This window comes from Lampris incognitus, chromosome 1 (genome assembly GCF_029633865.1).
Source record: "Lampris incognitus isolate fLamInc1 chromosome 1, fLamInc1.hap2, whole genome shotgun sequence".
NCBI classification, from domain to species: domain Eukaryota; kingdom Metazoa; phylum Chordata; class Actinopteri; order Lampriformes; family Lampridae; genus Lampris; species Lampris incognitus.
Genome location: NC_079211.1, coordinates 148,540,827 through 148,665,322, shown reverse-complemented (window position 1 = coordinate 148,665,322; position 124,496 = coordinate 148,540,827). Strand labels below are relative to the sequence as shown.

At 47.5% G+C, this 124,496-nt stretch overlaps 2 protein-coding genes across 2 annotated transcripts; one reads left to right on the top strand and one right to left on the bottom strand.

Moving 5' to 3' along the window:
* Nucleotides 1–14,289: 14,289 nt before the first annotated feature.
* adamts12 (ADAM metallopeptidase with thrombospondin type 1 motif, 12) lies at nucleotides 14,290–85,261 on the bottom strand. Its single transcript, XM_056280319.1, has 24 exons — nucleotides 85,031–85,261; nucleotides 84,499–84,860; nucleotides 66,303–66,480; nucleotides 65,909–66,108; nucleotides 63,771–63,854; nucleotides 62,845–62,969; nucleotides 58,548–58,697; nucleotides 55,443–55,586; nucleotides 52,785–52,929; nucleotides 51,325–51,417; nucleotides 46,558–46,703; nucleotides 44,240–44,409; nucleotides 41,710–41,843; nucleotides 41,400–41,520; nucleotides 39,619–39,863; nucleotides 38,302–38,443; nucleotides 37,540–37,666; nucleotides 35,861–36,071; nucleotides 31,469–32,623; nucleotides 28,859–29,011; nucleotides 24,293–24,469; nucleotides 18,569–18,715; nucleotides 17,927–18,080; nucleotides 14,290–14,405 (listed from the first exon to the last, which is right to left on the bottom strand). Exons 1-24 carry the CDS (start codon nucleotides 85,137–85,139, stop codon nucleotides 14,290–14,292), a joined length of 4,788 nt encoding a protein of 1,595 aa, XP_056136294.1. The 5' UTR covers nucleotides 85,140–85,261.
* An 8,513-nt stretch (nucleotides 85,262–93,774) lies between these two features.
* agpat9l (1-acylglycerol-3-phosphate O-acyltransferase 9, like) lies at nucleotides 93,775–108,320 on the top strand. The gene is made up of 14 exons (XM_056283017.1): nucleotides 93,775–93,926; nucleotides 94,556–94,737; nucleotides 95,141–95,207; nucleotides 97,521–97,669; nucleotides 98,679–98,824; nucleotides 102,135–102,209; nucleotides 102,313–102,402; nucleotides 103,187–103,280; nucleotides 103,402–103,517; nucleotides 103,977–104,032; nucleotides 104,727–104,812; nucleotides 106,065–106,193; nucleotides 107,623–107,702; nucleotides 107,870–108,320. The coding sequence occupies exons 2-14, from the start codon at nucleotides 94,594–94,596 to the stop codon at nucleotides 107,973–107,975; spliced, it is 1,338 nt and encodes a 445-aa protein (XP_056138992.1). The 5' UTR covers nucleotides 93,775–93,926; nucleotides 94,556–94,593; the 3' UTR covers nucleotides 107,976–108,320.
* The last annotated feature ends 16,176 nt before the right edge of the window (nucleotides 108,321–124,496 follow it).

Below are 124,496 nucleotides of genomic sequence, written 5' to 3'. Positions count from 1 at the left end.
TCGACCAAGCCGGAGGTAACACTGGGATTCAGACCGGCGACCCCCCAAAAAGCGTATTTTTAAGAGCCTTTTAAAAGAAGAAACAGAGCTAGCGTGCCTGATCTCCTCCGGTGGGTCATTCCAGAGTCATAGGGACCTGACTCCAAAGGCTCTGTCTCCTCTGGTTTTCAGCCTTGACCTAGGAATTACTAACAGACCTCTGCTGAAGGATGTTAGGCTACATCTAGGCTCGTAAGGGGTTAGTAAATCAGTGACATAATTAGGGGCAAAAAGGTAATCATTAGAATTTTAAAATCACTTCTAAAACACACAGATAACCAATATAGAGATGCTAAACTAGGTGTTATGTGGACTCCTTTTTTTGGATTTTACAAGTAGTCTTGCTGCAGCATTTTGAACTAGTTGGAGTTTGGAGAGGTTATATTGAGTGAGACAAGAATACAGCAAGTTACAGTAGTCTAAGCGGGATGTAGTGAAAGCATGGATGACAGTTCCAGATTCTTAGCGGATAAAAAAGACCTAATTTTTGTGATATTACGAAGTTGCAGAAAGCATGATTGAACAACTGACTTCGTCTGTTGGTCAAAGTTGTTTTTATCTAAGATAACACCCAGATTTCTACACTGAGTTTTGATGCAGTAGGAAAGAGAACCTAAAATGAGAGAAGTGCTTGCTGGTGGGGTCTGAACCTATGATAATGCCCCCTGATTTATCAGAATTTAACTAAAGAAAGTTTTGAAAGAGCCAGTTTTAACACATGTAAGATGGGATTGCATTTTGACCAGTTGTGTTGTTGGAGTCAAACGAGAAATAGATCTGGGAGTGATCCACATAAAAATGGAAACTGATATTGTACTTATGAAAGATTTGACCTAGAACTAACATATAAATGGAGAATAATAAAGGGCCAAGGACTGAGCCTTGATGCACTCCATGGGAAAATGGGAGATGGAGGCTTTAAAGTCACCAACTGCCACACAGAATTTCCTATTAGAAAGATAGGAATCAAACCAATCTAAATGTATACCTTATATGCCAACCCAATCCTTAAGACGTTCAATTAAAATCCCATGGTCAACTGGATAAAAAGCTGCAGTAAGCTCTAAAAGCAAAAAGACAGACGACTAGCCATCGTCAGATGCTAAAAGAATATCATTGGTAACTCTAATGGGTACTGTATTTAAAACCTGACTGAAATTTATCAAAGAGCCCGTTGCCATTCATATGATCGATAAGCTGCCCAGCAACTATTTTTTCCAAGACCTTAGCCAGGCAGGGAAGTTTAGATATTGGCCAGAAGTTATTTAAAACAGGTCAAGAGATGGCTTTTGGAGACGTGGTTGAACTATAGCAGATTTAAACCAATCAGGCACTTGATCAGACAAAAGTGAGGAACTGATAATGGCTAGGACAGCTGGGGAGACTGAATATTTCTTTAAAAAAGTGAGTTGGAAGACTGTCCAGTGAACAGGAGGATAAATTCATTTTGCTAATGACATTGGTTAGATGCATAGTAGTGATTGACTTACATGCTAGCAGGGTGCAAGGCGTTTTATAACGAAGGTCAGGGAGAGTTTGAGACGGAGGGATAATTGCATTCCTAACAGCTTGAACCTTATTGGAGAAAAATGATAAAGACGCTTCACATTCATCAACCGAGGCCTCCGTAAAAAGTAGGGGAGGATTTGTGGTGTGCAGAATAATAACGAAGAGGCGTCTGGAGTCATGTTTATGTTTAGCTATAAGACCTGAAAAATAAATTAGTACATGCACTTTTAACTGCCAGGTTAAAAACATTTCATGAGACCCTTCAGCCCTTCAAGGTGGTTGGAAAGTTTTGTAGCCCTCCATTTGCGTTGTGCTTTAAAACAGGTGCGAGCGTGTCGAGCCCGCTCTTGTCCCCAGCACCTTTCAGAACAACTGACGCCCATGTCTGTAGCAAGTGTTATTGGCTAAGTTATGCGAGCGACGTCTGTCTCCACTTTACTGCTTGGAGTTTGTAGTTGATTGCATAGCAACAAGCCACTTGTGGTGGAACTATTTCTTTGGCCGAGGGACTCATCAAAAGCAGCGTTTCTAGGGGTTCCTCTCTTCACTTTGTCAAAGCGATGGAAAACTCAAGGTCGTTGTGCGCCATTGTGAGAAACAGGGCCCTTGCCTTCGGCTCCTGCCTGTGACCACATCACTAGAACACCCTCTTGTGTCTTACCATTTAGTCTTATTGCTTAAATAAATCAGCAATAAGATGTTATAACACATTAATAAAAAGACCTGTTGGGCTGCTAGGTTGGGAGCCCAAATTTGGTCAATATGACCCCACACCGATGCGATGGGGATGGTGCCGTGAGTCCATGTTCGCAGCGGCCTCACCTAGTACCGCTGTGGGGAGGTGGCGGCACGAATTCACATGTGCTGCGGCCTCGCCTGGCGTTGACTGTGGCGTTTCTGATGTCGTCGTGTGGGGTGCGGGGAGGTGTGTCGAGGGTGTCTGGCTGGGAGAGCTGGCGCTGGGTCAGCTGGGAGGGCCTGGTCTGCTGCATGCGGTGGGCCCGGGGACCACGGCCCCTGCCTGGAGCTGTGCCCGATGAGGAAACACCGAGGGCGGTCTGACAGGACGCGGAAGGGGGCAGGCTAAGCTAACTGCTAGCCCATGCGGACCGGCAGTTCCCACAGTCATCCTGGCTGGCGTTCGTTCTCCTGGACAGGGATTTTTTTCTGTTTAGTTATATATAGTATGTGTTAGTGTGGATATGTGTGTTCTTTTAGTTTTTGGATATGTGTTTTTGTCTTTGTGTCCAGTGGCGCCCCCAGAAATGTTTCATAGGGGGGCCAAATGGGGCCACTGAAAATCTTGGGGTGGCACACCAAAACCAAAAGCCATGACTGGATTTCGGGAATTCTATGCTGCTGTTGTAGTGTACTGTATAGGCTAGTGGAAAACTGTCAATATGAGAGTTAAGAAAAATATACATTATTGATTTAAATGAACAGCCCCTAATGTAAGATATCAGATAGAAGCATATTATGCATAATCAGAAGCATATTCTGCATATGCGACTCGTGGCTGGGGGGGGCCAGGGATAGTATCAGGGTGGCCGTGGCCACCCCTTGGGGGCGCCACTGTTTGTGTTGCACTGCTGTGGGCTGGGGGAAACGCCATTTCATGAAATGAAAGGGTTCCTGGCTCCTGATGTGTCACGCCGGGAGCAGGAACGGAGGACCCAAATGCACGGCTCAGAGACAGATTGGGCTAGGACAGTGGTTCTCAACCTTTTTGGGGTCCTGGACCCCCTGCGTATTTTTGATCTCCCCTGAGGACCCCTCCACCTGATCTTGGGGGAGGGGGGGTTGCAATTTGATAGAAACAGTAGAAACTGCATTTTAAATTGCATTATAGCATTTATTCACTCTTTGGGGCAAAAATAAGAGCTTTCAGTTGTAACTTAGATATAGTTAACAAAACAGAATTCTTATGCAGTAACTTTCAGATATAGTTAACAAAACAGAATATGTATTCAGTAACTTTCAGATATATGTAACAAAACAGAATATGTATTCAGTAACTTTCAGATATATGTAACAAAACAGAATATGTATTCAGTAACTTTCAGATATATGTAACAAAACAGAATATGTATTCAGTAACTTTCAGATATATGTAACAAAACAGAATATGTATTCAGTAACTTTCAGATATATGTAACAAGACAGAATATGTATTCAGTAACTTTCAGATATATGTAACAACACAGAATATGTATTCAGTAACTTTTAACAATGCAAACGGGAGCGAGATCTCTTATTAAGATACAATAAATTACACTTGTGAAACAGATGTAATTAGAGAAAAAAGTCCTGTTACCCTTTATAGTTTAGGTAGATAAAGGTCTCAGTCACATTTGAGTAAAATAATCCTATTTCTATAAATGTCATAGGATCTTTTTTTTTAAAGATATTTTATTTTCACGGACCCCTTGCAATTACACCACGGACCACTAGGGGTCCGCGGACCCCCGGTTGAGAAACACTGGGCTAGAACAACACTTTAATTAAACAAAGTACTTACAGACAGCAGGCACGGCTCGGAACGGGACGTGGCGACCAAGAGTCAACACGTGTGTCTCAGTGTGTGTCTCTGTGAGGCGACCCGGCAAGGAGCCCGGGCAACCGGGGGTGGGGGCATACACGTAGGGGAGCCAATCGGGGAGATTGGGCGCAGGCGCGCAGCACAGGGCAGGAACAGAACAGCCAGCCAGAGAAAGGGGAACAGGTGAGCAAAGCAGGGGCAACCGGGGTCACTCGGGCGAATGGGGGCGCAGGGGAACCGAAACACCAATCAGGGGATGGGGAACAGGCGAGCCCCGATGATCCAGATCACACACGCATGACGTGATGAGCGTGCCCATAGACGTTCTCTCGGACACAATGTGGCCGGCAAGGACCGCCAAGTGATATTGCAGCGAAGAGCGTACAAATAACACGAACTGAAAATGTCACGCAATGCACTCATAAAAGTCGACGTTCATGCTGTAGCAACAGCAGTGACGGTGGCAGGGGTCGGTGGTTCGGCTAGCTTCGTTTTATCACGTGATCTCTGAGAGGAAGTCGGCGGAGACTCTCCCATATTGACCCCATGTGGGCTCCTCGTCCTTGAAACCCGAACTCTTTTCATCAATGTGTTATAGCATCTTATCACTCATCCATTACACCTTTATCAGTGACGTAAACGGTAACCACTTATTAAACCCTTCATAAGGTATCCGGGTGGCGTAGCCGTCTATTCCGTTGCCTACCAACACGGGGATCGCCGGTTCGAATCCCGGTGTTACCTCCGGCTTGGTCGGGCGTCCCTACAGACACAATTGGCTGTGTCTGCGGGTGGGAAGCCGGATGTGGGTGTGTGTCCTGGTCGCTGCACTAGCGCCTCCTCTGGTCGGTCGGGGCACCTGTTCGGGGGGGGGAACTGGGGTGAATAGCGTGATCCTCCCACGCGCTACGTCCCCCTGGTGAAACTCCTCACTGTCAGGAGAAAAGAAGCGGCTGGTGACTCCACATGTATGGGAGGAGGCCTGTGGTAGTCTGCAGCCCTCCCCGGATCAGCAGAGGAGGTGGAGCAGAGACCGGGACGGCTCGGAAGAGTGGGGTAATTGGCCCGATACAATTGGGGAGAACCCCCCCCCCAAAAAAAAGAAAAGAAATACACCCTTCATAAATTAGGCCTTGCTGTAAAGTGCTGCCGATTAAACCAACAGTCTCTTCCAGTCGACACTTAATAAAAGGCCGCCTCTCGTAACGAAGGCATGGCTTGTACCGGGGGCCCGTCGTTTCCCCCTGTTGTTTATCAAACGTAAATGTTTAATGCGCCCCCGGCTTGTTGTGCGAAGGGTGGGGTGTCTTGTAACCTAGACGAGGCTGCTTTTCCTGTCTTACGGTGAGCAACAGTGTCGGTCATGTTATCTCTCTTGCCCTGAATAGACACTTACATCATCCTCTTCTCCTGCTAAGTGTCGGTTTCAGTGTGACGGAGGAATTTACTTACAGGTCAGACACTGGATCGACTGATCCACGTCGAACCGTCCGCAGCCTTCCCAAGGCCACCGTGAGGTAAGCGTGCTATAAATATTGCAGCAGGATATTGTACCGTCGCTGGCATTGTGGCCGATACGACTAACACAACTAAGATGGCAATAAGAAGAACATTTAAAAAAAAATAAAAAAGCAGAAAAGCACATTATTGACAGTTTAGCATGGAGGGGGGTGTAAGAAAATATCGATACACTTGAGTATGGCGATGTTGTCTTTTGTGATACTGTATCGATTCTCAAAACCACTATATGGATTTTTAATTGTTTACATGTGAAGGTTCGTGACAAACCTTTTGTTTTGTGTGTAACCCCACCACCGCTAGATAACGGTGTTGTAATCTATCTTCAGCCATTTGACTCTTCCACTCCAACCCAACAACGTAAACTGAGACAGGAAGTAGCATAAGCACAAAGAACACAGGCCTAGGAAATAGTGATATATCGCCTTTCTCACAGTATTGCAATATATCACCATATATTGACTCGTAACCCCTGTATCGTGATACGTATTGTATCGCCAGATTCTCACCAATTCACAGGCCTATTAGCATGTGATCTTTAGGAAAGCATCATGTCACACTGATTTTCTTACTGGGGGGGGATTGGATTTTGGAAAAATACATTTTCTAATGAATAAGATTAAATGAATGCCCCTCTCGTTGGTATTTAGAAAACTTCATCAGTTCTTTGTCGGATCTCTCGGTCAGCTTGGGCCTCAAACGGGAGACGTGTTATGAGTTAAAGTGCAGGGGTGAGTTGAGGGCACGAAGAGCCCAAACGAGAGCCAAACTCAGAAATGGCGTGAGAAGTGAAAATACAGAGTGGAATGGCGGGTATGTGACTGATCCTCTTCACTCCCGGTCACAGACTGAGGCATCATGCAGACGTTTTCTGGCTTTTCATGAATTCAAAGAAGGCAAAGGGGGAGAGTGATGGAGTGGAGGCTAAAACAAGAGTGAACCTCGGACAGGCATTCACTCAATGGAGCCAGCTCTAGTGTTGTATCGAATTCTTGTTTCCCTGTCGAGATCTGTTTCCTCCTAGCCAGACGAAAGCGTTTGCATGGAAACAGGTTAACTGTCGGTTACGATTAGGTTAAGGTAAGCATTAGGTTAAGTCTAGGATTAGGTTGAGGTTAGATTGTTAGGGTTAGGTTAAGGTAAGCATTAGGTTAAGTCTAGGGTTAGGTTAAGGTTAGCATTCGGTTAAGGTTAGGGTTAGGTTGAGGTTAGGTTAGGGTTAGGTTAAGGTAAGCATTAGGTTAAGTCTAGGGTTAGGTTGAGATTAGATTGTTAGGGTTAGGTTAAGGTAAGCATTAGGTTAAGTCTAGGGTAAGGTTGAGGTTAGATTAAGGTTAGGGTTAGGTTAAGGTAAGCATTAGGTTAAGTCTAGGGTTAGGTTGAAGTAAGCGTTAGGTTAAGGTTAGCATTCGGTTAAGGTTAGGATTAGGTTGAGGTTAGGTTAGGGTTAGGTTAAGGTAAGCATTAGGTTAAGTGTAGGGTTAGGTTGAGATTAGATTGTTAGGGTTAGGTTAAGGTAAGCATTAGGTTAAGGTTAGGGTTGGGTTACGGTAAGCATTAGGTTAAGTCTAGGGTTAGGCTGAGGTAAGCATTAGGTTAAGGTTAGGTTAGGTTAAGGTTAAGTCTAGGGTTAGGTTGAGGTTAGATTAAGGTTAAGGTAAGCATTAGGTTAGGTCTAGGGTTAGGTTGAGGTTAGGGTTAGGTTGAGGTTAGATTACAGTTAAGGTTAGGTTAAAGTAAGCATTAGGTTAGGTCTAGGGTTAGGTTGAGGTTAGGGTTAGGTTGAGGTTAGATTAAGGTTAAGGTTAGGTTAAGGTAAGCATTAGGTTGAGGTTAGATTAAGTTTAAGGTTAGGTTAAGGTAGGCATTAGGTTAAGTCTAGGGTTAGGTTGAGATTAGTGTTAGGTTGAGGTTAGATTAAGGTTAAGGTTAGGTTAAGGTAAGCATTAGGTTAAGTCTAGGGTTAGGTTGAGATTAGTGTTAGGTTGAGGTTAGATTAAGGTTAAGGTTAGGTTAAGGTAAGCATTAGGTTGAGGTTAGATTAAGGTTAAGGTTAGGTTAAGGTAAGCATTAGGTTAAGTCTAGGGTTAGGTTGAGATTAGTGTTAGGTTGAGGTTAGATTAAGGTTAAGGTTAGGTTAAGGTAAGCATTAGGTTAAGTCTATGGTTAGGTTGAAATTAGTGTTAGGTTGAGGTTAGATTAAGGTTAAGGTTAGGTTAAGGTAAGCATTAGGTTAAGTCTAGGGTTAGGTTGAGGTTCGATTAAGTTTGGGTTAGGTTAAGGTTAGGGTTAGGTTAAGGTAAGCATTAGGTTAAGGTAAGCATTAGGTTAAGGTTAGGGTTAGGTTAAGGTAAGCATTAGGTTAAGTCTAGGGTTAGTTTGAGGTTTGATTAAATCTTGGGTTAGGTTAAGGTTAGGGTTAGGTTAAGGTAAGCATTAGGTTAAGGTTAGGGTTAGCTTAAGGTAAGCATTAGGTTAAGTCTAGGGTTAGGTTGAGGTTAGGGTTAAGGTTAGGTTGAGGTTAATCAAGAGTCCCTGTGTTGTATCGAACTCTGGCTGGGGGAAACGGATCTTGACGGGGAAACAGAGTTCGACACAACACCGGCACTTGAGAGGGGTCCAAACCGGCATTCAGTTGGCATTCTTTCTACTGGATCAGTAAGTAACCCAACCTGCCTCCGTATTAACACTAACCGAGCCTTCACTCTGCCTCTATCACCGCCCTGAGATCAGGTTTTCTAGTTCAAACCGGGATTCGTACTCTTATCTCCTGCTGCGGACAGTAACAAGGCTGCTAACGAACAGAAAGCAATCACTGTCTTTGTGACAACAGTGCGAATAAAAACACTTGGAGGCACTGGGGGGTGGGGGTGGGGGGTGTCTAAACGTTGTCTTCACCCGCTTCAACGTGAGTTTGAACGTGACTGGTTAATGCTGAACACAGCCACACCCCCAGTTATAAAAGGATGTGCACACTTACGCAACCAGGTTGTCATGGATTTTGTATTTCCCCCCCCATTTTATCTTCTCATGAACGACAGCGCAGTAAAGTCCGACGGGCCCGAGTAGATACGGAATGAGAGGAAACCAGCAGGCGTCCCCTCGTCCCACACCTCTCACGGAGCACATCCTCTGTGCCCGACTGAGGCTAACAAGCAGGGGGAACTGAAAAGTACAAAAGAGGGTTTCGGGACGCTGTGCACCTCACAACTCACAAGAAGAAGGGCTGCACAATTTAGGAATGGGCGGTGACATAACACTGAAGGAGAGATGCGGTTAGGTAACGCAACGGGACGCCTCGTCACGATTGCACACACACAAACACACGCACACACAGAGCGACTGCATGTAGGACAAGATGCTCCACTTGGGACCAGGGTTGTGTTTCTCCTTCCATTACTGCTGACCGGGCCTGGACAGCCTGGGTCTAGTGACAGCGGCGGGCGGCGTGGCGGCGTATGTTCGTGTCAGGTTATCTGGAACAGAGGAGCATGGGAAATCTGGGCCAGCTTGAACCCGATCCTTGAAGACGAGCCCGATTCTGCAGGTTCTGTTGGTACACATCCAGTCGCAATGGCAGGTGAGAACCACATCAGACAGCCAAAAGGTTCAGGCGGCCAAACAAGCAGACTGTCTGTGTGTGTGTGTGTGTGTTGATTCTTCCTTCTTCTAAGGTACAAGAGATATATAGAACTTGGTTAAAAGAAAGACTCAACGGTAGGGAAAGTGCTCAACAAATAAGGAGCAAAACAATCCAGTGAGTCAAGTAAGTTATGAGACAGTGCAAGCCTGGGTCATGCCATAAGCACCATCAGCTGCCAGCAAAGCTGCAGCTTTGCTGGCAGCTGATGATGCTTATGGCATGCATTTGCTTTTTGGTCATTTCTATTCTTCTGCATCCACTTCGTTATCTGTTCGCAGTTCTTGTTTTTATCGTTATTTCTATTAATATACTTCTTACCGATACATGCATCATTTTGAGGCTGCGAGCCAAGTTTTCATGTTATTTTTTGCGGCAGCGCTGGGGCCACGTGTACAATACTGCTGTGATAATCATCTGGACTTTTCCCGGCATACCGATACACATCACGATATCTGCTTACGCGTGTAAAACTACCACGTTTGAGAACCCAGTCTCACTGAACTGTCTGCCTTATCAAACCAGTTACAAATAATACTCCGTCAAATACTTCAGACCTCATTTTGTGAGAAGGCGTCAGATTCTTACCACTAATCTAGACAAGAAAACGTTCACAATATGACAACAACCACTTCCGGTGCGGGAAGATGGCGGTGTGAGTTCACATTTGCGGCGGCCTCACCCAGCACGGTCCATGCAGTGTCTTTGTCCACGTCTAAGTTTTGTCTTCGTTTGATGGCTGGGAGAGCTGGCGCTGGGTCGGCTGGGAGAGCGGGGCAGGCTTAGCTAGCTAGCTAACAGCTAGCCCACACAGACTGGCAGTTCCGGTAACACCGAGGTCGGTTTGGTGGCGGCCTCACCTGGCGTTGACTGTGGTGTTTTGACGTCGTCGGGAGGAGTGCGGGGAGGTGTGTCGAGGGGGTCTGGTTGGGAGAGCTGGCGCTGGATCGGCTGGGAGAGCTTGCTCTGCTTCATCAGGTGGGCGGTCTGACAGGATGAGGAAGCGGGGCAGGCTAAGCTAACTGCTAGCCCATGCAGACCGGCGGTTCCGACAGTCATCCTGGCTGGCGTTCGTTCCCTTGGACAGTGATGTTTTGTTTAGTTTGGATGTGTGTGTTAGTATGAGTATGTGTGTTAGTGTGGATATGTGTGTTAGTGTGGGTATGTGTGTTAGTATGAGTATGTGTGTTAGTATGAGTATGTGTGTTAGTGTGGGTATGTGTGTTAGTGTGGATACGTGTGTTAGTATGAGTATGTGTGTTAGTGTGGATATGTGTGTTAGTGTGGGTATGTGTGTTAGTATGAGTATGTGTGTTAGTGTGGATACGTGTGTTAGTATGAGTATGTGTGTTAGTGTGGATACGTGTGTTAGTGTGGGTATGTGTGTTAGTATGAGTATGTGTGTTAGTGTGGATACGTGTGTTAGTATGAGTATGTGTGTTAGTGTGGATACGTGTGTTAGTATGAGTATGTGTGTTAGTGTGGGTATGTGTGTTAGTGTGGGTACGTGTGTTAGTGTGGATACGTGTGTTAGTGTGGGTATGTGTGTTAGTGCGGGTATGTGTGTTAGTGCGGGTATGTGTGTTAGTGCGGGTATGTGTGTTAGTGTGGGTATGTGTGTTAGTGTGGGTATGTGTGTTAGTATGAGTATGTGTGTTAGTGTGGGTATGTGTGTTAGTGTGGGTATGTGTGTTAGTGTGGATATGTGTGTTAGTATGAGTATGTGTGTTAGTGTGGGTATGTGTGTTAGTGTGGGTATGTGTGTTAGTGTGGGTATGTGTGTTAGTGTGGGTATGTGTGTTAGTATGAGTATGTGTGTTAGTGTGGGTATGTGTGTTAGTGCGGGTATGTGTGTTAGTGTGGGTATGTGTGTTAGTGTGGGTATGTGTGTTAGTGTGGATATGTGTGTTAGTGTGGGTATGTGTGTTAGTGCGGGTATGTGTGTTAGTGCGGTATGTGTGTTAGTGCGGGTATGTGTGTTAGTGTGGGTATGTGTGTTAGTGTGGATATGTGTGTTAGTATGAGTATGTGTGTTAGTGTGGGTATGTGTGTTAGTGTGGATATGTGTGTTAGTATGAGTATGTGTGTTAGTGTGGGTATGTGTGTTAGTGCGGGTATGTGTGTTAGTGCGGGTATGTGTGTTAGTGTGGGTATGTGTGTTAGTGCGGGTATGTGTGTTAGTGCGGGTATGTGTGTTAGTGCGGGTATGTGTGTTAGTGCGGGTATGTGTGTTAGTGTGGATACGTGTGTTAGTGTGGATACGTGTGTTAGTGTGGGTGCGTGTGTTAGTGTGGATACGTGTGTTAGTGTGGGTGCGTGTGTTAGTGTGGGTATGTGTGTTGTTGTAGTTTTTGGATGTGTTTGTGTCTTTGTGTTGTACTGCTGTGGGCTGGGGGAAACGGCATGTCGTTTCATTTCATGTGCGCAAGTGCATGAAATGAAACGACAAATAAAGCGTTCCTGACTCCTGATGTCCAGATTTCGTCCCGATTCAGTACCACTGCAAGACGATAAACGATACTACTGAATGAGCCCCAGCCCCAGTAACAACACAAAGACCAAGGGAAAAAAAACATTCTGTCACCGCAAACTCAACAGAGCGTCCCCTTCAGTTTAAGCTCCTCACCCAAAAATGTCTTTCGTCGTCTACTGAGAACATTCCGGAGAAAAATGAAGACTGCATCACAGCGGTGAAGTCATTGTCCACACCAATGTTTGTTCAACATCGGGGTTTATTGCTGGAGACAAGGTCAAGCATGTATGACAACAGAAATGCCTGTACAACATCATATAAACACGACGGCCATCTTTAAAGGGGCCTGGGAGGGATGACCTGCAACACCTCGATCTCCTCAGAGGAGCACCACAGGTTGGACCACAGAAACCCAGCAGATCCTGCAGTGAACTACACTATCATTCACAACCACAACACATCAACTACTACCGTACATATATATATATATATATATATATATATATATATATATATATATATATATATATACACACACACATATATATATACTATCATCTCAATAGTGTATACACATAGCACCAGCTTTGAGGACAAGAGAACTATTTCAGAAGAAAATCAGTACAAAAACATTAAAAAAGATTATAAAAACATACAGATGACTATTATTAACATTTATATTTAAAAAAAAATTTGAGTTTAAAAAAAAAAAAAATTTACATTCTATATTCACCGGTTGGCTGTGAAAAGTAGTATATATATGGTAACCACAGTTTAGGGGCGGGTTGCTCATAACTGCTTTTTTTCTAACATGAAACAGATTGTAGAGTAACGTTCTTCATGAACCTGACCTCTATGTTAATGAGTGAACACTTCTGTCACGGCTGCTAAATGCTAATCTAGTGCACACTATCAACTCGTAGTTGGTTGTGCGTTTGTGCTGGTGTGTGTCGTGTTGCAGTTGTTACTGGACGAGTGATGGACAGCTGCACAGAAACAATACCGGGATTCCTCTCGGCTGATAAGAGTCACCAACACACATCGCTGGGGCATCGCATGACCAACATGTGATGTGGTCCATTAAGTTGACACGGGCAGACTCTATGGTCGTAGACGGGACATGTAAAAGACGTCATACGATGCTGAATGATGAAAAGGACACGTGGACAGTCTGCACTTCACGGGATCAAACTGGATGACTACCGCTGATCATCCAGTAAGATCTGGATATGGAAGGGGTGAAGTGAATATTGCTTGATGGTTGATTAATACGAACAGTTCTACAAACAGGCCAGCCAGACAGGGGTACTGCGTACCGTACACGCCGAGGCAGCGATACTGCAGCTGGTGGGGATGAGCAGGGTTCAGGTAACGCCGACACAATGTTACGCCACCTGCTGTGTCCAAATGATGAATTAAAAAGATCAGATTTGCTCCGATTGTGGAATTAAACTACAGCGGTGTGTGTGTGTGTGTGTGTCAGCCTGGAGGCCTGTCCAGGGTATCGTCTCGCCTGCCTGCGATTGGGATAAGCGGCTTGGATAATGAATGGACATCCATTCATTATCCAAGCCGCTTATCCTGCTCTCAGGGTGGCAGGGATGCTGAAGCCTATCCCAGCAGTCATTGGGCAGCAGGCAGGGAGACACCCTGGACAGGCCACCAGGCCATCACACAGGGCCGACACACACACACACACACACACACCAAGGGACAATTTAGTACGGCCGATTCACCTGACCTACATGTCTTTGGACTGTGGGGGGAAACCGGAGCCCTCGGAGGAAACCCACACAGACACGGGGAGAACATGCAAACTCTACACAGAGGACGACCCCCAAGGTTGGACTACCCCGGGGCTCGACCCCAGGACCTTCTTGCAGTGAGGCGACTGTGCTGACCACCGTGCCGCTGGATGGACTACAGAGGGATGCAAAGTGTTCTGATTCTATCAGACCGCTGAAGTGATAATTCATTTCCAAACGGCATTCTCGTTTTACAGCTACAGGACTTCACGAACAGTAAACCTTGTACCAGTTTTGATTACTGCAGCCAAGAAAACCGACTCATTTGAAATGACGACACAAAAAAAATCTCATTTACTGATATAATATGGGTGGCTTCATTTTCAGTTTGCATGACTTTAAAAGTACCCCAATGCCAACAATAGTGCCTGACTGGTGCATGAAGTTACATCGGAGACAGGTACCGAAAACCCAAAATCTTAAAAAAAAACAAAAAAAACAAAACAAAACAAAACAAGAGAGACATGACCCTGAACTGGATTAAGTGGGAACAGATAATGGATGGATGGCAAAAGAGAAATATACATTTTTGTTCAGGATTACCCGTTGTGAAGGTCCCCTACTCAGGCTGGGTGTGTGGTAACGTGTGCAGGTAAAGGTTCTGTTTTAAACCTGCCTCTGGGGGTGGAGGGGGGAACTGAACACCCTGTCATGGATGTGCGACTGCGTTGTGTATTACCAAAAGGCGGAGCATAGCATTGCTTTAGTGTCGCTGTGAACTGGGACGTGGCCACGACAGCAAACGAGGGACACCATCACCGCGTGCTCACAGACCGCAGGTGGCGCAGCACTGCCTCTGGACCGACCGGAGGGAGCAGCGCCCCAGCAGCTTCAGCATGTCACAGAAGCGGGAGGACATGGCGTTCTTCCTGCAAACCAGACCTGTTCAACAGGGAACGCAACGGACAGATGAAATTCACCCAGTCAAATTAAACTTTACTCAGACTGCACAACAGTGGCGGCTGGTGCTAAATATGTTGGGGGGGGGGCACAATTTAGCTCGGCATAGCACACCCGACAGCTGCTTTAACGTCCACACAGTAACAGAGTTATTAAGAAGGACCATGTAGCCTATAGATTTGATCAGGGTTCGTAGACGGTGGATGATTGACAGGCGAGACGAGGCGTCGTGGTGGGTGTGAACATGATTGACAGCCACGAGAATTGTCCAATCACATTCGATCAAAAGACATTAAAACAATACCAATTCACTGCCAATAAAAGTGGGAGTGTCCATGGAAAACCTGAAGAAACCAATCAGACAGCAGCCTCAGGTCACCTGCTTGCCACAAGTTTGAGGGCTTACATAAGGTATGGTTTGGCCGGCGCCCCTCACTCAGGAAGTATATGTATCAGACAGGAACCAACCAAAAACCATTTGAACCAATATTTAATGCTGCTGACAGGCGCTCACAGACTGAAAACATTTTTATTTCCCCATTATTTATTTATTTTTTTTACATTTATTTCTGTTTTCTCCCAATTTAGTGGCCAATCGACCCCCTATTTTAGTTCAAACACCCACCCTCGTACTGCATGCGTTCGCCAACTTCGTCTCTCCGGCCGGCAGTCTCGAAGGAGACGCCTCGCCACTTCCGTGACAAGGCGAATCCAGGCCGAACCACTGCTTTTTCCGACACACACAGGGACGCATTCATGTGACGAACACAAGCCGACTCCGCCCCCCTCCCGAAGACCGCGTTGCCAATTATTGCTGCTTCATCGAGTCCGGCCATAGTCGGATCTGACGGGACCGGGGCGCGAACCCCGGTCCCCAGTGGGCAACTGCATCGGCACAAAGCCGATGCTTAGACCGCTATTTCACCATTATTTGTATTATACAACTAAATTATATTTAACATGTTTAAGTAGATTTTCATCTCTTGTTATTTGAAGGGGACGGTGCCCCAGCGCCCTGTACTGGCCAGCCGCCACTGCTGCACAATTTGTTCATACAAATGAAACGCAAGGCACTTTATAGAACAGTAGAACAGATAAATGAGAAAAAAAGAGTGCACAGAATGTAATTATGCAACATGCAAGAAATACAAAATAAGTGCGAAAGGACGACAATGAACCACGTTAGGGTAGGACCTGATGCATGTATGTCCCCCCCCCCTTTTCTCCTCAGTTGTACTTGGCCAGTTACCCCACTCTTATGAACCGTCCCGGTCTCTGCTCCACCCCCTCTGCTGATCCGGGGAGGGCTGCAGACTACCACATGCCTACTCCGATATATGTGGAGTCACCAGCCGCTTCTTTTCACCTGACAGTGAGGAGTTTCACCAGGCGGACGTAGCGCGTGGGAGGATCACACTATTCCCCCCAGTTCCCGCCTCCCCCCTGAACAGGTGCCCCGACCGATCAGGAGGCGCTAGTGCAGCGACCAGGACACATACCCACATCCGGCTTCCCACCCGCAGACACGGCCAATTGTGTCTGTAGGGACGCCCGACCAAGCCGGAGGTAACACGGGGATTCGAACCGCCGATTCCCCTGTTGGTAGGCAACGGAATAGACCGCTATGCTACCCAGACGCCCGTGTATGTATGTATGTATGTATGTATGTATGTATGTATGTATGTATGTATGTATGTATGTATGTATGTATGTATGTGTGTATGTATGTATGTATGTATGTATGTATGTGTGTGTGTGTGTGTGTGTGTGTGTGTTGTGTGTATGTGTGTATGTTAGAGTGCTGATGGAGTACTGCATGCAGTTCCGTTATCGCTGGCTAACCTGAACCGTGACCTTAACCCTTACAACGAGCTTTAATAACCAAGTAGGTTTAGGCTCACAAGGAAGGTGACTCGGTGTGCTACTCTCACAGATCACCTTAACCACAGCACAAAATAGTGAAGCAGCCTACAGCAGTACAGACCAGCTGTCAGTAGTGAAGCAGCCTACAGCAGTACAGACCAGCTTCAGTAGTGAAGCAGCCTGCAGCAGTACAGACCAGCTGTCAGTAGTGAAGCAGCCTGCAGCAGTACAGACCAGCTGTCAGTAGTGAAGCAGCCTGCAGCAGTACAGACCAGCTTCAGTAGTGAAGCAGCCTACAGCAGTACAGACCAGCTGTCAGTAGTGAAGCAGCCTACAGCAGTACAGACCAGCTTCAGTAGTGAAGCAGCCTGCAGCAGTACAGACCAGCTGTCAGTAGTGAAGCAGCCTACAGCAGTACAGACCAGCTGTCAGTAGTAAAGCAGCCTGCAGCAGTACAGACCAGCTGTCAGTAGTAAAGCAGCCTGCAGCAGTACAGACCAGCTGTCAGTAGTGAAGCAGCCTACAGCAGTACAGACCAGCTGTCAGTAGTGAAGCAGCCTACAGCAGTACAGACCAGCTGTCAGTAGTAAAGCAGCCTGCAGCAGTACAGACCAGCTGTCAGTAGTGAAGCAGCCTGCAGCAGTACAGACCAGCTGTCAGTAGTGAAGCAGCCTACAGCAGTACAGACCAGCTTCAGTAGTGAAGCAGCCTACAGCAGTACAGACCAGCTTCAGTAGTGAAGCAGCCTACAGCAGTACAGACCAGCTGTCAGTAGTGAAGCAGCCTGCAGCAGTACAGACCAGCTGTCAGTAGTGAAGCAGCCTGCAGCAGTACAGACCAGCTGTCAGTAGTGAAGCAGCCTACAGCAGTACAGACCAGCTGTCAGTAGTAAAGCAGCCTACAGCAGTACAGACCAGCTGTCAGTAGTGAAGCAGCCTACAGCAGTACAGACCAGCTGTCAGTAGTAAAGCAGCCTACAGCAGTACAGACCAGCTGTCAGTAGTGAAGCAGCCTACAGCAGTACAGACCAGCTGTCAGTAGTGAAGCAGCCTACAGCAGTACAGACCAGCTGTCAGTAGTAAAGCAGCCTACAGCAGTACAGACCAGCTGTCAGTAGTGAAGCAGCCTACAGCAGTACAGACCAGCTGTCAGTAGTAAAGCAGCCTACAGCAGTACAGACCAGCTGTCAGTAGTGAAGCAGCCTACAGCAGTACAGACCAGCTGTCAGTAGTGAAGCAGCCTACAGCAGTACAGACCAGCTGTCAGTAGTGAAGCAGCCTGCAGCAGTACAGACCAGCTGTCAGTAGTGAAGCAGCCTGCAGCAGTACAGACCAGCTTCAGTAGCTCAATAAAGTGTATGTGACATTTCAAGTAGCACATATGAGGTTTTGGTAGTAAGGCATATTTAGTTTTAAACAGTATTCAGAGAGAGAGAGAGAGAGAGAGAGCGAGAGAGAGAGAGAGAGAGGCAGAGGGAGAGACAGCGAGAGAGAAAGAGATGACAGGGAGCAAGAGCAAGAGAGAGAGAAAGAGAGAAAGAGATGACCGGGTGCGAGAGAGAGAGAGAGAGAGAGAGAGAGAGAGAGAGAGGGAGAGAGAGAGAGAGAGGGAGGGAGGGAGGAAGAGCTTTGCATGCATACCTGCGTTGGTCTTACATTCCTGCATGTTGCACTTCCTGAGTGTTTCTGGTTTGGCGATCTTCTCACAGAGGCCGTCTGGCACCACATCCACGCTGTCCTCGCTAATGCAGTTCACCTCACGCTGCTGCAGACCTCCACCACAGCTGACGGAGCACTGAAACACACATGCACACACACACACATAGTTTTAATCCGTGTGTGTGCGGTATCATCACCACGGCCGTCAGCCGACTCTGAGAGATTCAAGATCTGAAAAGGTCTAAGGGTCTTCTTCTCCATCACGTACGTTCAGACAGAACAAGATAAACCTCATCATCGACCCCTGGCGAGGGACTACGATCCTGCAGTGTGCCGTCTCTAAACACAGCAACACAACAGAGAACAACAGTGCAAGAAAAAGAAAAACACAATAACAAAACACCTGTACAAGCTATACATGTTAGTGTGTGTCAGATATCAAACAGTGTAGTGTCTGCAGTATATCCCACAGTACAGTGTGTGTACTGTATGTATGACAGTATTGTGTGTGGTACATGACGTAGTACAGTGTGTGTGTAGTGTATCATGTACTACGGTGTGATATCCTTGAAGAGTAACACTATGCAGATGTTAGCCAGACAAGGTAATGGAGGGAACCCGCACCTCCTCCCAGTCCTTGCCGTCCCACCGCATGCAGGCCTTTAGCCTGCAGGTCTCGGTGCTGTTTGGCCTCCGCGGGGCGCTACAGCGCTGCGGCTCAGGGCAATACACCAGCCGTTCTCTGATTCCCTCGCCACAGCTGCCCGAGCACTGAGGAGAGAGAGAGACCGGAGGACTTGTGTCATTCACCACAAATCAGCAACACAACTAAACATGTTCACCACACAACTACAAGTACTGGTTCATGTGAGCATCTCCGTGTTTGTGTAAGCACACAGTATTATGCCAAACGCACAAAACACCACATGCACAACTGTGCTCCTCACACTGGAGGGAGCTAAATGACATGGCAAAACAAGAGACCCTCACCCTACAACTGTCTGTTGACTGTATGTGGTAGTCTCTAGGGCAGTACCCTATACCTTTCTTTGGGTTTCAAATATTCGGCAACAAGTGTTTGAGTTTCTACTGTTGTCTGTTGAACGACAACCTAATCTGATATTCTACTATTTTAGGTTGAAAGACAACCTAATCTGAGTTTCTACTGTTGTCAGTTTCTACTGTTGTCTACTGCTTTAACAGATGAGTTTACATTGGTAATGGTTGTAAAGGCTGGAGAAAGACAGGCCCATACATTCAAAATGTTTATTTTTAGTCTGTGTCTCATAGTGTCTTTATGCATGCTCAATAATCCAGGTAAGGAAATCGCAGAAAGGTGAAAGTTCATCTGAACACACCGTTTATTCATAGCTCATCTAAAGGCCCAGACACACCAAACCGACTGGCGGCGATGAAGGCCGACTGTTGCATCACCTCATGTCGCCTGCCATCTGGGCCAAAAAGTAGCACTTGAACACATCGCAGAGACTACAGCCGATGGCCCTGATTTGCTAGCTTAGCACTGATTCGCTAAGCTGAACCGCCAATCAAAGTGATCTCTCTCACCAATGGGCTCCGTCGATTCAACACGCTGAATCTGCCGAAAAGCTGCCGACAGGGGTCCGACTAGTGCCGACGGTGTGGGACACACCGCAAAAACTAGGGTCACAGACGCTAACTGACGGCCCGACATGGGTCCCTGGTGTGTCAGGGTCATAAGTGACTTCTTCAGTCTCAACTGGCTGCAGGTGTCCCACCCTTATAAACAACACAGTGGCATAACAACCGAAACTAACGACCAGTTTCATATGCAAATTACTGTGACCATTAACTAGACTTACAACGGCCATGTGTACTGTTCACAGAGGGTTGGGGAATAGATGCAATCACAGCATTGTAAGATGGTGACAGATGTACTCTTAGACCCCCCCTCGGTTCAGGGATGGTCGCTCCCTCTTCACATAGATGGCCTCTTTGACTCCCCGTTCAAACCAGCGTTCCTCCCTATCAAGGATGGTCACATCCTCATACCTGAAAGAGTGGCCACTGGCCTGTAGGTGGTGTACACTGTGGAGTCCTGGCCTGACGTGGTAGCTCTCCTGTGTTGTGCCATCCTCTTGGCCAGCATCCGTTTGGTTTCTCCAATGTACACGTCACGGCAGTCCTCCTGGCGTACACTATATTGCTCTGTTTGTGCCGGGGGACCAGATCCTTGAGGTGGACCAATTTTTTGGTGCAGCGTGTTTTGGCATTTGAAGGCAACTGAGATGTGGTATTTGGAAAATATGTGTCTCCACTATTGGCAACTGACGCAGCGGCTGGGTAAGAGGAGAAATCCCACAGTAAACAACCCCTGGTTAAGTGTGGTTACCCTAACTGGGTGTTTGTCAAAGCCAGGAAGACGCCCACACAGTGCACCAGCCTATCGAAGAGAGGACAAGGACAACAACTGCCTAAGCGTAAACAAGTGGTGATTCTGTATGTGGCGGGAGTGTCGGAACAGTTGAGACACGTATTTTCCAAACACCACATCTATGTGAAGAGGGAACAACCATCCCTGAACCGGGGGGTGGGGGGATGGGGGGTAGGGGGCTAAGAGTACATCTGTCACCATCTTACAATGCTGTGATTGCAACTATTCCCCAACCCTCTGTGAACAGTACACATGGCCGTTATAACTCTAGTTAATAGTCACAGTAATTTGCATATGAAACTGATCGTTGGTTTGGGTCGTTATGCCACTGTATTGTTTATAAGGGTGGGGACACCTGCAGTCACTGTATTGTTAATAAGGGTGGGGATACCTGCAGTCACTGTATCGTTTATAAGGGTGGGGACACCTGCAGTCACTGTATTGTTTATAAGGGTGGGGATACCTGCAGTCACTGTATTGTTTATAAGGGTGGGGACACCTGCAGTCACTGTATTGTTTATAAGGGTGGGGACACCTGCAGTCACTGTATTGTTTATAAGGGTGGGGACACCTGCAGTCACTGTATTGTTTATAAGGGTGGGGACACCTGCAGTCACTGTATTGTTAATAAGGGTGAGACACCTGCAGTCACTGTATTGTTTATAAGGGTGGGGACACCTGCAGTCACTGTATTGTTTATAAGGGTGGGGACACCTGCAGTCACTGTATTGTATATAAGGGTGGGACACCTGCAGTCACTGTATTGTTTATAAAGGTGGGACACCTGCAGTCACTGTATTGTTAATAAGGGTGGGGATACCTGCAGTCACTGTATTGTTAATAAGGGTGAGACACCTGCAGTCACTGTATTGTTTATAAGGGTGGGGACACCTGCAGTCACTGTATTGTTAATAAGGGTGGGGATACCTGCAGTCACTGTATCGTTTATAAGGGTGGGGACACCTGCAGTCACTGTATTGTATATAAGGGTGGGGACACCTGCAGTCACTGTATTGTATATAAGGGTGGGACACCTGCAGTCACTGTATTGTTTATAAGGGTGGGGATACCTGCAGTCACTGTATTGTTTATAAGGGTGGGGACACCTGCAGTCACTGTATTGTTTATAAGGGTGGGGACACCTGCAGTCACTGTATTGTTAATAAGGGTGGGGACACCTGCAGTCACTGTATTGTTTATAAGGGTGGGGACACCTGCAGTCACTGTATTGTTAATATGGGTGGGGACACCTGCAGTCACTGTATTGTTAATAAGGGTGAGACACCTGCAGTCACTGTATTGTTAATAAGGGTGGGGATACCTGCAGTCACTGTATTGTTTATAAGGGTGGGGACACCTGCAGTCACTGTATTGTTTATAAGGGTGGGACACCTGCAGACACTGTATTGTTTATAAGGGTGGGACACCTGCAGTCACTGTATTGTTCATAAGGGTGGGGACACCTGCAGTCACTGTATTGTTTATAAGGGTGGGACACCTGCAGTCACTGTATTGTTTATAAGGGTGGGGACACCTGCAGACACTGTATTGTTTATAAGGGTGGGACACCTGCAGACACTGTATTGTTCATAAGGGTGGGACACCTGCAGTCAGTTGAGACTGAAGAGGTCACTTGGATGAGTCAGTGCGTTTACATGCACAGTGAAGTTGAGCTACGGTTATAGCTCGATTAGGCCATGTAATTGGACTACTGTCATTGTCCCAGTATACAGGACTGGGGGCGAGTTGATTTACTGACGGAAGTATGTCCCACCCCGGTACGGTAGGTGACAATATGCCCCCTTTCAGCTGCTTGCTATTGGACCTTCTTCCAGTTGACCTGTTGCGTCACATACCAAACAAGCAATAAACAAGTTAGCAAGCGGGTTCCATGTGGAGCGGTGAAAACATGGACAACTTTACCGCACTGTCCATTTCATACGTACTCTACGCTTTACTGTTGGTAAAAATGAGATGCACGCTACCCCTGCTGCTTATGCTGTCCCGAAATGCGTGGTTCTCGCTCCAGCTCTTGCCATGTTGATACTGTTGATACTACGCTGTTCTATGTCCGGGTGAAAGACCGCCGCGGGAACTATGGATCATGCGCAGAACGCCTAGGCCAGTTCGGGGCTGATTGTAGCATATACATGCCAGAGTAAATCGTTCCCCAACCGCGTCATCTAGGTGTGTTAGTCCCACTTCGAGAAATTCAAATTAGTACGATTTTAGTCGGACTAACACGTTTACATGTATTTTAAAAGTCCAGTTTTAGTCGGACTAACACAATAAATCCACTTTTTCTAACATCATGTAAACATACTGAGCGATGAAACGTTCCTCTCAATAAACGTTGTGTCCACAGGAACTGAACCAATTTTCTGTGATACGTCTCATATTCTTCAATTTTGTACATAAATGTACCTCAATTTTTACTTGAGCAAATGAATCACAGATTGGCCCTTTAAGGCAACACATGAGAAAAAATGCATTAATCTTGACTGTCATATTCAACGTAAAGTTGCAAACTTATTACTGGATGTATGGTAACATATACATACATACATACATACATACATACATACATACACACACACACACATATATATATATATATACACACACACACACACACACACACACACACACACACACACACACACACATATATATATATACACACACACACTCACCGGCCACTTTATTAGGCACACCCGTCCAACTGCTCGTTAACGCAAATTTCTAATCAGCCAATCACATGGCAGCAACTCAATGCATTTAGGCATGTAGACATGGTCAAGACGATCTGCTGCAGTTCAAACCGAGCATCAGAATGGGGAAGAAAGGTGATTTAAGTGACTTTGAACGTGGCATGGTTGTTGGTGCCAGACGGGCTGGTCTGAGTATTTCAGAAACTGCTGATCTACTGGGATTGTCACGCACAACCATCTCTAGGGTTTACAGAGAATGGTCCGAGAAAGAGAAAATATCCAGTGAGCAGCAGTTCTGTGGGCGAAAATGCCTTGTTGATGCCAGAGGTCAGAGGAGAATGGCCAGACTGGTTCGAGCTGATAGAAAGGCAACAGTAACTCAAATAACCACTCATTACAACCGAGGTATGAAGAAGAGCATCTCTGAACGCACAACACGTCGAACCTTGAGGCAGATGGGCTACAGCAGCAGAAGACCACACCGGGTGCCACTCCTGTCAGCTAAGAACAGGAAACTGAGGCTACAATTCGCACAGGCTCACCAAAATTGGACAATAGAAGATTGGAAAAACGTTGCCTGGTCTGATGAGTCTCGATTTCTGCTGCGACATTCGGATGGTAGGGTCAGAATTTGGCGTCAACAACATGAAAGCATGGATCCATCCTGCCTTGTATCAACGGTTCAGGCTGGTGGTGGTGGTGTAATGGTGTGGGGGATATTTTCTTGGCACACTTTGGGCCCCTTAGTACCAATTGAGCATCGTGTCAACACCACAGCCTACCTGCGTATTGTTGCTGACCATGTCCATCCCTTTATGACCACAGTGTTCCCATCTTCTGATGGCTACTTCCAGCAGGATAACGCGCCATGTCATAAAGCTCGAATCATCTCAGACTGGTTTCCTGAACATGACAATGAGTTCACTGTACTCAAATGGCCTCCACAGTCACCAGATCTCAATCCAATAGAGCACCTTTGGGATGTGGTGGACCGGGAGATTCGAATCATGGATGTGTAGCCGACAAATCTGCAGCAACTACGTGATGCTATCATGTCAATATGGACCAAACTCTCTGAGGAATGTTTCCAGTACCTTGTTGAATCTATGCCACGAAGGATTAAGGCAGTTCTGAAGGCAAAAGGGGCTCCAACCCAGTACTAGCAAGGTGTACCTAATAAAGTGGCCAGTGAGTGTATATATATATATATAGGTCTGCACCTACCTGTCCCCAGGGTGATGTCCTCCAGGCCAGGCAGGGTTTGTGGGGGCAGGACAGGGTGCTGGGCGGTCTGGGGGACACGGTCTGGCAGTGGAAAGGCCTGAGAGGACGGTTAGTCTGCAAGTCAACACACTGGACATCCCGCTGCCTCCTGCCCACCACTGCACAGCCATCTGGACACTGAGAACATGGAGGAAATCACACAACGTGACTCACATAATAAAAAGAGTGAGTAAGAACTGCAAATATGAAGCTTCTGGAAAGCAGCAAACGGTTTTCCGGGAAAGCAAAATGTTAAAGACAGAAAAAAACCCCAACACAAAACTGTTGATGAAAATGTATACCTAAGGCCATGGTCTTAGGTGGATAGAGTCTACCTCAGGCACAAAGACAAAACTGTTCCCCTCTGAAATCCATTTGTCACTGGGTGCTGAAGATCTGCTGTATGGATATAAAACCTCGGCATTGACACTTTAAGGGAAATGTCACAGTTGGTTTTGAGTCTGTGCAATCAATACTGATGAGTAATGCAGTCGATCGAAGCAATAAAGTCCTCCATGTGCACTATACTGACAGAGAAACCGGCGTTTTCCTGCCCAAAGAGTGATTCCCACAGCGCCTACATGTACCAGAATGCACTGCAGGTAAGCGTCGATATCAATTCATCCATCCATTATCCAAGCCGCTTATCCCAATTGGGGCTACAGGATGCTGGAGCCTATGTCGGCTGTCATTGGGTGGCATGCGGGGAGACACCCTGGACAAGCTGCCAGTCCATCACAGGGCCGACCAGCATCGATATCGTTGTCCATAAAATCCTCTAGTGTTGTGTGACACCATCAGAAACGTATCTTAGCCGAGAGAATGAGGATGTGGTTTTGTCCCCCCCCCTTTTTTTCTCCCCAATTGTACTTGGCCAAATTACCCCACTCTTCTGAGCCATCAGATCGCTGCTCCACCCCCTCTGCTGATCCGGGAGGGCTGCAGCCTACCACATGCCTCCTCCGATACATGTGTGGAGTCACCAGCCGCTTATTTTCACCTGACAGTGAGGAGTTTCGCCAGGGGGACGTAGCGTGTGGGAGGATCACGCTATTCCCCCGAATCCCTCCCCCCAAACAGGTGCCCCGACTGACCAGAGGAGGCGCTACTGCAGCGACCAGGACACAATCACATCCGGCTTCCCCCCTGTAGACACGGCCAATTGTGTCTGTAGGGATGCCTGACCAAGCTGGAGGTAACACGGGGATTCAAACCGGTGATCCCCGTGTTGGTAGATGATGGAATAGACCGCTATGCTACCTGGATGCACAGGGTAAGTTTTTTAAACAGTGTGTTTACAGTAGATTAGAACCCCTGCCAGGCTGGGTTTTTTTTCCAGCTGCCAAATGACGTCACTATACGTCACATGGCAGCTGGGAAAAAAACTTGGCTCCAGAGACGCAGAAACGATAAGGAACTTTTGTTTTTCAATTTCCCCCCTTTTTCTCCCCAGTTGCATCTGGCCAATTACCCCGCTTTTTTGGAGCCATCCCGGTCGCTGCTCCACCCCCTTTCCGCCAATCCGGGGAGGCGCCCCGACCAACCAGATGAGGCGCTAGTTAAGCGACCAGGACAAATACCCACATCCGACTTCCCAACCGCAGACACGGCCAACTGTGTCTGTAGGGATGCCCGAAACGATAAGGAACTACTACAGGTGCTTTTCCTGTGCTATTCCTGTCGCGGGCAGACAGATAGGTTTGAAAAGCAGTGCGTTTTCCCTTTAAGATGCCACAAAGAGACATGGCAGTCACTACTTCATGTGCAGTTCCCATCTCTGGCCACTAGGTAGCAGGTGCAGTACTGTAACGGGTGCACAGAACCACAGGTATTGCCAGTGCAGTGCTAGCCATGACTCTGCTTACTCTGATTTTATACATATTGAGGTGTTTTCCGCATGACAGTTTTCCAAAATTTTGATGAAATAGTGCAATATATTCTAGTGTTTGTAGTAGTATATATAGTATAGCCCGTGATATATATATATAATATGTATATCACAGGCGTCAGAGTAGCGTAGCGGTCTATTCTGTTGCCTACCAACACGAAGCTCTCCGATTCAAATCCCCACGTTACCTCCGGCTTGGTCGGGCGTCCCTACAGACACAATTGTTCGTGTCTGTGGGTGGGATACTGGATGTGGGGATGTGTCCTGGTCGCTGCACTAGCGCCCCATTTGGTCGGTCGGGGCGCCTGTTCGGGGGGGAAGGGGAACTAGGGGGGAATAGTGTGATCCCCCTGGTGAAACTCCTCACTGTCAGGTGAAAAGAAGCGGCTGGAGACTCCACATGTATGGGAGGAGGCATGTGGTAGTCTGCAGCCCTCCCTGGATCGGCAGAGGGGGTGGAGCAACGACCGGGACAGCTCGGAAAATAGGGTAATTGGTCAAGTACAATTGGGGAGAACCCCCCCCCCCCAAAATATAAAAAATCTGTGTATCACAACATACTAGATCTTGACACTATCATGATACAAACTGTATTGCTAAATTCTTGCTGGAACAGCCCTACAGCGTGCTGTTCAGAGCATCTGATGGCGCCATAGCTCTTTTCTAATGTTTTGGTAGGGGGAAACCAACATTGTGAGTCTACGCCTTCTTCAGTAATTGGCCAGGCGAGCTTGGGTGTGAAAATGGGCGGGGCTTCGACTAGTCTGCAATTTCTATTTTTCATTTTTCACACTACTTCCAACGCCATGTTGTCTGCTGGAAGATGGCGGCACGAATTCACATTTGTGGCGGCCTTACCCAGTACCGTCCAGCAGTGTCTTTGTCCACGTCTAAGTTTTGTCTTCGTTTGATGGCTGTGAGAGTGGGGCAGGCTAAGCTAACTGCTAGCCCATGCAGACTGGCAGTTCCGATAACACCGAGGTCGGTTTGGTGGCGGCCTCACCTGGTGTTGACTGTGGTGTTTTGATGTTGCTGGGAGGAGTGCGGGGAGGTGTGTCAAGGGTGTCTGGCTGGGAGAGCTTGGTCCGCCCACCGGGGACCACGGCCGCTGCCTGCAGCTGCGTGCAGGAAGCCAACGCCAAGGGTGGTCTGACAGGACGCGGAAGTGGGGCAGGCTAAGCTAACTGCTAGCCCATGCAGACCGGCGGTTCTGACAGTCATCCTGGGTGGCGTTTGTTCCCGTGGACAGTGATTTTTGTTTGTTTAGTATGTGTGTTACTTTGGGTATGTGTGTTCTTGTAGTTTTTGGATGTGTTTGTGTCTTTGTGTTGTACTGCTGTGGGCTGGGGGAAACAGCATTTTGTTTCAATTCATGTACGCAAGTGCATGAGGTGAAATGACAAATAAAGTGTTCCTGACTCCTTCCTGATTCCTGCTCAGTGCTCACCACGAACAGAGAGCCTCATTTGCTTGAAGCAAATTAAAAGCCTGACGCAACAGCGCCATCCATCCATCTTTGTACGGTGGTTTTTATTGCTAAATTCTTTCTTGGTGTTTGCTTTGTAACTCCTGCTGGTAATCGCTTGTTAGCCATCTTGTAGAAACTGACACAGCAGGAATCAACCATAACCAACTGTAAAAACCCTCACGTTGGTGCTAGCAGTCTGAAGCATGACGTGTGTTTGTTTTTTAAACTGAACAAGGAGATATGTGCGATAGGCAGCACGGTGGCACAGTGGTTAGCGTGGTCGCCTCACAGCAGGAAGGACCTGGGTTCGAGCCCCGAGGTAGTCCAACCTTGGGGGTCGTCCCGGGTCGTCCTCTGTGCGGAGTTTGCATGTTCTCCCCGTGTCTGCGTGGGTTTCCTGCGGGGGCTCCGGTTTCCTCCCACAGTCCAAAGACATGTAGGTCAGGTGACTCGGCTGTACTAAATTGTCCCTAGGTGTGAATGTGTGTGTGTGTGTGTCAGCCCTGTGATGGCCTGGCGGCCTGTCCAGGGTGTCTCCCCGCCTACCGTCCAATTACTGCTGGGATAGGCGCTAGCATCCCCATGACCTGGGGAGCAGGATAAGCGGTTTGGGTAATGGATGGATGGACGGAAGGAGACATGTGTCCATTATGGGGAGAAAGAAGGATGACTGCGAAAATTAAACCTACCTAGGCACTACATGAGCAGTGGGTATAAAACAAAAATCTACTCATATATTTTCGTAATGTGTGTGTGTGTGTGTGTGTGGTGTTAGTGTGTGTGTGTGTGTGTTAGCTAGTGTAGATAGTGGGACCGAAAACTAAAGCATTTATGATCCTAATTCTTTTTGGAGGTGGTAGGTATTGTCTCAGAGAGTAAGGGAAAAATCCCAGAAAATTAAAATTATGCATAATCATGCATAAATATGCAAAATTTGCATTTTCTAAAAATGGCTAAAAACCACTATTCTCGGCATTTCAGATGATTCTGAGCATTTGGGGGGACGGAGTTGGAGTGGGGGGGGGGGGGTTTAGGGGCAGGGGGAAGGCGGTTAGCTGGCAGGATGAAGAGGAGGGAGATTTAGACGGGTGGAGAACCAAACCGCTACATTGTAGTGGAGTTCTTCTAGTGGACTTCATAAAATCAGAACTGTTCCTTTAAGAGGACTGACCTTGCTCCAGTTGCTGCTGATCCAGGTGGCGCATGGTTGGAGGTGACAGGTGCGAGCAGGCTCCGGTCTCTTCAGGTTGGCACAGTCCTCTTCGTTCTGCGTGCTGCACTTTACCGTCCTCCATACTGCACCGATACCACATGACGTGGAACACTGCCGGTAGGAGGATGTAGTTTTTGTAATGGTGTAAAACTGCCCTACACTGAATAGCAATGAAAAAGTACGACAGTAAAAACTGCTTACAGTGATCCAAAGTCACCGGATAAAACCCTTCCTATACTAACACTGTTTAAACAACATGGTTGTTGTGGTCAGTCAGTCTACTTGAAGAGATCATTTTGGGTCTTTCATGCATGTGGAAAAAACAATTATTTAAAAACAAGGTAATCCGGGAAATTTAAAGTTAAAATGTTTAGCTATGGCCGTCCGGGTGGCCTGGCGGTCTATTCTGTTGCCTACCAACACGGGGATCGCTGGTTCGAATGCCTGTGTTACCTCCGGCTTGGTCGGGTGTCCCTACAGACACAACTGGCTGTGTCTGCGGGTGGGAAGCCGGATGTGGGTATGTGTCCTGGTCACTGCACTAGAGCCGCCTCTGGTTGGGTGGGGGGCGCCTGTTCGGGGGGGGGGGACTGGGGGGGAATAGCGTGATCCTCCCACTCGCTACGTCCCCCTGGTGAAACCCCTCACTGTCAGGTGAAAAGAAGCGGCTGCTAACTCCACATGTATGGGAGGAGGCATGTGGTAGTCTGCAGCCCTCCCCGGATCGGCAGAGGGGGTGGAGCAGAGACTGGGACGGCTAGGAAGAGAGGGGTAATTGGCCGGATACAGTTGGGGAGAAAAATAGAAAAAAAATGTTTCGCTGTTTTACTCCCATGGTACTGACCAGTGCCACCTCATCTCCGAAAATCCAAATATCTGCCTCAAAAATTATCAGACAGCCTCAAATTGCGTTGCTTGTTTTCATTTCTAGGCCTCGGCCTACTGTTCATTAGATAATGCTACTGTTCATTACATAATGCTACTGTTCATTCGATAATGCTAAGCGCTGTTACTGTTTCTTGAATTCCTATCTGAAACATTTGAAGCAGCTGATTTTTTGTTATGGCACAATAGCCGACTACTGTCCATCCATCCATCCATCCATTATCCAAACCGCTTATCCTACTCTAGGGTTGCGGGGATGCTGGAGCCTATCCCAGCAGTCACTGGGAGGCAGGAGGGGAGACACCCTGGACAGGCCGCCAATCCTTCACAAGGCTGACTGACCGACCGATCAACACACACACACACATACACACACACACACACACACAACACACATATACACACACACACACACACACACACACACACAACACACACACAACACACACACACAGTCACACCTAGGGTCAATTTAGTACGGTCGAGTCACCTGCCCTACATATCTTTGGACTTGTGGGAGGAAACCGGAGCACCCAGAGGAAACCCACGCAGACACGGGGAGAACATGCAAACTCCACACAGAGGATGACCTGGGACGACCCCCAAGGTTGGACTACCCTGGGGCTGGAACCCAGGACCTTCTTGCTGTGAGGCGACCGCGCTAACCACTGTGGCACCATGCCGGCCAGCAGACTACTATATTTCAGTTAAATCCAGTAAAATAAAGAAGCTGTCTGTTTCATTACATTATATTCATTTAATAAGTGGATATTCAGATGACTATTTAATTCATGTGTACATTTATGTTTATTTGATACGTGTACACGTGAATTAAACAGTCATCCCAATTAAAAGAAAAAAAAATCAACTTTGCTGAAAGTAATCAACCGCTTATCGCGATTATACCGTCCTGGATGGATGTGATCACTAGAAGCTGTTTCCACTCTTAGGAGTAATAAAGGTTGAGCTGACTTGGCTGTCAACCTTTATTACCCCTAAGAGGGAGATTAGATTGGCATCCATGTTAAAAAGCCACGTTAAAGGGACAAAAAAAAAAAAAGAAGAAAAAAAAAAGAAATACAAGATACATAAACTAATGAAAAACTTACAATACATATACAGGAAAACGACATGAAAACATGGGAAAATGTCCCGTTCCTACTAAACTGCTGAGGTGCTTAAGTGCAGTTGCTCAGGTTAAAAGTGCATTATGGAGCCTTAATGCAGCTAGAGGGAAGAATTGCTAAAATGCTTAACAGCCCACTTCCTCTCCTAACTATACCTTCACAGACCTCCACTTAGGCTGTTACCCTGCATTATCTGGTTAATTTTACTAATCATCTGCTCGGAGTGCCGACCTGCCACTGATTTTTGACTAAAACCAGTGAATTTACTGGCGTATCAAATTGCTCTCTCTGTTTGTGCTGACTGCAGGTCGAATCCAAAAACCCATAAAATGCAGAAGGTCAAAATATTTTGTACAACAGTCTGGTGAAAAAGTAACATCAGGAACTGGTTATCATTAAACGACTTGAACACTCTATGAAAATGAAACCACTGTTGCCTCTTACTGTACTTTGATGCTCCACGTTTGTCAATCTTCCATTTATTATCTGTATTTATTTATTTTAAATGCTCATAAGAAAACCAATGAGACCACAGAGATCGTCGCCGGGTCCTTACCTCACTCCAGTTCCCGGCTACCCAGAATACGTCCATGCTGACCGGCTCTCTGGCCATCAGGTTGTTCTGGTCGCTGGATGTGTTGGCAGAGGGACTCCCTGTTCTCTTGTGGTGGCTCTTGAAGCGATGGGCCGAGACTTTGGAGCGGGCGGAGGGTTTCTTAGAGCGAGAGCCAGAGGTGCTCCTCTGGGAAGGCTCTGCAGGCCTCTTCAGTTTGATAATCTTCATTGTGGATTTGGGGATTACGGCAGTGGTTTTTCTCCTGGTTGGGGTCTGGGCCCGCGTGGTGTGGTGTCGACTTTTGGATGGACTCGAATGTTTCTTGGGCGTTGGGGTGGTGTGGAGTATCCTGTAGCCCCCATGGGTGTACGGATCATTGAAAAGGGTGATGTTGGAGTCAGAGAGAGGGTAGTGGTGAGTGGTCTTGCCCTGCATATCCATACTGCTGTGTAAAGTTGGGGTTGCAGGTTGCGCGGTTGTCTGCGCGGCATCTGAGCTTACGTGTATTGTCGGGGTGTTGGTTAGAGGGTAAGATGTCGCTGTGGTTTTAATGTGAGTGATTATTGACGCCGCTTGTGTTGCAACATCAAGGTCAATGATGCCATCTTCCTCGGCTGCCCTATCCTCAATGATGTAGTCATAACCTGGAGTGTATCTCACCGCATCAGGCGTGCTACCATCTTCTTCCTCGACTTCCTCCTTCCCAACATCTTCCTCAGTGCCGCTTTTAGTGTTGACCTCATATTCATCTTTCACATTATTTCTCCTCATGGTGGAGCTGAACTCATCATTATCCACATCTGTGATTTCAGCAGTTGTGGTTTCAGGGGTGGTGGTGGACATGGTGGTGGGAACGAAAACAGTCGTCTTCACCTTCTCAGGGACTGTAGTCGCGGGTGAAGCTGTTACACCAGTCCTTTCGGGGACCCCAAAACGTGTGGTGGGGAGGCTTTTTGGGGGGTAGCTCTTTGGTGGGTAGATGCGGCGGTACTTCGGTGGAGGACCCGGTCGTCTGCGTAGACTTGCGTTCGGGCAGCTCTGCAGGGCACACAGCGACCTAGACCGTGGTTTGGTCAAAAGGTCACACATCTTTTTGGGCGCTGTCACACAGGTGACCGTCCGTGAACGAACACCCCCTCCACATGTCACTGGACACTGTGAGGGAGAAAGAATGTGAATTTATAAATGAACACATAACTAAAGAAACATGTCTGAACTGGTTGAGGAAGCTTAATAAAGGTGAGAGGGAAAAGGTCAGACAAACCAAATGAGCTGACACAGTGAGAGTCTACCATCCACAAATTCCAAGGAGGAACAATTATAAATTCTGGTTTTCAGAGATTTACAATCTCAACTAATGATAATAATGGTATTTTTATAAGTACATTTCAAAACACAGTTAAAAAGTGCTGGACAGTAGTCCGTGGTGGTGTAGCAGTCTAAGCATAGGCTTTGTGTCGATGCAGTTGCCCACTGGGGACCGGGGTTTGCGCCCCGGTCTCGTCAGATCCGACTATGGCCGGACTCGATGAAGCAGCAATAACTGGCAACGCTGTCTTGGGGAGGGGGGCGGAGTCGGCTTGTGTTCGTCATGTGAACGCGTCTCTGTGTGTGTCGGAAAAAACAGTGGTTCGGCCTGGAGTCGCCTTGTCACGAAAGTGGGGAGGCGGTCTCCTTCGAGACTGCCGGCCGGAGATATGGAGTTGGCGAACGCATGCAGTACGAGGGTGGGTGTTTGAATTAAAATAGGGATCGATTGGCCACTAAATTGGGAGAAAAAAGGGAAAAATCAGAAATAAATTTATATAAAAAAAAGTGCTGGACAAAAAAGCAATACTAAAATTTGATTTTTAAAGATAGATTTAAAAGACAATACTGGTCATACAAGCCTGATTTCCACAGGCAGGATATTCCAAAGTTTAGGGGCCTTGATGGGAAAAATAATTTTCTTTTTTTCCCCTCCTTTTTTGATTTTTTCCCACTTTTTCTCCCCAGTTATACTTGGCCAACTACCCCACTCTTCCGAGCCATCCCAGTCGCTGCTCCACCCCCTCTGCTGATCCAGGGAGGGCTGCAGACTACCACATGCCTCCTCCGATACATGTGGAGTTGCCAGCCGCTTCTTTTCACCTGACAGTGAGGAGTTTCGCCGGGGGGACGTAGCGCGTGGGAGGATCACGCTATTCCCCCCAGAACAGGTGCCCCGACCAACCAGAGGAGGCGCTAATGCAGCGACCAGGACACATACCCACATCCGGCTTCCTACCCGCAGACACGACCAATAGTGTCTGCAGGCACGCCCGATCAAGCCAGAGGTAACACGGAGATTCGAACTGGTGATCCCCGTGTTGGTAGGCAACAGAATAGACTGCTACGCTACCCGGACGCCCACGCGAAAAATAATTTTATAATCGCACATATTTATTTGAGTATAAGCTTCGATCTCTTGCTTCCTCATCAATCAGCTGCGTATTACTCTTACCTTAAGAGAGGTATCAGATCTGCAAAACACAACTATAAACTACGAATAGAGGAGGGCTTCAACAGTAATGCCAACCCATGGAGGACGTGGCAAAGCATCCAGGCCATCACAGATTACAAAAGGGTAAACAACACACAGCATACACCAGCCAACAACACTGCCGACCTAGCAGTGGAACACGACAACTTCTTTGCTCAGTTTGACAAAGACAATAACCAACCTCCAGTCAGACCAAACTGTTGGGAGACCCAGAGACCCTTGTTTTAAACATTCCAGAGGTGCGGTGGACCCTCTTCAGCATCAGCCCACAGAAAGCCGCAGGGCATGATGGTGTACAAGGACGTGTACTCCAGGCCTGTGCTGACCAGCTAGCAGAGGTATTCACACACATTTTCAAACTCTCTCTATCCTTATGCACAGTCCCCGCATGCCTCAAATCCAGCACCACCATGCCCGTTCCCAAAAAAAACTGTGGTAAACTGTCCCAACGACTATCGGCCAGTCGCTCTCACCCCTGTTATTTCAAAATGCTTTGAATGACTGGTACCCACCCACATCAAAGACACTGTCCCAGCTGATCTAGACCAACACCAGTTTGCCTACCGGGCAAACAGATCGACTGAGGACACCATCTGTGCGGCTCTAAATACAGCCCTCTCTCACCTGGAAAGACCAAACACCTATGTCAGGGTGCTCTTTGCTGATTACAGCTCGGCGTTTCACACCATCATACCAAACAAGCTGGTTGACAAACTCCACAAACTAGGACTAACTACCTCCACATGCAAGAGGATACTGGACTTCCTCATCAATCGCCCCCAGACTATAACACTGGGCAAGCACACATCCTCCACTCTCATCCTGAGCACCAGCGACCCACAGGGTTGTGTGCTGAGCCCCCTTCCTTTATGCACTGTACACACACGACTGCCAACCCATCCACAACTCAAACACTACTGTTAAGTTCGCGGATGATACGACAGTCATCGGGCTCATATCAGACAACGACGAAGTGGCAAACAGGGAGGAGGTTCAGAACCTGATATCATGGTGTGCTAACAACAACCTGGTCTTAAACACCAAAAAGACCGAGGAGATTATCGTGAACTTTAGGCCCTCCAAGAAGATCACACACAGTCCTGTCCACATCAACACAGAGGCTGTGGAGACAATCCCCAGCTCCAGGTTCCTGGGAGTCACCATCACAGAGGACCTCTCCTAGGCTGAGGCTAAGGAGAGCCAACCTCCCCTAAAAATTGCTTGCCAACTTCTGTAGATGCGCCATCAAGAGCATCCTAACAAACTGCATGACAGCCTGGTACAGCGGCTGCACCAAAGCTGACAAAAAAAGTCTTGCAGCGTGTGGTGGAAATAGCACAGGACATTGTTGGCATTGAGCTGCTTTCACTAGAACATCTTCCCAGCACTCGCTGTGTGAGGAGCGCTAAGAGCATCACAAATGATATTACACACCCTGGACACCATCTGTTTCAGCCCTCCCCCCCCATCAGGTAGGTGCTTCAGATCAATCTGCACACGCACAAAGAGACTGAACAACAGCTTCGTTCCAAAAGCTGTGGCACAACTGAACTCGGACACCTCCTCAGTCCGACGAGAGTGATGTGCTGCCACCATTGGGCACGAGCAATATTTGCATATATTCACTCACGTCACTTTAAGCCATTTCATATCTGTCCACCGCACTTTTACTGCATTTTTGCACCTCGTAAGTTGTATTTTATCATTAACTGTATTATATCGTTTAGACTCTACATTTTATTGTTGATATTCTATATTTCTTATCTTTTTTATGTATGCACCATTTTGAGGTTGAGACACTTGCAATTTCATTGTGCTTGGCACAATGACATTAAAGTTCTTCTTGATTCTTGAAAAGCAAAGCCGCTTACCTCGTCCCAGTTTCCGACAGCCCAGTCTTGTCCACAAGTAACGTCTCGGTTGCAGGGCACCACTGGTTTGGGTTTGAGGAGGTGCTTGCAGTCCACGGGGTGCAGCACCCTCTCCTCCCCACTGACGGTGCGGACACACAACACTGTGCGTTTCCGTACCCCTTCTGGTCCACAGGTGGCAGTGCAGTGCTGCCAACCCCCCACCCACCACCTGACAGAGGAAGAACAAAGGAGGAACAGATAAGGAAAGGGGCAGGAGAGGAAGGGATGGAGGACAGGCTGATGACAGGCGGTTCATTCTGATGACTAGGGGTTTTGACATGGCCTTTCATAAACGCACAGTATGTAATTTCTGCCACTAGGGGTCTCTCAATCAAAACAATAACCAAAGATGGAGTTTGATGACATCGTGAAGTAGCATGGGATCATGGGAGTTGTTGTTTTCATGTTACAACCTTCACTGCTGATTAAAATCTATCTGATGTGACTCAGGCAGAAATGATGTTCACGGACGAGGTAATGTATTAGTTTTATTCAAGTTACTTTTCAATTATTCATGTTATGTCATTTCCTTCTAATGAAATAGCTGCAAGTAACGTTAGCTAACATAATGCTAACTTGCGAACCCTCTCTGCTGATCCGGGGAGGGCTGCAGACTACCACATGCCTCCTCTGATACATGTGGAGTTGCCAGCCGCTTCTTTTCACCTGACAGTGAGGAGTTTCACCAGGGGGATGCAGCGCGTGGGAAGATCATGCTATCCCCCCCCCCCAGTTCCCCCTCCCCCTGAACAGGTGCCCCGGCCGACCAGAGGAGGCGTGAGTGCAGCGACCAGGACACATACCCACATCCGGCTTCCCACCTGCAGACACGGCCAATTGTGTCTGTAGGGACGCCCGACCAAGCCGGAGGTAACACGGAGACTCGAACTGGCGATCCTCGTACTGGTAGGCAACAGAATACACTGCTACGCTAACCGAATGCCCTTAACTGCTTTTTTTTTATTTTTATTTTGATATACTTTAATGATCCCTGTAGGGAAATTACACTCGGCATTTAACCCATCTTAGCTGTGTAGCTAGGAGCAGTGGGCAGCCACCGTGCAGCACCCGGGGACCAACTCCAGTTCATCTTGCCATGCCTCGGTCAAGGGCACAGACAGGAGAAATCTGGAGAAATCCCACCGCAGACACAGGGAGAACATGCAAACTTCACATAGAGGACGACCTGGGATGACCCCCAAGTTTGGACAACTCCGGGGTTCGAACCCAGGGCCTTCTTGCTGTGAGGTGACAGTGCTAACCACTGTGCCACCCAAATATATATTTAATTTAAAAAAAAAAAATTCCCCACATTGCATACATATACTGTAGCAAGATTTGTTGTTTATGAAAAGTTCATTAAAAATAAAATGTATTTCATGATTGATTCTGTGATTTGTAAAATACAAAATCCAATAAATATAAGTTTAGAAAAATAAATAAAATGTTTCATTACTATTTATACTATCTATGGTGGTATACAAAATCCATAAAGCAGAGACAGAGAGACATGGTGACCCTCACAGAGCCAGTGAAAGCAGCTGTTCATAGAAAAGCATGAATAACTAATGAATGATTGAAGCTAATGACGGTAATGAACGAGCAGGTTGATGAGCACTGATAGCGGGGGAACAGACCTGGCCGGACACTCCATATTCTTACACCTGCGGTGGTGGTCTTCCGGGCGACTCTCGGGGTCACACAGAGACTCATCCACAACCCCCACATCCATCTCAAAACAGCGTGCGGGCTGATGCTGCTCCCCTATAGAAAGAGAGCAAGAGATATTGACTGGAGAGCGGTAGAGGGTAAGACTGAACAATACATGAACACACGTACACAGTACACAATTTACACGTGAGCAAAAGTCACATTGCAAAGGATGCAATAAGGCAAATTGGGGCCATCAGTCATGTTAGGCCTAAATTCTTTTCGCTTGATGGAAAACGAAATCTAGTCCGCATTTTTATGACTTCTGGTAAAGTAAAATGTTCTACTGCACCAGACAAATAATATAATTCAATTTGATTTGACGACTTCTTGGACAACTGCCTTGTTTATCCTTGAAAATCATCCTCATCATCGTGTGATTTTCATGTATGAAAGTGATAAATTCTTTGCAAATGAAGCTTTGAAAATGAAATTTTGCATATTTCAGGTGAAATTACATGACTCCTCTTTAATATTGCAACTATAACGCAAAACAAACCCCAAACATATCACAGTGTTGATTTATTTCAACACCGTTCCAACCTTGAGAGAGGCGGAAAAAACGTTCTGCAATACGGATCAGCAAACATCCAGTTCTGATAAAGCTGTAGTACGCTGAACAAAGAGAGTTTTGCATTAGTTGTGGTTTTATTTTGTTTTGTTTCTTTCGGCCAACTCGCAGTACCTACCTAGTCCACAGGTAGTGCTGCAGTCTGTCCATGCTCCGTGTCGCCACCTGTAGATTGGTTCAGTGATCTCATTTTCTGTACTTTGGCTCTTCTTGATGATGTACTCATACTTAATACCAGGGTTCTTCTCCTGATACAGCAGCTGGAGAGCAGCACAGATGAATCACTTCAAGACCGTCCACATATTCCAAACACTTGTATTCATCAAGTCAGGTGACTTTAAGCAGATTTAAAGGACGATTCCGGTGTTTTTTGCACATTTTAGCCCATTTACTAAAACTTGTGAATATTTTACATTATTGTGAACCATTTACCAAGCTATACCAAGGCAAATTAGATTTTTTTTTATTGGTGGGGGCATCTGGGTAGCATAGTGGTCTATTCTGTTGCCTGCCAACACAGGGTTCGCCGGTTCGAATCCCTGTGTTACCTCTGGCTTGGTCGGGCCTACGGACACAATTGGCCATGTCTGCAGGTGAGAAGCCGGATGTGGATGTGTGTCCTGGTCGCTGCACTAGCACCTCCTCTGGTCGGTCAGGGCGCTTGTTTGGGGGGGGAGGGGAAACTGGGGGGAATAGCGTGATCCTCCCACGCGCTACATCCCCCTGGTGAAACTCCTCACGGTCAGATGAAAAGAAGCGGCTGGCGACTCCACATGTATCGGAGGAGGCATGTGGTAGTCTGCAGCCCTCCCTGGATCAGGTGAGGGGGCGGAGCAGCGACCGGGACGGCTCAGAAGAGTGGGGTAATTGGCCAAATACAATTGGGGCAAAAAAGGGGATAAAACCCCCCCCCCCCCAAAAAAAGATTTGTTTTTCCTCCCTTCCAGACACTCAGTGGTTTCCAATCATTTCAGTATGGCATGAAAGTGAACTTGCAGAGACTTGAAACTTGTTCTGAGTCAGGTATTCCATCACAGAAAACTTTTGGTCAACTTTACTTTTTTGTCAAAGTGAAGTAATCATTTCAGGATAATGTCGCTGAAAGCCCCGGTATCCCTCTCAAATAAATCAGTGCTTTCAACTGCATTACCCCCCACGGTAACATAACTTCAATAAATGCAACTCAACATTCACTGGGATGGATTACCTATCCAGAGTCAGTTTCAAGTCTCTGCAAGTTGACCTTCATGCAGCACTGAGATGAATGGAAATGTAATGGGTGCCTCAAAGACAGGAAGGACACATTTATAAACTCTAAAACACTACGGTATGTCAGAAAATGAGGAGCAGTGTGACGTATACGCCATTTGTAGCTAAAACATGCTGAAGCCACGGTGTGCTCTTTTAACTGGAACGTGTCCACAGTGACGTTTACCTGGATGATGACGGGCTGCCTGGTGGGCCCGGGGGCGGTGAGGTTCTCCATGTTCCCGCTGCGCTCATAGTAGAACGTCGTCCCTCCGGCTTCGTACTCGCCGTTCCACTGGATGATGTAGTTCCCATTGAGGAAGTACTCCTCCAAGCCCTGGCCCCTCAGCGCCAGGAAGTTACCTGCCTCCTCCACTTCCTGCACCAGAATGTCTCGGGCGCCCTCGGGTATCACGCCCACATCCACGTACCCTGAGAGTGGGGGGTGGGGGGAGGGGTGGGTAGAGAGTCATAAGCGGATGTCTCGCGGGCCCACCGTGACGGCTGCCACACTCACGACAACCTCCAGACTACCAGACAGATTGTCTCTGATCTTTAATAGAGGGTGGGCCTGGTCTGTGGGGGTGCTGAGAGTGTGTGTGTGTGTGTGTGTATGTGTGTGCGTGTGTGTGAGCGGTGTGGGGGGCACTGCCCTGTCTCTGTTTTCTGTTTTTTATAGTATGTGGATGGGGGAGGGGCAGAAGGAGGTGGGGTGGGGGGGGCATGAGTATGAGTGGGTCTCTGGTGTTTAATGATGTTTGTGGGAAGGTGTGTGTGTGTGTGTGTTCTGTGTCGGCGGTGGGGTTGGGGGTGGCTTTGCCCTGGGTCTATACCTTTTGAAGTCTGACACATCTGGGCCAGTTATCTGGAGAGGATGTTGTGAGGGGCAAATGGACACACACAGAGAGAGAGAGGAAGAGAGAGAGAGAGCAAGGGAGAAAGAGAGCGAGACAGAGGAAGAGAAAGAGAGAGGAAGAGAGAGAGAGACAGAGAGAGAGGGAGAATCCTAATTGTATTTAGGTCTCAGTCTCATTGTGTCTTGTTGATTCTTCAGTTCTGAACATAATATGGCTGTAAAACGGGTCAAAGACAGCAACAAGCATATCTATCTATCTATCTATCTATCTATCTATCTATCTATCTATCTATCTATCTATCTATCTATCTATCTATATATATGCAACACACACACACACACACGTACTGTACATGAAGCCAAGGGCAGCAGGACTAACAGCTGCATGGCTTGACAGGAGGGCTGACATAACAGCTATGAAACAACATGGTGGTGTTAAGCTAATGAACTGTTGTGTAATAACTTGTGTCTGCACAAATAACTCTGATATGTTGTGTAATCACAGCAGAACCAACTCCTTATGATGCAGTACTGCGGCGGGCACAAAGACTTGAATGGTTTCAGCGTTTCGATTTTCTATTTTGTTATCATTATTACTATTATCCCCCCACCGGCGCCTTTTTCTACCCCAATGTATCCAGCCAATTACAATTACCCCACTCTTCCGAGCCGTCCCGGTCGCCGCTGCTCCACCCCCTCTGGCGATCCGGGGAGGGCTGCAGACTACCACGTCTCCTCCGATACACGTGGAGTCACCAGCCGCTTCTTTTCACCTGACAGTGAGGAGTTTCACCAGGGGGACGTAGCACGTGGGAGGATCACGCTATTCCCCCCAAACAGGTGCCCGACCGACCAGAGGAGGCGCCAGTGCAGCAACCAGGACACATACCCACATCCGGCTTCCCACCCGCAGACACGGCCAATTGTGTCTGTAGGGACGCCCGACCAAGCCGGAGGTAACACGGGGATTTGAACCGGCGATCCCAGTGTTGGGGGGCAACGGAATAGACCGCCACGCCACCCGGACGCCCCTCGTCTCTCTCTTTAAGAAGAATTTATTTTTCTCCATCTTTTTTCTTTCCTTCCTTCTCATTTCTCGCTGTCCGACCCACCGAAGCCTTCTCCTCCCTCAAACATCTTGTGGACAGTTTCACAGCTCAAGCCGTCTCCCAGACACACTCCGCAGCGATCCTCCACTGCGTTGGAGTCGATGCCGTGGTCACAGCCGACCTCCTACCACCCAAAATACACACACACACACACCACAGACACAAACAGAAACATACAAGATAGTGAATACTTTCTAACGTAAGAACTGACACATGACAAATCTTCCCTGTTTCACATCCCTCCAGTTTCCTGATTCTGACCCTCATGCACCCCCCCCACCCCACCCCAAGGTCTCTTACCCAGACACACTACCTTGCAAACTCCATTGACGCAGATGTTCCTGGAGTTGTTGTTCATGAAACACGGCGTGCCATCCGTCACGGCGTCCAGCATCTTCTCTGAGAAGTACTCGTTCAGTGGTCGGCAGTGCAGCTCGCAGGGGCTCACTGTAGGGGGCAGAGTTTGAACCACAATGAGACGTTTGGCTGAGAAAGTTTTGTTTCTGCATGTATGAATATGTGAGCAACACATTAACAAAAAAGTAAAGACAAACTGTCTCTCACAGAGTAATGAGATGACGGATTGACCATAGCGACTACCCATCCATCCATCCATCCACTGTCCGAACCCCTTATCCTGCTCTCAGGACCGCGGGGATGCTGGAGCCTATCCCAGCAGTCACTGGGCAGCAGGCGGGGAGACACCCTGGACAGGCCGCCAGGCCATCACAGGGCCGACACACACACATTCACACCTAGGGGCAATTTACTACGGCTGATTCACCTGACCCACATGTCTTTGGACTGTGGGAGGAAACCGGAGCCCCCGCAGGAAACCCACGCAGACACGGGGAGAACATGCAAACTCCACACAGAGGACAACCCAGGACGACCCCCAAGGTTGGACTACCCTGGGGCTCGAATCCAGGACCTTCTTGCTGTGAGGTGACCGTGCCGCCCATAGCAACTACATTGCGGAAAATATCTGTCTTAAACTCCTTTACATTAGTTTCATCCATCTGATTCACTATGGCTCATTTAGAGTCTCAGGCTGATTTGAAATTGTTTTCATATAGAAAATCCAACTTCTCTGAGGAAAAGGGTGAAACTCTGCCAGCAGGATGACAAACGGACGGTACAGTGATTCAACCTGACTCGGTTCTCCACCAGCTGTGTTATTTTAAGGGACTCTTTGAAAGATGATATACAGTGAAAACAAGTATGTTCATCTCAGCCCACAGATGGACTTTCCCCCTTCTTTTGCAGACATTTTAGGACTCGATCTCTGATCAAATGACGTAATAAGACTGACATTTTTTGCAGTGTGCCATATATTTTACACCCGACGGGAAAAATTAACGACTGAACTGGAATGAACTAAGACGTAGGGGGAAGGCACATACACACAAGATACATGTGACTGCTTTAATCTGTCTGCTTCTTTCTAATATAAAACACTCGAGATGCGTTTCATGTATGAAAGCAGATCATAGAAATAAAGTTTATTATCATTTTTTATTTTCTAATATAAATCAGAACCAATATCCCACGCATACAATGGGACATGACTGTGTAGACTTCTGCAAGTTTACAGTTACTGTACGGTCTATATTCAAAGTTGGACCACTAATACTCGTCCATGTATCTACCGCCCCCTGCTGACAGACGCCTGTAATCACACCCTCTGAACCGCTAACTTTTAGGGAATGTTCAGTGTGAGCAACCCAAATGGAGTTATGTCTCTTTCCCTGCTGTATCTAGTGTAAACACAAATGGGTTTCACCTCTTACATGGTTTACACCAATCCTGATGAGGACTTGTTAGTTGAAACGTCGACTCTGCCGGATTAAAGGGAAAATTCACAGATTTTCAACCTCATCTCTTGTCTATCTGCAACAGGGGTAGCACATAAAAAATACCTGCAGTTCTCCATCATTCCTGCATGTCTGGAGGCAGCGAAAAAGTTTTTCTCAGATGCCAAGTGACGTATCGTGACATCAGCTGGAAAAATTAAAATACAGCCTAGCGAAGTTTCTGATACTCTAAACATGCTGTTCAAAAAACATCCTCATTCCCTCCACAAAGTTACGTTTCCGACGGTGTAAATGACATCACACAACACTCGCGCAGAGGATTTTATAGACAAGATACGGAGGTTTACGGGCAGTGCATTCTGGGACGTGTAGGCGCCGTGGGAAAGACTCTATGGGCAGGGCAACACCGATTTCTCCATCAATATTGTACACAGAGCCCGGATAGCATCCGGATGTGGGCCACTTCAGGCAGTGATGTGGCACTGACAGCCTTCTTCTGGCCCAGACAAAATGGATGTGAGCCTGAAGTGGCCCACATGTATCATAGCAAATATGGCCCAAATATGCCAAATGTGGGCCTTTTTTGGCAAAGATGTAGTGCTCTTGGCAACATGTGATCTGGGTGTGACCCTGAAGTGGCCCGTGTGGTAAATGGTGAATATGGCCCAAATATCACAAAACAAATATGGCCACCTTTGGCAAATATGTGGCACATGCGGCATTGGTATAGCTTGGTTCTGGCCCAGATCTGGCAAACAGGAGCGGACCGCCCAAGTGCCATCATTCCTCATGGTATGTGGGCCGGATGAAAGTGTCGGGTGTGGGACGGGTCCGGGCCACAGCAATTTTGCTATCTGGGAGAGGACTTTATTGCGTCAATCCATTACATTACTCATCAGTGCCGACTACACACACACACGTAACCATCGGTCCCATTAAGTGTGCGAGTCCCATTTTTCGAGTCTACATTTGATTTTTTTTTTTGAGTCTGTGTTTGCCTCGGCGCCTTTTTTGCACTATTAGACTTACACGGGTTAGCCACGGGAATCCACTGGTAGACTTCATTCTGGTAGGGCACAGTGTCAAACTCGCTGCACAGCATCTCTCTGAAGGTGGGAGTGTTTTTCAGACACGGCTTGGTGTTGCAGGTCCGATAACGCTTCCTCTCCCCGGTGCAGTACTTCCCCCCAAACTCCGGTCTGAACAACAAAAACAACAACGACCGAGAACATAAAGTGGGTGAACGTAGCCCAGCATAGTTTCATCATGAAACAAGGATGGTATCCCTCATAACAAACTATACTTTAAGTATTATATATATATATATATACACACACACACACACACACACACACACATATATACACACACACACACACACACACACATATATGTATATATATATATATATACACAGACTTTTTGGGGGGGGGGGGATTTTTTTCCCCCTTTTTCTCCCTAATTGTACCTGGCCGATTACCCCACTCTTCCGAGCCATCCCGGTCTCTTCTCCACCCCCTCTGCTGATCCGGGGAGGGCTGCAGACTACCACATGCCCCCTCCCATACATGTGGAGTCACCAGCCGCTTCTTTTCACCTGACAGTGAGGAGTTTCACCAGGAGGACGTAGCGTGTGGGAGGATCACGCTATTCCCCCCAGCTCCCCCTCCCCCCCGAACAGGCGCCCCGGCCGACCAGAGGAGGCGCTAGTGCAGCAACCAGGACACATCCCCACATCCGGCTTCCCACCCACAGACACGGCCAATTGTGTCTGTAGGGACGCCCGACCAAGCCGGAGGTAACACGGGGATTCGAACCGGCGATCCCCGTGTTGGTAGGCAACGGAATAGACCTCCACGCTACCTGGACGCTCTTTGAGTATATTTTTTAAAGCACACGCCACTCATGTATAAAAGCGGTGGTAAATAAAAAGGTCGATACATTTTGATCTTCAGTCAGTTTTCATAATTGGGGAACCAGCTACCAATACGGGCACTATTATGAGAAAAGCATAAATTCACATTTTCCTATTGAAATACATTATTCTCTATAACTTAGGTTAGTTTGATACCATTTCCATAAGGGATAATCCAGTCCGAGGAGTGTTAAAATCCCTTAACGCACACTGTCTTGTGGATTATCCTACTTGTACCATGGTCACTTGGTCACCAAAGAAATAAAATGAAAGCATTGCCTTATTTTTTATTGAACGTTTTGGACTCAGAATGAAACAGTTACTAAGCTAAAGTTAGCCACTAAGCTAACTTTGAATGTTCACTGGTCTTGCTACTGGTTCAGCGTGTTGCTATGGTTACAAAGTATGGATTTAGAATAGTGATTAAACTTGAGCTGAACTACACGTGTGTTATGACATCTTAACGCAAAACCTCCAGCCAATCAGAGACCAGTAATCTGTGTTACCATGGTGTAATTCCATGTACACCATGAATTTATATGATGAAAACTGAGAAGGGTAAATTGTGTTTAGGTATATTTACCCACTGCTATACCTCTGTATAAAAAGTATGCTGGGCGTCTGAGTAGTGTGGCGGTCTATTCTGTTGCCTACCAACACCGGGATCACTGGCCGTACTGCAGGTGGGAAGCCGGATGTGGGCATATGTCTTGGTCGCTTCACTACTGCCTCCTCTGGTCGGTCAGGGTGCCTGTTCAGGGAGGAGGGGGAACTGGGGGGAATAGCGTGATCCTCCCACGCGCTACATCCCCCTGGTGAAACTCCTCACTGTCAGGGGAAAAGAAGCAGCTGGCGACTCCACATGTATGGGAGGAGGCATGTGGTAGTCTGCAGCCCTCCCCGGATCAGCAGAGCGGGTGGAGCAGCGACCGGGACGGCTCAGAAGAGTGGGGTAATTGGCCAAGTACAACTGGGGAGAAATCCAACCCCCCCCCCCCAAAAAAGAAGAAAAAAGCATACTAACTTTGGCTAACCAAAGAGTTACTTACTGTCCAAGTATGGTGACGTTACACTCTGGGACCAGATTGGTCCATTTTGTAGTTATAGAAGTATACTAGGTGGTGTAATAAAGACAATTAAAAGCATATTTGTATACTGTTGGGAATTTTAGTTGACTTTCACAGTTACTGAGAAGTGTACTAAAAAATATTCAACATGTCTACAAGTAGAAGACAGTCCTCGGACTGTCACAGAGACCGGACTGTTTTTTTCTGAGCATTATATTTACTGATCTTTTTCAGAACCTAAAGGAATTTTCACCAAATATTACCAAAGTGATGAATACCAAAATTCCACATGTAAACTGCTCATCCTAGTTTAAAAGACAGACAAGTATGCAGGTGTACGAGACAGATCCAGGCTCAGTTCTTACTTCGGGTTATTGCATTCCCTCTCTGCAGACTGGACTCCGGTTCCGCAGGTCCTGGAGCAGTGAGACCAGCCGCTCCAAGGTCCCCAGCCTCCATTCACCGTCTCTGGTAGTTTCCCCACGATGACACACTCTCCTGAGATGCACCACTGACAGATGACACAAGGCAACAATAAGAAACACCATTCGGGCTTGTTTTGGGGCGGGGTATGCAAATCACAACAACTCAGTTTTTTACTTGCTTTACATCAAAATCCAATTGCCGTAACTTCCTGTAAAATAGCCAAGTTTCTGTGACTGTGTCACGAAGTCTGACTGGGCGGACGAGCAACACTCCAACCAATAATTAGGGCTGTCACGATCACGAAATTTTAGTTGACAATTAATTGTCATACAAATAATAGTGATTACCGATTTAATTTTTTTGTGTTTTTTTTTTCTTTTCGCTTTTTCTCCCGAATTGTGCTTGGCTAACTAGCCTATTTCCTGAGCCGTCTGCCTTTCCAAGTTCGGCGAATTGGGTGAGGTGGTGGATGCGTAGATGTTTTTTTTTTTATTTGTGGTATTGGCGCTTTTGACCGCCACCTTTTTGCTGCAAATCTGACAAATCAACTCCTCCAATTTTTCAGGCTCTCCTTTTTCATTTGGCTTAAAACCCTCATGTGCCCACAGAGCTGCTGTGGTGTTCGGCTTTGCAGCTACGTCCGTCCATGATGTTAATGGCAACACATGCTCGTCCAAATGCAGTATTTGAATATTCTAGAATATTCTAGAATAAGCGTCTCAAGATAAACTATTTGTTGACACTACTTCACCACTCATGTGCCGGGGGGCAACAAGATGACATCATTAAAAGAGCGCCAGTCAAACAACAAACGATGGAAAACAACGTGGAAATAGGGATGGAAACATGGCATTTCTGTTAGTTTCCTCCAGCTGTTTTTATACAACTGAATGGAAACGATTCTAACGGCTATGCAAGATGATCGCGGTCAGGTCAGGTGATTATGTAGTAATTGTGACAGCCCTACCAATAATATCGTCAAATGTTTTGCACTGTCCAATCAAATCACATCTCTCCCTACATTATGTCCCATCCGAATGTCCTGTTTTACTCTGAGATAAATACGCCACACTACAGAAATAAAATACACTTTGAATGCCATTTCATACTGTCTGTAAATCCTGTTTGCTAAACCAGGTTCTGCAGAAAGGCGGCCTTTGGTGGCGGTCAGCCAAAAAAAAAGAAGAAGCACAAATTGTTATCCAAATAAATCTTCAAATTTCTTCAACAAACCCACCCTGTTTCCACTTCTGCTCAATTCCATATTGTTAAAGTCTGTAATGAAACAAGCACAGCAGTGTGTGGGTTGAAGTTGTGTGTGAATAAGGTAGGATAATGTTGGATAGGAATCGGGAATTAGATCTGTGATACATTTCTGGAAAACTGTGTTCTAGTATATTGTACATATTCAGCTTAACTGTGAATTTTGTAGAAAGAAATTATACAAAAAAAAAAAAACAGTCGAAGAAAATAAAACTTCAACATAACTGCTTTTCGGTCTTGTACAGTGTCTACTATTGCTGGAAGGAGAGAGACAGCGAGAGAGACAGAGAGAAGTAGAGAGAGGGGTAGAGAGGGGGGTAGAGAGAGGGGTGGAGAGAGAGAAAAAGAGAGGGGTAGGGGGATAGAGAGGAGAGAAAGAGCGAGGGAGTAGAGAGAGCGAGAGAGGGGGTAGAGAGCGAGAGCGAAAGATAACTTTAAACAAAACAAGATGTGTGTGTGTGTGTGTGTGTTGCTGGACTGTTTATTTACACACTGTGGTCTTATCACATGAAGGGAACACTAAACTCAACACCAAGAGTACAACACTGTTGTTGTTTCTGCTGCTATCATGACATGTGATATGCATCATGGTATGTGATATGCATCATGACATTTGATATGCATCATGGTATATGATATGCATCATGACATGTGATATGCACAGTGTATATGTGATATGCATCATGACATGTGATATGCACAGTGTATATGCGATATGCATCATGGTATGAGATATGCATCATGACATGTGATATGCATCATGGTATGTGATATGCATCATGACATGTGATATGCATCATGGTATGTGATATGCATCATGACATGTGATATGCATCATGTTATGTGATATGCATCATGACATGTGATATGCACCATTACATGATATGCATCATGGTATGTGATATGCATCATAATATGAGATATGCATCATGACATGTGATATGCATCATGACATGTTATATGCATCATGGTATGTGATACGCATCATGATATGAGATATGCATCATGACATGTGATATGCATCATGATATGTGATATCCATCATGACATGATTTGCATCATGACGTGATATGCACAGTGTATATGTGATATGCATCATGGCACGTGATATGCATCATGGTATGCGATATGCACCATGATAATGTGATGTGCATCATGACATGTGATATGCATCGTGACATGTGATATGCATCATGGTATGTGATATGCATCATGACACGTGATATGCAGAGTTTATAAGGGCTCTGATAAGGGCTTTGCTTTGTCTGGTGTCCCTCCAACACTCATGACCGCCTTCACACAAGCTGCCACTTCAAAACATGACTTGCCCGAACAACAGCGTGGCCCATGTTCCTAACATGACAACAGCAACGGGCCAAGAGAAACACCTAGGCCATGGTTATCTGAGAAAGGCTGGACTACCAGCTGGGCTGGATTGTCCAGCCCAGCCCCTGGAGCCCCGAAGGCCCTAGGTTTGCCATGTGTCAAATGTTGTGTCATAATTCATTAAAACGCAGATTTTGTTTTTTTGTTTTTTTGAGGGGGCGGGGGTATACACCAATTAAACACAAAATCTGCCCTGTTGATTCCAACTAGTGCCTGCTGGTGGCCAGGGGTGCAACTACCCATTTGTTGAGGGGTATGCAACATCAACCATTGACGTCCCCCCACCCCCATCATCAAACTTTAGTATTGTCAGAACAGCATGGGGGAAGGGCAAAAACTGCTTATTTGCTTGACAATTTGGACAATTTAATACCTTTTTTTTGGGGGGGGGGGGTTTCCCCCTTTTCCTCTGCAATTGTATCCCGACCAATTACCCCACTCTCCCGAGCTGTCCCATTCTGTGCTCCATCCCCTCTGCTGATCCGGGGAGGGCTGCAGACTACCACGTCTCCTCCGATACATGTGCAGTCACCAGCCACTTCTTTTCACCTGACAGTAAGGAGTTTCACCAGGGGGATGTAGCGTGTGGGAGGATCATGCTATTCCCCCCAATCCAGCCCCCCCCGAACAGGCGCCCCAACTGACCAGAGGAGGCGCTAGTGCAGCGACCAGGACACATGCCCACATCCGGCTTCCCACCCATAGACACAGCCAATTGTGTCTGTAGGGACGCCCAACCAAGCTGGAGGTAACACGGGGATTTGAACCGGCGATCCCCTCTAGGAGATCAATTAACTTGTCAGTGGCCTTTTGGATCCCTTTAAGTATACGGCTTTACATATTCATCTTACCTGCAGTCTTTCATCCACATAGACAATTTTCTCTCATTCCTTCACACGCTTTCTCCTTTTCCCTCTTTCTTTTCCTGTTCTGCGTCTGACAGTTTGTTTTGAGCTTTTTCCAGCTCGACTCCTTCTGTGTCATGACAAGCTGACAACCTAGATTACATGGTGCCGCAAAGCCTCCCGCTGTAGCATCTTTTTTATGACGTTTTAACTCTCATCACTGATACTGTCGTTGGACCACAGCCATAACGAATAAGTAGCCTGTCTTGTCTGTGTGATCGGTCTACACCTGGCTGCACCTTCAAAAATGTGTCTCCAATACAACGTGTACCTCCATCCACCCATCCATTGCCCAAGCCGCTTATCCCAATTGGGGTTGCGGGGATGCTGGAGCCTATCCCAGCAGTCATTGGGCAGCAGGCGGGGAGACACCCTGGACAGGCCGCCAGGCCATCATAGGACCCACACACACACACACACACACACACACACACACACACTCACTCACTCACACCTAGGGGCAATTTAGTACGGCCAATCACCTGACCTACATGTCTTTGGACTGTGGGAGGAAACCGGAGCACCCGGAGGAAACCCACACAGACACGGGGAGAACATGCAGACTCCACACAGAGGACGACCTGGGACAACCCCCAAGGTTGGACAACCCTGGGGTTCGAACCCAGGACCTCACAGGACCTTCTTGCTGTGAGGCGACCGCGCTAACCACTGCGCCACCATGCTGCCCCTAAAGGGCCCGGATTTGAACCCATCAGCATGTACCCATTTTAAATAACAAACCAAACACAACTGGCAAGAAAGACACATTTTCGTATCTTGTATATGTATATATTTTTCACCACTGTTTTGGCGCCCCCCCCTTAACATAGTACCCCTAAGCGCTGTATATGTTGCATACACCCTTTTTGCGCCTCTGCTGGTGCCTTTGTGTTCAGTTGGTTGTTGCACCTTAACATACTGATCAACGAATGGTGTGTACCAGATAACTAGATAATTCATATGTCCATATAACTACACATTATCAGTGCTGTCCAGTTAGTTGTACCACGGTGCACGCTGTGTCGGTGAGTCAGGTGCCACTTCCCCTTTATGTATCTGGCAGTCTAGAGGTGTAAGTGTAGATGGGCTACCCCATTCTCTTAAGACGTGTGCTCTATTTGCTTCAGTTTAACCGGGCACAGAACTATTTACCTTCTCAGGGCCACAGCGGGTACCATCTATGGGCGAGTCCAGTTTGGAGCGACAGGAGCCGTTGACTGAACACCAGAGGATTTGGCAGACATTCTGAAAGACAGACACAAAGTAGGGGTGCACAATATTGGATGGATGGATATACCAGAGGCAATGTGACGCAGCAACGCAGCCTTGTGGGGTTCTTTTTTTCATCCATCCATCCATCCATCCATCTATTATCGAAACCGCTTATCCTGCTCTCAGGGTTGCGGGGATGCTGGAGCCTATCCCAGCAGTCACTGGGCAGCAAGCGGGGAGACACCCTGGACAGGCCGCCAGCCCATCACAGGGCCCACACACACACAGCAAACCGGAGCACCTGGAGGAAACCCACACAGACACGAGGAGAACACGCAAATCCACACAGAGGACGACCTGGGAGACCCCCCCCAAGGTTGGACTACCCCGGGGCTCGAACCCAGGACCTTCTTGCTGTGAGGCGACCGCACTAACCACTGTGCCACCGTGCTGCCCTTTTTCATTGCACATTAAAATATTAAGTCAATCAAATTGATGTGTATCCTGTAGTTAATTGATCTAGTTAATTAATTCAGTGCCAGTTAAAACATTTGCCATTTAACCGACCCATTTTCCAAAGCAGCCTACCTGAAAACTCCTCAGAAAACACAGCTGACACAAAACCACACACAATGCCGATGCAGCAGCAAGTAAAACCCGCTCACCTGATGCACCGTGTCCCTGCCTGGTCAGCGGTTTGCATCGCATGTGCATAATTAAAGCAGCCTATCATATCGGCATTTTGGGCCGATGCCAATATTTCATTTTAAAGTCTTTATCGGCCGATACTGATGATGTGCCGGTATCATCGTGCATCTCTAACACAAAGCAAAGTTAGAGCGAGCAGAGAGTCCCACATTATAAATGACAAGTGATTTTTTTCTTTTCCCCCTTTTTCTGCCCAGTTGTACCTGGCCAACCACCCTGCTCTCTGAGCCGTCCAGGTCTCTGCTCCACCCCCTCTGCTGATCCGGGGAGGGCTGCAGACTACCACGTCTCCTCCCATACATGTGGAGTCACCAGCCGCTTCTTTTCACCTGACCGTGAGGAGTTTCGCCAGGGGGATGTAGCGCATGGGAGGATCACGCAATTCCCCCCAGTTCCCCCTCCCCCCTGAACAGGCTCCCCGACCGACCAGAGGAGGCGCTAGTGCAGCGACCAGGACACATACCCACATCCAGCTTCCCACCCGCAGACATGGCCAATTGTGTCTGTAGGGACGCCCGACCAAGCTGGAGGTAACACGGGGATTCGAACCAGCGATCCCTTGTGTTGGTAGGCAACGCAATAGACCGTCACACCACCTGGATCCCCGACAAGTGAATTCTGTAGATGTTGTACATTCAGTTTGGGTTTTGGGGTTGCTGATTTTTTCATACGATACGTCCAACAACACTCACGTCGACCTCGGTGCAGAAGGTGGCGTTGGGACCGTACTGCAGCTGACACTGGTGGTGTGTGGTGTATCGAACACCAAGGCGAGCCAGCGGGGTGGAGATGTCTCTCTTGGACGGACGGTCATCCAGACAAGACCCCCAACCACGACTAGGAGAGATAAACAAGAGGCCGGACAGTTGAGATCTTGACAGAAACGAGCAGAGGACGGGGCAATAACCACATGGAATACCCCGCAGAGACAGGAAATGAGAAATATGTTCAGTCAATCAAAATGGAAAAAAGGGAGAGTTTAAAAACATGTGGGAGGACACTCAGAGTGACTTGTTTGAGAATGAAGAACTTGTTAAAAGTTCCTTTCAGTATTTGGGCATTATATCACGAGAGACATGCAAAGTCTTTATCAGGAAAACGTTTCTCCTTTATTTGAGAAAGTCAGACTAGACCTGAAAAAGTGGAAGTCACTTCACTTGTCCTTGGCAGGAAAAGTGAATTGTATTAAAATGAATGTACTCCCCAAATTCCTTTATTTGTTTCCATGTATCCCACTTTATCTTCCTAAATCCTTTTTTAAATCCATTGATAAGGCTTTCATTTCATTCATATGGAGCGATAAGATCCCTGGAATACATATAGAATTACTACAAAGGCCTAAATTACAGGGTGGCTTAGCTCTTCCAAATCTTTGCTATTACTATTGGGCTGCAAATGTTCAAAAAATTATGTATTGGCTTCACTCGCCAGATACAGACTGGTGTGACTTTGAGGCTACGTCTTGTATCTCATCATCATAAACGGTGTATTTGCAAGCTTTGATGACTTATCACACAAATTTGGGCTCCCTCGATCTAGCTTATTTCAATATTTTCAAGTGCGCCACTTCCTTCAGAGCCATGATCCCAACTTTCCAAACTTATCTTCACTCTCAGGTTTAGATGGTATGCTAGAGATCCCTTTTAATTCTAAAGGACTAATTTCAAGGATACATGACTGTATAGCTTCTCTTAAAAACATAACTCTTGCTAAGATTAGGGCAGACTGGGCAGCTGAGCTTGGAGAGGACATGGATGAGGACAACTGGAACTGTGCTTTACAAAAAGTGAATGATAGTACTTCCTGTGCAAGACTAAGTATAATACAATTGAAAGTCCTACATCGTGCTCATTTTTCTAAAGCAAGACTAGCTAAGATTTACCCTAATTCAGACGCAAGTTGTGACAGGTGCCATAACACCCCTGCCAACTTAACCCATATGTTTTGGTCATGCCTGGCTGTGACAACTTACTGGTCTATGGTTTTTAAATCACTGTCGGAAGCACTTGATATTGATTTCCAACCCAATGCAGCAGCAGCTATATTTGGAATCACAGGTGGGGAACACTCTATAATGAGGAAAAGCCATAAAACCATCATTGCTTTCACGACACTGCTTGCTCGCAGAAGAGTTTTATTACATTGGAAATCAAAACACCCACCTAAAGTGTCTATGTTGTTGAGTGATCTGATGCATTTCATACAGTTAGAGAAGATTAAGTACACTCTTAGGGGGTCCAGTGACAAATTTTCTCCATCTGGGGTCCAATTTTGACATATCTATGCAAACTAAAAACTTTGCCTGATGACCTAAGATATTTAGTCACCAGACCACAGTAGGCCTATATAACATTTCACAAATAGAAGTGTTTAAACATATTCAGTTATTTTTCCTTCCCCATATCCTTTTTTCCCCCCTTATATACCAGTTACCAGGGATTGTATATTCTAGGGATATACATACATATTGTGGATATTGTATTTAAATTGTATCGAAATTGTTTCTATCTTGAACTGATGCAGGCATGTATGACTGCAGTCGTGAATATGTATGTACAGTGACATTGAACATGGCTAAATGTGACCTCATTCACATGTAAATGTATCTATTATTATTATTATTGTGTATGTGTTATTATCTTATTTTCTTTTTCTGCTTCTCCAGGCGGGTGCACCCCATGTTTTGGTGGGTGAGAAGGGTGGGTGGTTGGGGTGTTGGTGTAAAAGAAAAAAGGAGATAGTCTAATTCCATGCCTATTGTATTTTGCACTTGTTAACATCTCCAAATAAAAAGATTTTTCAAAAAAAAAAAGTTCCTTTCAGCTCTTAGTATTTGTCATGTATTGCACTGGTCGACCTTCTTCCTGGAAAACTTGTCCAGTTTTTTAAATCTCTTAATTGTGTTGGTGTCCTACAGTCTCACTGTAAAGCGGCTCTGTGCCGGTCCTGCCGTGGTGAAAATGTTGTTACGAACAAATCTGACTCGTGTGACGGCAGAATATCCGGAGGCGCTTTTTTCTTTTTTTTTGGACAGTTTGTGCCATTTTAATGGTGAGCTTTTGTTGTAATCTTTTTGTTTTCTTGCAGCGAACACAATACCCATTGTGTTTGCCTACTGAACCATTTACACCCACTCCATTCACATCTACGCCAGCCCGGCCATTCAGCTGTGTCGAGGAAGGCTCACTCCAGCAGTGAAACGCACCAACACACCGGTCTGTCCTGGGATTGGGAAAAGCTTACACATCATAATACCCATTACTCAACAAAACAGCGTCACAAGATGACGATAACCCTTTTTGTTTCATCCAGTGAAAGACTCCGATAGTTAAATATGAAGGTGGTCTCACTCTAGGAAGCGTGTGATGTAATCCTTGGAGCAGGACGACCACGTGAGAGGAGAGCTGTCGTACATCAGCTGTCTGGACATGATGAAGGGGTGTTTGCCCTCCACCTCACAGTCGTTGCCCTGGCCATCATGGTGGATACCAAAGCTGCATTAAAAACACACACACACACACACTTAAATACTCATCATCATCATCATCATCATCAGTTCCATAACGTATGGAGGTCGTAGGAGCACGGCTGATGCCTCAACAAGTCTCCTCCACCGTTCCCTATCCATGGCAGCTCTCCCCGCCCCTACTACGCTCATCTGTAGCCGTTCTCCCATGTTGTTTACCCAAGTTTTTCTCTGTCTCTCTCTCTTCCTAGTCCCTCCTACCAGGCCTTGCAGGACGTCCTTTGCAAGTGTCCATTCAGTTTGGCAAACGTGCCCAAACCAGTTTAATTTCCTTTTTTTACCATTGTCAGTAAACTATCATGGTGACCAACAGCTTCCTGAACTCTGTTCAGCACTTCAGTGGTGGCGATGTGCGCCGTGTGTGGGATTTGCAGCGTTCTTCTATATGCCTGAAGTTCAACTACTCAACTTCTACATGTAGTTATACACACACACACACACATGAATACACTCAAAACAAACACACAAACACACATATATTCCGCTTCCGGTGTGGGAAGATGGCGGTGCGAATTCATGTTTGCGGCAGCCTCACGCAGTACTGTCCACGCAGTGTCTTTGTCCACATCTGTGTCTGTTTGTCTTTGTTTGACGGCTGGGAGAGCTGGCGCTGGATTGGCTGGAAGAGCTTGGTCTGCTGTGTCCTGTGGGCCCAGGGACCACGGCCCTGCCTGGAACTGTGCCCGAAGAGGACGGATGCAGGACAGGACGCAGAAACAGGGCAGGCTAAGCTTACTGCTAGCCCATGCAGACCAGCAGTTCCGATAACACCGAGGGTGGTCTGGCGGTGGCCTCAGCTAGCCTTGACTGTGTTTTCAGTGTCGTCATTTGGAGTGCGGGGAGGTGTGTCGAAGGTGTCTGGCTGGGAGAGCTGGCGTTGGATCGGCTGAGAGAGCTTGGTCTGCTGAGTCCTGTGGGCCCAAGGACCACAGCCCTGACTGGAGCTGCGCCGGAAGAGGAAACACCAAGGGCGGTCTGACAGGATGCGCAAGCAGGGCAGGCTAAGCTAACTGCTAGCCCATGCAGACAGGCAGTTCCGACAGTCACCCTGGCTGGCGTTCGTTCTCCTGGACAGCGATTTTTTTTGTGTTTAGTTGAGATATATATGTTAGTCCATGGGCCAGACAATATTTCAGTACACTCAAGGTGGCAAAACTTACTTATAATTTTTGAAAGGATCCATGTCTGTAGATGATATTTTGGTATGATAACCATTCCTGAGTGGCAGCTGTATCACAGTTATCAGCTCATGAAGTTAACCACCCGCTAAACTAAATTGCATTTTAGACGCTGGTGCATATCCTGGTTTAGCCTCATGGTCAGGACATTTTTCAATGTTCTATAATATTGTCTTTGGTATCATTTTAAAGGGGACCTTCTTAGCTTTCATTCAAGCCCTGTTGTGGATATTTCTCACAAATATAGAGGTCACTTGAGCTCTTCAACCCGTCAATAACACACATCTTTCTGCAATGTTCGCCTAAACTATATACTTTCTTTTAGCCCTGTGGCATCTAGGAATATCAGGGACACAAAACACAAAAACTGGAATACTCACAGGACTGTAAAGATTCAGGAAATGTATAATATACCCATACTATTTCATTGTGTGAGGTGATTGTGAACCTTAAATTAGAAGGGCATTATTACTAAGAAACTAACTAGACCAAAGCCAGTTAGTCCATGGGTCAGACCAGATATCGATATCACCCAAGGTGACACAACTTCACTGGTGCCATTTTATTTGGTACACTAACAGAAGTAAAATAATACATGATAACCTTTCCAAATGAGCAGCTATTTCATTTTTCTTTCAGGAAACCTGTTTCTGTGCCTCTCACGATTGTGTATTTGCCCAGATTTTTACAAATATAGCATTTCAACACCCCTGGTACTGATTAGCCTAGCTTAAACTCTGGGACAGTTCTTAGTTGGCCAACAACCAAGGATAACCAGTACTGTGTACTTCCATTCATTGTGCTAAGCTAGGCTAACGTGCAGCCAGATAGCTTTCTACTAAACACATATAGAGGAAACTGGTATCTATCTTCTTGTCTCACTCTGGAGAAGATTGTAAGCTAATTTCCCATAATGTTAGAATGTTCTTTTAATGTATATGTTAATATGATTAGTTAAAGTGGCTACGAGGAACTTTCATCTTGTGTTGATTTTAGCGGCCTCATGTGGACAAAATACAGCTGTTGCATAGCAACTAGGTAATGTATCTATTTGTGGCTATGTAAGATAAATAATGGTAATATGACGCTGGTGAAGCAAAGTAAACTTTGTTTTAGTAGTGTTCATACACCTAAGTTACATGTATTTGACCATGAGGCTAAACCAGGATATGCACCAGCGTCTAAAATGCAATTTACTTTAGGGGGTGGTTAACTTCATGAGCTGATAACTGTGATACAGCTGCAACTCAGGAATGGTTATCATACCAAAATATCATCTACAGACATGGATCCTTTCAAAAATTATAAGTAAGTTTTGCCACCTTGAGTGTACCGAAATAGGAAATTTTGGGCTCTGGCCCATGGACTATGTGTTAGTTTGGATATGTGTGTTCTTGTAGTTCTTGGATATGTGTTTTGTCTTTGTGTTGCACTGCTGTGGGCTGGGGGAAATGATGTGTCGTTTCATTTCATGTGCGCAAGCGCGTGAAATGAAACGGCAAATAAAGCGTTTCTGATTTCTGATACAATCATACACAATATACTCACAAACACTCACACACGTACATAAATATACACAGACACTCAGAAACACACACCCACACCCTTAGACACACACATGCACAGCAAGTACATTCAAACACACTTGTGTACGTGTACATAAAGATACACAAAAGCACACACACACATGCTCAGACACACACAGACAGACACAAGCATTCAAACGCACGCACACACACACACACACACACCTGTGGCCCATCTCATGGGCGATGGTGAAGGCGACAGGCAGACCAGAGTCTTCATTGATGTTGCAGCTGCGGTGCGGCTGGCACATCCCAGACAGGTGAGACAGACCCAGAGTCTCACAGGGCTGGTTCATCCCTGCACAGATGTCTTTCCTGGGGGGACGACACAACCACACGGAAAAAGGGAGTTGAATATCAGTGTAGCTTGCACAGCCAGTTCACTGAAAGGACTTTTTGTTTTTTTATTGGGTGCAGGGTTTTATGTGTTTGTGTAGGCTGTGGAAGTACATGTGTGTGTGTGTGTCTTTCTATTTGTGTGTGTGCATGGTTGCGTGTATTTGTATGTTTGTGTTTATATAATCAGGGGTGCACATAATTTTTTTGGTCTGGTTCTCAAAGGAGCACCTGCTTGGTTCTCACCTTTTTTTAAATGCATTTTTCCATGACCCACCCACCTCACAAAATGAACAAAATATGAGGGATACGTGGATAACATTACATGTACTTTAATTTCAATTGAAAATGAATAAAAGCAGTAGGTTACAACAAAATGTCTGTTCTTTAAAGTGCCATACATGTGACTTTCAAATGAAATGACTGCTCTTCAAGCACTGAAAACTAAATATACAAATGACTGCTTTTTCAAACACTGAAAACCAAATCAAACTCACAACAGATACTGCTATTTAAAGCACTGAAAGTTCTGTTATCCTACAGGACATCGTCGACATCTTCATCACTCCCCTCCAGACTGTCTTCCTCTATTTCAAAAACACCAGATGTACTAGGCCTGCTCCTTTCTCGCTGCTTCAGCCTACGATTAGCTGTTTGCATCCACAAGTCTACTGCTGGCTTTGGGTCAAAGGTTTCTGTTGTGAACTTAGATAAGTGGATGTGCATTAGAGATGAGAGGCGATAGTCTCACAAGCAGGATCTGTACTTGTTTTTATTATATTCAGGTGTGAAATCCCCTCTCACACGCAGCACTGCTCAAGGGCAGTGTAAGAGACAGCAGAAGGACTTTCTGAATGTTGGAGTAACTGCCTGGGTTGCTGGTGTTCACTACATTGACTAGATCATGCACAGAGGAGGCTGCCAAGCGTTTTCGAGCTTGCTTTAAACGCATCCACTCTCTTAAAGTTTCATCTTTGTCAACATGCATGCTGGCGTCATATTTCTCAAGGATGTTACTAAGTGTTGTGTTGCCAAAACCGTGGAGGTCTTTCATTTCATTAGGCCAAGTTGTAGGATCAAAAATCAAAAAGTGATTGCATGACTTGAGGGATTCATATCTGCTTTCAAATTCATGAATTAAAGCTCTCAACACATCAATCTTATCCCTGTCAGCTTCAGCATGTGCCACAGTCTCCTCCTTGTACTTGCCCTCACTGCCCATCAGTAGCGTCAACTGTCCAATAGCAACCATGAGCTCATCTTTGCATTCACCAATAGTCAGATTGTCTTTCTGGAACCTGAGGGAGGTGAACTGTAAAATGTTCCCAACATCAAGCATGTTGGCTAGGAAACAACGAAAACGCTCTGTGCTGAGATGTTTTAGGCTACTGTCATCACTTGTTGCCGCTTGGATCTGAATGGCTGGTAACATTCTCCATATTTTAAACAGAGTCTCTTGTCTCCATGCAGACCATCTGATGTTGTGGAACTTACCTAGTTTGACAAAATCAATGTCTTTCTCCTCACATATCTTTTGTAGTTGTGCAATTCGTTTTGCACCCCCTTTCTTTAAGTAAAAGCTTAGCAAAGTGATGATAGATTTATTAAATGACTCACAGTATGGGACCGCACGATCAGCTGATTTAGCGCAGTTCTCCAGCGTGTGGGCGGTGCACAGGATATGCACAAGGGAATCCCCGATGTCCACCATCTGACGTAATTTGGGACGAACCCCGATGTAAACTCCAACGTTGACAGCTGCTCCATCACTGCATACCGACACCAGCTTTGCCTTCCACTCCGCTAAACCACAATCATTGAACAGTTGCACAAGTCCATCCACTACGTCCTGTGCTGTTCGGTTGGCCCCCAGATTAATTAATCCAAGGAAGTCTGAGCTGTATTCTCCGTTGCGGGACACAGAAACAATGTACACAATTTCCTGCTCCGTTTTTGTTATATCTTCGGATCCATCGAAAAGCACACCCCAAAATTCAGCTGCTTTCAGTTTTTCACTTAACTCTGAACTTATTGTCTGAGCGATGCTGTCCGTGATGCAGGATCCCCCTTCTCGTGAATGATAAGCAGTCCCGACGTTAACTCCTAACCTCTTGAGAAGCGGAATATCCTCCTCGTATGAACGCATAGGACGTGCATGTTTCACTTTGTGAAAGGCCAACCAGAGCATGTGTGTCAGTGCCTGATGTTGTTCTTCCGTCAGTCTGTCTTGCCACGTGTCGAGCGGGCCGCCGGGTCTCTGGTCCTGGCTGCGCCTGGTAGCAATAGCTTCCGCTACTTTCTGGTGTTCTCTGCTGTTTGCATGTTTATCAAAAGCTGGATGGCTGAAGTTTTTCGTCCCCATATAAAAGTGGCAGTTTCTATCCGCTAATGTGGGATTTTCCCGACATAGTTTACACCACATCTCGGTGTGGGCGTCATCTGTTTGAAGCCAGCCGATGTCCTGCAGCCATTTCTCTGAAAACTTACGCTTTGACTTTGGTTCTGGTTCAGTATGGCGTTTCTTTGGTGGAGGTGGAGGAACACCAAAGAAATTACTCAATGTCGCTTGCTTCTTTGACATTTTGGAGAAATTAGTGGCTCATACTATAGCATTGGCTAAAAGCAGTGGCTCATACTCTGCACTGCAAAATGTTTGGTACGCAAATGCGCAGTAAAACACTTGAATCTGGTGCTCGTTGAATATTTTAAGTGCGCATGCGCACCTGCGCACCACTTATGTGCACCTCTGTATATAATATATAATCCAGTGAGTCAAGTAAATTCTTTATGAGAAAGTACAAGCCTGTTTCATGCCATAAGCACTCATCAGCATACATATAGATATATATCATCAGCATATATACATATATGTACAAACACGAATTCCAATGAAGTTTGGACGTTGTGTAAAAAGTAAATAAAAACAGAATACAATGATTTGCAAATCCTTTTTGATCTATATTCAATTGAATACACTACAAAGACAAGATATTTAATGTTCAAACTGATAAACTTTTTTGTTTTTTTGCAAATTTTCACTCATTTTGATTTTGATGCCTGCAACACATTCCAAAGAAGCTGGGACAGGGGCATGTTTACCACTGTGTTACATCACCTTTCCTTTTAACAACACTCAATAAGCGTTTGGGAACTGAGGACACTGATTGTTGAAGCTTTGTAGGTGGAATTCTTTCCCATTCTTGCTTGATGTACGACTTCAGTTGCCTGAGGATCGAAGGTCACAGGCATTCAATATTGGTTTTCGGCCTTGCTGCTTACGTGCAGGGATTTCTCCGGATTCTCTGAATCTTTTGGTGATATTATGGACTGTAGGTGATGAAATCCCTAAATTCCTGGCAATTGTACGTTGAGAAACTTTGTTCTTAAACTGTTGGACTATTTGCTCACACAGTTGTTCACAACGTGGTGACCCTCGCCCCATCCTTGCTTGTGAACGACTGAGCCTTTCGGGGATGCTCCTTTTATACCCAATCATGACACTCCCCTGTTTCCAGTTAACCTGTTCACCTGTGGAATGTTCCAAACAGGTGTTTTTTGAGCATTCCTCAACTTTCCCAGTCTTTTGTTGCCCCTGTCCCAGCTTCTTTGGAACGTGTTGCAGGCATCAAATTCAAAATGAGTGAATATTTGCAAAAAACAATAAAGTTTATCAGTTTGAACATTAAATATCTTGTCTTTGTAGTGTATTCAGTTGAATATAGGTCGAAAAGGATTTGCAAATCATTGTATTCTGTTTTTATTCACGTTTTACACAACGTTCCAACTTCATTGGAATTGGGATTTGTACATATATATATATATATATATACATACATACATACATACATACATATATGTGTGTGTGTGTGTGCTTGTGTACATGTGTGCTAATATGTCTGCGCGCCTGTATGTATGTATGTATGTGTACATGTGTGTGTGTGTGTGTATGCGTGCGCGAGTCTGTGTCTGTGCATGGCTGGATGTGTTTGTGTTCATATGTGTGTTTGTGTGTATATATAGATATGCTAGTATGTTTGCGTGCTTGCATGTGTGTATTTATGTGTGTGTCTGTGTATGCATGGTTTGAGTGTATTTGTATGTGTATGTGTTAGCGTGTGTGTCTTGCCTGGTCACCAACACAGCCAGATCGTGGTGTGCTGGGTGTGTGTCACTCTGTGGATTGTGGTTCTTCTGCCAGGCACAGAAACTGGCCAGAGTGGTGTCTGCATGGTGAATGATCTTCAGCCCTTTCTGTCAGAGGGACAGCAAGAACACAACAGTGTTAGTCCCATAAATAGTAATCATCTGTTAAACTTGATTATAGGGTGTCCGGGTGGCGTAGTGGTCTATTCCGTTGCCTACCAACGCAGGGATCGCCGGTTCGAATCCCCGTGTTGCCTCTGGCTTGGTTGGGCGTCCCTACAGACACAATTGGCCGTGTCTGCGAGTGGGACGCCAGATGTGGGTATGGTTCCTGGTCACTACACTAGCGCCTCCCCTGGTCGGTCAGGGTGCCTGTTCGGGCGGGGGCAAATAGGGGGAATAGCGTGACGCTCCCATGCGCTACGTCCCCCTGGTGAAACTCCACATGTATTGGAGGAGGCATGTGGTAGTCTGCAGCCCTCCCTGAATCGGCAGAGGGGGTGTGGGGTAATTAGCCGGATACAATTGGGGAGAAGAAGGGGCAAAATTCCCCCCCCCCCCGAAAAAAAAATTCACCTTATAATCGAGTTTAACATATGATTACTATTTATCCCCGCGACACAAAGTATTCACAATAATTGTGTTTGGTACAATGTAATTTTTGAATTTATCGATATAGTATTTGAGACTATATATTACGATTATATTTAACAGCATATTCGGACAAGGGAGCCAACTAGAGATATAGAGAAGACTCTAGTTTGTGCATGTATTACTCAGTAATTACCACTCGGCTTAGTTCAGGTACATCTGGTTTATCTCTGTGTAATGAATGGCCTGTAATTCAAAGGGTCACCAAATACACATCAAGCATGAAGGTTCATAAAGATCTGGACCCGTGAGCATTACCTCCTCTCCCTGTAGCAGAATGAGGCGGACCAGGATGACGTGGATGGCATTCCCAATGCTGGCATCATGGAAGATCCCAGCCACCTGTCAACACAGATATCACTCAGTATCACAGCTAGCCCCGATTTCTTCACTCCGTCTTTTACAAGCGATGACAAACACAAGACCGGATCCAAATGTTCAGGCTCGCCTTGTCTGATCAGATGGGAACCAGTATCTCAATGGACTTATCAAAATGGATACGCCCCATTACACATATTTTACAGAACTACACCCTTAACTTAAGGCTCAATGGTAATGCAGATGATGAGGATGATGAGGAGGATGAGGATTTTATTGATGAGTTTACAAGGCAAACAGGAATCCAAGGAATCGTGTTCAACATGGTTCCAAGACGTTAAAACACAAAGACGGTCAATAACACACACCAGCGTCAATTTCATAAGAAAAAGGCAAAATAGGGGTATCTGGGTGGCGTGGCGGACTATTCCGTTGTACAAACACGGGGATCGCCGGTTCGAATCCCCATGTTACCTCCAGCTTGGTCAGGCATCCCTACAGACACAATTAGCCGTGTCTGTGGGTAGGAAGCCGGATGTGGGTATGTGTCCTGGTCACTGCACTAGCGCCTTCTCTGGTTGGTTGGTTGGGGCGCCTGATCGGGGGGGGGGGGACTGGGAGGAATAGCGTGATCCTCCCACGTGCTACCTCCCCCTGGTGAAACTCCTCACTGTCAGGTGAAAAGAAGCAGCTGGTGACTCCACATGTATCAGAGGAGGCATGTGGTAGTCTGCAACCCTCCCCGGATCGGCAGAGGGGGGTGGAGCAGCGACCGGGAAGGCTCGGAAGAGTGGGGTAATTGGCCAAGTACAATTGGGGCGAAAAAAAAAGAAAAAAGAAAAAGGCAAAATAAATGTCTTTAAAATTCTGATATCAAATCAATACAACACAAAATGCATCAATAAGAAAACACAATGTTGGATGGGGTATCATGGAGAACAGGATTTGTCTAGTCTCGTGGTGGACTTGGCTGTGGGTGAGGAGCACTGCTGTCAGGCTTTGGCAGCGCTTAAACAGTTTTTCAGTGTGACTAAATAGCATCGTTTATGTTAGAAGCCATTCAGAAAAGACCTTTGACACCGATAGGGGAAAGATCAGTGTGCGACTCGGTTTGCAGAGCCGTTCTTCACCGCCACACCAACCATCATTTCTCCATAGAAGGCCACCTCATCGTGGCTCATCATCTACTCCTTTCCAACTTTGCTATTCGTCTCAACAAAAACAATGACACAGAACCAACCTCCAAGTTTACTCTCTTACGTCTGGACAACACTGACAAAATCAATGTTGCCCAGATTACTGAGCATTTACTGACTCATTACCTCACCACTGATTGACTCACTCCCTCCGTATTGATAATGAGTTGATATCTTGGCCATGACTACTGGTGCTTTCAGAAGATATTTACACAGCAGAATTCATTCATTCAGTCATCTTCAGCCGCTTCTCCGGGGTCGGGTCGCGGTGGTAGCAAGCTAAGTAGGGCACTCCAGATGTCCCCCTCCCCAGCAACGCCCGCCAGCTCCTCCTGGGGGATCCCAAGGCGTTCCCAGGCCAGATTGGACATGTAGTCCCTCCAGCGAGGTCTGGGTCTACCCCGGGGTCTCCTCCCAGTTGGCCGTGCCCAGAAAACCTCCAAAGGAAGGCGCCCAGGAGGCATCCTAATCAGATGCCCGAACCACCTTAACTGGCTCCTTTGATGCGAAGGAGCAGCGGCTCTACTCCGAGCTCCCTCCGGATGTCCGAGCTCCTCACCCTATCTCTAAGGCTGAGCCCAGACACCCTACGGAGGAAACTCAGAAACACAGCAGAATATGTTGATAAATGATCATCAGTAATGTGGATACAATGACCAAGCAGGTACAGACATTCATCGTATAGTTCACTAAAACAGTGGAATAAGTTCAGAAAACGGTCTCACGTTACCGTAATGCAGCCTTTAAGACCAGGGAATGACAAGTTCTATCACCATGTTACCACAACCACAATCTCACAACACATCTAGTCCCAGATCAACAGATCCACAACGCATCCATCTTTCTGTGCCTCATCTTGAAGGCATATGTCCAACAGCTCACCATATTCATGATGGTGAAGATGTAGGACTCCACGTTGTCGCTGCCGTGGTATTCGATGAGTTTGGAGTCGGCCACCACCATGGTCTCCACCCATCTCTCCCTGCTGACGGAGCGTTGGGAGCGCCGATTTCCTCCTTGCTGCTGCTCCCGTTCCCACTCCTCCCTCTCCCTCTCTGCCCGGATGAAGTCGCCAGGAGCATCTGCAAGCAACGACAGCGGATAACGTCAACCTCGGGCGCCCCGGCAGCCCATCCAACCCCCGGGAAAAGGAAGTGGGAAGTGTTCGTTTGGAATACCACCAATGCTTGCACACATGCAGAACACACACACACACACACACACACACACACACACACACACACACACATACACACACACACACACACACACACACCTTTAACGCCGCAGGGGCTGGGCGTGTCCCGGCTGTCAGCGCTGCGTTGGGATCTGTGTGCTCGCGTGGTGGATCTGGGGTAGATTAAATGAGCCTCCGGGCCCCCGGCAGGGTCACCGGGAGGCCTCTGGACCGGTTCGATGAAAAAGTGTCCCTCTGACAGAGAGAAGACACCTTTCTGTGGAAGGAAGACACAGAAATCAAACTGCAACGATTAAAAAAAGCAGACAACAGTTCTCTCGACAGGATCACAGAGGTGACGTCTTAATTCAGAGGTCCCTTATAACATAAAACAGCACCGAGAGCAGGGCCAACATGTATCTGAACGAAACAGGACGGTCAGGTGGGATTTAGGGGTGGGAGATTGAGTTGACTGACACCCAATCCTGGCCAGGCATTTTTAGAAGCGTGTGGACACTGATACGCTATTGGCTAGTTCTTATTCTCACTCTTTCTCTCACTCCTATTCATTCAGCAGGCTTCCTTTTTTTAAGAAATTTCCCCCTTTTTTTGCCCCAATTGTACCCGGCCAATTACCCCACTCTTCCGAGCCGTCCCAGTCACTGCTCCACCCCCTCTGCCGATCCGGGGAGGGATACAGACTACCACATGCCTCCTCCCATACATGTGGAGTCGCCAGCCGCTTCTTTTCACCTGACAGTGAGGAGTTTCACCAGGGGGACGTAGCGCGTGGGAGGATCACGCTGTTCCCCCCAGTTCCCCCTCCCCCCTTAAACAGGCCGACCAGAGGAGGCGCTAGTGCAGCCACCAGGACACCAACATCCGGCTTCCTACCTGCAGACACGGTCAATTGTGTCTGTAGGGACGCCTGACTGAGCCGGAGGTAACACGGGGATTCGAACCGGCGATCCCCGTGTTGGTAGGGAACGGAACAGACCGCTACGCTACCCGGATCCCCCCTCAGCAGACATTTTTGTTAGCGCGCTACCACAACGCAGGATGACGCTACTAAAAAATGTATTGCGTTTGTCAGGAAGAGAAAACCACAATTGTCTTAAAAACAAAAGAAAAAGAAATTCGTTTTTGTGAATTCGTAGAAAACTGCATCAAATAGATGCAAATTAGCTACAGACACGAGAGGTAAGGAGAATAAAAATACATGATCGTTTCATGGGACCTTTCCTTCACCTCCACTTAAATCACCTTTCAAGCTCTCCAAACACACTTTCTGAACAAAGTTGCATAATGTGCTATTTCACTATAGCGTCGATGAGTTGAAGAAGAAACCCACAAAGTAAAGTGGTGGAAGTGGTAGTACTTCAATCACCCCCACCCCTTCAGGTGGAGGTCTAGAAGGTGCTTTGTTAAAGGTCAACCGAGTCATTTCCATCTGGGAGGTTTCCATCGTTAGCCACACGCTCCGTATTTGAACACAGAGCATCCATCCATCCATCCATCCATCCATCTATCTATTTGTCTATCCACCCCTCCCTCCTACCCCGGGGCACATTCTCGGTGTTTCAGCCACGTTACCTGGTCTGTTTGGAAAGTATGCCGTGCATGTTGCTACTGGTGCAGACTATTCCCCTCTGATCAGAGCTGTGGTGTTGAATACATACACACATAGACACACACACACACACGCGCGCATACACATACACACACACACACCGACACACACACCGACACACACGCTCAGATAGAATAGACTAAAACATTACAGGAATTATTTTCCTGGCTGCTCACACTTTGCAATTTTTCTTAGTCAATGTGACTGGTGTGTTTGAGTGCATTTATGTGTGTGTGTGTGTGTGTGTGTGTGTGTGTGTGTGTGTGTGTGTGTGTGTGTGTGTGTGTGTGTGTGTGTAAGGTTGAGCTTAGGCCCAAACAAGCCCAGACTGTATGAGGATGAGCCCGTCCCTCTAACCTGAAACTGACTTGCAAAAGACAGAATGAAGACCAAGTTATAACACCATATAAAGAAACTTGTAAGGGCGGCACGGTGGTGCAGTGGTTAGTGCGGCTGCCTCACAGCAAGAAGGTTCTGGGTTCGAGCTCCGGGGTAGTCCAACCTTGGGGGTCATCCCGGGTCGTCCTGTGTGTGGAGTTTGCATGTTCTCCCCATGTCTGTGTGGGTTTCCTCCTACAGTCCAAAGACATGTAGGTCAGGTGGATCGGCTGTACTAAATTGTCCCTAGGTGTGAGTGTGTGTGTGTGTGTTGGCCCTGTGATGGCCTGGCGGCCTGTCCAGGGTGTCTCCCCGCCTGCAGCCCAATGAGTGCTGGGATCCTGCCTGCAGCCCAATGACTGCCGGGGATCACACACACATCTAGGGACAATTTAGTACGGCCGATTCACCTGACCTACATGTCTTTGGACTGTGGGAGGAAACTGGAGCACCCGGAGGAAACCCACACAGACACGGGGAGAACATGCAAACTCCACACACAGGACGACCCGGGATGACCCCCAAGGTTGGACTAGCCCAGGGCTCGAACCCAGGACCTTCTTGCCGTGAGGCGACCACGCTAACCACTGCACCACTGTGCGGCCCGTTCTTGAAACTTTCATGCCAATAAGGCCCTTTGAAATGAACAGAAGAGCCACACAGATGGAAAGATGAAGGGCAAAAGAAGCACAGCTCAGAATGGCTGGCTGCAGGTGCATGAGGTATAATTTGATTTGATTTACTTTCAGCAACAGGAAATAACATCTTACATAATGCAACACCCGTCGACCCAAGAGGTAACAGAGTAGTGGTTAAAGCACGAAGAATTCGGAGGAAATATGAAGAATGGTGAGGAGGTGATGAACATTTGATGCAGTTGTTGTTTCTTCCTTGCTTTCTACGACTGGTTTCGGAGCCCGATGTGACAGAATAGGACATACAACGCTACTAGTTGTGTTTGCGGGGGTTCCTCCATAAGCCTGAACTGTTCAGTGAGCTTTCTAGGTCATGCAGACAGGTTCCAGGCATGTCCGTCTATACGTCTGTCTGTGCAAGCAAAAAAAAAAAAAAAAATCGTTACTCTAAACCACAATTATTTAGGACTCTCTGGAGCTCGGGGTGGATCTCCTCTTTCTCCATAAGGGAGTTCACAAAGGGTAAATGCTGAGCAGTTGTACTTTTGGCAAGCGGATACCACAACACCTGTTAGGGTGAATCTTAAGTTTGCAGGGAAGAAAACGTTGATCGTGTGTGTTTAACAATGGAGGGTGTGGGTGAGTCGACGCAGTGCAAAGACAGATGGTGCACATCTACTGAAAGCGGAGGAACATACCATCCATTACTGCTCAGCGTGTGAACTCGGGATGAATTCTGTTCATTTCTGTTGTGTTTTCTATCTAACAGGTCGCCATCAGCACGGCGATTTATGCCTTTCCTTTTACGTTTTGACAGGAAACAAAGCAAACCACGACCGAGACTTTTCTGTATTTGGCCAGGGTTTCGTTGTTCTTGTCCAAACTTAGACTTAATGATTTCGATGCGGCGGGTTTCTCCAACGCTGACTCACAGCATGGCCTCCGTCCAGAGGTCCCGGCGCTGCCATACACTCACTCACAAAGCATGCGGGGCTGATTCGCTCAAAGCCAGTTGGGAAAACTAACCCGAAGGCCCCATGCAAAGGCATTCAGCTGATTTTATGTTCTCTAGATTGAGATTTATTCTTCTTCTGAGATTTACTGCACCGAAGTATGTGTGGACCGACGTTCAAGGGATCCTTAGCTGACACATATCTACAGTTCCATAGGCTTTTTTGTCATAATGTCCCCCTGCTGGCTCCTCTGTGTTTTTCTTGTTCGTTAGGAGTCAAAAGTGACTGCCAGAAGATGAAGCCAGGTGGTGGAGCTCAGTTCGGCCGGCAGGGGAATGCTCCGGAGAGGCCCATCAAAACACTCGGACCGTTTTCTCTGCATGATCCTCTGCAGTCTGCACGCCAGTTTCAACTCTGTACATGCCAACGCTCTGCTGCCCGCCTGGCTTCTCATCGCGTGGCATAGTCGAGTCAAGTTTATGTGTTTACCCCATAAAACACAGTCATCCCAAAGGGCTTTACAATCAGTGCAATACTCGACATAACCTCTGCGTAGACCCTTGACCTGGATGAGGAAAAACCCCTCAAGAAAAACCTCATCAGAAAAAAAAAACGGGTCATAGATGTCAAATGTGCAAAGTAGACAAGAGTAATAGAATTAATGAATAATCAGAGATTATACTCAGAGCCAACATAAATAGTTATTACACAGAATATAGCAAAGCAAATTTAAATGCATTAGGTTATGAAACGTGTATGGCGACAGGCATGGGCGCAAGTCCATGATACTGGGATGGCATCCAGCGCGTTACCTGTGCCCCCGTCCACAGGGTTAGTGGTTGTGTCAGGAAGGGTATCCCATGTAAAATTTCGCCAAATCAGTATGCAGATTGACAAGACCATATCAGATCAGTCGAGGCCCGAGTTAACAACGACCGCCATCGGTGCTGTGCCCTCACAGGGTACCGATGGAAACTGAAAAATCCGCTGTGGCGACCCCTGAGAAACAGGGAACAAGCCGAAAGAAGAAGAAGAAGGTTATGAAACATGTAAGGAGAGAGAGCGACGCGTATGGAGTGAATCTGGCATCATCCAAGAACCCCAGGTATAGCTATAGTGTTACTGTCCTGCGTGATGTCAGCTACGACATGACAAAACCATGAAAAAAACCACAACACGCCCACTTCGAGAGGCCATTTGGCATTTTACAATGGGATTTGTATTTCATATAGCGGGTCCGAAGACAGAATTACAGAGATGGAGATTATTCTCCCTTGAACGGAGTGTTTCCACCACCGCTGCTCCCTCTGCCTCCTGCTGCCCCCCAACCTCCTCCTGTTCATTAACCCCCCTGCTGACCCAGAGGAAGTGTGTTGGGGTGTGAGGTGCCAGTGCCACAGGAGGAGGTTAGCATAACACACGTCTGTGTTCTAAATACAGAAGCCATGTGGAACTGCTTTGCCTCTGTTTCCTGCTTCTGTGGGTTTTGTAGTGCAGGCCAGGCCAGGCAGCTCTGAAATAAACCTTCTGCTGTTTTCCCAGTGTAGGGCAGTCACTTTATCTCATAAAATCACATCTGAATCCAGACCTCTTAGAATTATCGTTATACGAGTGCATTTGAATCTTAATGTGATAATCTCAAACTTTTTCATACAAAAGAGCATCGGTTTCGTTGCCATCTATCACAGATTATGGAACAAACAATAATAGTTCAGCTCATTCTCAGTTCGAGAAAGCCTTTTCTTATGAACGGTGTCGGTTACACCAAAAACTGTGACCCTTCAGATCATGTGACCCTTCCACTACAATACTCTTTCAGTCAGGAAACAGCAGTTTAGAACAGGTTAAATTTCAGCATAAAGTTAAAGATGGCTAAATTGAGGTGTTGGGTTGGAGACAGCTGATATTAGATGTGGGTTTGGTGTGGCTAAAATTAGGATTAGCGCCTGCGAGTGGCCGAAATAGAGCGTTTTGAGGGCCGAGTTGTATAATCTGACGGGTCACAGATGTTGGCGGGCGACGGGCATGGGCGCAAACCCATGACCACTGGGATAGCATCCGGCGCATTACCTGTCCCCCTGTCCATAGGGTTAGTGGTCGTGTCTGGAAGGCTATCCGACGTAACATTTTGCCAAATCAGTATGCGGATTGACAAAACCATACCGGAATGGTCGAGGCCCAAGTTAACAACAGCCGCCATTGGCTCTGTGCCCTCACTGGTTACCGAGCTCCGTAACGACATTTTATATGTAGGTTAGCAACTTCTATCATCTTTTCTTGAACACAAACAGCAATAGCTAACACTTCTTCAGCCAAATCTGCGGCCGGCGTGTGATACTGCTTCCGCCGAACACCGGAAATATGACCCATAATCGTTTCCCGACCCCTGAGAAACAGGAAAAAGGCCGAAAGAAGAAGATGAAGCTCGGTACAACGCTTCCCGCGGAAAACGTCCAAACCGCATCTAAACCATGACAAGACCGTGACGTGTTACTTCAGTCAACAGCGATTGGGCCACCAGCGACGATAAGGCGGAACTTCCTCTCTGGTGGACCAACCAGAGAGAAGCATCGCAGATCGTCAACTGGCGGGTGGTAGTAACCCGAAGGACTGGGAATCTTAAAGATGTACACTTTAAGCACGTTTTGGGTCATTAATAAAGCTAACGTAGGCCAGGTGCAGCATCGCTCAAACACTTGCGACACAGAGCAGTACAATCTGTGCACTGACGTAATTGGAGTCAAAGCTAAACGTTTCCACAATTTTCCAACATCGGATATTTATCAACGATTCTTAAGAAGCTGACAAAATATAAACGAATACGTGGCAGCCGTCTGATCCCGCCTTTGTAAAGGATAAGAAAATAGTGTAAACTACTAACAAGACACGTTAGCCCCTAGCTAGCGGGTCTGACCCTTTAGCCGAGCGGTTAGTGACGTCGCCTTGCGGTGCAGTATACCCCGTTTCGAATCCCGCACCGGGCAACAAAGTAACCGGTTACAACAGCTCAATCAAAACTATTGCCACGCTTTCTTTCAGCGTTGCGTCCATTTCCAAAAACACCACATCGATTCTCAGGGCCTGAAACACAACGCAAGTACGTGAGATCGTCTAACGCCCCCTTTTCCACAACATGGTACCGGCTAAACTCGACTCGACTCGCTTCTGTGTCGTTTTCCATTACCGTAACATTACCCCTCAGGGTGGCTGGGTTTTCGGCTCTCCATTTTTTTTAAATTTTACTTCTAAGATAACTCCGCTTCGACCGCTCCGGCATCTAAAAATGTCGGGTGACGGCCCATGCGCGCACTGATGACGCATGACGCAAAATGACGCAGCGACGCGTTTCTGTGGCCAATCAGAGGTCTGCGTTGATTTTACGACCCGCTCCATTTTTTTACCAGGATGGTGGTGACGGTTACCAAAATGCCGGTACTTTCCAGTGACGGAAAACGAAAAAAAAAAAGGGCGAGTCGAGTTGAGCCGGTACCGTGTAGCGGAAAAGGGGGCAAATTATCGTTGCGTTCTAAAATGGGAATTGCCGTCTCAAGTGCTGCAGCGAGGGGGCGCTACAGCGGAAAACAGGAGGAAACGGTCCTCTTTGATTTCCGCTCTCTTCTTCTCTTTCTTTCACAACGGTCATCGGCAGATCACAAGAGAAGTATTCCCGAGACCGCGCACGCCTGTTTCTCTCTATTCTTTGTCTTCTCCAGTTCAGTAAGTACAACAGTACACATTCTTCAACAGCGCCATGATTGTTGTTATGGCGGTTATCTAAACGGAGTAGCAGGCCGTCTGTTTATACACGCTCTGATTTGTCCCGTAGCACATGCTGGGTATGTACAGCTGCGTGTACAGTGTTCAGACTGGGCGTCGTGGTTTGCTTCGGTGTATTTATGTTGAGTAATGATCAGTGTTTCTCAACCGGGGGTCCGCGGACCCCTAGCAGTCCGTGGTGTAACTGCAAGGGGTCCGTGAAAATAAAATATCTTTAAAAAAAGATCCTATGACATTTGTAGAAATAGGATTATTTTACTCAAATGTGACTGAGACCTTTATCTACCTAAACTATAAAGGGTAACAGGACTTTTTTCTCTAATTACATCTGTTTCACAAGTGTCATTTATTGTATTTTAATAAGAGATCTCGCTCCCGTTTGCATTGTTAAAAGTTACTGCATAAAAATTCTGTTGTTACATATATCTGAAAGTTACTGAATACATATTCTGTTTTGTTACATATATCTGAAAGTTACTGAATACATATTGTTTTGTTACATATATCTGAAAGTTACTGAATACATATTCTGTGTTGTTACATATATCGGAAAGTTACTGAATACATATTCTGTTTTGTTACATATATCTGAAAGTTACTGAATACATATTCTGTTTTGTTACATATATCTGAAAGTTACTGAATACATATTCTGTTTTGTTACATATATCTGAAAGTTACTGAATACATATTCTGTTTTGTTACATATATCTGAAAGTTACTGAATACATATTCTGTTTTGTTACATATATCTGAAAGTTACTGCATAAGAATTCTGTTGTGTTACATATATATGAAAGTTACTGAATACATATTCTGTTGTGTTACATATATCTGAAAGTTACTGAATACATATTCTGTTTTGTTACATATATCTGAAAGTTACTGCATAAGAATTCTGTTTTGTTAACTATATCTAAGTTACAACTGAAAGCTCTTATTTTTGCCCCAAAGAGTGAATAAATGCTATAATGCAATTTAAAATGCAGTTTCTACTGTTTCTATCAAATTGCAACCCCCCTCCCCCAAGATCAGGTGGAGGGGTCCTCAGGGTAGATCAAAAATACGCAGGGGGTCCAGGACCCCAAAAAGGTTGAGAACCACTGGAGTAATGGTTCGGATTTGCGATGACGAGCGAAGACTGGGCAGCGGGACTACTTCGTTGTGTAGTTTCCCTCTCTGGACGCGAGGGGGCAGGTGCAGCATTATAACAGGGCTGCGCCGAAGAGCAGCAAGCGTTAGAAAGAAGGCGTCTGACTCAAAGTGTCAGTAAAAATAAAAGGACGGTTTGATTTAGTAGATATTCTACAGAGGAATTCAACTGGGTGTTATACAATCTTGTTTCCGTTTCTTAAAGTAACATTTAATTAAGAAGATTTGAGGTTGTTGGGGGGGGGGGGTAGCGTAATAGACGTTCTGATCTACACTCCATACCAGCGGGTGGCGGTAATACACCAATTCGTTGTTTGCCAACCGCCAATAAACATCAGGAAGAAGGAGAAGCAGAAGAAGAAGAAGAAGAAGCAAGCGCAAGAACAGCAGGTGTTCCTAGAGCAGCGTTTCCCAACCCAGTCCTCAAGGAAACCCTATCATGCAGATTCTCGTTGTAACCCTGCATAGGTAGCCCTGCTTGTACTTACTCAACCAATCATCCCACAGCACTAATTATGCAAGGCGTGCAACATCTGACATAATTGCCTGCTGATTGGTTGAATAACTACAAACGGGTACCTATTCAGGGTTGCAAAGAAAATCTGCAGGATAGGGGGTCCTTGAGGACTGGGTTGGGAAACACTGTCCCAGAGACACACTACTTATGACTGATTGCTCCGAAGTGTTTTCTTTGACGTTTTTCTGAAATTTTGACAAACTATCGCAGTGTTGCGTCGTTAAAAATGCCACAATGTATTGAGAGGTATCGAATCGTGACAAATCGTATCGCCACATTCTTGCCAGTACAGACCCCTGGTGGTTATCGGTGCAGTTTTGGTTAATCCGTGTTTAGATTCAAGTCTCAGCATATTAATCGAGGCAACCTGGATCGCAGTGCAATTCAGCAATTCAAGCTGTGTCGGAACAGCTCAAATACGACGTTCTTAAATGGATTAATTACGCGTCTCACCATCATATTTTATTTTTTCTAGCATAAAATGTTATGAGAGAAGATAATTGCCCCTCGCCACGTCTAAAAAAAATCATTTTCCATATGTACAGCGTGAGGAAATGTGCATTTCAGAAAGGAATAACGCCAAAAATAGGCCTCGACTTGCATTCACTTGTTCTTTGTTGTGCCTTGGGGGGGGGGGGTGGTTACCGACGCCTCCACTGAAAGGAGCTTGAGGTTTGCTTGGGTTGAAAGGCTTCCCACAGAGACAAAGCAGAGCCTGACTCACCACCCAGCCGCTCTGCTCTGCACAACCTCGCCGGCTCCCTACCGTATAAGCCGAGAGGGAACCAAGCTCGGCTCTGCAGAGCAGCAGTCAAGTCCACGCTGCACGACAGAGTCAAGTGCTGATGACGTCAGCGCAGTTTACTCCTGCTCGATTTGTTTGAACAAGTTGAACTTGGTTTTCAGATGTGTGTGGGTAATAAAACACACACACACACACACACACACAGGCTATGAGAGGTGTTAATTTAGCAACAGCGACCGCATTGTGGTTTAGGGCATCCAGAAGGCGTCTGTTCCGTCTCCTGGATTGACTTTTGTTTCTGTGCCAAGCTTAACACTCCTCTCTTCATTTCTGTTCAGCCCACCAATGGCAGCCCGGTCTCAAGGCGGAGCACAGATCAGCTGGAGGACAAAGCAGAGCCCCCCACCCCACCCCCCGTCTCCCATTGAGGGTCATGTCATGTATGCAGCTCATTCCTGGCCGGTTGTGTTGTGCAAACATGTCGTCTTCACCAACAGTTGGTGGCGTTTCAAAAAGTGCATTACACTATTAGGCCAATGATGTAAAACCACCACTCACATTAAGACACAGAAACCCGGAGAAGTTTGTTAAACTGCATATCTTCTAGATTTGAGCCCTGGTGTTGTCCACATGTTCTGTATACTGACCTTGTCTTTGGGTCATTTATGACCCGCCTTCGTTGAACCTCTAAATTAAAGAAACTTAATTCAGTTTTAAACCCCAAATCTATTTTGCACGAAGAAACAACCTGTCATTCATTGCAAACTTTGTGAGTATCTGGGTTTTCCCTCTCCACAGTGCAGAAAGACTGCATTTAATCAGTGGACACCACTCGTTTTCAAGGGGTTTCAGGTTGAAAAAATATCCTTGAGAGTCTTTTCTCTGATGTTAAACACTGTTTTTGGGACTTTTTGACCGGCAAGACAACAGAAGGGTTAAAACAAAATAATGCAACCATAAAGGAAGGTAGCCAGATTGCATTGTTTAAGTGGTTTATATTACCACTTAAAACTTTAACTAGGTCATTAGTAATCAGTCAAACCTGCAAAGTGACCCAGCCAAGTTTCTTTGCTGACCAGTAAAGCCTTAAGTTAGTATGTGAGGTCTGTGTGTTTTCATAATTTGAGGCCGTCCATCTCCGTCTGCATCCTGAGGGGTGACTGACCTTAGCAGCAGCTGGCGGCCGTCCCCTCCACATCTGGGCCAGCTGTGGCTTCGGTCACCGCGGGCCTTCTCCCAGAGACCAGAATTAAAAGTTTGACAGATCAGCGTAGATACCCTGGCATAACTGCAGTTGTCAGCCTTGAGAAAATAAACATCCCATAGTCTGTAGATAAGGAGGGGAGTGGGGGGGGGGGGGTTGCAACATTGCAAGAATGTAGAGCAACATAAGATTTTCCATTGAGGATTAATGGAGAGCACGTAAAGTGGGTCGATTACATGAATTTATGGACTGCAGGTCCTGTCGTTCCCGTCTGCACTGGCCAGGCTGCGTTTACAAGAAGTGGCAGAACGAGACGCCGCAACCCAAACAAACACGAGCGGCAGGCAGGAGGCAGGAGGCCGCAGGAGAGATTCAAACACGATGCAGCATTCTTCCTGGGTAAACCTGACACGTCTGATCACTTCAGCGAGGGCAGGTTTTAGTTTTCCACGTCTCTTTTTTTTTTTTAGTCAGTTGCTTCGAATCATTCATGACCCATGAATCATCGACCACCGTCTCCCCAGATGAAGCCGGTCTCTCCAGAGGGATACATGTACAACCCCATGAACGCCTCTCTACCTCGTTTTCAGCAGCCAAGTGGTCAGAAGTGCAGATGATTAGTTGTTAGAATCATGGCTGTTGTGCAGGATCACAGACACTAGTTTGGACTCAGCGGTCCGGCTGGATGACTTGAGTCTTCTTTTCCCTCTGCACGTCTTGCTGCTCTCTCACTCCCCCGTTCCGCTGACCAGCCATCGTCCTTTTCTTTGTGGTCAAAAGTGGGTTTTATTATTAGAAACAGTGCAGCATCAGGAATCAGGAACACTTTGTCATTTCACTTCATGCACTTGGGTACATGAAGTGAAACGAAATGCCATTTCCCCCAGCCCACAGCAGTGCAACACAAAGACAAAAACACATCCAAAAACTACAAGAACACACATATCCACACTAACACACATATCCAAACTAAACAAAAAAAAAATCACTGTCCAAGGGAACGAACGCCAGCCAGGATGACTGTCTGACCGCTGGTCTGCATGGGCTAGCAGTTAGATTAGCCCGCCTTGCTTCTGCGTCCTGTCAGACCGCGCTCGGCGTTCCCTCCTCAGGTGCAGCTCCAGACAGGGGCCATGGTCCCCGGGCCCACCGGACGAAGCAGACCAAGCTCTCCCAGCTGATCCAGCGGTAGCTCTCCCACCCAGACAACCTCGACACACCTCCCCACACTCCTCACGACGACATCAAAACACCACAGTCAACACCAGGTGAGGCCGCCGCCAGACTGCCCTCAGTGTTATTGGAACTGCTGGTCTGCATAGGCTAGCAGTTAGCTTAGCCTACACTGCTTTTCCAGCCGATCCAGCGCCAGCTCTCCCAGCCATCAAACGAAGACAAAACGAAGACAAAACTTAGAGGCAGACGTGGACAAAGACACTGCGTGGGCGGCACTTGGTGAGGCCGCCACAAATGTAAACTCACGCTGTCATCTTCCCACACCGGAAGCATGAAAACAAATCAAAAATACTCGGATGAGAAAGTGGATGGTCACATATTTAGCATGTGCATCCAGCTCCGTCTGTGAAAATGCCACGGCAGTAGTTCATCTGGAGTGTGACTATGACCCGTCAGCTCACATGTAAATGAGTCAGAACACAGTAACACTGCAGCCACACTGATGAGTCTGAACACAGTAACACTGCAGCCACACTGATGAGTCTGAACACAGTAACACTGCAGCCACACTGATGAGTCTGAACACAGTAACACTGCAGCCACACTGATGAGGCTGAACATAGTAACACTGCAGCCTCACTGATGAGGCTGAACACAGTAACACTGCAGCCATACTGATGAGGCTGAACACAGTAACACTGCAGCCACACTGATGAGTCTGAACACAGTAACACTGCAGCCACACTGATGAGGCTGAACATAGTAACACTGCAGCCTCACTGATGAGGCTGAACACAGTAACACTGCAGCCACACTGATGAGACTGAACACTAACACTACAGCCACACTAATGAAGCTGAACACAGTAACACTGCAGCCACACCGATGAGGCTGAACACAGTAACACTGCAGCCATACTGATGAGGCTGAACACAGTAACACTGCAGCCAAATTGATGAGGCTGAACACAGTAACACTGCGGCCTCACTGATGAGGCTGAACACAGTAATACTGCAGCCTCACTGATGAGGCTGACCACCGTAACACTGCAGCCACACTGATGAAGTTGAACACAGTAACACTGCAGCCACACTGATGAGTCAGGACACAGTAACACTGCAGCCTCACTGATGAGGCTGAACACAGTAACACTGCAGCCACACTGATGAGGCTGAACACAGTAACACTGCAGCCTCACTGATGAGGCTGAACACAGTAACACTGCAGCCTCACTGATGAGGCTGAACACAGTAACACTGCAGCCACACTGATGAGGCTGAACACAGTAACACTGCAGCCACACTGATGAGTCAGGACACAGTAACACTGCAGCCTCACTTATGAGTCAGGACACAGTAACACTGCAGCCTCACTGATGAGGTTGAACACAGTAACACTGCAGCCTCACTGATGAGGCTGAACACAGTAACACTGCAGCCACACTGATGAGGCTGAACACAGTAACACTGCAGCCACACTGATAAGTCAGAACACAGTAACACTGCAGCCACACTAATGAGGCTGAACACAGTAACACTGCAGCCATACTGCTAAGGCTGAACACAGTAACACTGCAGCCACATTGCTAAGGCTGAACACAGTAACACTGCAGCCTCACTGATGAGGCTGAACACAGTAACACTGCAGTCACACTGATGAGGCTGAACACAGTAACACTGCAGCCACATTGCTAAGGCTGAACACAGTAACACTGCAGCCTCACTGATGAGGCTGAACACAGTAACACTGCAGCCATACTGATGAGTCAGAACACAGTAACACTGCAGCCACACTGATGAGGCTGAACACAGTAACACTGCAGTCACACTGATGAGGCTGAACACAGTAACACTGCAGTCACACTGCTAAGGCTGAACACAGTAACACTGCAGCCACATTGCTAAGGCTGAACACAGTAACACTGCAGCCTCACTGATGAGGCTGAACACAGTAACACTGCAGCCATACTGATGAGTCAGAACACAGTAACACTGCAGCCACACTGATGAGGCTGAACACAGTAACACTGCAGCCACACAGATAAGGCTGAACACAGTAACACTGCAGCCTCACTGATGAGGCTGAACACAGTAACACTGCACCAGTGAGGCTGAACACAGTAACACTGCAGCCTCACTGATGAGGCTGAACACAGTAACACTGCAGCCACACCGATGAGGCTCAACACAGTAATACTGCAGCCTCACTGATGAGGCTGACCACCGTAACACTGCAGCCACACTGATGAAGTTGAACACAGTAACACTGCAGCCACACTGATGAGTCAGGACACAGTAACACTGCAGCCTCACTGATGAGGCTGAACACAGTAACACTGCAGCCACACTGATGAGGCTGAACACAGTAACACTGCAGCCTCACTGATGAGGCTGAACACTGTAACACTGCAGCCTCACTGATGAGGCTGAACACAGTAACACTGCAGCCACACTGATGAGGCTGAACACAGTAACACTGCAGCCACACTGATGAGTCAGGACACAGTAACACTGCAGCCTCACTTATGAGTCAGGACACAGTAACACTGCAGCCTCACTGATGAGGTTGAACACAGTAACACTGCAGCCACACTGATGAGGCTGAACACAGTAACACTGCAGCCACACTGATAAGTCAGAACACAGTAACACTGCAGCCACACTAATGAGGCTGAACACAGTAACACTGCAGCCACACTGCTAAGGCTGAACACAGTAACACTGCAGCTATATTGCTAAGGCTGAACACAGTAACACTGCAGCCTCACTGATGAGGCTGAACACAGTAACACTGCAGTCACACTGATGAGGCTGAACACAGTAACACTGCAGCCACATTGCTAAGGCTGAACACAGTAACACTGCAGCCTCACTGATGAGGCTGAACACAGTAACACTGCAGCCATACTGATGAGTCAGAACACAGTAACACTGCAGCCACACTGATGAGGCTGAACACAGTAACACTGCAGTCACACTGATGAGGCTGAACACAGTAACACTGCAGTCACACTGCTAAGGCTGAACACAGTAACACTGCAGCCACATTGCTAAGGCTGAACACAGTAACACTGCAGCCTCACTGATGAGGCTGAACACAGTAACACTGCAGCCATACTGATGAGTCAGAACACAGTAACACTGCAGCCACACTGATGAGGCTGAACACAGTAACACTGCAGCCACACAGATAAGGCTGAACACAGTAACACTGCAGCCTCACTGATGAGGCTGAACACAGTAACACTGCACCAGTGAGGCTGAACACAGTAACACTGCAGCCTCACTGATGAGGCTGAACACAGTAACACTGCGGCCTCACTGATGAGGCTGACCACCGTAACACTGCAGCCACACTGATGAAGTTGAACACAGTAACACTGCAGCCACACTGATGAGTCAGGACACAGTAACACTGCAGCCTCACTGATGAGGCTGAACACAGTAACACTGCAGCCACACTGATGAGGCTGAACACAGTAACACTGCAGCCTCACTGATGAGGCTGAACACAGTAACACTGCAGCCTCACTGATGAGGCTGAACACAGTAACACTGCAGCCACACTGATGAGTCAGGACACAGTAACACTGCAGCCTCACTGATGAGGCTGAACACAGTAACACTGCAGCCACACTGATGAGGCTGAACACAGTAACACTGCAGCCTCACTGATGAGGCTGAACACAGTAACACTGCAGCCTCACTGATGAGGCTGAACACAGTAACACTGCAGCCACACTGATGAGGCTGAACACAGTAACACTGCAGCCACACTGATGAGTCAGGACACAGTAACACTGCAGCCTCACTTATGAGTCAGGACACAGTAACACTGCAGCCTCACTGATGAGGTTGAACACAGTAACACTGCAGCCTCACTGATGAGGCTGAACACAGTAACACTGCAGCCACACTGATGAGGCTGAACACAGTAACACTGCAGCCACACTGATAAGTCAGAACACAGTAACACTGCAGCCACACTAATGAGGCTGAACACAGTAACACTGCAGCCACACTGCTAAGGCTGAACACAGTAACACTGCAGCCACATTGCTAAGGCTGAACACAGTAACACTGCAGCCTCACTGATGAGGCTGAACACAGTAACACTGCAGTCACACTGATGAGGCTGAACACAGTAACACTGCAGCCACATTGCTAAGGCTGAACACAGTAACACTGCAGCCTCACTGATGAGGCTGAACACAGTAACACTGCAGCCATACTGATGAGTCAGAACACAGTAACACTGCAGCCACACTGATGAGGCTGAACACAGTAACACTGCAGTCACACTGATGAGGCTGAACACAGTAACACTGCAGTCACACTGCTAAGGCTGAACACAGTAACACTGCAGCCACATTGCTAAGGCTGAACACAGTAACACTGCAGCCTCACTGATGAGGCTGAACACAGTAACACTGCAGCCATACTGATGAGTCAGAACACAGTAACACTGCAGCCACACTGATGAGGCTGAACACAGTAACACTGCAGCCACACAGATAAGGCTGAACACAGTAACACTGCAGCCTCACTGATGAGGCTGAACACAGTAACACTGCACCAGTGAGGCTGAACACAGTAACACTGCAGCCTCACTGATGAGGCTGAACACAGTAACACTGCAGCCACACCGATGAGGCTCAACACAGTAACACTGCAGTCACACTGATGAGGCTGAACACAGTAACACTGCAGCCTCACTGATGAGGCTGAACACAGTAACACTTGAGCCACACTGATGAGGCTGAACACAGTAACACTGCACCAGTGAGGCTGAACACAGTAACACTGCAGCCTCACTGATGAGGCTGAACACAGTAACACTGCAGCCACACTGATGAGGCTCAACACAGTAACACTGCAGTCACACTGATGAGGCTGAACACAATAACACTGCAGCCTCACTGATAAGGCTGAACACAGTAACACTGCAGTCACACCGATGAGGCTGAACACAGTAACACTGCAGCCACACTGATGGGGGTGAAGAAGGAAAGTAAACCTGCTGCACATCATGACAGTCTGACAGAAAAGTGAGGGGATGAGAAGGAAAAATGGTACATGAGTGTGTATGTTTTATTCTCTGAGAGAGACCACGCCTGTCTGTGTGTGTGCATGTGTGTGTTTGTCCGTGTGTCTGTGTGTGTCTGCATCTGTCCGTGTGTGTCTGTGTGTGTCTGTTTATTTGTGTCTCTCTGTGTCTGTGTGTGTACATTGGTGTGAGTGTGTCTCTTTGTGTTCCTGTGTCTGTGTGTGTGTGTGTGTGTGTGTGTGTGTGTGTGTGTGTGTGTGTGTGTGTGTGTGTGCACTTGCGTTGTATGAGTAGTAAGTGGGTGTATGACTAAGCTTTTGATATACAAAAACGTCAGTTAATCTTAAAAAAAGTTGTGTCACATCCTGCATGCTGTTCCTCCTCACCCACTAGAGGAACTAAGTAGCTGTGTGTGTGTGTGTGTGTGTGTGTGTGTGTGTGTGTGTGTGTGTGTGTGTGTGATTTCTTCCCCTTGTTGCACAGATGGTGTTTAGATGACTTGACTGACCTGTTCATGTTGGTGATAAAATGTCAGACTTGTCATGTCGGTGAAGCAGACGGGAAACCAGTCAGTCGCTGGGTGAGTGAACGGCAGCCGGTGGCTGGTCCTTCTGGTGTTAAAACACGAGCGAAGGAGTGAAGGGGTGAAGGGGTGAAAGGGTGACAAGGTAGCGGAGTGAAAGTACAAAGCGACAGAGGACGGAGCGAGCCAGAAGCCAGGGGGGTTATCACGTCTGGCGACAGTCCAGAGTCGTCTGCATATAGTGACAGGAAGTGTTGGAGGGGACCAGCAGACAACACACAGGCTCCTGTCAGCTGGGGGGGGGGGGTTTCTTTGAGACGTGGACCGGCAAAACCACGAGACACCTTCCCTACAATGATGCCCCCTCCTCCCTCTCTCTCCCTCTCTCGCCCCCCCCCCCCCCCCCCCCCCCGCTGTGCCAGAAGCTGTCTACTTTTCAAACAGACACACACACATCGCTGCAGATCTGATGAGAGCTGCGTGCAAAATAACCTCCTTCACACACTCCGCACCAGTGAGGGGAGAGGGTGAGTGTGTGCAGCATGGCACGGCTCCTTACCAGTCCTCTGCAAGTGCTGACGGCCGCGGTCCTGTGCACGCCGGAGTCGGCCACGGTGCCGAGGAGGTGGCAGGTATTCCCCCCGGAGAAGCGCTCCGTCCTGTCCACACTCCCGTTCCTCGTCTCCAGGACGTATCCGCCCGAAATCAACTGACTGTTCGCCGTCAAATTGAAACTCAAAACCCGGCCTTTGTAGCTGACCTTGTAGTAAACCCGTTCCCCCGAAGCCAGGGGTCGAAGGTCACGCCTAACGCGCCCACCGTTGAAGTGGTGAGACAGGGAGTGGGAGAGGAATTGTCCGTCCGGGTCCGTTTTCACTGGATGGACGGTGGACAGATCCGCCTCCGGCTGGGAGAATTGCACTAAAGAGAAGAGAAGAATAGGAAAGAACAGAATATTTAGGCAGGATCAGGTCAATGCATCGGCAGCTTCCACAGCTGATAGAATCGGTGCATGTCGTTTTGCATCGGGGCTGCGCGTGTGAAAGTCTCGCCAGGTGCGTTAAAGTAAAGAAACGTCGTTTCCCACCGACCTCCTCCTGCAGAGGGGGAGAAAGCCCGGCCGGGCTCGCCGCGGCCGGCCGCCAGGAGGAAAGCCAGATGCAACAGGGGAAGAACCCGGCTCTCCCGCGGACATTTCATATTTCACCCCACCAAAGTCGAGGACCTGCAAAAGGCGCTGAGGCATTGGACTCCCGCGCGCGTTAGAGGCGGTCTGGCGACCACTTGGGTCCTGCGGCTCCCCGTGTCATGATAGGACGGCAGCCGAGAGAAGCGTCCTCCTGCAAAGAGAGGCATGCAGGAGATCCCAGAACATCGTCGGCGTGGGAGAAAGCTCCGAGGGAGCCGCGGGGGGGAGGCGTGTTCTTTGCTCCGGCAGTGTCTTATTTCGCCGCCGCTCCGCCGCTGCTGCTGTGCCGCCACTTTCCGCACCCCCGAGATCGTTTGTTTCCCTTCGCGTCCGTGACGTCACCGACGTTACAGGAAACGAGCTTCCTCTTTTTTTCCGTTTACTATTTTTGGACGGTCGCGAAACATGTCATTTTTTGAGATAATCACGAACAAATTGTTTTCTGCTCCTTTTTAATTATCGTCCCTCCCCCCTTTTATTTTTTAGATTCTGAAGCCGGTTTTACAAATTAGCAAGGGTGCAGCAGATGAGTTAGGGCTACGACTGGGAAAACACCCATCGTTTGTTTGTAAAACCGTGTTGATCAACTACAACTAATTAAGTCAATCAATTCAAGCAAATCTCAAGTTGGGGTTTTTTTCTATTGCCTTGCGCGACATGCAGATGAGTGGGCGCGCGCGCCCTCCCGAGACAGCACGGGTAGACGGGAAACGTATTCTTATTCGTCGGTTATTACGTTTGTTTGTGTTCTTCTTCTTCTTCTTTCAGCGATCTTTAGATGGTCGGCAGGTATTTACCAATAGAGGAGCGTGACCCAGAATTGTAGGGACGTTTTTATTGGACTTTATTATTTGTAAAACCACAGAAGAAGAATATACAACGATGTACCATGGGGTCACAAACATTTTGGCCTTTGTGGACCAGTTTTCACACATGGAACGGGTTTTACACGTGGACCGGGTTTTACACGTGGACCAGTTTTCACACGGGGAACGGGTTTTCACACGTGGACCAGTTTTCACACGGGGAACGGGTTTTCACACGTGGACCAGTTTTCACACGTGGAACGGGTTTTACACGTGGACCGGGTTTTACACGTGGATCAGTTTTCACACGTTGACCGGATTTTACACGTAGACCGGGTTTTACACGTGGAACGGGTTTTCACACGTGGAACGGGTTTTACACGTGGAACGGGTTTTCACACGTGGACCAGTTTTCACACGTGAACGGGTTTTCAAACGTGGACCGGGTTTTACACGTGGACCGTGTTTTCACACGTGGACCAGTTTTCACACGTGGAACGGGTTTTCACACGTGGACCAGTTTTCACACGTGGAACGGGTTTTCACACGTGGACCGGGTTTTACACGTGGAACGGGTTTTCACACGTGGACCGGGTTTTACACATCTGTGGATCGCTTCCTGGGAGTTTGTGGGTCACGTGCCATTTGTGACTTCCATTATCCAAACCGCTTATCCCATTTGGGGTCGCGGGGATGCTGGAGCCTATCCCAGCAGGCGGGGAGACACCCTGGACTGGCCGTCAGACCATCACAGGGTCAGACTTTCACAATATTATGGTTTGATGCTCCCTGGATATCTAATTTCATGCTCTTACGGAACCACACATTCGCAGAACAATGGAAAAGACTGGAATGTCTTCACTTCGAAAGGCGCTGAGCTTGGGGTGCTGCGAAATATGTTGGGGAAACTGCCTGTCAGCGCAACATATTTGCCCTTTTTGTTCAGCCTAATTACAATGTGTCCCATACTAGGTGCGAAGTATGCCTTCAAGTGGGTTAGACTGGTACAATAAACTTCATGACTCGTACAATAATAAATATTAAGTAGACATAGAAATGCTTTAGACCGAATAAAATTCAGGAGAATGGGAGCAATTTTGATCGAAACGGACAATTTGGAGGCATGTCACAAACAGCAGCGATTTTGGACATTATGATAGTTTACGCCCAGTTTGCACACTCAACCCGTTTTCCCTCCGGGACGATGCAGTCTTGAACTTATTTGTGACTTCCCTTCTGTTTATTGGTGGATTTTTGTCCCATTCGTACCGGGCGAATCTGTAGCAAAAATCCACAAATGTGAGGTGCAGTTGTGAGTTACACCAGCAGGTGGCGACATTCCCCCACCTGGGCTGACGGAGCTACCGTCTGTATTGGAAGAAGAAGTCCAATAGACGCTTTCATAGTATTGCAGCTGGGAACACGCTTGTGTTCTGAGTGTGCTGCTGGAAAACATAACAACCTCCAGAGGACCATTCGCATTGTGTAACTGTTTTTAGGTTGTCTTTTTATCACGGTTTAAAAAAAACAAACACTCTTCTTTGTTTTGTGAAACCGTCTTGACAATCTAAAGTTAAATAAATGGACGAGTAAATCCATCTTCAGGTTATCTCTCATTTCTTACAAGTCCTCTACGACCACATAGGTCGTCCACCTCTAATACGACCCATCGGAGCGTTTCCTAAATTAGCGCCCCCTACCGGCAGCAGGAGATATGCCACAGATTCTACTCTCCTCTGTGCATTGTGGGTTTTTATCGAGTTGTTGACGTCCTTTTTACAACGCCTCGTAAACAGGCTGATAGAGGTAAGTAGTCAGTAAATGGTGAGAAAAATAATTTGAAAACAACAGAATATGTAGTCAGTGCGTTATTGCGTTGTTCCGTTTGCTGTTGGCCGCACGACCGCTAGAGGTCGCTTAACCTGAAAACGCAACTATAGGTCGTAATAAGCTGCGTGTCCAAACGAGCTATGGGGTCGTTTTTTTGGCGGACGACGCGTGAAGCAGAAATCAAGTCCGCGAACGTCTGCCGTACATATTCTCTCGGGGATGCGAACTTTGACGGAACACCGCCTGCGCCCAGCGAGACGAAGCAGGAGACGCTGCACCCCCGAACGGTCAGAAGTTCCTCCGGTCAGACTGCCGGCAAGCTCTGCACCGTTTTCTCTCCTCTGTGAGTAAACTGTGTGCAGTATTACTTTACCGCGTCTCAGGGTCACGTCGTATTTTGGTTACCGTGTGTTTTTCTGATGCCTGTCAGTTCCAGACTCCAGAGGAAAATATCCCACGTCAGGAAAACCCATTTACAAGCCCGTCCAGTTCCCCCCTGCGCTGCAAACCAGAGGAGCGGAGGGGTCCGTCTACTTCTCACAGTGGTGATAATCCTCTGTGTGGTGTTATTTTACAGTTTTCAGTGAACATTTCACCAAACGTCTTATTCCATGGTGGCCTTATAACGCCATTATAAGGGCGTTATAAGGCCAGCAGTCCCAGCCCCTCCAGCAAGACGTCTGCAGAGGCCTCAGCTTTCACTTGTTAACTGCCAGTTATTAATCCATTGTGTGTGTGTGTGTGTGTGTGTGTGTGTGTGTGTGTGTGTGTGTGTGTGTGTGTGTGTGTGTGTGTGTGAGAGAGAGAGAGAGAGAGAGAGAGAGAGAGAGAGAGAGAGAGAGAGAGAGAGAGAGAGAGAGAAGAGAGAGAGAGAGGAGAGAGAGAGAGAGAGAGAGAGAGAGAGAGAGAGGTAATGCTATTGAGAAAAGACACATTCCTTACATTCTTATTGTCCAGGGGCGACAATGTGACAACCATTGCGACAGGCTTGTTAAAGGTCTACAGTCTAATGACATCTCTCTCTCTCTCTCTCTCTCTCTCTCTCTCTCTCTCTCTCTCTCTCTCTCTCTCTCTCTCTCTCCTCTCTCCTATCATCCATCTGTGTCTATCTATCTATCTATCTATCTATCTATCTATCTATCTATCTATCTATCTATCTATCTATCTATCTATCTATCTGTCTGTCTGTCTGTCTGTCTGTCTGTCTGTCTGTCTATCTATTGTAACGTGCATGGATAAGTAGACACGTTGGTGCTTGACTAACAGGTCGGACCCTTTAATCGACTGGTTAACGTTGTTACTTGCGCAGTGGGAGATACGGGTTCGCGTCCCGGCTGTGGCGACGGTCTCCTGGGCTGCCCCCCTAATTTGCTACACTATCTATCTATCTATCTATCTATCTATCTATCTATCTATCTATCTATCTATCTATCTATCTATCTATCTATCTATCTATCCGTCTGTCTGTCTATCTATCACTATCTATCTATCTATCTGCAGGGAGGGGTCGTGCAGACATGTCAGGTATCATCACAACGCCTTCATCACAACCCCCTTCATCGCAATGCCTTCATCACAACGTCTTCATCACAACCCCCTTCATCACAACGTCTTCATCACAACCCCTTCATCCCAACGCCTTCATCCCAGCGCCTTCATCACAACCCCCCTTCATCGCAATGCCTTCATCAACAACGTCTTCATCACAACCCCCCTTCATCACAACGTCTTCATCACAACCCCTTCATCCCAACGCCTTCATCCCAGCGCCTTCATCACAAACCCCCTTCATCACAGCACCTTCATCACAACGTCTTCATCACAGCACCTTCATCGCAACACCTTCATCACAACCCCCCTTCATCACAGCACCTTCATCGCAACACCTTCGTCACAACCCCTTCATCACAACGTCTTCATCACAACACTTCAGCCACCACGAACATCACAGACTGACATTTGTTCCAGGGACAAGTAAAAGCAGTGCGGGGTAACTTGTTGCCTTTATTGGTTTAATCTTGTTTATTGTTTTAACCCCCCCCCCACCCTCCACCCGTCCACAATTTCAGAGAAAGAGAGAGAGAACGATAGTAACTCCATCAATGAGCTGCAGTCGGGGGGTTGCTCCACCCACGCCGCCCAACACAAGCTGGCATTCAGCAGGAGATAAACCGCTCTTTGTTGAGACTTTTAACACGAGGTCAGATCCAGAAAACAGGACTTACTGCAGCGGTAAGCGGGCCCGTCTCGCAGCTCCGCCACCCCCTCACACACGGTCACCAGTGTTCACCGTGCACCCCCCGTCCACTCACACATCTGGCGTAGTCTTGCGACAAATTTGCAACAAAAAAACAAATTGGTTGTACGCGCGGTGTGCATCAAGGAATGTTTTCTGGGGAAAAATGGAAGCTCGTGTGAAGTCCAGCACCACCTTAAACACATTAGCCCCACACGAGACGCAGCTGGGGAGGCTCGATATAGAACAGCCTGCAGCCGGCAGACATGTGCAGAGCTGGGAAATGATCGGCGGTGCCTGTCGTCCCTAATGAGTAAAAGTAGTTCTCCGTGGCTGCCACGAGGACGTCAGCGGCCCGCAGCTTTCTCCGGCGGGGCGGAGCGAGAACCCGTCAGGTGTGGTTCTGTCTGGACGGACACCTTCAGCTGCAAAGCATCCTGGTGGAATATGGGACTCGGCGCTGAAACTGGATAAATCAGTTTAGGGGTTAATTATAACTTCAGTCAACTCCAAACCGTTTCCAAAAAGCCATCTACTCCTTTACAGCGACTCGTCCTCGACTCTTAGAAGGCCTTATAATCTGGTGCTACTAAGGCCTCGCTATCCTGTCTCAGATGGTCCAGAGAGCCACGGCCACGTTTCCAACAGGATCTAAGAAGCGAGACTCTATTACTCCCATATGTACACGTGCAGACGGGTGACGGATGAAAGGAAAAGCCTGAATGCTTGACCCCCACAGTGAGGGGGTCTGGGGGCTCTGTTATGATGTGGGGGGCATTTTCCCTGGCATGGTTTGGGTCGAGTAGAGCACGTACCACATAAGGCTGAGTCCTTACCGCAGCGGCCTGGGTTCGAATCCGGCTCGGCCCCTTCAGGGGCGCACGGTGGCGCAGAGTGGTTAGCGCTAGGTCGCCTCACAGCAAGAAGGTCCTGGGTTCGAGCCCCGGGGTAGTCCAACCTTGGGGGTCGTCCCGGGTCGTGCTCTGTGTGGAGTTTGCATGTTCTCCCCGTGTCTACGTGGGTTTCCTCTGAGTGCTCCGGTTTCCTCCACGGTCCGAAGACATCCAGGTCAGTGGATCAGCCGTATTAGATTGTCCCTAGGCGTGAATGTGTGTGTGTGTGTCGGCCCTGTGATGGCCTGTCCAGGGTGTCCTCCCCACCTGCCACCCAATGAATGCTGGGATAGGCTCCAGCATCCCGCGACCCTGATTGGGATAAGCGGCTTGGCTAATGGATGGATGGATGGTTTGGGTCCACTTGTCCCCTCAGAGGGTAGGGTCACTACGGATCAATACCAAGTTATTCTGAGGGATCGCCTTCATCCTATGATGAGACATGTCTATCCTGATGGGAGGGGTCTCTTCCAGGATGACAATGCCCCCATCCGCAGGACACGAGGGGTCACTGGGTGGTGTAATGAGGATGAAGAGGATGTAAATCACATGCTACGGCCTTCACAGTCGCCACATCTCAACCCAACTGAACACCTATGGGGAGGTTTTGGACCGACGTGTCCGACAGCACTCTCCACCACCATCACCAAAACACCAGATGAGGGAATATCTTCTGGAAGCGTGGTGCTCCATCCCTCCAGTAGGGTTCAGACACTTGGAGAATCTATGACAAGGAGCACTGAAGGTGTTCTGGAGGCTCCTGGTGGCCCAACACCTCACTAAGACACCCGGCGTTGGGTTTTCCTCTAATGTGTCGCCCGTCTGTGTGTGTCTGTGAGCTTCTGTCTCCACACAGCCCCACTAGAAACCGGAGGTCCTCTGACCAAGGCCCCCTGTCTGGGCCTACAGCTGTCCCATATTCATGGTAATCTCCTCCTCGTTCTGTCTATCCGGCTTTCCCAGTCCGTCGTCTTGACGCATGCTCAGTAATCCAGGTGAGGAAAACGCAGAAAGGCGAGTCGGTTCATCCGGGCACACCGTTCGTTCACCGAGAGAAACGCTTCATCACTCGTCTAAGTGACCTCTTCAGTCTCAACTGACTGCAGGATCCTGCAGGATCCTGCAGTCAGTTGAGACTGAAGAGGTCACTTAGACGAGTCCGAGGGGGTCATTCAGGACTTACCGTTCACATGATCTGTGTCATTCTCCAAACTACTTGACTCTCACGTTAGCCGAGGGGTTCAGCGGTGTCCTGCTGTGTATCTGGGGTCTTTCATCTGCACCAGATGCTGCTGTTTCATATCACATCGGTGACTTCTGTTCGCGGTTCCTCTTTCATTCAGGACTTTCCTGAATGTTCTGGTGCTGCGGTGGTTCTGTGATGGGAAAAAAAAGGAGATAAAAAAAGTAGAAGCAATAAAAAAAAATCACATTAGTATAACTGAGTCAGCTGGAAACAAGAGCAGCTGGAAATGAAATGAGATGAAATGAAAACTGTGAATTGCCCCCGAGGATAACAATGAAGTTTTATGATGTTCTGCATGTTATTCCAGGTTGCAGGTGCGGTGTGACCCGACCCGGTGGTTACCAGGCCTTCCAGAGAGAGAGGGCCACCCGGCCTCAGCACACGGCTCACAGGGATGAGCATTATCATTATCAGCGGTAATGAACCTTAGTGCAGAGTAACGAACGGCGTCCGAGGGGTTCAGGGTTGCGGCTGAAGCATGCGTGTATAAAATGTCGCCGTCATCCAATACCGATAGAACGGTTGCCTCAGTACGCGTCCATGCAAGTTGGGCCTGCAGGCCCATGGGCACGGCGGCACAGTGGTTAACGCTGTCGCCTCGCAGCAAAAAGGTCTTGGGTTCGAACCCCGCGGCTGTCTGACCTTGGGGTGGGGTCGTCCTCTGTGTGGAGTGTGCGCGTTCTCCCCGTGTCTGCGGTGGGGTTTCTCCGGGTGCGCCGGTTTCCCCAAGCATCAAATAAACCTGCATGTTAGGGTTAGTAGTCCTGCCTGTGCCCCTGGCCGAGGCATGATAGCAGACACATTTGGGCCTAATCTGGGGTACTTTCGGTATTTACGGCTCAGTTACTGTACTGGCAAGTGTTGCGTGGGCCAGATGTGGCCCAAATGTCATAAGCCGGGCCTGACTTGGGTTACGGCAAGTGTTGCGCGGGCCAGACATGTCCCAAATGTAATGAACTGGGCTTGAGTTACAGCACATACTATGTGGGCCAGATGTGGTGCAAGTGTGGCTGAGTTGAGGCAGCCGCGCTCACCCTGACTCAACGCCGTCATTCAAGGCCAAATGTGGGCCGTAAGATAACTGCAGATGTGGGCCACGTTTGGGCCAAAAATTCTTTGCTGTCTGGGGGCAAGGAGAACTGGAGTCGGTCCTGCACGGCGGCCGCCCACTGCTCCTAGCTGCACAACTATGCAGAGTGTAATTTCCCTATGGGGATCAATAAAGTATCTCAAAATCAAAAATAAAATGAAAAATTACAACAGGCTGGGAGCCACGCTGCTTTGTAACGGGTGGCCTCCAGCCCCCTCAGCTTGGACCCCTAGTTAAAAGATGCAGCAGGCAGATTCAGACCAAGTCCCGCTGGATGAGGATGAGGACACCTTGCAGGTCAGTATGGCGAGCTCTTAACCTTTCAAATCCAACTCAAAGACGGGCCGGATAAAATAAAGTCCACATGCTAGAAAGGAACGGAGACGAGGAGAAAGTTACTCGTTCGCGTCTTTATATTTATTTTATAATATATATTTTATCGGAAATTTTGGTAGCATCAAAAAAAAAGCAAGAACACACTTACGAAGCAAGCAATTCAGTTATTCTTATTTTTACCTTGTTTTTTTTCCGTTCAGCAGCAGCGTCGGTTCTCCGCGCGACCACGGCGGGGCGCTGTGGGGCCGGTGAACTTTGGTCCAGAGCGGCCGTGCTGGTGGTGGGCGTGGTTTGCTCTCGGCTCAGTCGGACGTGGTCGTTTCTCCAGCGGTGAGCGGACATGACGGGCTGAAGTGTGCAGGTAAGACCGAGCGGGACGCGGTGCCGGTCCACTCTCCGGACGAACCAGACCCCTCACGACGCGAACACGAAGTCCTTCAGCCTCTTTAGCCCACCGACTTTATTTATCGACGGGAAAAATTAACACAGTGACTTTTCTTATCGTCTGCTTATTCAGGAGCTCCTTGTGGGTGGAGTCTTTATGGGTACTTTGTGACCTGCAGTAAAATTATATATATATATATCTATATATATATATAATTTTACTGCATCTATATATATATATATATATATATATATATATATATATATATATATATATATATATATAATTTTACTGCATCTATATATAATTTTACTTTTTTTGTGTCTTTGTACTCACTCTCTTGGCAAACTTGGGTCCACTTTTCATTTTGGTTGTTTCTGACCTCCACGCTTCTTCTTCTGCTGTTATTTGCTGATGCCAAGACACTGGGCTTTACCCAGTATCACAGCAACTTGAGCTGATCTAGAACATTTTCACCATCTAACACACCGAGTTGCACCATTCTCACACCATTTTCGGGTTAAGCCACGAGACAACAGATGCATTTATATGTCTACATGTAATTTCCCCCAAATTCATGAATATCTGCTTGTGTTGCCCCACAGGACGACCTCCATCCACCCATCCGGAGAAGTCTGCAGGCATGGAGGATTTGTGGGCGACGGTCCTGTGGGGGCTGCAGATCTGGCTCTATCTCATTGTGGTCTTCATCATGGTACCGGCCATGTTTGGCTTCTCGCTGGGCATCTCTGAGTCTTACATGAACGTCCTGGTCAAAATCTTGGAGGTACCAACACATGTGCTGCAGAAAACACATGTATCCTTGTTTAACGCATCGCGCGCCACGGTGGTCGCCTAGCGCTCATCCCCAACTAATGGTGTGATTCAAAATGAACTCGTTCCGTTTTGATCAGAAAATCAGCAAAAGCAGCTTTGATTTTTCTCTGACATCATCACCACCACCACCACTATGCTGTATGATGGGGAAAGGGCCACACTGTGCAACATACACGTCTCTCTTCTGCAGAACAGTTGAACGACACTGTCGTGGTGAATGCTGTTGTGCCCATATCGGTCATTATGAGCGTCATCCCGGGGTCCGTGTAAACTGTTTACAAGCTAGCAAGTGTCCAACGTGCACAACACCGCACGGCTAACCAGACATGTCTCCTGTTTGTCGCCTCTCCCAGTGGGCCACGCTGAAAATACAGAAGGCCAACGCAGACGAGCGCGCCATGAAGACCTTCGCCTCTAACGGTGAGTAGAAAACTGACTGACGGACTCACTGAAGAATTTAGGAAAGACACAAAACAGTCAGCTGTTTGCGTTACGAAAGTGCAGTTGGAAGCTGTTCATAAATGATTCCCAAAAAGTTGATTCAAAATGTTGCATCTGTTTGGAAAACAATGCCGCAAGAGGGCAAACCACACCGGCCTGGAGCCACCCTCCCCCCCCGACCGACCGTTTGACCACCTGAAGGTGTGTGTCACTCAACTAACACATTGCGAGGGCAAGAAATACCGTCTTGTCTAAGTGGGCTGAAGTTTTCCCTACAGGAAAGGCAGATGCCTCCACAGTAGCAAAGGTGCTGGTGGAGAGGTTGTTCCCAGATGGGGAATACCACGAAGGTCAGCAGTGGTAACGCAGCTCACTTTGTAAATAGTGCAGCTCTACTAAACAACTTTCAACATTTTTAACCTTGTGCCTGGGCGGCACGGCGGCGCTGTGGTTAGCACGGTCGCCTCACAGCAAGAAGGTCCTGGGTTCGAGCCCCGGGGTAGTCCAACCTTGGGGGTCGTCCCGGGTCGTCCTCTGTGTGGAAGTCCAAAGACATGTAGGTCAGGTGGTCGGCCATGCTAAATTACCCCTAGGTGTGAGTGAGTGTGTGTGTGTGTGTGTGCGTGTGCGTGTGTGTGTGTGTTGGCCCTGTGTGACGGCCTGGCGGCCTGTCCAGGGTGTGTCCCCGCCTGCCATCCGATGACTGCTGGGATAGGCTCCAGCACCCCCGTGACCCTGAGAGCCGGATAAGCGGTTCGGATGATGGACGGCTGGATGAAGTGCAGTTGTCGTTGGTGTTCTTCCAACTCGGTGTCGTGTCCTCCGTTGTGAAATAGACGCGGTTACGTTGGCATATTGGATTTCCCTAGTTTACATCAGCGGGAGCAGATCACAGGTCTGGACAGACCTGCGATACTGACTTGTCACAGCTTGAAGGGGCGTTATTCTTATGTGTTGCACAAACACAACACCGACTCCTCGGGGCAGCAAGGCAGAAGCGGTCGGGTCACGTCAGGGTTATTTGTGTTGACCCGATCACCAGCGCAGATGAAAGACTTGTCAGCACCTTCCTCCTGTCCGGCCTCCTGTCCGGCCTCCTGTGTGGCCGTGGGCTCCTTGCAGGGCATCGCCCGGCTCACACACCCCACAGCGCCGACGGTAGGCAGACAGGCATTGTGGGTCCGGGAACGCCGCCTGTCTGACAAGACGCGATTACACAACACCTTATCAGTCACCGGGTCGTAGTCATCCACACACAGGGTGGTGTCCACGCTGTGATGCAACACGTTTGTGGTCTCAGCAAATCTCAAGCCAGCAAAGTCCAAAGTGTTTCGGTGCTGTGGCGTTTGCAGAAGTCAGACGGGGGGAAGGAAGGCAGAGGAGCGTTCGCCTTAGCCAGAGGCGGAGCGGACCCTGTCGGGGAAGTTGTGCTCGTGGAGTGAAGTAGAGTTGGTCGGTCCGTGGTAACGCGGGCCCGCGTGTTGTCAGACACGGTGGAGCCTCCCCAGCTGATAGGGAGGGTGTCAAATCCAAACCGCCGTCGCCTGAGATAATAACAGTTACAGCGGGGTCAACTCCGAGAGTTCGAGAACCATTTCTAGCTGGTTGCTCTGTGATTTGCACTATTTTGGGGGGGGGGGGGGGTTCCCCCAGTTGTGCTTGGCCAACTACCCCGCTCTTCCGAGCCGTCCCGGTCTCTGCTCCACCCCCTCTGCTGACCCGGGGAGGGCTGCAGACTACCACATGCCTCCTCCCAGCCGCTTCTTTTCACCTGACAGTGAGGAGTTTCACCAGGGGGGGGAGGCGTAGCACGTGGGAGGATCACGCTGTTTCCCCCCAGTTCTCCCTCCCCCCCTGAACAGGCACCCCGACCGACCACAGGAGGCGCTACTGCAGCGACCAGGACACACACCCACATCCGGCTTCCCACCCGCAGACACGGCCAGTTGTGTCTGTAGGGACGCCCCACCAAGCCGGAGGCAACACCGGGATTTGAACCAGCGATCCCCGTGTTGGTGGGCAACGGAACAGACCGCCCCGCCGCCCGGACGCCCAATTTGTCCTATTTTTAAACGTCCCCCCAGAATAGGTAGTGTGTATTGTTGGGTGTCTCGCTCCATTGCGTTATACTTGGATTTTATCATTTTTATTTGTGTTTCATTTTTCGTCACATTCATGCAAAGTGTTGTCCAGTCTGAAACACCAGCCTGAAGCCCAGCGCACGTGTCGAAACCCGTGTGTGTGTGTGTGTGTGTGTGTCTGTGTGTGTGTGTGTGTGTCTGTGTGTGTCAGGTCTCATCCAGAGGGAAGGTGGCTCTATGGAGAAAGAGTTGGAGGAGCTCAGACGCAGTCGCCCCAAACCGCCAGTAGGTGGCGACTTCACGCTCAGCGACTGTTTCTACTTCTATCGCCGAGGCATCGAGAGCATCGTGGAGGACGAGGTAAGGCCGAGTCAGGAGACGTAGAGCCCGAAAGCTAGAATCCATCAGTCTTCTGCAGGGATAAACTGGGTTGTCCCGCCAACACGGGACATTTTCAATCTCCAGAACAAACATTGTCCCGTCTCAGGCACGTGTGATCTTCAAGCCACATACATTTGTTATTCCGACAGATTCTGAAGTGAGTCAACCCTCTTCCAGACATTTCGCTCATCTACCTGAATATAATCATGACATACCATCAAAATAACATTCACCTGTTTTTGAACAACGCGCCTGTAATGCAGTTGCAGTTAATTCGCACTGGGTCCTCCTGAGAACCTGTTAAATGTGAAACTCGAGTAGCTCATAGTTTGCATTCCACCAACTTCCTATATTTTTCTGTTGAAATTAAAACTTATCAAGGAAATTACCAGAAAGAAATCATCATGAAATATGCCTCAGGTCATTCCAATCACATCTGAAAGGCGCAGTGACACACAGGTCAACATGAAGCTGTTGTTTCTCCTGAAAGATGGGAACGTAACAGGGCCGATGGGGAACTGTGTTGTTCTGAGTTCCACATCAGAATGAAGGCGAATTTTTATCGCATAAAGCCAGAATCAGTGACTTTTCAATAAATGGTTATTTTATCCATGTGTATGATGGAGTCAACAATCATGAACACTTCAGACATACACATAATAATAATAATTATATATATATATATATATATATATATATCGGCCTTGCGATGCCTGGCGGCCTGTCCAGGGTGCCTCCCTGCCTGCTGCCCAGTGACTGCTGGGCTAGGCTCCAGCACCCCCGCGACCCTGAGAGCAGGACAAGTGGTTTGGAGGATGGATGATGGAGTCATGCTCCGTAACACTGCCAGTCATCTTTACCGTGGTTGGAGACCCTCTCCGGTCTCCGTGTGCCGCTATTGAAATGTTTTGACCGGGTAGGACGAACGCTGGTGCAGCAGTAAACATCTTCCTGCTGAAGTATAAGTATACTACCATCCTTCTCACAGGTGACCCAGCGGTTTTCCTCAGAGGAGTTGGAGTCATGGAACCTGTTGACTCGCACCAACAACCATTTCCATTACATCAGCCTGAGGTTAACTCTGGTCTACGGCCTCGGCGTCTTTGTGCGATACTGCATCCTTGCTCCACTAAGGTACAAAGACACCCTTTCCAGTTCCATCCTGTGAATGTGCAGATGAGCTACAAGCTCACTTTGCTGTCCTGTGTCTTGGATTGGATTTGCTGAGAAGAGCCATGGGTTGGTGTTGGCGGACACCAGGCGATGGGGGCGGGGTGGGGGATGGGGGGTTTCATGTGTAATCTATTAAACACAACACAGATGCTCACAAAGGGAATCTGGCATTCACTTCTGTCTCTTCTTTTCAGGGCAAGTCCAGAGACTATGTATAATTCTCACTTTCAGGGTCAGTAGGCAGCAGTGAAACAGACAGTGTTTCCTGAATAACCTCACATACAGTACACACACACACACACACACACACACACTGATAGACGGACAGGTGAATAAGGTACAGATGTGCCTCATTGGCCAACTGTGCTAATCCTGATCCGGCCACCTGCCCAACACTTGAACCACGCCACACCAAACGTATGTGGGGCAGGACGGGTGAAAAACGTGCCCTTTAAGGGTTTTGTGCCTCTTGCTGAGCTACAGTTTAAAGCTAGCGTGCATGACTGTTCCATATAAATGAATGTCTGTGACATTCAAGCCCTTGTCAAACGACTTCACTCGGTGATGATTAAGCCGGTCACCACCAGGTAGATCTCTGCTTCTCGCAGTATACCGGCCGTTGTAAATCTGGTGTCTGTGGCGACATTCCCGTGTCGCATTCCCTCACTGGCACACAGGAGGTGATGCGTAGTGATGCGACTGGGTTGCCAGAGCTGAACTTCCATGTGATGAAAGCATTCGCATGCCTCTGATTGGCTGGCCTTCGGGGCTTTCTGCCAGACAGCTTCCGGGAAAAACAAAAGAAACGTCCAAGAAAAGGTTCTGATACTCCAGAGAACAAAGAAACGTGGCATTCAGAAGGATTAAAGTCAGAAAAAGAAAGCAGTCGACAGGACAACCATTGGTGTGCTTTTCCTCGTTGGAGGGCACTGAACGAAGAGAAGTAATTACTCTCATTACCAGAAAGGGGAGACAGAACTCCCACACTGCAGGTTTGAAATAATGGCATCACTTTACGAACCCTAACCCTAAAAATGCCGAGACATGCTTCAGAAAGAGTTGACAGGTGATTATTGATCACTTTAGGAAGTTCAACCCGCCTCCAGAGCTGCTGATTCAGCTCTTCTCTGTGATAATCCAGTCTGTCCTCTGCACATCCTTCACTGTCTGGTTTGGTTCGGCCACCAAACAGGACAGGGGCAGACTACAATGGACAGTCAGGACTGCAGAGAAAATCACTGGTTCCAACCTGCCCTCCATTCAGGACTTGTACACCTCCAGACTCAGGAAACAGGCAGGCAACTTCACTGCGGACCCCATCACGACCTGTTCCAACGCCTCTCCTTTGGTAGGAGCTACAGTGCACTGTACGCCAAAACAACCAGGCACAAGAACAGTTTCTTTCTGCAGGCTGTCACTCTGATGAACACCTAACATCGTCATAGTAAATCTAAGCACGCTGTATATACTGTATATTGTACATATACGTGCATATTCTGTGTAAGTAACCTGCTGGCATATTTATTCCAGCATCTTTGCACTGGGCATCGTTGCACTGTTGCTCTCCTGCTTCCCCTGTACGTAGTCATTCCTTGTATATATTCCATTCCTGAAGACTGTTATGTTGTTATTCTACGTGAGTACATCGAGAGCCACTAAACCGGAGTCAAATTCCATTGTTTGTGTAAACCTACATGGCCAAATAGCTCCTAGCTACATGGCTAGGATGGGTTAAATGCAGATGATGTGGTGGTCCGGGTGACATGGTGGTCTGTCCCATTACCTACCAACACGGGGATCGCCGGTTCGAATCCCCGTGTTGCCTCTGGCTTGGTCGGGCATTCCTACAGACACAATTGGCCGTGTCTGCGGGTTGGAAGCCAGATGTGGGTATGTACGTATCCTGGTCACTGCACTAGCGCCTCCTCTGGTCAGTTGGTGTGCCTGTTAGGGGGGGAGGGGGAACTGGGGGGAATAGCATGATCCTCCCGCGCGCTACGACCCCCTGGTGAAACTCCTCACTGTCAGGTGAAAAGAAGCTGCTGGCGACTCCATGTGTATCGCAGGAGACGTGGTGGTCTGCAGCCCTCCCTGGATCGGCAGAGGGGGTGGAGCAGCGACTGGGACGGCTCGGAAGAGTGGGGTAATTGGCCGGGTACAACTGGGGCGAAAAAAAGGGGGGGGGTCCAAAAAAAACAAAACCAGATGGTACATTTCCCCATGGGGATTAGTAAAGTACATCTTAAAGTGGAGATGATTCTGATTCTTTATTAATGGTTCACTCGTTGTGGATGCACTACACACCAGTTGAAAGATGTTATAACACATTAATAACAAAGCTTTTTGGGTTTCCAAATTTCAAGCCAACATTTTATCAATAAGGCGGTAGATGGGGATGGAAGATGGCGGCCTCACCCAGTACCGTCCATGCAGTCCATGTCCCGAGTTTGTGTCCTCGTTTGACGGCCGGGAGCGCTGGCGCTGGATGGGCTGAGAGGGCCTGGTCTGCTGCGTCCTGTGGGCCCAGGGACCACGGCTCTCTGGCGCCGCCGGTGCCCAAAGAGGAAACCCCGAGGGCGGTGTGACAGGACCCAGAAGTGGAGCAGGCTAAGCTAACTGCTACGTTAGCCCCTAGCTAACGGGTCTGACCCTTTAGCCGAGCGGTTAGTGGCGTCGCCTTGGGGTGCAGTACACCTCGTATCGAATCCCGCACTGGGCAAGAAAATACCCGCTTACATTTCTTTTTTTACATTTTTCTCCCCAATTGTACCTGGCCAATTACCCCACTCTTCCGAGCCGTCCCGGTCACTGCTCCACCCCCTTTGCCAATCGGGGGGTGGGGGAGGGCTGCAGATTACCACATGCCTCCTCCCATACATGTGGAGTCACCAGCCGCTTCTTTTCACCTGACAGTGAGGAGTTTCACCAGGGGGACGCTATCCCCCCCCAGACAGGCTCCCCGACCGACCAGAGGAGGCACTAGTGCAGCGACCAGGACACATACCCCCATCCGGCTTCCCACCCTCAGACACGGCCAATTGTGTCTGTAGGGACGCCCGACCAAGCCGGAGGTAACACGGGGATTCGAACCGGCGATCCTCGTGTTGGTGGGCAACGGAATAGACCACCGCGCTACCGGGACGCCTACTTATAACGTTGTTAAACCTCCTCAAACCAAACCAGTAACTATGCGTAGGCCTCTTTTTCCCCCCTCCTGTCATTCCTTGCCAGCATGGCCAGTACTAACCCGGTGTGTTACGTCCTCCCCTAGAATAACGCTGGCCTCCATCGGCCTCACCTGGCTGGTCATAGGAACATCCACCGTTGGACTTCTCCCAAACTGGAGGTAATATCACCCATCTTGACCCTGTTTCATTCAGGTACACTTCTACCTCCAGACTGCTCCTTGTTTCCATGTATTTTTCTGATGTCTCCCTGCCTGGTTCCAGGATTAAGTTCTGGCTCAGCGAATGGGTCCATATAATGTGCTATAGGATCTGCGCTCGAGGGCTCTCTGCCACGATTCACTATCACAACAAGTAAGGAAACCTTCTCACAACCCACCAAAGATCAATAAAAACAACCTGAACCAGTGGCGGCTGGTGCTAAAAAAAATTTGGGGGGGGGGCACAGTTTACCTTGGCACAGCACACCTGACAGCTGCTCTAATGTCCACACAGGCAGGCACAGAGTTATTAAGAAGGACCATGTAGCCTATAGATTTGACCAGGGTTGGTAGACGGTGGATGATTGACAGTTGAGACGAGGCGTGGTGGTGGGTGTGAACACGATTGAGTGCCACGAGAATTGTCCAATCACATTAGCTCAAAAACCATTAAAACAATACCAATTCTGTGCGCCCCCTGGAAAATCTGAAGAAACCAATCAGACAGAAGCCTCAGGTCACCTGCTCGCCACAAGTTTGAGGGCTTACATAAGGTATGGTTTGGCCGGCGCCCCTCACCCAGGAAGTATATGTATTCAGACAGGAAGTATATGTATTCAGACAGGAAGTATATGTATTCACCCAGGAAGTATATGTATTCGCCCAGGAAGTATATGTATTCGCCCAGGAAGTATATGTATTCGGACAGAAACCAACTAAATACCATTTGAACCAATATTTAATGCTGCTGACAGGCGCTCACAGACTGAAAACACTTTTATTTCATCATTATTTGTATTATACTACTACATTATATTTAACACGTTTAAGTAGATTTTCATCTCTCGGTATTTGAAGGGGGCGGCGCCCCAGCGCCCTCTACTGGCCAGCTGCCACTGACCTTTCACCTCTACTGACAGAATGTATTTTCCTTACAGGGAAAACAGGCCTGAAAAGGGCGGGATATGTGTCGCCAATCACACGTCCCCCATCGACATTGTGATTCTCTGCAATGACGGGTGTTACGCCATGGTACGTGTGTGGTCACCTTCCAGCAACAACGTGTGTGTTTCCACTTTTTACTGCTCAACCCAAACCTCGTTTTGTGTCCCCCCCCCACCCCCATCCCCCAAATACTGGGTCTTGTTTTCAGGTTGGTCAAGTGCACGGAGGTCTAATGGGAGTAGTCCAGAGGGCCATGGTCAGGTCTTGCCCTCACGTCTGGTTTGAGAGAGCAGAAATGAAAGACCGCCACCTAGTGGCCAAAAGGTTTGTTGTTGTTGTTTTTTTTGTTCCAAAGCCTAGCTTAAATATTTGGCTGTGTTCACCAACACGTAGCGTACATGTTCCCTTGGCCGGCCTCCCTCCCTCCTCGTTGTCGCCGGCTGTAAATAACGGGAGGCGAGCTTGACGTTTTCCTGGCGGTGACATTTTCAGTCTCAGTTTACACAGACATGCACAGACGTGCTGCTGGAAAGCTGCCGGGGAACCGCGGCTCGTGCGGTTGACCTTTCCCCTGTGATGCTACACGTTCCACTATGAGGGTGCACATTTTATGCACTGTTTATTTATATGCACGTCTATTTTCTGCATTTGCACTTTTAGGATTGTGCTGCGATTATATCGGCACTTAGTGCTACCCTGTGTATCTCTAACTAACGTTGGACTCGACTTGTATCGTTTGTGTTGTTTTGTGACTGACGGTTGTTTCGCTCACATCCTTTACAGGTTGAGGGATCACGTCAGTGACAAAACAAAACTCCCCATACTGATCTTCCCGGAAGGTAAGTGTCACCAGGCCGACGAGCAATACAGTCATCTCCAAGCAGAGATCTGAGGCCGCCCGATGTTTGTTATATTTATTATCCAGGATGAGATTCAGAGGGGGCGGCGCGGTGGTTAGCGCGGTCGCCTCACAGCAGGAAGATCCTGGGTTCGAGCCCCGGGATAGTCCAACCTTGGGGTTCGCCCCGGGTCGTCCTCTGTGTGGAGTTTGCATGTTCTCCCCGTGTCTGCGTGGGTTTCCTCCAGGGGGCTCCGGTTTCCTCCCACAGTCCAAAGACATGTAGGTCAGGTGAACGGGCCGTACTAAATCGTCCCTAGGTGTGTGTGGGTCCTGGGTGATGGCCTGGCGGCCTGTCCAGGGTGTCTCCCCGCCTGCCGCCCAGTGACTGCTGGGTTAGGCTCCAGCATCCCTGAGAGCAGGATAAGCAGTTCGGATAAGAAGGATGGATGGAAATTCAGAGACAGTCGCCCTCTTGGATATCTGTGTCCAGGGCCAGTCTGCCCAGCGGTCTGAGAGCCAGACATACTTTATTGAGGGAAATTCCTCTCTGCATTTAACCCGGCCTAGCTGTGTAGCTGGGGTCTAGGATCTGTGTAGGAGCTGAGGGTCTCCCAGTGAGGGGCTAGTTAGTGGTCTGTGTGGGTCTGGGCTCAGAGGACTCGTGTTGAAAGGCTTTCCTCTGGTTTCCACAGGCACCTGCATCAACAACACATCCGTCATGATGTTTAAAAAGGGCAGCTTCGAAATCGGAGGGACGATATACCCAGTGGCCATCAAGGTGCAGCCGTGCAGGACTTCCCTCCTGCACTTTTCCTTCCTCTTCATCAAGTCTGATGATTAATCATCACCATTGATTGACAAGCCTCAGCGTTTTGGGTTTTTACCGATATTCGCCGAAAAACACCCGGATTTTTTTTAAAAGCGGCAGAGCGGTTTAAACCGATTTTCACCCGGGTTTTATGTTTCCACGGAGTATTTTCACCGTAAAAGTAAACGCAGATAAATTCCCAGATTTAAAAAAAAAAAAAAAAAAAACTGAAACGCCGAGCCTTGTTGATTGATGATGTATTGATTTTACTTCGGCTTGCTTATTCCAAAATACTGCACTTTTATGCATTATGCTCTCTCTCTGTCTCTATCTATCTATCTATCTATCTATCTATCTATCTATCTATCTATCTATCTATCTATCTATCTATCTCTCCCTCTATCTATCTATCTATCTATCTGTCTGTCTGTCTGTCTGTCTGTCTGTCTATCTATCTATCTATCTATCTATCTATCTATCCCTCTCTCTTTATCTCTCTCTCTCTCTCTCCCTATCGCTCTCTGTCCCTCTCTCTTTATCTATCTATCTATCTATCTATCTATCTATCTATCTATCTATCTATCCCTCTCTCTTTATCTCTCTCTCTCTCTCTCTCTCTCTCTCTCTCTCTCTCTCTCTCTCTCTCTCTCTCTCTCTCTCTCTCTCTACCTATCGCTCTGTCCCTCTCTCTGTCCCTCTCTCTTTATCTATCTATCTATCTATCTATCTATCTATCTATCTATCTATCTATCTATCTATCTATCTGTCCCTCTCTCTTTATCTCTCTCTCTCTCTCTCTCTCTCTCTCTCTCTCTCTCTCTCTCTCTCTCTCTCTCTCTCTCTCTCTCTCTCTGTCTATCTACCTATCGCTCTCTCTCTCTCTCTCTCTCTCTCTCTCTCTCTCTCTCTCTCTCTCTATCTACCTATCGCTCTCTGTCCCTCTCTATCTATCTATATATATCTCTCTCTCTCTCTACCTATTGCTCTGTCCCTCTCTCTCTCTCTCTCTCTCTCTATCTACCTATCACTCTGTCCCTCTCTCTTTATCTATCTATCTATCTATCTATCTATCTATCTATCTATCTATCTATCTATCTATCTATCTATCTATCTATCCATCTATCTATCTGTCTGTCTACCTATCTATCTACCTGTCGCTCTCTGTCTCTCTCTGTCTGTCTCTCTCTCTCTCTCTCTCTCTCTCTCTCTCTGTCGTTCTCAGTATGACCCCAAGTTTGGCGACGCCTTCTGGAACAGCTCCAAGTACAGCATGGTCAGTTACCTGCTCAGAATGATGACCAGCTGGGCTCTCGTCTGTAACGTCTGGTACTTGCCAGCCATGCACCAGCAGGTGTGTATGCACCTGTCCAAGAGACACACACACACACACACACACACACACACACAGACAGACAGACAGACAGACAGACAGACAGACAGACAGACAGACAGACAGACAGGTGCGCGGGAGGATGTTTAAGTAGAGGGGGGCTGCCAACTAAAAGGGAAAGTGTGGTGGCGAGCCGGCGTGGAAGAAAGAGTCAAGAGGCAGAGACCTCTTTTTAATCACGACTCCCGTGCCCCGTACACCGCACGACCCCGGGAGTGCTCTTTTATTCACACCGGCCAGAACGGACCAGAACTTACTACAACGTAACGAGCCCCCCCCCCCCCCCCAATTGTCCCAAGGGGACGACATCAGTCCCAGTCACGGTCCTACAGTCAGTTAGTCAGTAAACGGTCTCCTGCTTAGTCTGAGTCGAACCCCCAAAACAGCAACACAAGAATAACCACATCATTAAAACACAATGTTACATCTAACATCAACAGTCCCATCAGCCATTGCGCTCCCCCGGCGCGGAACCACCCACAGTCGGAGCGACCGCCCCCCCCCTGTCGCTACAGTGTGACGTCAATGTTTCGTCTGTAAGCTGCGTGTGTAGCAGGTTTGGAACGGAGGGTTTACTCACTTTATTACTGAACATGTCCATTCTGGGGGCGTCTGGGTAGCGTGGCCGTCTATTCTGTTGCCTACCAACACGGGGGGGTCGGGAGTTTGAATCCCCCCGTTACCTCCGGCTTGGTCGGGCGTCCCTACAGACACAATTGGCCGTGTCTGCGGGTGGGAAGCCGGATGTGGGTATGTGTCCTGGTCGTTGCACTAGCGCCTCCTCTGGTCAGTCAGGGTGCCTGTTCGGGGGGGGGGGACTGGGGGGAATAGCGGGATCCTCCCACGCGCTACGTCCCCCTGGTGAAACTCCTCACTGTCAGGTGAAAAGAAGCAACCAGCGACTCCTCATGTGTCGGAGGAGGCATGTGGTAGTCTGCAGCCCTCCCCAGATCGCCGGAGGGGGTGGAGCAGCAGAGACCGGGACGGCTCAGAAGAGTGGGGTAATTGGCTGGATACATTGGGGTAGAAAAAGGCAGCGGCGGGGGGGAATAATGGTAATAATGATAAAAAAAAAGAAAATGGGGGGGGGGGTGGAGCAGCAGAGACCGGGACGGCTTGGAAGAGTGGGGTAATTGGCCGGATACAATTGGGGAGAAAAGGGGGGGGGGTACCGTCCACGCAGCCCTAGCCCACTGTTTAACATAAAGGTATGTTTTATGTTTTGCATTTGTACATTAGGAAAAGTTAGGCATACTGTTGGGTCTAAGATGTTACACAGCCACCTGCCATGACTCGGGGGGGGGCTGCACCCACCACTAGGGGGAGCTGCAGCCCCCCCTTCCTGCGCTAATGCACTTGATTGAGTTTGTTGTTGATTTGAATTGAACAGGAGGGAGAGGATGCCATCCAGTTTGCCAGTAGGGTAAAGTCAGCCATAGCCCACCAGGGAGGGCTGGTGGACCTGCAGTGGTAAGACTTGTCTTCTTCTGTTGGTCTCACAGTGTTCCCTTCTGAATTATTACCAACACACAGGCAGACAGACACTTACACAAACACACAAGTCACAGGCACGGCCGGAGGTTTTACTGACGCCATCACGGCTGTGTGTTGTACTTGCACGCGTCTGGGTTTTGCAGGGACGGCGGTCTGAAGCGAGCCAAGGTGAAGGAGTCCTATAAGGAGCAGCAGCAGAAGAAGTACAGCAGCATGGTGGTGGGAGACGACAGCAGCAACAGCGACTGACCGCGCCACCGTGTGTCATGGGCAAACACGTGCGACTGTGGACAATATGTGAAGACACTGAACATGGACATCTCCATCCGGCAGCATTATCCCGGCACGACGGGAATCAGATGTGGAATGCCGGATTACCACTAAATGGATGCTGATGAGGGAGCCGTCAGCATGAGGCGTGACTGCAGATATGGTTGTATCTTATTTATTATGCAAATGGCTGAAGGAGGAGAGGAGCGTAGCCACTGTGAAACGGGTTCGTGCCTACTCACACGCTGCTGTTTAACGGACTACTGACAAAATGCTGTGAAAGACCAGCGAGCTGGTTAAAAAGACCAGCGAGCTGGTTAAAAAGACCAGCGAGCTGGTTTAAAAAGCCAGTCATCCATGCAGCATCACTATTTTGCAAATAAATGTGAGTTTACAGTTCTCCACTATGTGATTTTTTTAGATTTTTTTTAGCGCAAAGCCAAGCCAGTGCTTCCATTCTTCACCGTGCTTTGATCACTGACGCTGGTGTTTTACACATACACACACTATAAATGTGGTTATTACATGTTATAAGCGAGTCAGTATGTGTTTTACACGTTCCTCATTCTGGAACAAGTCAAGTGACATCAGGGATCAGGAACATTTGTCATTTCATTCACCCGCGCACATGAAATGACACGAAATACGGTTTCCCCCAGCCCGCAGCAGCGCAACACACAGACAAAAACCCATCCAAACTGCAACAACACACATATCCAAACTGCAACAACACACATATCCAAACTACAAAAAACTGCAACAACGCATATCCAACATATCAAAAAAAATCCACTGTCCAGAGAACGAACACCAGCCAGCATGACTGTCGGAGCTGTCAGTCTGCATGGGCTAGCAGTTAGCTTAGCCTGCCCCGCTTCCGCGTCCTGTCAGACCACCCTCGGTGTTTCCTCCTCGGGTACAGCTCCAGGCAGGGGCCGTGGTCCCTGGGCCCACAGGACGCAGCAGACCAAGCCCTCCCAGCCGATCCAGCGCCAGCTCTCCCAGCCGTCAAACGAAAACACAAACTCAGACGTGGACAAAGACACTGCCTGGACGGTACTGGATGAGGCCGCCGCTAACTTAAATTCGCGCCGCCATCTCCCCACACCGGTAGTGGGTGAGGCCGCTGCAAACGTGAGTTCACGCCACTGTCTTCCCACACCAGGGGTGGAACATACTCGCCAAGTCCATAGAAAGAGACCAAGAGACCAAGTCCAAACTCGGTTTAGACTTGGTCTCTAGTGTGCAGGTTTGGACTTGGTCTCTAGTGTGCAGGTTTGGACTCGGTCTCTAGTGTGCAGGTTTGGACTTGGTCTCTAGTGTGCAGGTTTGGACTTGGTCTCTAGTGGGCATTTTTACTATATGAATATAGAGTTTACCCCGAGGAGCTCAGTGAGCTGCAGTCTAATCTCACTCATGGCCAAATGTCTCTGAATCTTTGGAAGATGGCTGCTCGATACGTTTATATTTAACATTTAACACTCAAATATACCATGGGATGCACATTTAAAAAAAAAATTAATTTCCTTTTCTCAGTGAAGGAGCGTCCCCGTGGCGAAAGATCTTCTGGTCCTCTGCACAATGTCTGCTGTGGACAGAGATGCAGACACGCCCCACGGGGTTGGCACGTCACAGCAGTCCACTAAAGTGAAAAGCAATTCAGCCCTTTGCATCGGAACTGAGACACGAAGGCCTCAAAGGAGGACACACGTTCTGGACTTCCTGCCTCTTTCCTCGTCACACCTCCGGCCTGGCGCGTCGCCGTCGCGGCATCCGTCCCCCCGCCCGTTTCCATCGCTGTCCCCTTTAACAAACAGGAGAGGGATCTTACTTCGGACATACTCACAGTGACTTCTGTGTACGCTGAAATACTCCTGACAGACACTGATACTGATATTTGTTTTCCAAATACTCAGAAGTTCCCACCGTTGTCCTGGTCGCGGCGAGGCAGACGGCCGTCCTGCGATGTGATTTCAGAAACGCCGACAGGACACACAGAGACATGCAAAAACACCGTTATCATCAGGCGTCTTGATTGAATCTGTCGACTAGTTTCACTACTGACGGTGTGACTCACCGCCTCAGGGTCTTTTCTGTGTCTTCTTCTCTGTGTGGATTCCAAGTACCTGTTGATGTGTGCAAATGGGGATTCTTTACATGCTGCACGTAGGACATGACATGACATGACATGACATGACATGACATGAGCTGGATGGACATCATTCTGACAGTCACATCACTGACATCAAAATATCCTTCCCTTATAGTGGATCAGCCCCGTTAATTACCCCCCCCACCCCCCACATTTTACACAGTTGGGATAGCATGCAGGCAGGCACTGGAGAGAAGAGGAATGAAAGTCGGTAGGAGCAAGACGTAATGCATGAATGAGAGGGAGGACAGCCCAGACAGCATCCGGATGTGAGCCACTTCAGGCAATGATGCGGCACTGATGGCCTTCTTCTGGCCTCACAAAATGGATGTGAGCCCGAAGTGGCCCACATGTATAATAGCAAATGTGGCCCAAATATGCCTAATCAGATGTGGGCCTTTTTTGGCAAAGATGTGGTGCTCTGGGCAACATGTGATCTGGATGTGACCCTGAAGTGGCCCGTGTGGTAAATGGTGAATATGGCCCAAATATCACAAAACACATATGGGCCACCTTTGGCAAATATTTGGCACATGTGGCATTGCTATGGCTTGGTTCTGACCCAGATCTGGCAAACGGGAGCAGTCCGCCCAAGTGCCATCATTCCACATGGCATGTGGGCCGGACGAACGTGCCGGGTGTGGGACGGGTCCGGGCCACAGCAATTTTGCTGTCTGGGAGTGGAATGGTGAGGATGCAAAGAGTAGAGGTGACGAAGGCGTATGAGTTTAAATACTTGGGGTCAACTGTTCAAAGTAATGGGGAGTGCAGAAGAGAGGTGAAGAAGAGAGTGCAGGCAGGGTGGAGTGGGTGGAGAAGAGTGTCAGGAGTGATTTGTGACAGAAGGGGACCAGCAAGAGTTAAAGGGAAGGTTTACAAGATGGTGGTGAGACCAGCTATGTTATATGGGTTGGAGACAGTGGCACTGATGAAAAGACAGGAGGTGGAGCTGGAGGTGGCAGAGATGAAGATGATGAGATTTTCACTGGGAGTGATGAAGAAGGACAGGATTAGGAAGGAGTATATTAGAGGGACAGCTCAGGTTGGACGGTTTGGAGACAAAGCAAGAGAGACAAGATTGAGACGGTTTGGACATGTGTGGAGGAGAGATGCTGGGTATACTGGGAGAAGGATGCTGAATATGGAGCTGCCAGGGAAGAGGAGAAGAGGAAGGCCAAAGAGGAGGTTTATGGATGTGGTGAGGGAGGACATGCAGGTGGCTGGTGTGACAGAGGAAGATGCAGAGGACAGGAAGAGATGGAAACGGATGATCCGCTGTGGCGCCCCCTAACGGGAGCAGCCGAAAGTAGTGGTAGTAGTAGTAGTGGTAGTAGTAGTAGTATTAGTAGTGGTAGTCGTAGTAGTGGTAGTAGTAGTGGCAGTGAAGCTGTAAATACGAGGCTGTTCTGCAGAAGAGAACAGTTTCTTAAGGTGAAGGTGAGAAGGGTACTGTGTATGTGCTGAGTGTAGTATGTACATGTTTATACCAGTTACAGAACTATAATGATACGGGGCCCTTATTAAGTGTGAGTCACACCGAAACAAGGCAGAGAAATGCAGACTCATGACACATTTAGTACTACGGCTGTCAAGCTAGAGTCTTACACACAGGTAGACCACAGAAGCTGTGAGGCGCTGCAGGTTTCGCATCTCACACGGCGCCCCGGAAGCTAGGCCTACATCACACCGTCATCTGTACACAGGTTACAGGCAGAGGTTTACCCACCGCCTCAGGTACGAGTCGTGGTTCCTGGTGACGGGTTTGGTTTCCCTCCTCCTCGCTCCATCCGGCGTCCACGTTACGGACGTGTCTACCCCCACGTCCACCCGGCCTGCTGCTCCGGAAGAGATGGGCATCCTCGCGTCTGCAGCTACATCACAAAGTTGAAAATAAACATCTTTAAGCTTTCTAACGCTGATGTGGGTTACATGAAAAGGACTGCACACTACCCCCACCCACACACACACACACACACACGCTGCCGTCCTGTGTGAGCGTCCAGCAGGCGGTTTCACGGGAGTTAACGGGAGGGTTTGTTGTGTTCGCCATGGAAACGTCGCACTGAAAAGAACTACAACCAATGACTTCCTGATGGAGGAGGTTCATGAATGAGTTTCATTAGGCAAGGGGGGGGGCGGTGCTCACATTAGATCTGCTGTTTGCATCAGTGGTTCATCTAAAACCTTCTCTTCAATCTTCTCTTTGAGACTCTTTGGTCGGGGTGAAGGCCGCCGCTCTTAAAACCTCTTAAAAAAAGGAGCTCCTTAAAATAACTGTTTCTGATTCTTTATTCTTTTAACGGGTTGCACATGTTGCACATAATTTAGTGTTAGTATAATAGTTGTCATGACGCTATGAGAAATGGGTGAAACTGCAGGGTTGAACCAGGCCCTCGATAGATCAACAGGACACTAGCACCTTATCCAGCAGCAGATCCACGATGCTCTATTTTGTCTTGCTGTGGTTGTCTTCATTGTATTACACTGTTGTGATGCAGTGTTTCTACTTCTAACATCGGTAAGCATAACTACACTGACTACAATCACTACAGCGGCCGCTGGTGGCCTCGAGGATGGGCTGGAGCAGCCTGGCCTGGTACTGACTGAGGAGGTCTTTATGTCTCATCAGAGGCCGTTCTTTGGATACACCACTGAGAAGATGCTTGTCAACCCTTGTACCAGGTCTGAACACCCTCAGCCAGGTAAAGAGGTCCCTGTAAGAGGCGTTTATTTCATGCCACACTAACTCGGTCCTTCACCTCATCACTCGTCCTGGTGGTAAGACATGTTGCAAAGACGAGTCGAGCACCGAAAACTCGTACTGATGAACGTAGACGCACTGTTAGATGCAAAAACAAGAATTATCCAGTAGCAGCACATTATGTTGAAGTTAATCCTCCTATTTCCTGTCTGGGACATGCTGGTACTGAGAAGGCATCACCCCACCCAGGAGGAGGCCACCTGGATGTCTTACTTTCCAGGCGGGAACCCAACTGGAACCACCGCCTGAGCCCCCCGTCACCTGATGGGCCAACTTTTTCCTGTAACATTACTCTCCTTACTGTAACAAACCTCTACTTTCTGTAACATACACTCACCGGCCACTTTATTAGGCACACCCGTCCAACTGCTCGTTAACGCACATTTCTAATCAGCCAATCACATGGCAGCAACTCAATGCATTTAGGCATGTAGACATGGTCAAGACGATCTGCTGCAGTTCAAACCGAGCATCAGAATGGGGAAGAAAGGTGATTTAAGTGACTTTGAACGTGGCATGGTTGTTGGTGCCAGACGGGCTGGTCTGAGCATTTCAGAAACTGCTGATCTACTGGGATCTTAACGCACAACCATCTCTAGGGTTTACAGAGAATGGTCCGAAAAAGAGAAAATATCCAGTGAGCGGCAGTTCTGTGGGCGAAAATGCCTTGTTGATGCCAGAGGTCAGAGGAGAATGGCCAGACTGGTTCGAGCTGATAGAAAGGCAACAGTAACTCAAATAACCACTCATTACAAACGAGGTATGCAGAAGAGCATCTCTGAACGCACAGCACGTCGAACCTTGAGGCAGATGGGCTACAGCAGCAGAAGACCACACCGGGTGCCACTCCTGTCAGCTAAGAACAGGAAACTGAGGCTACAATTCGCACAGGCTCACCAAAATTGGACAATATAAGATTGGAAAAACGTTGCCTGGTCTGATGAGTCTCGATTTCTGCTGCTGCATTCGGATGGTAGGGTCAGAATTTGGCGTCAACAACATGAAAGCATGGATCCATCCTGCCTTGTATCAACGGTTCAGGCTGGTGGTGGTGGTGTAATGGTGTGGGGGATATTTTCTTGGCACACTTTGGGCCCCTTAGTACCAATTGAGCATCGTGTCAACGCCACAGCCTACCTGAGTATTGTTGCTGACCATGTCCATCCCTTTATGACCACAGTGTTCCCATCTTCTGATGGCTACTTCCAGCAGGACAATGCGCCATGTCATAAAGCTCGAATCATCTCAGACTGGTTTCTTGAACATGACAATGAGTTCACTGTACTCAAATGGCCTCCACAGTCACCAAATCTCAATCCAATAGAGCACCTTTGGGATGTGGTGGACCGGGAGATTCGCATCATGGATGTGCAGCCGACAAATCTGCAGCAACTGTGTGATGCTATCATGTCAATATGGACCAAACTCTCTGAGGAATGTTTCCAGTACCTTGTTGAATCTATGCCACGAAGGATTAAGGCAGTTCTGAAGGCAAAAGGGGGTCCAACCCGGTACTAGCAAGGTGTACCTAATAAAGTGGCCAGTGAGTGTATGTGAATAAACAAGCCCGATATGGGCTTTGTCAGAGACCTAAAAGACCTACAACACCAGTCGAGGAATATGGAAAAGTAGGTAAACCTTTATTTCATCACAAATTATATTAAAAGGCATACAGAGTTGAACAGATAGGCCTGAGGACCGGCGACTACTCACAGGTAAGTAAAGTCTGTTCACTGTAGTACAAACCACGCACATGGAATAGGGCACACTTTAAGATCAGGCACGGCACGCATGGATGCAAACACCCCACCCTTTACGCTCCGCCCGCTGGAGACACTGCACACGAGGGATGAAACACTAGCCTACACCTCCACCCAAGGAGCAAACGGGGGCTATAACGCCTGCTCAGACACTGCAAATAAGACAGTAAACGTCCCCACCACCCGGGTAACTTGAGCCGCCCACTAGCCCTCTGCTCCTCTGTAAAAAGCCGGCACAATAAACCTCACCAGTGAATCCATATATAAAACCTAGTACAACAGGAATAGGGAAATAGCAAGAGTTAAAACTCAGCTCGCTCGGCTAGCGAGACCCTCCCCCAGGGTCTGAGCTTTATTGGCACCGTCCGACAGCCGGGGAAACAATCGCGTTCAGTCGGCGGTACAGGCAGCGGGCGGCGGCGAAGTGCCGACCACTGGAACCCGGGCTGGAGAGCGGAGGTCCGCGGAAACACTCCTAAGCGTTCCCGACCCTCTCTAACTAAAGGAGGCAACTAGCCTCCCCTCCTGATCTGGAACAGCTCCCCTACCTTTCTGTCTTCAGCGCCGGCAATACTATAAACTGCGAACGCCGCCTCCCCCCAATGAGTGTATTCGCAAACCAACCAAGTCAGCTCTCTCCAGCAACCCCGAGGGACTGCTTAGCCCTCTCTTCTAACTTGCGTCTCCGCCAGTCTAGTTGCGCGGCTGCAAGCAATCACTTCATTAAGGAGCCACGTCTCATGTCAATCACCTCCCGCCGCAAGTTTACTACCCTATCAACACGAAAACTCAACACGGAAAATCTTAACACTAGAACTCTTAACATGAAAAAATCTTAACGCTAGAACCCTTAACAGTAACAACGCTCAACACTAGAGCTTTTAACACTAGAACTCTTAACATGAAAAATCTTAACAGTAGAACTCTTAACAGTAACAATGCTCAACACTAGAGCTTTTAACACTAGAACTATTTACACTAGAACTCTTAACATGGAAAATCTTAACGCTAGAACCCTTAACAGTAACAATGCTCAACACTAGAGCTTTTAACACTTGAACTATTTACACTAGAACTCTTAACATGAAAAATCTTAACAGTAACAATGCTCAACACTAGAACTATTTACACTAAAACTCTTAACATGAAAAATCTTAACAGTAGAACTCTTAACAGTAACAATGCTCAACACTAGAGCTTTTAACACTAGAACTATTTACACTAGAACTCTTAACATGAAAAATCTTAACAGTAGAACTCAACAGTAACAATGCTCAACAGTAGAGCTTTTAACACTAGAACTATTTACACAAGCTCTTAACATGAAAAATCTTAACAGTAGAACTCTTAACAGTAACAATGCTCAACACTAGAGCTTTTAACACTAGAACTATTTACACTAGACCTCTAAACAGATTGAAACTACATACGAATTAACTATTTGAAAAAACCCTTATTTTCTTGGTAAAGAAAGAAAGAAAGAAGTTCTTCGGTTTCTTGGGCATCTTCTTGCCTTCTTTCTCCTTCTCAAACCGTATTTTCTTCTCCTGCTTCTCTCTATTGGCCAACAGTTTCTGCTCCTTCTTCTCTTTCTTTGCTGACTCCTTGTCCTTCCGACTCTTGTGTGCCTTTGTTGTTGGGGCCAGCGAGTCGGTACCTGGGACCTGCGAGGGCTCCTCCTTCAGGCTAAGAAGAGCAGTCCATTTCAGCTCTGCCTCCTCCTTGCTCTGTTTTAGCAGCTGAACTTCTTCTTGAGCCTGAAGCAGGAACAGCTTAGTCTCTTTGTTCTCTTCTAGGATACAAGCTTTCTCCTTCTGCCACTGCTCAAGATTACACCTAAACTCCTGCTCGACTTGACTGAGGACAGCCGTGATCCTTTGCTCACTTTCCTCCTTCTGTTGTGAAAGCTCCAAGGTGAAGCGCTTGTTCAGCGCTATCTGCACTTCCACGTTCTCTTCAGCGAGCCTTCTTTCAAAGTCCTTCTCTTTACGGAGCCCTTCTGTTTGCAGGAAGTTTAACTGCTGCAGAAGTGAGTCTTGGTCCTTGAGGAGAACTTCTTTTTCCTTCTCACAGGTCTTAAGGCATGTCTCCTTATCATAGAGTGCTTCCTTCAACATTTTAGCATTGAGAAGAGACTCTTCTTTGAGCATCTTGTTCATTTTCTCAAGTTCCTTATTGTCTTGGAGGAGAGACTCCCTCTCTTTCTGCCAATTGTTGTGGCTGACCTCCCTCTCTTTGAGAGTCCTCTGCAAGTGCAAGGTCTTGTTTTGGAGCTCCTTCAGGAGCGTAGACAAGTCCTCCACCCGGCTTTTCAGAAGAGCAACTTCATCTGGTTTCCTGACATGGTTTCTCCTCCTCTTGTCTGCCTCCGTAACAGTTGAGGATCTCTCCCTCCTGTTGTCTTCGTGCTCCCCTCTATAAACATACTGCAAAATAGAGTAAAACAAAAGTAGAGGTTACTTAAAACTTTTCTGGAATCTGATTTCAGCCAACTGAAGAAATCTAAATGTATTGAGTGCGCATTGCTTCAGAATACAAACTTGTCAACATTAAAGAGTTAGTTTTTGGGTACTTGTAAGACTCCAAAGAGTTAACTCAAATGAGTTAGTTCATATATAATTAGCTCATTCCTTTGAATGGCAGTTTCTGACATGTCAATATGACACTGAGATCACATGAATCCAAACCCCTACGGAAGACATCAGGTAATTCTATGTAACCCACCCTATAACTATAATAGAAACGCTGCACTTGCTTTTAATTACCTCCATTATTTTAATTACTTTATACAGCTTTAAGATTGGGGATTACTTTCAACATTTATATTTTTTATGTTCCACAACTTGTTCCAATAATAAAAACTGAATTTTGATTTATGTGGAGTCCATTTCTTGACAGCTCATATAAAACCAGAAAATGCAGATCCTGCAGAAAATGCATGTGAATGCTGATAGCTGAAAGAAATTGCTGAAGCAATGCTGACAATTGCTGCAAAAACAGCTGAATTTTAAAAGTAAAACAAGGATGCTGAAAGCTGAAGGAAATTGCTGAAATAATGCTGAAAATTGCTGGGGAAAAAATCATGCATGCTGAAGTGTAGTAGTGGCAGTTGGAAGCTTAAGTCAGTATCTAATGAAGCTGAATATGCTGTAATCTTAACTGGAAGCTGGAACATATTCGCCTACAGGCAGAATTGGGAGCTGAAGTGCATTACTAAAAGAAAAGCTGGAGCGTATCAGCTGAAGGATCAGGGTTGAAAAACACGTATATGAAATTCTGAAACTAAATTGTATATGAAATGAAAAAATTATATACTGCCAAAGCTGGAAGTAGAACTGAAATACCTTGAAACTTTGTAAATGGAATTTCTTTATATTAATATCACACAGATGAAGTGTATCATGAAACAGACCATTTAAACTTCAGAGAGACATAGTCGAACTTGAATAGCAAAGCTGAGAAAGTGAAAATATGACCTGAAATACAAATGGGAAAACACACTGCTATTCTAACAAAGGTAACAAGGCCTATAAAAGGTGAAATGTCAAAACAAAACAATAGAAAATAACTATTGAAACAGTCCTAGACAACGAGCGGGACTTAAAACTACTAGAACGACCGTGGGCAGTCCTTTCGACCGCCGCAGTTTTTAAACTCTATATTCTGTCAAGATTGACATATTAATGCAGTACATATGTTAGTATGTCTGTTTTGAAACTAACTGGCACCAAAATTAACAGTTTAACAACTTTAATACTATTTTCCAAACTATTTAAAATGGCCGCTGTCCAACGCCTGTAAATGCTGCAGCGCGTCGGTGGTTGTCATGGTGCGTCTGAAACGGCGTCTGTAACCAGACGTGTTGGAAATGATCAAAAGTTTAGACTATTTGTGTCCACTGGAGGGCGCTATTGTGTAGGACAGAGCAGTGAACTTCACGAAGGAAACGATGCGACCGACCAACACGCCTAATGAATAGTGGCATGACGCGCGCGATCACGCGCAAATTACCAGCCGTCATTTTGACCGTCTACGGTCGTTTTGGGTAGATTTTGTCGTAACGTGTTTGAGGCGGGAAAATGACTGGCCAGCGTTGCCTCGGCAACACCAACTAAAGTGAGAATCTAAACGGCCCTAATGAGCGTCTTGCTGGTTCTAGTCAGCAGATGTGAACCAGCTGTGCGGCACACACAGTGTTACCACACTAAATACTGCGCATGTCACTCACAAGAACACTTGGTTCGCTTGGTTCAGCTCGTTTCTTACCTGTCTGGCTGGGCCTCCTCGCTGTAGCGCCCCCTGCCGGACTCCTGTTTCTCGTCTGCGGCATTCAGCCTGCGGCGCCTCACCGGGCGGACCCGCTCTTCTTCTCTGGGTTTGCCGCGGTTGCCGCTGAGAAAGGTCTTCGCTCTTCTTCTCTCCCCGTCCACCTCTGTGTCTGCTGCTTCTCTTCTCACTTGCGTCCATCGTGTCAATGTGCAGCGGCGCGGCGGCCGCTCCGCTTTTATTACTTGCCTTCAACGTGGGGCTCCGTGATTGGACGAGACTTGTTGGAATCATGGGCGGGGCTTTATGATTGGCGGCTTCTGTCACGTTCTATTTCGTACAGGCGCCGCCCTCTAAGACTATCGCTAGTGGGTTTATCCCTTCGCGCATGCGTGCAGCACTGAAACGTTTAAGTCAACGTTCACCTACCTGTGGGACCCACTTACGTCCGCCACCCGTCTCTATAAACACAGCAGGCCGTACAAACGGCTCCCCTGTTTGTCTTCAGCAGGATGTGCAAACACTGAAGAGAAGAAATGTCTTCAGAGAAGAAGATGGACGGCGGTGTAATGAGCGGAGCACTGAGTGCTGCCAGCATTACATGAAAAGATGGCGTAGCTACATGTCCACCTGCCGGGGACAGATTTCCCTCCCGTAGTAGTTAAACAACTACCAACACAACACACTTGGCTCATTCTTCAATTTGGGACACTTTTGGCTTTTAAAATGATCTTTAACTCGTCAGACCTGGCGTCCACGTGCGTGGACATCACATGTTGGCCCATATTACCACAGTCGTTGATTCTGCTTAACTGGGGCCTTGTGTCCACGTATGTGGACACTTACACTGCCATCTAGTGGTGTCAGAAGAGTACAACAAGCGAAGTTTCGCGTGGCCACTCAAAACACAAACGTCGACAAGGTAAGAAGGATAATCATATTTCACGGCTTATTCTAATTTAGATATGCATAAAAGCATTGTACGTTTGCCATGACATGCAAATTTGGCAGTAATTACTAAAAGTAACGATTTAGTATGCCGCTAAACATGATGTACACGTATGTGTACAGATGGACTTAGTTTGGATGAAAATGTTAATATGTTAGTAAAAATGTGCACATGTAAATTAGCTTACAGCTAACTCTGGTGCAGCTACAAAGCTGTACATTGTCCCGGTGACATAAATAACAATTAGATAAATAAATACATACATAAATTACATTGATTTGTATTTGATTTTTGTCATGATTTTATTTCCAGAGCGTTTTTCTATGCAAAGAGCAATGGAGCTACTTGAGTCTCTTGGTGGAGACAAGTCAGATTTGGAAAACTTGTCTGACAACGATGACGCCATCCTGGATGCTGCTTACCAACCCCCACCACGGGAGCACAGCAGCGGTGAGGATGACAGTAGTGACGACGAGGACCCCATTCCTCAGCCCACTGAGCACAGCAGGGGACGTAAACGTCTCCGTGGTGAAAATAAATGTTAGCCAAGACCCAGTGGATCTTTGTTTATTTTAGGCAGTTAGGGCTTCAGGGCTGGGTGAAGGGTTGGGAGGAACACGTATAGACATGGCACCATTGAATGTTTGTAGCAAAATGCTAATTTACAACACTTGTTGACAGAGTCAGGGACAGGTACAGGTCGTCCAGGCTATGACGTTGCCAGATCCCACACTCCCAGACGTCGCCGTCAAACTCAGCAGAGTGAGGCTGATGGCTCAAATGATGGCCCGGAAGAGCCAACACCAGGACCGAGCCCTCAGGGACAGTCCAATAAAGGTAATTGTTCTTATTTTGGCACGCCTTGAGGGTAAATCTTCAAATTTCATATAAATGTCCACTCAGATTAAACTATATTATGCACCAACACACCCCAGTGAATTGCTTGCATGGGTAAATGTGTAACTTACTTTGCAATAAGTACTATTTTTATTCTGATTCTGGTTGTGCAGGACGTGGAATGCGCTGGAGGGCTACTCCATTGACGCCAAATCTTGCCGAGTTTGAGCATGAGGACGAAACTGAGCAGGACAGAAATGGCTGGACCCCACTAAACTATTTTGAACAGTATATGGATAAAGGTTTGATGAAAACTATTTCAGATTGCTCTAATGCTATGTCACTGTCTAGGAGTGGGGACCCACTCAACACATCAGTACATGAAGTTTACCATTTTTTTGGTGCCTGTATTTTGATGTCCTGTGTCCGATACCCAAAAATCAGCATGTATTGGTCCAAAGCCTTGACATTCACTGCATCACAGATTCACGCGTGACAGATTCTTCAGACTGAGGCAATCACTAAAAGTGCTAATTGATGATGATGTCCCAGAAGACCTGAGGAAGAGTGACAAATACTGGAAGGTGAGGCCTTTTCTGGATCGGATTCTGCAAGGCTGCAGGTCTCAGACTCGACCTGAATGCGTATCTGTCGATGAGCAGATGATTCCTTTCACAGGAGCCTGTCCGTGCAGACAGTATCTGCCAATGAAGCCAAACCCAGTTGGCATAAGGAACTTTGTTTGCGCTACAACAGATGGCATTGTGCTGGACTTTGATCTGTATCAAGGTACAGGTGCACTGCTTGAGCAGGTCGAAGAACCAGAGGGTCCGGGTTTGGGAAGCTTAGTCATGGCTCGTCTGTGTCAAACTCTGCATCGTGGCACAAAAGTGTATTGTGACCGGTTCTTCACAAGCATCCAAGGTGCAGAACAAATGATGAAGAAGGAGCTGTACATGACTGGTACAGTAATGAAGAACCGAGTCGCTGCAGCAGTGCAGAAGTTACCCACTGACAAAACCATGAAAAACGCAGGAAGAGGTACCTCAACAGAAGTTTCCACTGCAGATGGAAAGTTGTGTGTAGTGAAGTGGTATTACGACAAACCAGTACTGATGATGTCTGTTGTTCATGGTACACAGCCTGAAGACACCTGCCAGCGCTGGGACAAGAAATTGAAAACATGTGTCTGTCTCGCGACGAAGCATTGTCCGCGAGTACAACCTCAAGATGGGTGGAGTTGATTTAGTTGATAGAATGATCAGTTACTATCGCATGAGCGCCCGTACTAAGAAGAGGACAATGTGGATGCTAGTGCACTTCACGGATCTGGCTTTAGCCAACAGTTGGCTACTCTACCGCAAAGACCTTACAATATGTGGTGCACCAAAGAAGAGCATCATGCAGTTCCTTGAGTTCCGTATGGAAGTGGCTAGGACCCTCTTGGCCCAGCATCACAGTCAAGGAAACGATGCGGACCTTTCAGAACTGTCAGAGGAAGAAGACAATTCGAAACAAGGGAAAAAACATCCAGTGACAGCAGTGCCCCATGTCTCAGTCCGCAGGAGGGCTAATGCACATCTCCCAGAGATAATAAGCCTGAGGGACGCAGCGCGCTGCAGAGCAGCAGGCTGCACTGGAAGAACCCGAGTGCCTTGTGTGACCTGCAAAGTGTTCTTGTGCTGGCAAGCCGATCGCAACTGTTACAAAGCCTTTCACACATAGGTGTGTACATGTTCCTAAAGAACTTTTTTTTTTGCACTATGATGTTCAAAACATGTTAAAAACACGTTTGTAGCCTATGTGGTATTAATAGATGCAACAGTGACAATGCAAAATGCTTTGAATGTTTTATATTTGGTTACAGGCATATGATGTCTTCCTGCACCTGTTTGCAGCATTTCAAAGGAGCCATACTGTAGCTGTGACTGTCCAAAAGGGGCAAAAATGCTGTGTTTTCATTTTGTTTTTTGCACTCTGATATTCAAAACATGTTCAAAAATATGTTTGCATGTTATTAATACACGCAAAAGCAGTCAGGAAAAAAACTGCTGAGTTCAGGGTGGAAATAAAGAGTTTTTCACTCTATTTCACAAAGGTGACCTTATTGTGTTTTACGGAAATTCAGAACGAGTGTCCACATATGTGGACATAATTTTTCTCTAAAAGTACATCATGTCAAAAGATGATGCTTAGTTTTTATACTTATCAGGTTCCAATAAGCCCAAATAGCAAAGAGAAATAAAAAAAGACATATCAAACAAGAGCTCGGGTCTTATTAAAATCAGTTTCCCCCCCCCAAACCTCTATTAAGTGGTCTTAAACAAGTACGTTAGCATAGCTTTGATCGTCCTACATAATAACTTTGATATTATGATGATTTTCTTTTCAAAGTTGTAACAGCAAAATGTGACGTAATGACACGTGATGGTAATGACAATTTTCAATTTTTGGAGAAAAAGTTGGCTGAGTCTTAGACTTGCTAAGCTAACTTGTTAGCTAGCACACAATGTACAATGAATATACGTGAATAAAATGAGATTTCTTATTTCTGAACTAAGATACTCAATTAGTAACTTGTTTGGTAACGACGACTAATAAACATTGCTAGAGATAATTTAGTAGCGCCAGGTCACCTGACTGCTGGACCAGGCTGCAGCATCCCCGCCACCCTGACAGCAGTATAAGCGGTTAAGACAATGGATGGATAGATGGACTAATAAACATCCTCTCAGATCAGGACAGAGAAATCTTCACATGACATTTGTGGACATGGAAAAGTCATGTTTCTGCCATGACCGCTCATGCACCTCTGGCACTTCTCACATGTATGAGGGACAGCCATATTTAACGATAAGAAAATCTGCCAATTGCACATAACCCAAATGAATTTGAAATATGTCTTTTTTAAATTATGCAAAGTAAAGCTTTAATGAACTTAACCATTTTGATTACTTTATTATAGAGGGGAAGTAAAAAGTCTGGGTAGGAGGGGACAAGGCCAAAACAGTGAAATTCTGCCACATTTAAATTTTCAACATACTGAAAAAGTATTAAAATGTCATCACTGAGACACAAATCTTTTTTTTTTCATAGCTAACACAACCTAACAAATACTATAACATTTTTTGTTCTTGAAAATCTACCCTGGGGACAGAAAAACTCCCTTCATTTAAGAATCACCCAGTTACACACATCACCATTAGTCAAAACATATCCAACAGCGGTTAATGAACCTGTAACGCTGGTGTGTCGCTGTTCTAAAAGCAGTTTTTACGAAATAAGAAGTAAAAATATTGTATATTTCACAAGCAGCATTTTCCAAGTTCAAACCTATTTTTGCACTCAACAGAGGAAAGTTTGTGTTTGTTCTCATTGATCCAGGTCATGGTTATCCAAAGGAGTTGAATCAAGTGCAACTGGACTTGGTATATATCCGTGAAGACGTTTCGCCTCTCATCCAAGAGGCTTCCTCAGTTCGTGCCTTTCTGACTAGACCAAGCTAGTCTGACTGGCTGGTGATGAGAATCAGAATTTAGCCTCTTTGGAGTCGTTGTCAGAGCTATAGATGTCCATGGCTCTTTGTGTCGTTATCGGAGCTATTGATATGCATGGCTCTGCTACTTTTCGACTCACACCACCCTCTGGAACACAAACTGAGCGTCATCAGAACTCTGCAACACAGAGCTAACGATGTGCCCAGCAGCACTCAGGCCCAATGGGAAGAACACAAACACCTGAGGGGAGCTTTAAAAACCTGCGGCTACCCCAGTTG

What these genes read in the sequence shown, in the direction of transcription:
- adamts12 (XM_056280319.1), bottom strand. Translation starts at nt 85,139, where the DNA reads ATGAAATGTCCGCGGGAGAGCCGGGTTCTTCCCCTGTTGCATCTGGCT. An exon ending in GCCCATGAGATGGGCCACAG is followed by an intron (nt 55,587 to 58,547) that starts GTGTGTGTGTGT and finishes TTTTTAATGCAG; the next exon opens with CTTTGGTATCCACCATGATG. An exon ending in CAGCACTACCTGTGGACTAG is followed by an intron (nt 37,667 to 38,301) that starts GTAGGTACTGCG and finishes CTCTTTCTATAG; the next exon opens with GGGAGCAGCATCAGCCCGCA.
- agpat9l (XM_056283017.1), top strand. Translation starts at nt 94,594, where the DNA reads ATGGAGGATTTGTGGGCGACGGTCCTGTGGGGGCTGCAGATCTGGCTC. An exon ending in GAAGACCTTCGCCTCTAACG is followed by an intron (nt 95,208 to 97,520) that starts GTGAGTAGAAAA and finishes TGTGTGTGTCAG; the next exon opens with GTCTCATCCAGAGGGAAGGT. An exon ending in CATACTGATCTTCCCGGAAG is followed by an intron (nt 104,033 to 104,726) that starts GTAAGTGTCACC and finishes TGGTTTCCACAG; the next exon opens with GCACCTGCATCAACAACACA.